This window comes from Anthonomus grandis, chromosome 1 (assembly GCF_022605725.1).
Source record: "Anthonomus grandis grandis chromosome 1, icAntGran1.3, whole genome shotgun sequence".
Classification (NCBI taxonomy): domain Eukaryota; kingdom Metazoa; phylum Arthropoda; class Insecta; order Coleoptera; family Curculionidae; genus Anthonomus; species Anthonomus grandis.
Genome location: NC_065546.1, coordinates 14,289,512 through 14,433,690, shown reverse-complemented (window position 1 = coordinate 14,433,690; position 144,179 = coordinate 14,289,512). Strand labels below are relative to the sequence as shown.

The 144,179-nt window shown below is 31.7% G+C and overlaps 1 long non-coding RNA gene across 1 annotated transcript; it reads left to right on the top strand.

Moving 5' to 3' along the window:
* The first annotated feature begins 35,506 nt into the window (after positions 1-35,506).
* LOC126737692 (uncharacterized) lies at positions 35,507-107,077 on the top strand. Its single transcript, XR_007661081.1, has 2 exons — positions 35,507-35,725; positions 106,697-107,077. It is a non-coding gene; the product is annotated as an uncharacterized LOC126737692 (long non-coding RNA).
* The last annotated feature ends 37,102 nt before the right edge of the window (positions 107,078-144,179 follow it).

Below are 144,179 nucleotides of genomic sequence, written 5' to 3'. Positions count from 1 at the left end.
GTATAATTATTATTATATTAATAATTTTGTTGTATATGTAAATCTGTGTATATTTGTATTCTGGTTGCTTTAGTGTGTACTGAAATTTTTGTCTTTGGTAATCATACTCACAGCTGTTTCAATACAATCAGAGGCTTTTGAGTCCTATGATACTTGGTAAAAAATCCATTAAACCTCTAATAAATGTTCTTAAACAAATAATTGACGTAAATATATCATTTTTGTGCTAAACTACTCCTCGTAACATTTATTATGGACTATGACATAAAAATATTCCAAAGATTCTAAATTTTGTAAGCCACTAAATCAAGTAGTCAATGCATTTTCAATGGATAATCAATCAGTTAGCTACATGCGAATACGTATTAGATTCTAAGTACGATCTGTAAGCTTAAATCTATTGGTTCTTAATAGATAATTTTTAAAAATAGCATCATTATTATTATTGTATGGCATTGTGCTAGAATTATTGTCTATTTGTGTTGATTTTTCTTGAACATTTTCAAATTTTAAAGTTTTAACCAACCTAGCCGCTGAACCAAGACGGTGTTAATGTGTGATTCAGTCATCAGGTTTTAAAGTTTCGCGTTAGTTAAAACTAAATAATGGCAGTTACCAATTTATATTTTCAACTGAAATGTATTTTAAAACTAAAACCAAAAATAATGATTAATTATCTAATAAAATATTTATACAAAATATTGATAATGCTCAGCCGAAAAAAGGGAATGAGGATTCAAGAGAGATTATCCGAGTTTGTAAAAAAAATCATTGATGACAATAATTACTCCGTAACTAACATTGTGTAATTAAAAAATATAATATTGTGTTTATTTTTAATGTTTTATTCGTTTTTAGACTTTTTTTCTAATACTGCATAAATTAAATAGTTCTAGAAATGCTATTGCATTTATAATTCTTATATGTGAAGTATCAATACATGACGAAATCTGGTCTATTATATTATTTATAATTCTATTCTCTACTTTAGTTTCGCAAATAGGAAAAAGTAGTTGTTCATTTGATAGTTGTTAGTTAAAATATAGATTATTATATTTAGGTTAAACATATATAAGTGCTTGCACCTAGATGTACTCTTTGTATTAAATTTTTTGAATATTATAAAAAAACTTAAACAATGCGGTCAATTCTTATCGAATAATTAAACAAAACCGGACACGCCTAATGAAAAATCACGACGTCAAATAATCAGAGATCAAGTTCGTGACAAGACCTTGCCATTTTCTAAAGAAAAAAGTGTATCAAGCGACCGATTAGAGAAGAACTTTTAAAATGCTTCTTCGTGCCTCGTGATGGACAAAAATCTTAAAAGTAACGTTACATCGTCTTGTTCCATTGTTGTTTGTCAAATTTATAATCAGATAGGCTTGGATCGCGGACTACTTATCCGGGGAAATGGTGAGCGGTTCTCGAAAGCATTTTGCTGCTTTTAGGCGGGTTGTTTTAAAATATGATGGACTATTGTTTTCGATTTTTCGGTTTCGTATGTGTTAAACTATTGACCTACAAAGATTTATTTAACATTTTTTATTTTAGATATATCATAGATAAGTTGGTTTTTAATCAAATAAACGAGGTACGGTACTGTCTTTTATTTTATATTTATAATGAAAGCTAATAAACATACATTTTATAATTTAAGATCTATTGAGCATCATTGCGTTTTAAAACTAAAAATATAAACATTAAATTTTTCCAATAACTTGATTTATTTAATATGTTTCATAAAATATACAGAGTGAGTCGGGAGAAATGCACGAAACTTAAATTAAGCACGTAGGGTAAACTACCCAATGATTGGCACTTTAAGGTAGTGTTATTAATAAATGCGTTCCTAAAGTTATAAATTTAATTTTAAGCCAATAATAGTAATTTTTATTAAATATCTAATAATTTAATACCTGTATTTTATTAATTTTGCTATTCGTTTTATATTCTTTGACGCACATTTTATTTAATTCATTCCAATTGAGAAAATTTTCAATTATTAGCACCCAGACGCCATTTATTGGCATCCCATATCTTACAATTATTGGCACCAAATATTTTTAGCAAAATAGCAAGGTACCTAGGTATTACTCAATGGATATTCCCAGCAAAAAGATCATTTTAGGTATAGTAACAATTTTATTTCTTTTGTTTTGATTCAATTAAGCAAAAATGTTGATTTTTTTTAGTCCATTTATTTTATTTAAAACAAAAAATCCAACACATTTTAATAAAATAAAACAGAAGTTATTTTGATGATATTTTAAAGTAAAACAAAAATTATGAAAATACAACAAAAATGTTACAACAGTCCAATACATAAAAAAAAATTCTAGTCATCATTGGGATTTTGTTTGCTTACCTATGCAGATTTTACAAATAAAACTTTCTGTACAAATTTTATTTTTAGTTAAGCAACTAACATGATAAGTTCTGGTGCAGTTCTTGCATCTTATTCGTTCTCGCTCTCGTTCTCTTTACCGTTCTCGCTCGTCTTTGGATTCTTTTGTTTTTTTTTTTGCCCAGCTTCATAGCCACTCGCTAGTTCATTGTAAAATGCACATATTGTCCCTTTTGATTTTGGTATGGACCTTATTGTAAATATATAATATTACGTTTTTTAGAAAATAGTTTATTTAGGAACACGGGTTGTACAGCACATATACAAGTAATCTATGTACTTGCATGTGTATCGGTTTTTTTATAAAAATCGCGTTGCACTCCGATTACCAAACAAATTGTTGCAATTTTGAATTATTTGTATATTCATGGAATTTTGTTTTGTATATTCTGTAATAATGTTTAATAATTTTGAATGGTAATAAAATTATTTTTTTTTTATTTCTATGTTCTATATATATTATTTGTGCAAATAAAATATATTCCGTGGGAAACAACAATGTTGTTTTCTGGTAAAAATGGAATTGACGAACAATCGGGACTTTCAGAGAAAATATTTTTTATGTGAGAGAATTGGTTTTTAAACTTATAGCAAAAGTTTCTGGTTCTGGAGATTTATGAAAATACTGTCCGGTTGAGTATGACAAGTCATAACCATTATTATTAATTATGGTACCAAAACTTCTACTAGGAGTCGACCCAAAATTGGATTTAAAATTAGACTTTGCTTGAGCTGTGTCAGATTTGTTAAAAAAATTGTCAGATTTTTTGCCTTTTTGTTTGTTTTTCGCGTTTTTAATAGGTTGCTTCTTTTGAGTCTTTTCTTTTAAATTCTGTTTTTGTTTTTGCTGTTCTAATCTTTTTTGTTTACTCTCCTCTCTCGTCTTTTCTTTTTCTTCTTTAACTTTTCCCTTTTCTTCCATTTGCTTTTTATAATTAGTTGATGTAAGCACAAATGATGATCTCTCAGTTTGTCCTTTACCTGTCCTTTCGGGAGTTTTTGGGAAAATTAAAAAATCTTTAATGGATGAGTGCGTTTCTTGCAACTGTTATTAATTTTAATAATTTGTGTATTGCCAACCTTTTCCCCTATTTTCTTAGCGTCGCTCTGGATAATTGACTCTGGACTATTTGGATCGCTGACAACTAGATCCTCACTATCTAATACACTGTTTTGATATTTTATTTCCTGGTGAAAATTTAAAAATATTTTAGGTTCGTCGGGTAGTTTAGGCTTGTCGGGTGTAAAAGAGGCTTGTGCTTGTGTAAGAACTTTATAATCTAATATGAAAATTTTGTCTCTACCAACGTTGTCATTATTTAAGGGTTCGTCACAAAACACAATAGGTATATTTTCTATATTATTTTTGTCTAAAAATATTTCGTCATTGTTATGGACCAGGCTGTCATTTGGGTCTTCTATCTGTATATCTATCACATGATTATCTTCATTAATGTCAGGTTCAGATTTAAAATACGCTTTCAGTTTTTGTAGTAATAAAAAATTTTCACAGCTTTCTTCACATCCAGTAAATGAACCACCGGAATCATCAAGTTCTAATGATTTAGTGGCCCCAATAAGCTCAATAAACTTTTGATATGTTAGGAACGTATTATTATCATCAGTCTTATTTATGTCAGTCTTTTCATTATTGGAACTTGTCATTTTGTGATACTGCTTACCTAAAGATTTGCTATAGTCGATTGAATCTGGATTTCAGGGATATAAGCCACAAGCTTTAAATCCGCTACGGGCAGCTTCAGTTTTTAAAAAAAGTATAGCTTCTTTCAGGATTTTCGCAAAGTGATCCTTGCCAAACTTACAAAAACGATTTTTTCGACGCCAATCCAAAAGCGACTTATTCCACATTGCATTAAGTGGTCTAAAGTTGGAGACATCTGCTGGCTGTAATATTCTTGTCGAGTTTGGGTAAAGGGCTATTAGAACAATGCCAAGTTCGGTACAAAGCGTACTAAGCTGATAGGTAAGGTGAGTTGCATGTCCGTCTAAGAATAAAATAACTGGGAATTCTATGTTTTTGGTTTTTAAATATGGATGGAGTAAATTTTTTATATAATCTATAAAAAGTTCGGTCTTCATCCAGCCGTTATCGCTTAATCCGATTCCCCATGAGTCTGGAACACTATTAACGACTGCTTTTGATAAACACTTATTGGGGTAGATGATTAAGGGTGGAGTGGTATCGCCTTGTGCCGAAAAAGTGAACTGTTAGATTCTTCTTGGCCTCCCCTTGATCAACCTCGTACACATTACGGGAACCTATTGGTGCTAGTACTTTTCCCATTTTGGGACAGAACTGAAAACAAGTTTCATCCCCGTTATAGATCCTGCTTGGGTCACTTAAAACGGAGAAAAGGTCTTTTTCTTTATGGTAAGTTTCTATTTCAGAAAACCAGCCTCGTATGTTTTGCTCAGACACATTTGCTAAAGCCGCAGTTACTCCTTCGAGTGTTCGCTCTGTCAGAATTGGATGCCTTTTTAAAAATAGATTTTACCAATGGTCACCAGGAATATTATTTTTTTGTAGGGTGGTTCTGTTATCTACATCCAACAATCCAAAAATCTCATCCATTCTTCTCTAAAAGACCAACATACAAAATTGACGAAAAAGAAATAAAAACACAAAGTCACGGTCTCACAACATGTAATTTAACGGGCTACACGTGTTTCACTCTAGTTAGAGCATCATCAGGCCTAAAATAAAAATACTACTTAAACAAAACTAAAAACTTACATAAAACAATAAAAACCTTTAGAAGCCATCCACACACTTCACAGTACATAAATAAACAATAATTTTAAGGTTATAAATTGTACAAAGCAGAAAATAAAAAATAAAAAGTGGGCCGCAACAACATAGACTCAACGAGAATCGAACCCAGTACAACAAGGTTATAAATATAAGTGTAAAACCTATCGGCTATACGGACCTAATGCTAAAACAACTCAACACGTTAGCCAATGTAAATTGAAGAAAGTGACTACAAGGAAAATGCTAAACGATACTTTGCTAAATTAAATTGTTAAAAATTAAATTAGGTTCGAAAGTAAACACGTCATTCATACACACGAGAACAGCACTCTTTTTAGCTTTTGTAATTTCCATTTTCTCCAGAAGGTCAAGCTTCTTACCTTTAGGGCATTCATGAAGCATTTCAGCTCCCACCCCCGGAGAAAAATTATGAGTAGACGCCAGCAAATGATTCGCAAACGCTGATTTGGTATCACTGACATTGGTATTTTTAAATTTTTAAAAAAGCGCTATGTGTTCTTTAATGCGTGTAGAGATTTTTCTTCCAGACTGGCCAATGTATACTGCGTTGCAATCGTCACATTTTAAAGAGTAAACTCCTGATTTAGAAAGAATGCCTGCCTTGTCCACTCTACTGACTAATTGGTTCTTTAAATTATTGACTGTCTTATACGCGATTTTTACATTTAGGGATTTAAAGAATTTTACTAAATTTACGGAGATAGAACCAAAAAAGGTCAAGGATCTAAAGGAACTTATTAAGTCCTTATTATGAACAATATTGTAGGTCAATTTATATTTATTTAAAAATTTGTAATAAATTTTGTCTATTAAATGAAGGGGAAATCCGTTGTTGAGAGCAATATGTTTTATAATATTCAATTTTTTAGCGAAAGCTTCTTTTGACATGGGGATATTAAACAATCTATAGAAATTTTAATTAAAGGAGGCAAATTTATATGAGTAGGGAGAATTTGAAGAGTACTGAATTACATTATCGGTAGTAGTGGGTTTACGATATATTTCAAAAATAAGTTTATTGTTGCATTTCTTAACTAGAAGGTCAAGAAAAGACAAACAACCATCTTTTTCTTCTTCGATTGTGAATGAAATGTTAGGGTGTAAGGAATTTACGAAACTAAGAAATATTGGTAGGTTTTTATCCCTGCCATTCCAGATTATAAAAATGTCATCCACATACCTCTTATATATCGTGAGGCAATCTCTAAACCTATCCTCAACTATTTCTCTTTCTAGATGACTCATGAAAATCTCGCTTAGCAGAGGGGAAAGACGAGAACCCATAGCCAAACCTGAGACCTGCCTGAAAATTTTATTGTCAAACTGGAAAAAATTTTGGAAAAAATTTTGATCACTATATCGAGTAAGTCCAAAAGACCCTCAATGACTATACGACTAAAAGATGTTTTTAATAGGAGAGTTCTCACTAACTTTAAACAATCTTTGGAAGGGATGCTGGGAAAAAGATTTTTTACATCTAAGGAAATAAGTTTAGAACCATGAGGGATAATAAGATTTTTCAAACTGTTAGTTAGATCAACAGAATTCTTAGTCGAATAAACACTTTTAAAATTGGTCACCTCCCTGAGAACATTATTCAACTAAGAGGAAATATTATAGCATGGGGAGTTAATAAAGGAAACCACTGGTCTTATGGGAAAATTGGTTTTATGGATTTTTGGGGAGACCATAAGGGATCGGAGTTCTAGGATTCATAAAGTATAGTTTTTCTTTTTTAGTGTTAAATAAATCGAGAGTTAAGCTAGATCTGTCCAATGTTTGCTTAACTTTCGTAAAATACGAATTGGTGGGGTCTCTTTTAACTGTAATGAAATCCTCCGAGTCCAGAAAATCCAATATCTTTTGAACATAGTCAGTCTTGTTTAGAATGACTAAGCAATTACCCTTGTCTGCTTTTGACAATATCAAATCGTTACTCTTTATTTTATTTTTTAGCGAATTTAGGTGCTTTTTATTGATATTGTTGTTTAAGCTGTTCGAGCCACATCTAGAATTTAAAAAGTTTATTATTTTAGCGCGAAAAATGTTCTTATTTCTTGTATCAGTCGTCTGCAAAACACTCTCAGCCTCCACAGCTAAAGTCTCTCGTGTTTGTGAGTCCACCTTATTATAAAGATTAAACTTAAGGTTAAGGTTTAGTATACTTTCTTCGTCAGAGGTAAAAATAACATCAGATAAATTTAAAAATCTTTTATGGAACTGAAAATGACAATGGCCTAAAGTTATTAGACCTAACGGTGGCTTTAAGACGGTTCAACTTATCGTTTAATTTATCTAAAGTGTTTCTAGAACTAATCTCTAATTTATCTCTCAATAAACAGTCTAAAATACTAAATTCCAAGTGATTTAGAAATAAGTTTAACGTGAAATAGAGGTATTTTAGTAAAGAGTTCACCTTGTTTAAAGTTCTGTAATGGCAAAACAAAAGCTAAAAAGAGTCCTGTTCTCGTGTGTGTGAATGACGTGTTTACTTTCGAACCTAATTTAATTTTTAACAATTTAATTTAGCTAAGTATCGTTTAACATTTGCCTTGTAGTCACTTTCTTCAATTTACATTGGCTAACGTGTTAAGTTGTTTTAGCATTAGGTCCGTATAGCCGATAGGTTTTACACTTATACTTATCACCTTGTTGTACCGGGTTCGATTCTCGTTAAGTCTATGTTGTTGCGGCCCATTTTTCATTTTTTATTTTCTGCTTTGTACAAATTATAACCTTAAAATTATTATTTATTTATGTACTGTGAAGTGTGTGGATGGCTTCTAAAGGTTTTTATTGTTTTATGTAAGTTTTTAGTTTTGTTTAAGTAGTATTTTTATTTTAGGCCTGATGATGCTCTAACTAGAGCGAAACACGTGTAGCCCGTTAAATTACATGTTGTGAGACCGTGACTTTGTATTTTTATTTGTTTTTCGTCAATTTTGCATCCAAAAAGTTCTTTACAGATGCCTGATCATCTACTTTTCTTCGTGGAAAACCTTTTCTGTGGTTATCTAGAATCCATTGAACCAGTTTATTTTCTTCGTCTTTTGTTAGATATGTATTTCGTCCAAGTTCTGGTTTTGAGAATTTGGGACCTAAGCGGTATTGTAGCGTTTGCCTTGGTATGCCGTATTTTACAGCAACGGTTTTTTTTGCTGAAACATCCCTTACTTCAGCCAATGCCTTCTGAAGCAGTTCTTCGGTGTATGATTTTGAATATTTTGTGTGTTTCTTTACTTTTGGCATCTGCAAGTAGAAATAAAAAACAAGTTACATTAAACAGAATATAATTTTGAAGATACTTAAAAATATACAGAGATTATAACATACTTTTGATGATAAATTTTAAATATATGAATATTTAATTGCCCCTTAGTGCAAAAGGATCGGATTGATTTAAATTTATTTTTTATTTACTTAAATATAAAATAGTACAATTTAAAAACGTATACCTACCTACCTAACTTATTTATTAAGCAAAAAGTCTTAAAAATACACTTAGGTAGGAATTATTTTTAACGGGTGCCAATATTAGGAACATTAAAATTACCGCCAAATCTATATTTTGGCACCTATGCCAATAATTAGATTTTGTCAAGTTATGGTTTCCAAATGTTGGCACCCTATAAACCGGTGTAAAATAATAGTTTTTATAGCTGAAAACATGGTAACAACAAACGTACAGGGTCTATAAAAGTGTATAACAATTTGTACAATATATATGAAGAGCCAAAATAGCTTACAGAGGATTAAAAAAAAGTAATTTCCTTACGAAAAAGCTAAAAACCTACCTTGTTTGGTAACAGCGTCACCTATAACACACAAAACATCCGCCATACTAGTTTTAAGATGCACGCGCAGTTGTCTAGTAGTAAGAGAAACGTTGCCAAATGTAAAAAGAAAAACGAGAATTTAGATATTTTGCATCGATTTTTTATTATTATAACTTTAATTTTAGAGTGCCAATTGATGGTCTGGTGCCAACATTTGGGTGGTTTACCCTACTTACCTGGAACCTTACTGTCGTCCTAGCAAAAATTGGTATTTTTGCATTCTGCTGTCTACCATTTATCTACGTAAGTAATAAAAATTGGTTATTTGGAATATTAGTATGGAAAAAGAAAAATGAAGTCATTTTGCACGTTCTTTAATTTACCTCACCCTTTACTAGATTTAAATACCGTATTTAGTAAATTCAATATTATAAACACCATATTTTTTTAAATAATGTCAGTACTACTTAAAGAAAAAGATAATTATGGTCTTTTGCTTAATACAAGATTCGGTGTTTATATGATGCAATTCTCGCCCTTACAGCATGCTCTTGCCAAAAGCGTACCTTTAATACGGCGTTTCTATCAAGAAACGAATCTATTTTCTGTCGGATCTCTCACGTGGGGTAACTTTAAGAAACTAGTGTTTTCTTAAAGTAATTCAACTAATTAAATCTAATTTAACCGATCCTGTATCTGAAATATTAACAAACGTACCAATAGTGCTGACTTAATTGGAGGCAGCCAAAGGCCTTAAATAACGGGAAGCTAAGGAAATCATGCAAGCTTTTCTGTGAGGATCTTAAGGACATCCCAGACTTAGCCAGGCTGCACAAAATGCTTTCAAAAATGGGCACGACTCTGATAGGTACACTGAAGGAGGCGAATGGCACAGACATATTCAATGGAACATCCTTTTCTGACTGCGAATTTGGAGCAACGCATATTGACACTTAAATGGCATAGACGAAGGTCATCAGGAGGATTATGACCTTGGAGATAGTAGAATGAGCTGTAAATTCTTTAAGACCTCACAAGTCAATGGGGCCAGATGGTAGTTGTCCAAGAGAACATGCTATCCTCTATTAGAAGGTGATGAAGATCTTCTAATCAATCCTAACATTAGAATATGTTTCAAAGATTTGGAGAGCGGTAAGGGTCATATTCTTACTTAAGGGTGCGAACAGACCTTCGGAGTCTCCCAACTCTTGGAGGCAAATAAGTCTATCATCTTTTATGTTGAAGACAATTGGAAGAATTATTGGACCAGTACCATGGTAATACTCACTAATAAACAGCATATACTGAAATGGTTTTTGTCAATTTAATTTTATTACTAGTAGATAAAATATATTTATGCATATATAATCTTCAACTTATAATAAGAAAACGAAGTTATTGATTACAAGCATATCTACTTTTTTTACAGCAGAAAAACCCATTCTATAAGCTTAGAAATCGCCAGAAAGTTCACTGCTAAGTCATGTTATTTAAGTATCGTAAATTAAATAATGTAGTTTAGTAAAAAGAATGGAGTGTTCAAGAGTATTAAATGCCATGGTAAAGTGGAGTGACATAATTGCAGTTACAGTTTGATTGTCAAAGGATCAAAAAAAAAATCACCGGATATGTACATGTAAAGTAATGCTGTGACCGTACAATGCTGCTTTGTAAACTCTGGCTGAGACTCGGAATTATTTTGTATATCGACATAAAATCATTCGGCTCCTGTTACGTACTAAAATATATCTTTTTAAGAATTTTAGATTAATTGGTCAATGCTTATAGTTGATAAAATCAAAATTCAGTTGAGTCACTAAGTTTTGAATTTCGTGTATTTCAAAATTTAAAGAATAAGAAAGCGTTACTGAGTATCTTGTTTTGTCGATACTATAAAAACCATAAAATGATAATTATATAAAAATTAATATTTTTGGTAGGTCATTAGCAGTTACTTTTTTAATTTTTTTTTATTCACAATGTTCACATTCTAGATATAACCCAGCTTATATCGCTAGACGTAAAAAACTTATTTCCAAGCGTTCCACCGGCTGATTGACTGGTCTTAGTCAAAAAGCTTCTCAGGGTGAAACTTGATTACTCACTCTTAGTAGAAAATCTACTTTTACTTATATGTGGATGATATCTGTATGATTTGGATTGGAAGTAAGGTAGAACTTATTTGAAGTAAGGTGAACAACAAAGAGATCGCCCTAGGAGCTTTCTTAGATATTGAGGGAGCATTCGACAATACGTCATATGACTCAATCAACCGTGCGATAGCAGCACGAGGAATACATCCCATGATTGGCGGCTGGATAACCCAAATGCTAAATCATAGGAAAGTAGCAGCAAATCTCAACAGCACAACGGTTAAGGCCAAAGTGTGCAGGGGAACACCGCAAGGGGGCGTACTGTCACCGCTGCTGTGGAACCTTGTATCGGACAGCTTGCTGATACGACTGGAGAGGCAGTTTATCCTTGCTATAGGATATGCTGACGATATAGTCATCCTTACACGAGGGGGTAGTCAGGCTTATGTATTCGAAAAAATGCAAAGAGCCCTGACTACTGTCGAGTACTGGTGTGAGGAAGAACAACTAAGGGTAAACCCCACAAAAACTACTCTGGTTTCCTTTACCAAAAGAAGGAAACTAGAGCCCATTAGAAACATAAAATTTTATGGAGAAAATCTGCGACTTGAAGACGAGGTCAAATATCTAGGTATAACCCTGGATAAAAAACTCAGCTTCAAGAAACATGTAATCCAAGCTACAAATAAAGCCACGAAAACTCTTATGTACTGCAAGAGAATGTTCGGTAGATCATGGGGACTGTCACCAAAAATGGTACATTGGATGTACACGACAATGGTTAGACCCATCATTACATACGCAGCACCTATATGGTGGCATGCGGCAGAAAAGAGGACTGTAATACAGATACTCAACAAAACACAACGAATAGCATGTCTGGGCATAACAGGAGCGATGTCAACAACGCCGACTGCTGCCCTAGAGAACCTGATAGGACTAAGCCCGCTACACTTAGTGGTACGGGCTGAAGCTATAACGGGGGCGAAAAGACTGCTGTCAAATGGCGCAACAATCCTATCGAAAGATGGGCACAATGCCCTATTTGACAAAATACAGGACCTTGGGCGCCTGGCCCTAAGAACAGACAGAACCAAGGTCACATACCTAGACAAACCTTTTATCATCAAAGAAAAAAGGGGACCACTGGACGCAGAAGCGAACAGGCTCAGGCAAAGAGGTTACTCAGTATGGCACACGGCAACCAAACGATCCAAGATCGGGGTAGCTGTGGGCATGGTGGAGGACGAACAACAGGGCAGACAACTTATGCTAAACCTGGGCCTCGAAACAACAAATTTACAGGCAAGCATAATAGGAATTCAAACCTGTGTCCAACTGATGAGAGAAGGGCTGCCAAGAGGCAAAACCTTCGCAATTTTCACAGGAGACCAGGCTGCGACACTTGCACTACAACAGTTCGAGACTAAGTCAAGGACTGTGCAAAGCTGCTGGGAGGATCTCAGGAACCTCGCCGAAGCGCAAAATAGGCCAGAGATAATCCTAGCAGAGAATATGGGCAACAATAAGGCTGCAAGAAGGGCTAACCAACTTGCAACCCAGGGAGCCAGCAACAGCCTGGTAGGCCCTGAACCAACATGTTATGTCAGCGATAAGACCTGGAAGAGGGAAATCGGCAACTGGCTAACAAACCAGAACAAATTCTACTGGGAGCAGCTGCCAAAGATGGAACAATCCAAACAACTTATAGGCAGCCCACCCTTCAAGAAGGGTGAGAACATACTGGGCCTCTCCAGACAACAACTGCGAAAGGTCGCAGGGCTACTTACAGGCCATGCACCCAGCAGGAAACACCTGCATACGCTAGGGAAATCAGTTACCTCGCTATGTAGGGGATGCAATGAGGAGGACGAAACAACTCTTCACATACTGTGCTTCTGTGAAGCATTTAATCAAACCAGGGCAACATTCCTGGGGGAAGAGAAACCCGCACCAGAAGGTATAAGAAATCTACCACTGGGCACAATCCTGGACTTCCTTGAAGCTACAGAATTAAACCTGTGGGACTAAACATATGGGACACAATAGGACTGCTTCTTAGCAGACCGCAGTGTAGGGAGCCACAAGGCACCACCCAGCGGTGGAGTTTTAGTGGGTATAGGACGAGACAGACTCGACACTGAGTCCCACACTACTGGGGGCGGCGCCGCGTAACCATGTTCATAAAGAATTTCTCCACCGACCCAAAAAAAAAAAAGGTAGAACTTACAAATTTCTATCATTATGTTAACTCTCTTTGCTACAAAATTGAGTTTACAATCAAACGGGAACAGAACAACACCTTACCATTCTTAGATTTACTTCTTAAGAGGGAAAGAAATAAGATATCCTTTGAAATATTTCGTAAACAAGCAACAACAGATAATAATAAATAATTGGATTAAATTGGTAGTGGTAAGGTGGTAGTCGCAAGACTTCATACCCATATCTAAGAGCCATTTCATCGATCACGTACTTTTTATTATATCTGTACGTTTTAAATCTCTGCAGCAAATCAGATTTTAAAAGATCAGCTTTTAAAAATATATAGTCATGAGCAATAGTTTTTTGCTCTAGACACGATTTATTTTCTTTTTCTTTCAACTGGTAGTGGGAAAGTCCTCTTCTACTCTGGGATGGTATGAGGTGTTGTCCAAGACTATAATAAAAGGATTTTTCAACCGTTTGAGAAATTTTTCTTAAGACCAATGTTCAAAAATATCGGCATCTATATTTCTGTGGTAGTCGTCTATTTTTTTCGTCGAAGAGAAAATCAAATCATTGATTGCATCAGAGATAAAGCCCTTGTCATTTCCTGCATGTACCTTTTTCCACTAGATCTGTTGCTTGAATAGCATTGCGTGCTACCATCTTGCCATGATGATTTTGATGAGTTTCCCTTGGCAAAAATCTAAGTTTCGTCTAGAAACACAAATTATTTTGAGTTTTTATTTTTTAGATATTTTCTCAGAAAATTCCATCTTTTGGTCACTACATGTGAAAGTTCACACAGTACTGTCCGATTATTCGTCTTTTTGTAATGAGATCCCAAACTCTTTAGAACTTTCGCCAAACCAGCACAGATGTCAATGGCTCCATGTTATTTTTTCCTTCTTTAAAATAATTCTCGTTCACGTTCACCCGAAGATAGAAACCGATATTTAGCAATATGTTTGTCTTCTTGCGAATCCATAATTCGAAAATTAAAAATCACAAAGTAAATTGAATTAATAGCCTAATGATATCATTTCAAAATACCAAAAAAAATAGACCACCAAAGTAGTTGTTCGATAAGGCAAATTATTACCTTTCAGGTACATAATCCTTTTTTAATTCTACCTCTTTTTTACCTTAATAAATCATAATAAATATTAGGTTACACAAATAAATAATATTATTAAAACAATTTATTTAAGTATAAAAAAGCATTTCCCTTAAAAAAATATTAGCACACTTTAAAATAATAGCCAATATTACATTAAAAATCAAAAATGTTTTTAAACCGCTGGTAACAGTGGTCCAATCCGGTACTCAATATAAATAGTGAATAATGCGGTGATAAGGAATGCATTGTTTAACCGGTCCATTTATACCCCGAGATATCCGTTAGGGTAAAACGAACCGACTATAACACTAAAGATAAACTACCCTCACTATCTTCTCCGGGAATTTATGAGATTAGGTGTAAAGAGTGCCCTGCAGTTAATGTCGGCCAGTCTGGTAGGAAATATTCTACTAGGATTAGTGAACACAAGGCCCAATACAATAAATTTAAAAATACCGAAATCACAGTGACCAGTTCGGCTTTTACTAATCACCTCCTTGACTCCAAACATAATTTTCCCGACAGCCAAAATATAAAAATACTTCATCAGTGCAATAAAATTAAAAAAACTAGACCTGCTGAAGTCAATGGATATTAGTAAAGCTTTTAAAAGCCCAGATCTGTCCTGTGTTAAAGAAAGGTTTGAATTTGATGGCCATCTAGTTTTTAATAACCCTAAATAAATTTAAACTCTCAAATGATTGTTAGATTTCTGGAATGTATAAGGTGATTTGATTGTTTAGTTAGGTTCTTTGTACATAGATAGTGCCACTTTATTTTAAGCTTTCTTTATTGTTATTGCCAAATATCACCAGCAAATTATTATTGTTGATTACACAAATTGCATCTATTCTTCGCCATGAGAAAAGAAATAAAAGGTAATACTTGAGCTATGAAATCACCAAAGACGATGATTTGCCTTAAACTATTCATTTAAACGTGCAGTTTAATATAGTTTTAATGAATTTGTTTGAAAAGCAGTCAGACCGAAAAATAATTGTAAGTTTAATATAGTAGGGTCGTTTAGTGACAATCATAAATTGTATTGTGTAAATTATAATGAGTTTTGTGATGACGACTGTAGGACAATGTATTGTGGGAAGTGTAACATATGTATACATAAATATTATTGTGATTGTCCAGAATATACTGTTAAAATTGCCATGTGTAGGCATATACATGCTATATCTTTATTTGAGCAGAGGAGCGAAGATGTTTCAGGTTTCATGGATGAAATGGAAGAAGATAATAATCTGTATATCAATGAACCTTCAATAAACAAGACAGTTTATGAAGATGAAGTAAATCATTTTCTTGACGAGACTGAAAATAGAATGAATGTGACAAAATTTTGAAAGAAAGCGTGAGGTATTTAGTTCAACAATAATTTTATTTTGTAGTTTATTTATATTGTAGATTTGTGTAGAACAGTTGTGCTCTGAAATTCGTAATTATGGTGGTGGATTGGGTCAACATGATTTAAAAAAATTTATGGGTGAGAAATTTTATGCAGACAGTAAAGCAAAAAGAGAAATTGTGATTAGTAATAAGAGAAACATAGAAAAGCAGCAGTATTATCTCAATAAAAAACCTAATTAAATCTATTCATAACAAAATGTTTATAACTATTTTATTTTTGCATGACATTGCTTTTGTGAGTGCCCTATTTGTATTCATCTAATTCGTTGGCTTATGGTAAAGGATACTTATAAAATATATTTTTTCAATTTTGATTTTTTGTTATAATTAAATAATATATTAGTGTTTGTTTCATATTTATTGGTATTTGTTTTCAGATTTTGTAAATAGAACCCTTTGTGCCACTATCTTATATATATATTGGTAGATTGCTTAATAGATGTTGATATAATAAATTTTGAATATTCTGCATCAGTGTTATGAATAAACCTACTTTATTAAAATATAATCAGGTTGTTTTTTTATATTTAATAATCTCAGATCCTAAAAAATATTAGTCTTTTTTCATTGTTGAAAAAGAATACAAGAAATGTTTTCTATTATTATGGCTCATTTTCAAAGTATGCAGTTGCATCTGATGTATGAATCACACGAGACAAGAAAATGTGATAGGTATATCAGAATAAAATAACAATTTTCTAAACTTTTTCATTTTAAATAATATAATGGATTTCATAAAATAATAACAAAATATTTCTTTTTTAGACTATTTTATAAAATTATAATTTTTTTCATTTTTTAAGCCTGCATGGGTGCGGAAATTAATGTATCCTCTCATGCTGTTGTAGAAAGCCGACACTAAATTCGATTGTCAGTTAACGTTTGGGTCGGAATTCCTGGTGATTGAGTAATTGGACCATTGTTTTAACTCCTGAGGTTAAAATTCATACCTTGGCAACCCATCAGACCAAACTCTTTACCTTTAATTTTCTCGAAAACTATCGCTCTGGACGATGTGAAAGGTACTCTTACCTTTTTTTGTAGAAAAAAGTGTGTAGTTTTCAAAAAATTTTTCACGAAACAATCCTCTACTCTTGCAAAAAATACCCTTTGCAATTTTCGAAATAATTTGTCAGTATCACCATTTGATTTAGGGTCAAAATTGATGGTAGAGGATTTTAAAAAAAATTTTATCTTGTTTTTTAAACCTAAAATTTAATAAAATCTGTTATTTAAATTCTCCTTTTTAGTGCTCTAACTCCCTAAATACGCATTTTTCGCCCCATACCTAGGGACTTCTTTTGCTATTTTTAGAAGTACTATCACCCCCAAATTTTTTTATTTCAACAACACTCTGTATAATAAGTTTCGTTAAAGCAGCAATATTTTTTCATATCCACTGTCAGTTTTTTTGTCAAATAATCTTAAAAGGGTGTCCTGATAAATGAGTATTCGCACAGATCTTAAAGGAAATGGACACTGAGATTATTACTTAAAGGACATTAAGCTGTAGATGCGAATTCTTCCAATTTTCAACTTGCATTAGTAAAAATTATAATTACCGAGAGAAATTTAAAATTTTTATAATAAATTTGCAGAGTAATGAAAATTATTTTTAAAATCTTCTTGGAGGCAAAACTATTTAGACTTAAATCTCTTTACTCCATGAGTCCATTCTTAAAGTGGACTGGCTATAATATAGCGGTTTAGGAGAGTGGTAAGACTTTTTTTATAAATGAAGATGCCAATAATAAAAATAATGAAATATAATGATGATGATTGTCTTTATGTAAACATTACAGCTATGTAGTGTAAGAGTCTAATGATGAGTGAACTCATCATCATTAGACTCTTACGGGAGAAAAGTCGTCCCGCTCTTCCTCATCCGCTATGTTTTGAGTATGCTATTTTGAGTATGCTATGTAAGAGTCTAATGATGATGAGTGAACTCATCATCATTAGACTCTTACGGGAGAAAAGTCTTCCCGCTCTTCCTCACCCGCTATGTTTTGTTATTTTCCTATTATAGTTTTTTATTTTATATAACAACATTGTACTTCATAATGAAATCGATATGTTTAATTTGATCGACTTACAATAAGGGAAAATAGAAATAACCTATTTTTCTTAACTAACGATTCAAGTAGTCGGTTCATATAGTCGACACCACAAAGTGAAAATGGTTTAATGAAATGGGAAAATGGTTAAAGGATGTTCGAGCAACTGCTTTCGTAACAAACTACAAGAAAAGCAATCTGAATCAATCTGATTCTCTGCACCACGGATATGAAACCACCTATTTTATCTTGGGAGTAATTTTATCTTGGATCTGCTGGACACGATTGGCTACGAAAGGTTTTAGCCGTGAAGGATGACCTTTTATCCAATACAATGCTACACTGGAATCAGACCAAGCATAGATTTTATCAAATTCAACTGGAGAATTTGTAATCACAAAATCTATTAAATTGGGAAAAATCAAGCATGTACATATCTCTAATCGGGGAACTGATAGAATTTTTTTAAAGGGCAAACTTTAATTTTCGCGCATAGTAAGTTTATATATATTTTTTTTATTGTTCATTTATTTTTTTTTGTATTTACATTGCCTTTCGAATCTATTTGTCGTATGTACAGGACACCACTATAGGCTGACAGGGAGGCATCACTATAGCCATGTAATTCAGTACAAACGACATCAGAAACTTTTACATGACGTGGAATGGTAATCGATGATAGTAACGGAAGTTGGGAAACATACAACTGCCATTGATTAATGACTTCTGGGGTAGGAGTTTCATCCCATCCAACACGTTGGATCCAAAGACGCTGAATAAGACATTTAGCAACTAATACAACTGGAGTTATAAAACCTAAAGGATCATTAATCTTAGCTATCTCAGACAACATAAATTTTTTGGTGTAATCACGAGACGTCTACTCAGTGAAGCCAATTTCACTGTGTAGGAAAAGACGTCCAACACCGGATTCTATTGCAATCCCAGGATTTTGAGGGTACATTTGCCCTTATCATCAAAGGAGACATTTTGTTGATGACTTTCAGGTACAACAGATAACAGCTCATTACAGTTAGAGGTCCATTTTCAAAGCTCAAATCCGCCATAAAAAAGTAAACCTATCAACTGCTTTTGAAGTTCCATAATTTCGTCAACCGAATGACGAAATCTAATAATATCGTCAACAAAAGTTCACTTTAGAAGAATATCACGAGCAAGAGGAAATTCCTTTCTTCTAGTTAGTGTAAGGTCCGGATGGCTAAATATGGACTACAATTTAGACCATAAGTAACTGTCCACAAGTTATATTCTTCAATAGGTTCTGAAGAATCAAATCTCCATAGAATCTTTTGGTATTTAAAATCCTGCATCATAAAAATGGTGATTATATTATTTTGAAGTTTTGAACCTGGTAATAAAACATCATTTAAACTAAGATTATTAGACCCCTTGTCGGTTTCCAACAGATTAAAACGCCTCAAAGCTTGATGCCTGGTATCACCTAACTCAGAGCATGCTTGTTTGAATGGAAGGCATATTACATAACGTCTGTCAGGTCTTTAAGACCAAGTAGAAAGAAAGAAATCATTTTTGTTCCTCAGGACCTAAAGGTACCCTATCAGGTATGTTCTCAAGCTCCCAAAATCTATGCAAATTTACATCGAGAGAACTAGGAATTGGGATGTTACTTGGCACAGAGGTACATAATGACACAAATTCGTTGGTGGGACTATTATTTCCACCTACTAAAACCCAACCAAATATGGTTTTAATAGCACATGGACCACCATTAGTCCCTTTTCTAAGACCTAGAACGATAATCTCAAAAAACAATGGAATACCTAGGAGCATTTCAACACTGTGGGGTAAACCAAAATGCTTATCTGCTAAGTCCAGACCCTTCAAATATTTTCACTTGCTCGTATTAATGGGAAAGGTTGGTGTATGTCCACAAATGGAATGCACAATAATGGCTTCAAACTCCAAAAATGGGCCAATTTTGGACAATACTTTTAGGTTAACAGTACCTAATGATGAAGATGTAGACATATTATTTATACCTTGAATAGGCCGGATGTAATGCGTAAACAGAACCTTAGTATGGAGGGGAAACGCGCACCTGTCTAAGTCATCATTGACGCATGCACGCGTTACAAATTGTAATTGGTCAAATTCAATTAAGTCGGATTCGCGATGCTTTTGCTAGTTAAGTCAATGATTTTCGTATCTAAACCTCGATTTTATCACACGTATATATTAAATACAAAACTTAATTTGTTCCCTGTGTAGTTAAGAGCTCTAAAAAATTACTAATAGGTGAAGAAATAGGGTAAAATGGCGATTTTTTTAAGTGCATTTGCTGGAAATTTTTTTAATTTATAAACTTGTCATTGCTTTTAACTTAAATTTATATAATATAGTAATAATTGTATATCTGCTTACAAATAAGGATAACTTAGACTTTTAATTTTTGAATAGACCTGAATTGGACCTTATCCGAACATTTATTCCTTTTATGTTTTTCAGAAAAACATTTTCTTGAAGACCGACACTATTTTGAATTTCTTTTATTATTTATTTTTTTTTTCATATTTTTTATTAACTTTTGGGGACCAATATATATTACAATATCGAAGTAATTTTTATGACAACCCATTTTAATTTAGTAAACTATTTTTCTTAGTATGCCCTGTAAAAACGCATTAGTCTACTATAGTTAAGACATAATCTTACCAAACCATTAAAGTAACTTTGTGATAAACAGAAAAATCACATTAAAGAAACTCAACCACCAAGATGGCAAACAATGGTGCTATAAATAACGGCTCTGATGTTAATTTAGAGATGCAGCAAATGTTTCGGATACGCGTGTATATTGCGGCAACGTGTTACAAAAAAGTAGTCGCATTTTAAGGAAATCGCCTTATTTGTTCATTCAATCTGATACAACATTACTTTTGCGTCTCTTCAGGGGTTTTCTTTAACTTAACACGTGCGCCGCGAAGCCAGTTCTGGTGACATCTGAATAGGCAACAAAGGCCCAAGGACGCTCGTATTTTATACGACTCGTTCGTTCTGCCTTCGCATTGGTACAAACTTGCTTTTGCTTCTTGAGCCAGATCGTGAATTGTTTATTAAAATCTTTGGAGAGATATATTAACTATATTAAAAAATAAAGTCAATATTAAGTCTATTTTATTTTTAAGCTTTTATAAGCCTTGTTCCAAAGGCGCGAGAACAATAAGTTAGAATATTACCATATTGCCCAATTTATATTAGTATTGACTATAATATCAAAAGACTGTTGCAGTAGTATTTCAACAATATGCCATATAGTTTTAAGTTTTCGGCAACGAAGGAACAGTATGCCAATATTTCGAGACATGCTCAAAATGTTCTAGAACAGTTTTTGGCGGGTAGGCCTAAAAGTCCCTGTCCGCTAACCCCTGAAACGCCGTCATTACCTCTGCCCTCTAGTCTCCCTAAACCAGCGAGACGTTCTCCTAATGAAGGAGAGCAGATCTTCCCAGTTAAAATCCCCTCGTGATAGTAGGAGGAACCCAAGGTTTCTCTCTAGCCTATTTTTTGCATTCTACTATAAAATGATATGCCACTTCCTCCGCCGAGAACGAGGTCACAGTACACTGAGTGACCACCAGCACACTTGTTAGAACTCTGATCAGGTCTGCTATAGTCCTATTGTGCCGGGACTGCAACCATGCTATCCTAGCTTTAACCGGATTGGAGAGCTCTCTTTTTTTATTTTTTTATACTTCCAAGATATGTAGCAATGAAAGTCAATGCGACATTTTTTAAAGAGAGTAGTAGTTTTATTGAGCTGGAAGGAGATGAATTAAAAGAATCTTCGATCTGGTAAGTTGTTGTATATTTAAATTGGTCTGTAGGTTAGGTATTGTGCACTATTTATAATAGTAAGCTCTACTGGTATAACCGTAGAATTATGAAAATATTTGTAAAATTTATATCATTTATTGTGTAAGGTGAGGCCAGTAGCTGGGTACCACAACTGCAATTCTTCGAAATGATCTAATGTGACACCATACATATAAAGCAAAAATCATTTTAGTAAAACATTTACCAATCTAAACTATTAAGACACAACTACTGAAGATTATATATATATAGATACCATGAATCGTTCAACAAAAATGAGAATAGTAATCATAACGACATGGCCGCAAAGTTAAAAGGTGAGTGATTTTTACTTTTTTTCCTTCTACTGTATAATATGTTATGATAAATTAAATTATAGCATTAACAACAATAATTAATTGTTTTTGAGGACTAGAAACTATCACAAAATATTTTGAGGCCATTTCCTATGAAGGCCAATGTTGTTCACGGACTTATAGTAAAGCCTGGAAAAAAAAGTCTAATACTCACGACGTGAACGACCTTAACGAGATGATAATAAGAACTTCTCTTTAAAGCAAAACCCTTACATTAACGCATGATAATTTTTACAAATTTACGAAAGGTTGTCTACAGAAAAGAAAAAAAATAAAACGATTCCAGCTCTAAACAGCGTTAAGGTGGTAGAATTTAGAAAAGGATTCCAAGAATTGTTTTTTAAAAATTGACATTCTGAAACAGTTTTTTCATTAACTGACTTTTTAAGGTCCAAAAGAGAGCGTTTTATGCCGGAAACAAGTTTATGCAGTAAATAAATGAATACTTAAAAAGCAGAAAATTCTTTAGACTTGGTACCAGCCATGCCACTAGTTAAAAGGCTTTATTCGAAATTATTGACAACCGCCGATGAATCCTCTGATCTGCTTTGTAACCGCTAGTAGATGTTTTTACCCTGCCTAATATTGTTTACTCTTACTTGTTTTTTTTTTTATATAAGAAATAATAATTTTATAGACAACTTCACCATCCTAGATTAAAATACGCCAAATATATTAGTATAAAAGACATATAATTAAAGAGGAACCACTGTAACCGGTTTTTTACCCTCGTGTAAAATTTACAAAAACGCAGTTACTTGGTTTTGCCACTTCACGGGAGAACTGTCCTGATGTATCCTTCAACCCAGCAGAGTCCGAATCTCTTCCTCCTACCCAAGCGCATCCCTGTCCTCTTGGACCAGTGTGGAACTAGCCTTTGATGGCCTTTAAGGCAGCCTGGCTATCGGAGTAAATAAATATTTATGTTTCCGGAACCTCATTGTAGTCACCTTTAGAATAGCAGACACCTTCGCTTGAAAGACCATTAAATATCTTCCAAGCGAAAAGATCCTTGATTGGTGTCACTACGATACACTGCAGCTTCTGACAGCTTTATATAGACCATTGTGAAGCTGTCTGTCTAAAATATTTGCAAATTCTTTTGAGATCCAGTCTTTATGTTAAGGTATTGTTTTCTACTTGCTTTATTGACCCTAAGGGAAACTTTTAGTCATACAGTGTCCTCTCGCTTTGCATTGCAGCAGAATTAACATTTTTTTCTTCGACAGCTTGGTTTATGCCAACTTTATGCTGCCATATGGTGCTGTCTTTCACCCTTACATAGGATGTCAGCACTTTGCTCTGAATCCACAATGGGAATTCCGGTAAACAGCGCTACATCTGGTGTGATTCATATCGCATCTGTAATGCCGAGTATAATGCCGAATGTAATGCCGATTGCAGTCTAGCACGTTTTTAAATATTTAAGGCCTTGCTTGTTGCTGTGTACTAGAGAACAGAGATGTAAATTATTATATACTTGGGTTACCGAACAGATGGAGTGGTCACGTGATCGTTCTGCGCCGGAGGTGAGGCCTTCGCAATATTGAAAAGTTGAGATTGTGTTTATTTTTTTGTTAATTTTTTAATTTGTTTGTTAACAAATAATGGTTGACGCGCCACGTACACCCCCATTGTCAACCCCCAAGAAAAGAGTACGAAAACATTTGACCATTGCTGAAAAGGAAGTGATTATGAACATATATAAAACATGTGATAACAAGCCATCCCAGCATACAACATATCCAGCATACAACAAAGTTCAAAAAGTCCAGTTTACAGCAGAAGCAGCAGATAATAAATATTTTTAATATACAGTGTGTCCCAGGATGAGCGAATTTATACGTAAAAATGACAAAAAATTTTGTAATTATAATTTGACCGTTTATCATCCAGCTCTGCTTGATTAAAAAAGGAAATTTAGCATATTATTATTTTTTTAAAATCAAGCTTGCCTTGATACGAACATTTTTTAAATTTTATAAGTAGGTATAATAAAAGTGGAGGGTAAAGTAGTAATTCTAGGTAAGATATAAAAAAAGTTTATAGGAAAAGGTTGTTTAGAATTCAAAATTATGCCCGAATACCGCATTTCATAACCATAGACCTACTTTGATTTTTACGTTTTGTGAAAAATTATTTTTTTTATTCATATTTAATTATTAGAAATTGAAATTTGTAAAAATCAAAGTAGGTCTATGGTTATGAAATTCAGTATTCGGGCATAATTTTGCATTCTAAACCACTTTTTCTTATAAACTTTTTTTCCAACATGCCTAGAAATACTACTTGAAAAGAAAAAATATTTAAAAGGGATTATTATATCATTACCTGGCACAACCTCAACATCGGTTTGGACCCAATTTACAGGCGACCGTATTATATTTTAAAAAAAGCTGCTAACAAAGCAAAGCTGTACGGTAAAATAATTTAAAATAAGTAGGCATAATTCTCCTCGTCTAAATCTGCCAAGGTTGCATCGATGGGCGGGCCTATATTTCGCGCACATCATTTACTCCATCTGTTCGGTAATCCGACTATAGGTCTAATCGCATCAGTATATAGCCAGTGTGGATGTTGGGCTTTATACCCCACTTGTCAACTACCCTTTGAACTTGTCACAAAATAGCAATTAGTTCATGAACCGCATCGGTGACATGCTTACTCCACGTTAGCTTACTGTCCAGGTACATGGTATATAATCCAGCCTCAATCTTTGCCGATGATCTCTTAGAGTTAAGTAGCAGTCCTTTTTCCCAGCGGTGGTCTGACCCAACCTGGCTTGTAGAGCCTCGAAGATCTCCTTGGTTTTTGCCTACCAAGGGCTTCTTCAACATCAAAGAAGCTAGCTTATGCAACCTCCTTATTGTTTAAGGCCCCACCAGCTTTTTCAACTAAGGCGTGTAGAGCTCTCTCAGTAGACCGCCCTTTTGTATAGGAGTGTTGATTCCTATGGAGTGAATTTATCTTCAGAATTACCTCAAATGTTTGTCAATAATTTTTCCTAAGGTTTTCATTTAAAGGGAGTTTAAACAGATGATCTTATAAGATTCGGACTGTCTTAAAGGAGCCGGACTGTAGTCCTTTTTGGCCCGCTTTAGTGATAAAGACCTCATTCGCCACTCTCCCTGTCCTCGGTACATATTCCATTCTTACGATGGCTCGGAAAATATCCTTCAGTTAAGGAAGAATTATATCCAGGCCCGACTCTAGCATTTTTGGAACTATTTTGTCTGACTCAGCTGCCTTGTATGTTCTGATAAGTCCCGAAGTTTAAAGCGCCTTATTTTTGTGGTTAGCTAATTTTATAAAAAAAAGGTAGTAGGTTTTACAAGCCTAAGTTATTTCAACAGGTATGACAGTACAGGCCTCAAACTTTGGGCGACACCCCTTTTAATTTAACCTTTTGGAGTTGAATTAGCGAAGCTGAAAATAGGCGCAAAATGTTTCCCCCATATCAAAAATCGACATGTTCCAGCATCTTTTTTACTGGAGGGGAGCAGTTGTTTAAGGTGGATAGTTTTAGTTGGGACACCCACCCTGCATAGTGAATATTCCACGCGGAATAACTAGAAATCACTATATTTAATTTGGTCGAATTTAAGTTAATAAAGAAGAAAAAGCGATAAAGGCTAATAAAAACATTCTTATTTTAACTTGTTATTTTGATTTGCTGTTGCACGTTGATTCTTCAAGATTCAAGTCGGTTGGCAGTTAAGTCGGTAAATAGCAATTATTTTTATTGCATACGCCTATTTTTATTTTCTCCATATTTGGTTAATTTGTTATTGCTTTAAGCAAACAGTTTATCCAAAAAAACGAATTCCCTGGGTGTTGACATGCTTGGACACGTCAATTCTCCTTTATTTTTTTCAGATTTCTGGAAAATATACAGGGTGCGTCAAGAAGACTTTATAGCTGTCAACTCTTATTTTAAATAGAATACCTCATTTGTTAATGCATTTTTGGATTCTATGATAAATTATAAGCATATTTTATATATAGCATCCTAATCAATCTTAAACTATTTTCGAAATGTCAACAATTGAAAATCAAAATTTTCTTCAAACTTGACCAGGCTGTAAAATTTCAAAGACTTAACTTAGCGAAATACGGGTTCTGTTGGGGTATTTAACGCTGTTTACCGCTGTTTTGATTCACTCTTTTTCGTTAATTAAAACCAATACATAATATGACAACACTTTATTAATTTTGTACTTGCACGGTAAACTTTAATTTAAAAATGAATGGCCAAACCAACATGGCTACCATTTCAAGCCAAAAACGAGACACATCTTCTTATAGTAACAAAAAAACGTGTGACAAACAGATGTATGTTGGTGCATGGTGCTGCCGCCATTATGTAAAAGGATAAACCTCAAGCGCTGTTGCCGTGGTGACATTTAGATACTTAAACCTAACATACCCCCCACCTTGAAAGGGTATATTTCAACAGAGGTTAACAAATTTTGAAAATCAGCATAATTATCTAACTAAAACTAAAGAAAATAAACTCCTGAATATTAAGTTTTAAGTCACTCCGTATTGTTCATTGGTAGAGAACACAGTTGAGAAATAGCTCGTTTCACCGGTTTACCGGTTTTAGTCTTGATTTTCACTACACGTACTTTATTATCAATACCAGGAAACAATTCAATAATTCTTCCGAGTCTCCATTGCAATGGAGGTACATTTTTATTTCTAATTAGGACTAAATCACCTACTTTAAGATTATCTCTTTCAATGTACCACTTTGTTCTAATTTGTAACTCATTGATATATTCATTACTCCAGCGATGCTAAAAATGTTGCAACAAAAGTTGCATATGTTGGTACAGTGAAAGTTTGGATAATGAAATATCTCTTAAGTTAGGATCAGGTAGAGTACATATTTTTTTCCCAATCAAAAAATAAGAAGGTGTCAAAGCATCTTAGTCCTGCTGACTTAGATGCGGATGATAAGATAGAGGGTGATAAGGGTACTAATAGTCTCGAATTCAAGATTGATTCAATTTGAACGAGAACAGTATAAAGACATTCAAAAGTAAGAGTACTATTGCTAATAATCCGTTTAAAATGTAATTTACATGATTTTATGCCTAATGCCTGCCTCCCAAACTTCGCCAAAATTTAGGATGGAATAAATTTTTATAAAATCTGATCATTTATCATTGTTTCAGAAATTGAATTAAGTTTTATTTGTAAAAAATGCCCGAGATGTTGTAATTCATAATTTGCCCCAATGAAATTAAAACTGTTATCAGAAAAAACACATTTAGGTTTGCCACGTCTGGCAACAAATCTTCTAAAAGTTGAGACAAAGGCCTCAGTGGTCAAACTTGACACCAATTCTAAATGAATTGCTTTTAAAACAAGTCACACAATCAAATGACACTTTTCTCGCCAAATTTCTTCCACCAGTTACCCAATTTTTTATCTCTGATCATATTTAATAACCCTTGTGGACCAGGATGCAGCAACCTCTTGTGTTTAAAAATAAATAATATTTTAGTGAAATGATGTTTCGAAGGCAGTACTTCTAGTTTTGCCAGTAATAAGGCCCCACAGAGTTCCAAACAAGGTATAGTACGAGTTTTTAGAGCAGAAACCTTAACCTTTGAGCATAATAAAGAAACTTCAACAACATAATTTAAGGAAATTGTCCTTAAATAAACACAGGCTTCACAAGCATCCAGAGGCATCTGAAAACTCATGTAATTCTATTTTTATTGGTTCTAAACAGATACCATATCTTTTTATACACAAATTATTGAGTTTTGAAAACTGAGTTTTTAACTTAACCCACCTAGAGTTCAATTCCATTGGTAATGTCTCATCCCAAGTTAATTTTTGAGACCATAATTTCTGAAGAAGCATTTTTGCCAAAATAATGCCAAGTCCAAGGCAAATGCTAGGTCCAAGTAAGCCCTGATCAAAGAACGGATGGATCAAAGATCTTTGCCGTATCTGACAGTATTGATCTTTTTGTTATTTTATTCGAGGTTAAAAATGCAATACTAAATTTTAACTTGTCTCTGCATCACTGTGCATCACTGCATGCTGATAATTTTTCTCCCCAGTAAGCAGATCATCATCATGGAGAATTGCTTTTAATGCCAATGGAAATTGATTAAGACATTGCAACCCGAGTTCTTTTAAGCACCTTATAGCCAAGTTAGGGGCTGATTTTGTTCCGTATGTTACTGTATTCAAAGTGTATTCCTTAATATCCTGACTGGGTTCCGATCTCCATAGAATTTTTTGAAGTGACCTGTCTGATGAATCTACTAGAACCATCCTGTACATTTTTGTGATGTCAGCACAAACTACAACGTTATGTTTACGAAATCTCAGAAGAATTCCCAAAAGATCATCCTGTAAATTAGGTCCCTTATATTGAATGTCATTGAGTGACAACCCTGAAGTTGTTGTAGCAGACCCATTAAACACCACCCTTAACTTCGTTGTTACACTATGATCACTCAATACACCATGATGTAGTAAGTAATAAGATATCTCATCACCAGAATCCCCAGCCAATGACATATGGCCCATATTTTCATACTCATCCAGAAATGAAACATACAAACTTTTTAGCTCTGCATCTTTACATAAACGTCTCTCCAATGCCAAAAATCTATTTAAAGCATATTGCTTTGAATCACCAAGTCTCCAAACGTTATCACATAAATGAATTTTCACAACAAACCCCCCTTTACAATCCTGAAAAGATGAATTGATAAATAACCATTCACACTCACTATCTTCTTTTGATAATACTTTATTTTCAATAGTTAATTCCTTTATTTCCCAAGACATTTCAAGCTGGTCTTAAATTTGTTTATCAGAGTTAGTTAAAGTGAAATTACATTCTATTGTACCAAGGAAATTGTTTTGAAGATTTATTGAACCAGTTGCAATCCTACCCAAATGAGTCTTTTGAAGCATTACTTTATGGCTTTCCAAGGATAATTGCCCAATACAAAGAAGTGTATAAAAGATTTCAGCCCCAAGTAACATATCAATCTTTCCAGGAGTTGTAAATGAAGGATCAGCCAATTTAATATGTGATGGGATATTTAAAGAAGGATAGTGTATGTTTTGATTAGGAATAAAAGAGCTTATTTCAGGGACCACCAAACAATCTACTTGTATTTTATACTGATAATGTAGAGAATTTATTTCCAAAGTACACACTTTTTATCAATCGTTGATGTTGTTTGATTTATTCCCATAATAGAAACTGTAATATCTTGGGTTGCTAAACCCAATGTTTTGCAAACATTTGAAGTGATTAAGTTAGACTGTGACCCACTCTCCAGTAAAACACGCAATACCTGAGCCTTATTATTATTGTCTACAACTTGGACCAAAGCTGTCGATAACAATATTTCAGATAAAGATGCAGACTTAGTTGAACAGTCCGTATTAGCAAAAACAGAATTAAATTGTGGAACATTTGAGTTCTAGATGTTGTCTGTTTTATCTAATGTATTATTAGGATTTTGAGTACAATTTTTGAGAACATTACCCTCACAGAAAACACAATGAGAAGTTTGTCCCAAGTAAGATTTAGCAAAATGATCTGTCTTTTGTCTAATTCCAAATTTATTTCCCAATTTTTCTTCCACTTTAGGTTTAAGTTTATTTTTATTAAAAGAAGCTAACATTTCAATTGGATTCTTTAAAAATAATTTAAATTCATCTAGAGTGGCAAGTGGATCACGAGGCTTCCTCTCTCCACATTCTTTGGGTTGTGGAACCCAATTTCCCACAGACCAAATATATAATAATAGGATCCCAACTCTGAGTATTTATCCCCAATTTATTTGATGAATATAAATGTTAAATATTATTAATCCCATCCAAAATACTTCGCAAGTCTTTATGTGACTATTTAGACATATTTTTCAAATTAACCAACAATTTTAAATGATCATTTACTAAAATATTTGGATTATTATACCTATCACAAAGCATGTCCCAAATAACTTGATAATTTGAGGCCGTTAGACCCACCAAATGAATCACCTCTTTTGCTTCGCCTTCTAAAGCAGCTTTCAAAAAATATTTTTTCCAAATCCCCAATAAAATTATTTGAATGAATTATTGAAATAAACGTATCCCTAAATTCCAACCAATCTTGTGTCTTTCCACTAAACTTTGAAATGGGTATAGCAAGGAGCTGATGTCTCAATACAATAACTGGAGTTGGATTGAACTTCTTGTGGTTCATCACCCAAATCAAACCTTATCGTTTTCTTTTAAAATTTCATATAATTTATGAACATGTAAAGCAAAAAGTTTTATATAAAGCAATTGTCTTAAAATACAGTGTCACAAATGCGAGGCCCTCTGCTTTCTGAACTTGTAATGAATTAACACTTACTTCTTCCTCAATAGAACCTTGTAGTTCTTGAAATTTTGTATTTAATTGCATTAGATTGAATTAGATCTTAGCCTACTATCAACTTTCATCAGAATCTCCAAATCTATTAACTGTGGGGGTGCAGGTGCATTTTGTATAACACTTTAAATAAAGTTATTCGCGGTAGTAAGCTTACTTTTGATGCCACCACGACGTCTTATTAATGAAGTTAATTGTGCCATTTTTTTCACCTATACTAGTTATATGGTATAAACCAATACAGTTAGAATGTCAAGGTTTCCAATCAAATTTGAATCCAATATTCCACCAAACAAATTTTACTCCGTGGTTTTATTCAGTCCAATTATTCCAAATCGCTACCAATTTCCATAAAGTTCTTTGGCTACCAAGTGCCCCAAGTTTTCACCACTGCATAAAAATATTTCTGTCTCAATAGCTTGAATATTCTCGAATTTTTTCATGTATATTTTCCAATCCAAAAAGCAACTACGCCGCTTTTACCACCAAGTTACTATTGTATTTATGCCAAGGATCCCAAATATACTGTACGCACTTCCAATAGGTCGTCTCTAACACCAAGCAAATAGTTAACACTTAGATATCCCAATAACACCTACCCCTCTAGGACGCCAGTCGCCCCACTCACACTGTTTATCAGGTTTGAAGGACAACTTTGTTAGGGTATTTAACCCGCTGTTTTGGTTCACTCTTTTTCGTTAATTAAAACCAATACATAATAATGACAACACTTTATTAATTTTGTACTTGCACGGTAAACTTTAATTTAAAAATGAATGGCCAAACCAACATGGCTACCATTTTAAGCCAAAAACGAGACACATCTTCTTATAGTAACAAAAAAACGTGTGACAAACAGATGTATGTGGGTACATGGTGCTGCCGCACTATGTAAAAGGATAAACCTCAAGCGCTGTTACCGTGGTGACACTTAGATACTTAAACTTAACAGGTTCCACTTCTCTATCTCAGTTTTTCATAAGCTATTATTTAACAATAGCTTTAGATTTAAGTGAAGCTTAAAATAAAAAAAAAAAACAAATTTATAGTTTTAAAATTTCAAGCAAATAACGCCCTTTTAATAAAGGTATTGTAATAGAAACTTTAATACAAAGAAAAACTATTTAATTAAATGTTTAAAATGCTTTCCTTGCACTTCGTGATAATACGCAAGGTTGAAATAAAATGTATCAATTACGTTTCACACAAATACTCTATTTATCAAATAGCCCAAAAAAAGGAATCTACATAGGAGAGGTCTGGGGACCTAGCTGGCCATTCTATTGACCTCCCCTGCCTCTTTATGTATTTACAAAAATAAAATTTAGATAATAAAATACCTCTCGACTATAGTGCGGAGGAGCTCCATCTTGTTGAAACTATATTTGTCGGTAGTCGGCCAAACGTCTAATATTAGGAGCAGTGCCCTTTTGAAGCATTTCTAAATACTCTACGGAAATCAGGTTTCCTCAATAAAGTTCGAGCCAATTATGTGGATTCCAAATATCGCAGCCCACACATTAACTATTTGGGGATACTGGGTACGTACTTCCCGCATCAAATGTAAATACCAGGTTTTAAAGCATAAATGTAGCTTTATCTGAAAACACAATAATATTTAATAAGTTCTGATCTTGGTATAGTTAATCTTCTAAAAGTTCTTGCACCAAATAAATTTTATAAGGACGGTATTTACTTGGTTTTTATTAAATTAATTAGTGACCTCTTCTGTTCCTTTATGGTCCAACACGATCTCTATAATTTCTCAACTTTAATAATGTAATTTTTTCTCTTTTATTTAATTAAGCCATTTCGGAAAATATTGAAGAGGAGACAAACCTAGTAATCAAAGTCAAAGAGAATTGACTTGTCCGAGCGTTTTTCAACCAGGTAATCCGTTTACTTGTAAAAGGTATTTTTTCAGACTTTTTGGACACACTATGTATTTACTTATAGTTACTAAAATTATCAGCCAAATAATTAAAAGTAAGGTTTGAGTGAAAACTATAGGCTATTTTAATGAATTTCGCCTCGTATTTCTTTTTTTATCTAAAAGAGATACATGGATTTTCTTAAGCATATTCATGAAAATACCCAAAAAATATGCTGTTTACGATATGGCGGTGTTATTATGTTATTCACATAAATGGCTTATTGCTCTAATGCTTCAATAAAAATATTTTTTAATTTTCATACATAGATTTTTTTATGTTATTTATAATTCAATTACCTTTATTAATCAGAGTTAAGGTGTTGTGGAAAGAACTCGTCCATTATCTCAAAGAGGCCTACGTAACTAGAGAAAAAATAAAAACTCCAAGTCTCAGTCTCAAAATATCTTTTTATTTGTCTTTTATCAGGTTACATGTTTCGCTAATAAAGCATCATCAGACCTACAATAAACAGAAAAACACACGTAATTAAAATAAAACCTTATACCAAAACCCAATCAAATTTTAAAATTAGTTAAAATTACCTTATAGCTAGATGACTTGCTAAGTACTGGCAAATAAAATTTAAATCTGAGAGTACCCACATATTATATAATAAAAAACAATAACATGGCACGAAAATTCAACAAAAAATATAAAAAGGAAAAACGTGACTAGTGTAGTATTTGAACCCGCACTCTAAAGTTGATTTCGGTGAAACACCAGACCGTTAACCACTTGGCCAGCCCTGCGTATGAATGTTAGAGTCAAAGGCATATATTCGTATCGTGAGCAGAAACAGGAGGTTAGATAAGATTATTAAAGATAAGTCCTGGCTCAAAGGTGAAAACATAATTAACGCATGTCAAAATTGGACTCTTTTTGGCTTTGGTGATTTCCATTTTATCCAAGAGATTCAACTTTCTACCCTTAGGGCACTCGTGAACAATGGAAACATTTTCAGGGACGAAAAAACTATGACCCGTTGATAATAAATGGTTAGCAAATGCTGACTTAGTTTCTGTGGTGTCGGTGTCCCTGAACTTAGGTGTTCCTGCACCCTTGTGGATACTCGTATGCGATATTTTAGAAATATCATTTTAATGCTTACTACCTCTCACAAATATCAAATTTTTTAAAGTTATTATACTATTTTAAATATTATATGATGTCTCTAGGATATGACCATGAGTATGATAATACCATAAATTTGGAAAGGTTTTCGGTTAATATTGGTCCGTCCACATTTAGTTTGTGAACGTCCAAATAGTTTAGATTTTTCCTTTTTATAATATTTATTTGTTTTGCTCTCCAAATTAAAACTACCATTTCAGATAATTTAATTTTCTCCTTTATTACCAAGTTAATTAATATTTTTTAAGTCCTAACAACAACAAATCTACGCGTGTACGATAGCCTTTAAATTTCTGAATTCCTTTGGTTTGTGCTGAACGGAGACCAGAGAGAAGACGACTTCCTTGTTGGCACTTGATCATCGCGCATTGATTCCAGTGTCGTGATCTATCCCTTTTTTCCGCAACTGTTGTCTTAATCTTACCGCATCACAGATTGTGATTTACTTATCAAACCCGCAACCACTCTTAGTGATTAAACCCGAATTAGAAGACCCAAGAAATCCAGAGCAGGCCTGCTGAAGCCGGATACAGACACCTTAAGGTAAGGATCTTTAAAGGCTGGTTTTTCGACCTTTCCACATTTACTTTTATTCACACAAATACAGTCCACTTTAAATCTCTCACTGAATTGTCTAAGTCCACCTTGTGCTTAAATAAAAAATATAAGTCACAATTTTAATTAAAAAAAAAATTGGTTTTCTAAACGACCAAATATTCTCATCTATATTTTACAACTAATTACAACTTTATTTAGATAATTGAAAAATTACTTTTACTAATATTTAAATAAAAATAAATTATGTAATTCTTACTACTTTTATTTATCCGAGAAAAAGAATATTACTTTGGCTTCTACACTCGCGAGCCCGAAAACGATACACATTTCATATTTGATTTCTTCTATTTTTTTTTCAATATTTTGTGATATTTATATAATCTTAAACTTAAATAAAACATCCTCTTCTAAGTAATTTCTAACAATAATCAACCGTTTGCTTAAAAACTTGGTAGTGATGGAGTAGTTGAAACTCTAAGTTATAAAAAAATTAATCGTATTGCTAGAAAAAACTACTATGAGCATTTTAATATCGAGTGTTGCCTCGACCTGTCCCAGCGACTGCTTGCATTATTCTTAGCATGGCTAAAATCAATTGATGAATGTCTTTTTAATCAATAAAGTCCTATTGATTAAAAAAAGCATATTGTAATTAATTTATGATTAAACGAGCAAAAATACGACTTAGTAGTCTTCGCCCAAGCATGATCCAAACATGTTCAATTGGGTTTTCATCTAGACTTAACGCCAACCACTCAAAGATAGGATTCTCAAGTCATACATAAAGTCTACATCGCTTAAGTGTTCTTGAGTAATTCGCGCAAGGTGAGCCTAGTATTGTAATTCATTAGAATAATATGATTTAATAAAATCACATAAGGAACAACAAGATCTTGCACAATTTCATTGTTGTATTTAACAGCAGTTGAGAAGTCTTTTGGAATGACGTGCAATTTTGTGCACCACTGTAAAAAAATTCCAGCCCACACTATAAATGCACGCTCTTGGTATCCTATCCTAGGACTAAAAGTACGTTCTATCAAATTAAACCTCAGTTGCAATAAATATTGTATAATTCAAATTTGACAAGCCGCTGACTTATTTCAAAAAACACGCAAGTGACAATACTAATCGATGTGTCCAAAAAATAAAAGAAAAAAAGAATTTGTTCCTTTCATTGTAAATGCACTGTATAATGCTAAAAAATTCTATTTCAGTTAAATTAATTTAAGAAAAATATTTTAAAACTTATAACAAAATTTTTAAAATCTGATAAATTATACACATCTATTACTAACCATACGATTATTTCACGAACTTACAAGAAGTTTATGCCCAATTTCTGAAATGACTGATTCTGATACATCATCACCACCACGATTTAGTTTCAGGCCGAACACGACCAAATGTAACGGGAACCGTATGTCTTATACGAAGTTAGCAACTAAAATGGGCAAAACAATAACAGCAAAAGGTTAGAGAGACACCGGCAATATGGAAAGCGTCATACAAAATCATGGGATCGTTCGTACGTGGATCTGATTGAAAACGCCATAAACTACGGGTAACGAGGAAGTGGGCGGCTTTCGGCTTAAGTTTTCTTACTTGTAGTATATCCACGTCCCATTTGAACTATAATAGGATGAGCTGCTGTTTCCGATTTAATTTAAGAGCTCTAAATAAGGTAATATGGGGAATAAAATAATTTTATCAAAATTTGTTCGTATAGAATAATTTAAGTTGAAGAGCAGCACATAGAAAACATTAATAATAATAATAATAATATTAATAATAATAATAATAATAAACGACTTTAATTAGTTATTTAAAAAATTACATAAAACAAAATCATATGATATAAATATTATTTTAATAAGGTACCCACCATTTTATAAACTCTTGGCTATCTATTGCTCTTCTAAGATAATAAAAATAAGAAAGATTAAAATGTTCAATGATATTAAATTAATTAAATTACCAGATCGAAATATTTAGCAGGCAGCCAGTCTATCACACCACAAATCACTCATTCATTCGCAAATTCATAGTTACAGATTGATGCTGGTCTCTTATTATATTCCTAAATATTGAGGATTCAGGGGCATTAATCAACTAATAAACAAAATTTTGTAGATGATGCTTTCGACGATTTTCCATATTAAACTAGTTACTTTCAGATATTAAGTATGAAACACGGTCATATTTACGAATTCCATAAATAACTCTGCAGCATCCATTTTATACCTTTTGTATTCTCTATTTCAATTTTGTATTGAATATCAATAGCGGTTAAGCAGAACCCATAAAGAAAATCATAATAGTTAAAGTAGTATAGACTTAGAACATTGAATACACTAGAATACAACTTTGGATTGAGCCCAACATATACACAGGGGGTATAGGGGATATTTTGTTGATAAACGTGCTTGGTATTCAATGTTTGTATGCAAACAATTTTAACAGAAGAAAATAAAGTGATAGAAGAGAGAAGAAAATATAGTAAACTATTATAATTAGCAAAAACTTAATTATATCATTTATTATAAAGGAAAAGAAAGAGCGAAATTCGTTTAATAACCAAAACTATTTTGTACTATATTTACACTAAACACTAATAATAATTATTATTTTTAATTTAAATTCTTTAAATCACCAAATTTCCGCACACAGCGGCAACGCTGTAGATTTTGCCCAGAAATGTTCTCGCGATAAAGGTATTTGGCAACTGCGTTCGTTGTTTAGTTTTGGATGGTGCACATTTTGTACAGCATTAGTATCAACAGGATGTTTTGAGTGGTTTCAGTGCATTTTTTTAATTAATATTAAAACTAAAATCTCCTTTTTTGCTGAAAAAATGATTAATAAATCTAAAGTGGGGCACACATATTAGGAAAAGGGAAATTCAAATCGTTTCTTTCACAGGTGTCACTGGTGTGATCCTTCTGGTTATAATATTATAAAAGACGATATATTTGTGAAAGTATCTATTGAATATTACATACCAAAATAAAGCTTTTTTCCATAATTTCTTTTTGGAAAATATTAATAAAAATGTATAATTAAGTATATTGTTATAATCTAGCAAATTTATTGCTTATTAGAACTCGAAATGCCGAAGAAATTAAGGCAGTGTCTGGTCGACATCCAGCAACCATATCGAAAACGCAGCATATATCGTTTGCCAGGAACATATTTATAGTCCGCGCCCATTGTTATTTAATCAATATAATGCCCGTATATCCTGGAACTCGAAAGAAGTTTTAATAATTTTTTGTCTAGATAACAACAACGGATAACTAAATTGGTTTATACCGGGTATAAACCTTGACAAACAAAGGTTGTTTTGTAAAAATTAATTAAAAGTTAACTTTCAAAGGATGTAAATTGAACTTTTTTCTGTAATAGATAATAAATATCCAAACCGATTTGAAATGGTAGCAAATCTCTATAAACAAAAGTTTTTTGGTTAAATCTTTCTGAGTTAGATGTTGCAAGCGACTATAATTGCCAAAGGGTATGGATAAAACTATTCCTTACAGCCGTTAGGAGTTATAGCCCTTTATATTTTTTAACATCTAGCAATTTAATAATTTTTTACCAAAAAACATTTGTTTGTAGAGTTTTGCAACCATCTCAAATCCGTTTACATATTTATTATATATTATAAAAAAATAGATTTATTCAAATCCTTTGGGAGTCTTTTTCATTTAATTAACATTTGATTTTTTTAATAATTTTCACACAAAAACTTTATTTTGTAGAGGTTTATAACTACTATAAATCTATTTAATTATTGATTGTTAATATCTGGACAAAAAACTAATAAAATTCTTTGGGAACATCACGAGATACGGGCATTATATCGATTAAATAACAGCGGGTGCGGACTATAAATAGGTTCCTGGCAAACGACATATGCTGCGTTCTAAACTTTTGGTTGCTGGATATCGATCGGACGCTAGCTTCACACATGTGAATAAATATCTGGAAAAAAATGCAAAGTGGCAACATCGGATACTTGCATTCTAAACATAGAGGTATTTTACATTGCCAAGTTGCTTTTTTATCAAATGTTCTGTTAGGAATCTTTTTTTGTTCTGAAAAACTCTTAAAGTATATATTATTAGTCAGCAAATGAACGAAACTTTTAAAGACTCCTTTTTCTACCTGTTACAAAATAGATGACATTAAAAAATATGCAGTGAATTAAGAAAAATATATATTGGATGAAAAATTGGAAATTCGATTTGACATCATTGTCTGAGAGATGGTGAACTCAAACAACTTTACCTATGGTTTGCAGCCTATTCTAGGCATTCAATATTTTAAGGGTATAGACCAAGACTATCACATAGCATTTTTTTAAAAGAAAAAATTAAATATGCCTATTATTATATATTAACTTAAGGGCATATAATCTTTTTCTAATAATATTTTGTACGTGTTCATGAAATCTAGGATCCTCGTCAATTGCTACGCCCAGATTTTTTGCAGTAGGCACAAGAGACAAACTTAGGCCATTTATATTTAAATTCAAAAAGTTGATAAACCTTGGAAAATCTGGAATAATTTTATTTTCTATAAACTAAAAGAAAAAAATTTATTATACAGGGTGTTTTAAAATTCACTACATATATTTAAGGGCGTATTCCTGAGGTTAAAATAAGACTTTTTTTCCTATAAACATGGGTCCTAAAATGCACCCCCTTCAAGCTACAGCCATCCCAAGAAGTGTAAAAAAATCGATTTTTTAAAACTGTGTCTACAGTTTTGCATCAAATTTAACGAAATTTGGAATACCCCCGTTATTTTAGGCGGTCTATTTACTCTTTATCTTAGAAAAGGCGTAAAACTAATTTTAAGGGGTAAACCCCCTCAGTTTGCACACTTGTGACACTTTTGACTGCCAAAATTTTATGTGTACATACATTTTTTTTTAAATTAAGCTACACCAAAAAATAAACCATACAAAAATTTAAATTTTTGGTCTCTTGCATTTTTTTCATACGACTATTAGTTTTTAAGAAAATCGCCGGTGAATAAAATGATACCAATATCGTAAATTAAAAATCAAAGAAAAAATTTAGGAAGTAGGCTGTGTTTCGCAATTGTTGACATTTTGATTTTTGAGGTTTTAGTAGTAGGCTGTGAGTATTTGCTTTAGACATTTTTTAACTTGCTTAACATTTGGTGTAAAATAAATTTACTGTCATTGCTGAATTTGTTTAATTCCAGTAGTTTACTACCCGTTTTAGATTTAAAGTGTAGTTTTTATTCCCATGTTTTATTTCTAAACGCTAACATTGCTAAAACTGAAAATGAAGGTTATTCATTCGAACATCTTGCAGACATCCATTTTGTTTGTGGTCTTGCTGATGGTAACGCGTATGAAGCTCAAAGATTGGATCAGTTAAGTCACATCGGCACATCGGCATCTTAGGTAGTTTTCGGACCTCCAGGAACAATGCAGGCAGACCGCAACAAGCACGAAACCCAGTGACAGAGGAGCAAATTTTGAATGCCATCGACGACGATCCTGGCCTAAGCACCCGACAAATAGCTCGGAATTTGGATGTTCCACATGCAACTGTCTGGCGGGTTTTGCACGAAAATAGCTTGTATCCATACCATATTCAAAGAGTTCAAGCTTTGCTACCTCAAGATTTCCCAAGGCGCTTATTGTTTGCAAGGTGGTTAGTTCAGAGATGCGCGATAGATAATAATTTTTTATCAAGTATCCTATTCACAGACGAAGCTCATTTTTAGCGGGAAGGGGTGGTGAATTTTCACAATGTGCATGTTTGGGCAGCAGAGAATCCGCACGAAATTAGGCAATCTCACCACCAGGAGCACTTTAGCCTTAATGTATCAGCAGGTTTAATGGGAGATGAGTTAATTGGTCCTTTCTTTTTTCCTAGAATTTTAGTTGGCGACACTTATTTAGACTTTCTACAGCACCATTTAAATGGTTTACTAGACAATGTACCTTTAAATGTGCGAGCGAACATGTGGTTTATGTATGACGGTGCCCTCCCTCATTTCCGTATAACAGTGCGTGACTATTTGAACTTTGTGTTTCCTGAGAGATGGATTGGTAGAGCAGGCCTAATACCATGGCCTCCACGCTCCCCGGACTGCAATCCTCTGGATTTTTTTTTCTGGGGATATGCAAAAAGCCTCGTCTAATAATCCTGGTCAAGTGCCTTCGCTCGAGGTCTTAAGGCAAAGAATTATCGATGCCTTTGAAACAATAAGAAATACTCCCGGAATTTTAGAGCGAGTAAGACAATCTATGAGAAGACGAATGAAGGCTTGTATTGCAGCGGGGGTGCGCATTTCGAGCACTTTTTATAAAAAAAATATTTGTTTCTCAGAAGTTTATTGTTTATTTAAAAAATAATTAATTATTATGTTAATAAATGTTAAATAATTTTTTAACCAATTTTTGTATTTTTATAAACCGTAATTCTTTAATATAAATATTTGTTTATCAATTTATTGAAAAAACCTCAATAACAAAGTTTTAACAATAGCAAAACCAGTCTACCTATTTATTGTTAAATGTCGTGCCGCTTAAAAAATATCCTAAAACGAATAGTAACAGCCTACTACTTAATATTATCTGTTTAAATTTTGATTATTACGTTATTGGTAGCCTTTTATTAATCGGTAATTTTCTCAAAAACTATTCGTATTATCAAAAAAATGCAAGAGACATAAAGTTTAGATTTTTGTATGGCCCAGATTCTGGTGTAGTTTAATTTCTAAAAAAATTATGCGTACATAAAATTTTGGCCGTCAAAAGTGTGCACCCCCTCAGTTTACCCCTTAAAATTAGTTTAACGCCTTTTCTAAGATAAAAAATAAATAGACCGCCTAAACTAACGGGGGTATTCCAAATTTCGTTAAATTTGATGCAAAACTGTAGACACAGTTTTAAAAAACCAATTTTTTTTACACTTCTTGCGATGGCTGTAGCTTGAAGGGGGTGCATTTTAGGACCCATGTTTATAGGAAAAAAAAGTCTTATTTTGACCTCAGGAATACGCCCTTAAAATATACGTAGTGAATTTTGAAACACCCTGTAGAGAGCTTGTTCATAACGTTTGATAGTGTTAGCAATATACGGATTAATTTTAAGTCCATTGGGTTATTGATTTTAGGAAGGGGGATAACAATTGCAGTTTTAGAAATAGTTGAAATATCAGCAGTATTAATTATATAACTAATAATATGCATAATAGTAGTATCTATAAAAAACAAAAACACATTTGCAACATTTTTAAATTTATCGAATCAATGCCCATTGTATTAGATTTATTTGTTGTTATATAAGCAAAACTTTTTATTATTTAGTAAGTGATATGCATTTAAGTATTTAAGATATTATAACTGTTAATGGTTCAAAATATTCTGAAGTCATAGAAAACTTTTATTTATCAGTAGTATTTTAAAGTTTTTATAAACAGCCTTTTAATTTTCAATTTAGAAAAACATTAAAAGAAAATACATTTTAATATATTATGCTAAATGAAATATTTATTATTGCCATACTATATCTTAAACATTTATTATTTGATATAGTAATTGCACTGGTAATTTTATTGTTCCAATGTATTAATTTAATAAAAAATTAATAAAGTATTAACACTATCCGTTAAAACATTTCTAATACTTTCTACAAATAAAAAAAATTAAGAATGAAAAAAAGATAGCTAAAAACTCATTAGTCATTATTTTTTAAAAGAATGAGTAATGAGCACTTTAGGTTATGCTTATAAGATAAGCATATAGGCATATGATTTAATTTGCCCCAGGTATTTAGCATTAACTCTATATTCTCGCCTAATTAAAAATGTCATAAATATTCTTTTAACTGGCTGTTTTATGATAAATAAAAAATTGAAAAGCATAAAATTTGATGAAAAACTAACAAAACAAAATTATTTTTAATTTTATTTTATAAAATTAAAAATAAAACTTCTTTTTACATATCATACGTTTATTACGAGGAAGAAAATGTAAATACTTCCGGAATAATTAAATAAAAAACAAAATTGCTTTAGGATATATTTGTAAATAATCTTTAAAGGGCAGTGGAACAATATTCAATAAAGGCTATGGAAAATCAGGTTTTATTAAACAGCACAATAAATCATCATTGACGTTTTTTATTGAGTAAGCGCAAGAAAGATCCGTTAAGTTGACCAGTAAATTATAATAACTGGCAGAAAATATTTGGTCTTTTAATGAACTACTGCTTAAAGGGATATTATCTCAATTATTGGACGAAAGAAATTGCAAACCACAACACGTAATTAATTTGATTAAGTAGGTATAGTAGTGGTACTGACACTGATAATTTCAATTAAATTGTATTGGCATCTTAAGTAATTCACTTAATAAATAATTTTATGAAGCTTTCTTCAGAAGAAGGTATTTTCATGACAAAATATAAGAATTAAATTACTAATATATGATTTCTCAAGAATTGAGCATAACCTATAATTTGTTTTTTATCTAGCGGCCACAAGTAATAGAAATCTTATTACAGATGGCTGAGGAATAGTTTTTATTAACTTTTCATTCATTTCTGAAATTATATGTTCTAAAATAAAGTAATTTGTATATATCGGTAATTGAATTTAAAAAAGTGAAAGCAAAAAATTGGGGTATACAAGGGATGGTTTGTATGATGTTTTTTATGTAAAACTGCTTTAAATTTTTGCAGATTACTGCATATTGCATTTCCCATACCTAATCTACTTCGAGCCACGTCATAAATAGTAATATAAACAGCGTCGCTAAGTCTTTCATTTTTTTTCTTAAATACCTAATTACACTACCGCTCAAAAGTATTTGCCCACATATGACTGTTTTAAAGTTATAACTTAAAATAACAATACCCATCAGTTATTCTTATGAAACGGTTTATTTATAAGAAAATGAATATAAGCAAATTTACATTTTTCATTTAATTAAATTTAAGAAAATCAAATTTTGGATTTATCTACATGTCCGCCTCGATTTTTAATAACAGTTTCACAGAGTTTCGGTAGTCTTCTAATTAATTTGTCCAAAGTTTCCTGAGGTATCTTGTGCCACTCTTCTTGGATGATCCTCCACAAGTTTTCTTTTGATGTGGGAATGATTTTCGCACTTGTCTATCCAGTTCATTCCACAGTAATTTGGTAGGATTAAGGTCCGGTGATTGTGGGGGCCATACCATAACTTTCAGAAGATCTTGCCTTTGTAATTGACCTCAATATTGATTGCACAAGTCCGACGTGTGCTTGGGGTCATTATTATGTTGAAAGATAAAGTTTTCCCCAATTATTTGACCAGAAGGAAGTACATTGTCACTTAAAATTGTTTTGTAACTCTCTTTTCGAAGAATTCCTTCTATTCTAATTAGATCGCCCACTGCATATCCTCCGAAACAACCCCACACCATCACCGAACCACCACAGTATTTAACTGAGGCCACCACACAGTTCTCAGCGACCCTTTTATTGACATAATGGCGAACAAAAACTCGCCTCTTCGTTCCAAAAACCTCGAATTTCGAATCGTCACTCCAGAGAACTTCCTTCCAATCATCAATGGTCCCTTCTTTGTGTGATTGGGCCCACTCAAGTCTTTTCTTCTTATTAACCTCCTTCAGTAGCGGCTTTAGTACAGCTAACCGTCCTTTAAGACCAGCATTATAACGTCGCCGTTTTACTGTCGAAACACTGACCGCTTTTTTACGCTTCTTGTTGATTTTTGGCTGTGATTTCAGGGGCGGTAAGGCGTCTATTGCGTTTGCTTGTAATTATAACATTTAAATCCTCCTTTGAACTTGTTGCCTTTGGCCTTCCCGATCGAGGTTTGTTGCTAATAGTCCCTCCTCTGGTGGAAGTCCAATAATAATACCTTTTGATTCTACCGATAACTCTTTTGTTTTAGCCATTTTAAAGAATGTTGAAAAACTAGCAAAGAAACGGTAACAATCGTCACTAGGCAAGCAAAATTATTTGCCAATGTTACACAAAATCAATTCTTGAAGACTAAACACCTTTAAATGTTTCAATTTCATTGGAAACGAGCTGTAAACAGAATAGTTTTTTAGAAGTGCATATTTTCACTACATTGTTTGTTATTTGCAAGACTATTTTTAAATACTCAGTGTTTTTCAATGAACCATAGTTGATAGGTATGCTGTTTAAGCATATATGCAATTTACAAAGGAGATACAATCTAAATATAGGTATAATGATAAGATTTTTGTATCTAATTTAAAATATTAAAAAGAATACATGGTGGGCAAATACTTTTGAGCGGTAGTGTATGTTAAAAATATGTGGAATCAAAATTTTTTAATTGTAAGTTAAGTGTTTACGGCTTAAAAGATAACACTGTTTAATTAAAGGATAAAATGCAAATAAACAAATCAAAATTGGTAAATTCAGACCAGTATGAAATTTTTTACCAATAATCGAGGAAAAATAAAGTTAAATTCATATAGTCTATTGGCATTAAAATTATGTCACATGTCTTATTTTGTAACCAGTCCTCAAAAGTAATTTTCTTCGTATTTACTTAAACACAAAAATTCAGCTATAAATATTCAACTTATAGATGAAGTTGAATATATTAATATTAAAATATTTAAAAAATTTTGGTAATTTTGTTTAATTAATTAGTTTCGTTTATTTTTCGTTAATAATATTTATTTTTTATTTATAATAATTTGAATATTATAGACAATTCTTTTCATACTGGTGGTTTACCTTAAAGGCAAAGTAATAAATTATTTTTTTAATACCGTTAAAAACTTTTAGGAATCATTAGATTACGCCTAATGTTTAAAAGAGCGAAAGTATAAGATTCACATTTTTATTAGCATACTAATGGTTTTAAATTTTTAAAAATTTTATAAGGCGAAGAATAAATTTTATAATTATATTGTATTTCCTTCTTAAAGTTTTCGCTGTTTAAGTAAGTGTTTTTAATATTCTTTTCTTTTTATAATGAGACAAGTATTTTTTATTTGCGATGACCTTGATTTATCCCGCATTTCTTTTATTTAATTTATTAAGTTCCGTAATGTATTTATATCTTCATAGTCAATTGCATTATATTTTAGTATTCTACTTACCATGACCATTCATTTGATTTTTACCTCCTATATTATTTTTAAATATAAATAGCTTGCCTATTTATTTATTTTCTCTTAAATTAATGAAAAGGTATGTTAATAAAAATAGGAGTTTGTTAAGAATTTTTAAAAAGTAGATTTGACTAAACTTTTTTCTTCATTTGGTAAGTGCCTCTTTGATAAATTTATATTAAATAGCTATAATATGTTTCCAGTTTCAACAGACACCATTATTAGGATCAAATGAAATTATTTTAATAAAATAACTCTTTATATTATTTATTTTGGTCTCTGCTAAGCTAAAATATTCAGAACTTATAAGATCTATTTAGATTTATTTAGTAAAAAATATTTTGTTTTTATTTTAAAGGTAATTAGAGTTGGATTTAAATAATTTAAGATTATACTTTAATCTAATGTGTATACTTAGACTAGCTAAAAATGTTTGCTACATCTTATGTATTGCAACAATGTATTCTAGTTGTATATACATATACAATGTAGGAGCAGTTTATCTATAACATATATTAAGTTAAGTTTCCTGACATATATTTTCATGATTATTTTTCCGCTCTATTTAACCTAATTTCTTAAATATATGTTACAGTTTTAATTTCCAATAAATATAAATTATTTTGTTTAACTAATTCTCTTTAATTTAAAACATTAAGCAATTAACAATTTCAACCATAGTTTTATTAAACAATTTATTTAAAAATCATAAATGTATATATTACACTGATATGATACACCTTTAAAACTGTCCCTGCTAACACATCCAACCTGAAACAAAAGGAAACCGATCATTGGATGAGGAAAGTAACTAAGAATATGGGATAGTCCTATGGTTGGAACCTTTGGTGTGACACTCAAATCACGAGATAGTTTTACCACTAACTAAAAGTCTTTATTTTTGCTCTCGACATGTGTTTCACTAACGATCTTCGGAAGAAGATTAAAACTAAACTAGAACTACTTACAAATCTCCTTTTAGACTAATTATATAACTAATATTACTACTAATATTAGAGTGGAAAGGGCAATGAAGCATGGTCAAACAAATCTTAAACACTAACTAAACTATATAACTGACTATAAGGGATTGGAGATTTATCCATGTTAAGAACGTTTTTTTGATTTTTGAATATTTTCGTATGCATCTAATTTTCTATTGAATTAACTGGTTTAAGTAATTTTAAGTTATCTATCCCTACAAAATGACCAGTATTTCAAACATGTTCAGCCACACTTGATTTTTCAACTCTTCCATATTTCACGTGAGCTACATGTTCTTTAAATCTGACATTAATTGATTTTCTGCTTTGTCCTGTGTACTTTTTATAATAATTGTTGTAATTAATCTCGTAGATCTCAGACTTTTTATTGATCTTTATTTTATTTTTTGGGTTTCCTAAAAGTTTTCGTAACTTGACTGAACTTTGATAAACCATTCTTAGACCTTAGTCTTTGAAAACCCTATTAAACCCTCTTGTCAAGATAGGATCCTATGATATTTTAACAAAAGTCTTCCAATCAGCTTATCAATAATCTTATCGTCATAACCATTGACCCTAGCAATTGTTTTAATTGTTTTTTTTTTTAAATTAAATATGCTATTACTTGCTATTACGTGCTATTACTTAAATTAAATATGCTATTACTATGCTTACTAGAGTCAGTAGTTATGTATCTAAAAGTATTTGAGGCGTCCGGTTTCTAAACTCTCTAAATCCATTTTATAAAAAAAATGAGGTAAGGGCCCTGCTGCCATCTATAATTGCTTTTTTACCTTTTTCTAAATAATTTCTGCACTAAAACTTCTTCAATCCAATAAAAATTATATGTAATATTCCGGCCACGGTAGCAGAACTCTCTCACTCCTTTGTAGATACTATTTCAAAACTCTTTAGGTCCTTTCATTTATTCCGTTATCAAAACTGCTTACATCCCATAATGAAATATTATATTATTGTCTATCGTACAGCTTCACAACAGTCTTAATTCTGCAAGTTGTTTTGATTTTGTTTGCCCGCGTTTAGTAAACATCCGACTGCAATACAATAACGATTTCATTTTCGTTTTGTTATTTTCCACGATTTTTTTAATAACACAACTTATAACAATTATTAATTTACTGTGAGTAAAGCGTTATGAATAATTATTCTATTTTGGTTATAATACCTGGTAAAAGTAGAAAAAAAATAGCAGTTCCCTCGAAATGGAAATCTACACAAGCAAAAAGTGCAAGGTCAGTACTCATGTATTTATGTAATTAGTTAGGTACATAAAAGTACGTTTTTTTGTAGATACAGACCCAAATCGCTTCCAAGTCTACCAAAATGCAGCCATAAGAAGACCTTTGCTTGTGCTGATCTGACTATGCAGGAAATTAGGAAATTTCATGCATGCTTTTATCAAAATAAAACAAAGATTGAACAGGACAATTTTATTCTAAAGCATACTTCCCAAAATGTTCCGAAGAGACGCCGTCCAGTTAAAGGTACACGCAGCATTTCAATTTCTTTATCTTATTTTATTAAAACAAAAAAAGGAACACTGTCGGTTTGCAGCAATGCATTTTTATCAATTCTTGGAATCACAAGAGTTCAGAATTTGAGCAAAAAATTCTTATCAAATGGTTGTCCTCCCAAAGAATATCGGGGTGGTGACCGAAGAAGCAGGCATCATGTTCAAAAAAAGCAATGGGTCACAAATTTTATTGAAAGATTAAACTGTGTAGAGTCTCATTACACGAGAAATAAGTCCGAATGTCAATATACGGCAAGTGATCTGAGTATTAGGAAACTTTGGAAAATATACTGTAGTAAAAATAAAGATCTAACAGTGAAATATGATTACTTCAGGGACATTTTTACAAAAGATTTTAATATAAGTTTTCAAATCCCAGCTGCAGATGCATGTTCTGAATGCATTAGCTTAAAATTTCAAATTACAGCTGCTTCGAATCCTATCCTGAAATCAAGGCAGAATTAATGTGCAAATCACGAGTTCACAAACTTAAGGCCAAAGCATTTTATGAGCTTCTTAAACAGCCAGAAGATAATACCATTAAACTTAGTTTGGATTATCAAAAAAACTTGGTGCTGCCGTGCGCTCCAGACCAGTCAGCCTATTATTTAAGATAATTTTATTGGTATAATTTTACCATATGTGAAGGTCATTCTAAGGCAACACAAACAAAAGATACTGTAACTTCTTACACTTGTACCTAGAATATAGGAGGAAAGGGATCTAATGAAATAGTTTCAATGGTTAATCATAAATTGTCCATACTTAATCTGGCAGAAACTAAGTGGATTAAGCTATTTTGCGATGGTTGTCCTGGGCAAAATAAAAACTCCATAATGATTGGCATGCTTGGCTTTACTTTACAGAAACTTTAGTTCAAGAGATTCACGTAATATTTCCCATTGTAGGACATTCGTTTTTGCCACCTGATAGAGTCTTTGGAAGAGCTGAAAAAAAAGTTAAAAAGAAGGAACTTCGAGAAATATTATCTAATGGTGCGACCGTACTTAATCTTGAAAAAGATTTTGATATCTTTGACTGGAAAAGAGCAATTGAGGTCTCTTTAGATCGGATCTTGGTACCTATAAATCAGTGGTAAAAAAGGGAAAAGCCTTACTTTAATAAAGCCTGAGCCGTTACCAAAAGTTCATTCTATTAAAAAAGCTAAAATTAAAGATGTTAATGCTCTTTTGAAAAAACATTTTGGATTGGACTGGAGATATACACCAAACGAAGATTTGACTTTGATTTGATTCTGAGATTACAAGAATATTATTGACAATAATAGTGCGATAGAACAGGAAGACAATGCGAATACTAAAGATGTCATCTATAATATTGAAGAAGACAATGGGCTTAGAATTTAATTTAATTTTGTACATTAATGAAAATATAACTTTGTAAGTTACACTTTACAAAAAAATGCAAAATATTTTGCATTATTTCATAAACTATACGGATCGTTTATCACTTTCGGGTTTTCATAACTCTTTAAATCCACTGTTTGTTAACAAAACTCGTTACATCCAAACTTTTTTATCAAATTGTTTCTCTAGTTACACCTAAAAATATGTTTTTTGTCAAAAAACCTTATAAGAAGGGTCCTATTTTTACATATATTAAATTTTATAAATGTATTTTAAATAGTTTTAATACTACAGGTTTTTTACAATTTCTGTAAAACTGCTTATCTTGGATCTAGAGACTTTTGAAACTGGACGCCTCAATTGTTTCTTTTCTGTAAATACCAAATTCTAACTTATTATTATTTTTGATGACAAGAGTATCTAATAATGGAAGTTTGTTATTTGCTTCTTGTCCAAAGGTAAATTTAATTGTTCGACAAAATTATCAATATTGCATTTGCTTTTGTCGAACCCGGCAAACACATCATCAACATATCTTAATCAAACTCGTGGAAAGTATTGGAATGTATTTTTTGCATTTAACTCAAAACGCTTCATAAACTGCTCTGCTAGGAAGGGAGAGAGGCAATTGCCCATGGCTGTACCTTCTAGTTGTTTATAGTATGAGTTGTTATATTGAAAAATATTTTGTGACATACAAAGTTTTGTTAATTTAATTATTTTTTGGATAATATCGAAACCATTACTTTCCAGAAGTCCAATCAGATATTCCAAAGTTTTTGGTATAGGAATGCTTGATTACAAAGAGCATACATCGAAAGAAACAAGAATTTAACTGTCACTTAGAATTTAAATTATGACTATTGAAAATAAACTTTTGGCTGTTTTTGACTGAAGGACATTAAAGATATTATGTTTTTGACTAAACAACAATTATAAGGTAATTTTAATATCTCAAACTGCTTTACCAAAAACTTTAAAATGTTGTAAGTTGGGGATCCTATAATGGAGACAATTGGTCTCATTTTATTGCCAGGTCTATGGATTTTTGAACATAATCAATGCATCCATTTTCAGAGAGCAATTTTATAAAATTTAGCTTACTTACCCATAAAAATACCATAAAACTGACAGCCATGCCGAACCTCATGTGTGGTCTCAATTTTTAGGCCTGTACCTTCTGCTTATCCTGTGCTTCTGCTTTTGCTGCTCTCCTTATTGTTACTACTTTTACTTGCTATTCCACGTGCTCCCACATCCAGTCGCTTGGATTATCACCTTCGGAAACTGCATTCTTTCCAATAGGCTACACCTAATACCTGGTGCCCTTTACTACCTACTAGACATTCTTGAGGCCTCCTAACTGGTTGAGCTGCTGCTGCCTCTTTTGGGCTGTGACGTATAGTTGCCAACAACAGAGCCCCATCCAGACCAGGTAGGCTCTGCTGCCAGTCGGAGAGACTCAGAATTTCAGAGAACCGTTTTAGGCCTGGTTTCCACTCACGTATTGATTTATCGGCTCGTCGCAATTTATAGATTTCTTTTTTTAGAATTATTACGTAAAAAGTGTCACAGATTTTAAATTGAATTTAGCAAAATTGTTTATCTAGCCACCATCACTGATTTGATTTGAAATTTGGAACTAAGTATATACGTTTATGCGAATATCAAATTTACTATTTAATAAGTAAAAAGTGCTAATTTCATATTTATAAATTGTACTATTTTTTTTAATTAAGTTTAAAGGTTAAATTAGTTTGTCAATTATGATATTGATTTATCCTTCGATACTAAAACTGAGTTTACCGATTTAAAGCTGCGTTTTCTTTTCGGGTCCTAATAAAGGCTAATTATATACCTGAAACCCACATTTAGGCATTATGCGAAATACAGTGCAACATATCTTCATATTTTTAATTTATTGCTTTACTATATGCATATGCACTTAGAGCCCTAAGTTACTAATATTTTATAAAATCAGCACTTTGTTATTCGTTTATTAACTTTTTAACTTAAATCATAAAGCAATAGAATATGAAATTTATGAATAATTTCTAGTCCCTAAAAATAGAAAACGATAAACTTTAAATAACTAAATGATTCCAGAGCAAAAACAAATGCAGAATTTAGTCTTCCTTGATTATAAATTAATAAACAAGAAAAGGTTTAGCAAATTTAATGCTAATCATTTCTAACTTTTAATTGAGATAATAATAAGCTACAACTGAAAATTACACTTAATAATAGTACGTGACGACACTGATTACGTTAAAAGGACTTCTCTGTTTACTTTATAAATTGAAAGTAATTTATTCCACTCAAACAATGGCTACACCTGTTTGCGCTGATGCTTATGTGTATTCTTTTCCCTTAAAGGCAATACAAGATAATCATCCTCTGCAGAGATTCATTATATGACTCGATTTTTTTGAGTCTGGAGCAAAATCTTAACAATGGCCTTACTTTTAAGTTGGCTGTAATAAAGCTGTTGTTGTTAAGTAAAAAAATGTTACAGAGAAAACAAAAAGAAGATACAAAATAGCAAGCCCTTAGCAACTCCTAAAGAACCATATTATAGTTTTTTATTGATCACATAAAATATATAAAACTATTTTGTTTTTATTTAAGTTAGAATTTCTACTAGGAAGTCCTACAAGGTGTAAAATCTCATTTAATATTTCATATTAAACGCAATTTGCAACAAAGTGAATGCATCATGCTGGGATGCAAAATGGCTTTTGTATATCGGGCGCATGTTTACTGTAAATTTACTAAGGCAAGCTGACACATGATTAAACGAGATAATTGTGAGTAGGATTTGCGAGGGTACCAACTTGGCTATCTCAGTTTATATTACAACAATAAATAGACTTGACATAAAAGGGAGATAAATGTTCATTTCTCTGTAAAAAGCAAAGTAGCCTTTCCTTTACAGCTTCCTTGGTTAGTTTTGATGATGGGCGTGTGTGCATAGTATATATTTTTAATACGTTTTACACGTTTGTTAGCATTAGGAACCAGAATAAATAGACAATATTTCCGTGTCTTTGGTTTATTCATATTTTAAGACTAAAATGTACTTAATACTTTATAGGCCTAGTTTAGTAAACTATTTCGAAATCGTAGTATCAAATAAGGAAGTGAGCTTTCTATGTTTCACTCAGATATCTTATGTTTAATATATGCTTATAATTTAAAATTATTATTTGATTTGTATGAATGGAAAATTTTGCATCATTTTACATTTAAGCCAGAAATATTTAGACATTTTTTGAATATAATAACTTGTTTTAACAACAGCGTTTTAACAAACTAGAGCGTCAAATATTAAAAACTTAAATATTTTATACTTTCTTAACATAGCAGCTAATCAATCAATTAATTAGAGAAAAAATTTACATATTTATTAGCCAGACTTAAATGTGTTACAAAGTATTTAAAATAAAAAAAAAAATTAAAAACGTATTATTACGATTTTTTAAAATCACACTTGGCCTTTTGTTTTGCAAAACAAATAAAATACATTACCATCCGTACATTACATTACATACATACATTACATAGGAAAAGAAATAGAATAAATAAAAAATGTAATTACCGTTATTATTATGGTTTTACTATTTACTAATCTATAATATAATGTAATTTCAAGTAATTTAAGAAAATGTACAAAAAAAAAAAAGAACTAACAATAAGTAAAGAAATAGATTCATAAGATTAATTAATTATCATATAATCTGAATTTAAAAAGATTAATCGAGTTCTTCTTTGTCTAGAGCTTTTAAAGAGCTGTTAGTAAAAAATTATAAAGAGTACCTCTTGGGGCTCTACATGTTGGTTCACGTAAAGCCCCCATTTACATGTTTGTAGCTTCTTTTTTATTATCATTGAAAACTTGTGAATTCCAAATGTAATACCATAAACAATAAGAATTCTGCGCTACAAGCCCAGAGAACTCACTAGATAATGTTTGATATATAAATCGTAAAACCTCTTAAGATTAGTTAAATAATCTGAATTTTGATTTTAAAAAATTGATTGAATAATATACACAAATATTCAATTAATGCTTCCTGTTGGGAGACAACCCAACAACACCCTTTTCTGTCATCGAGGTGTATTTATTTTTATTTGATTTGTGGTCATAATTTTAAGAAAACCATCGATCCCTAGAAGATTTTCACAGGTCAGAAAATAATTAATTTAAAGTGGTTACTTTTAAATGCTTCAAACTTTTAAAGACAACAAATATAATCCATAAATTGCGATGAAACTGTTAGGCTCTTAGGTCTTAAGCCCTTTTTCACATCTTAGTGTATACAGTCGATCTCAGTTGCTGTAAAAGTCTGCTGTAAAAGTCAGGTTGAGGCACTGGCGTCTATAGTATGCACGCCTATATGTAAGTCGAGTCGCGATCGAAGTGAGAAGTTACTCACGAGTTACCCTAATCCCTTTATTCTTTAAACCCTAACATAAGTCTTTCTTTCTCCATACTCTTGATGGTCAAATACTGGTCCAAGAGTTGCAGTACACAGTCGAGTTGAGTTACTGTCACAGTTAAGTTGAGGCACTGTCGCCGAGAAGTAGTGTGTGAGTCGCGATCGGAGTGAGAAGTTGCTCACGGAAGTTTTGCCTGTTACCCCTAATTTACAAGACGATTTTTTTTCTTTTCCTATCTCTCTCTCTTTACACCTTCAATGACCTAGGAAGGTCCGTAAGTATCCTTATACTCTTAACCCAGTTAAAACTACCTATATTATTGCCGCTAGTTATGAGTTTGGTCGTCGTGTGCTAATACAATAGGTTAAAGTAATTAACCCATTTTAATTAGAGTATAAGTACCATTGTTAGAAGTTAGTAAGAAGTGAGTGAAGTTACCTGCTAAGAACCAAAGTAAGTCTAAATAAGGTAAAATTGGGTATACAGAAAGACTGCAAAGACAATAGTTTACAACTGCCTTTTATGAATAACTGTTTTTCTGTCTTGTGTAGTCCTTCAATAAACATACAAAATAAATAAGTACAGTCCACTAGCACTCTCCAGTGGCATAATTAAACAATTGGTTCCCCCTCTATTTGGATCCAATACCTCCTCCATTAAATATTTCTCTTTTAAAATTTATTAAATAACTTAAGACACATGTACAAAAAATTAAAAATTGCCTCTAAGTTTCTTTATTTAAGTTATCTTTCTCTTTATAGTTTCACCGTCCATCACATGTTGAACTCTTTATAGTTCAAAACCCCTCTATTTGGATCCAATACCTCCTCCATTAAATATTTCCCTTTTAAAATTTATTAAATAACTTAAGACACATGTACAAAAAATTAAAAATTGCCTCTAAGTTTCTTTATTTAAGTTATCTTTCTCTTTATAGTTTCACCGTCCATCACATGTTGATCTCTTTATAGTTCAAAACCACCCTTTATTCATGTATCTGCACTTGGATTTTTTCTTTTTTAAAATCCTTTAAGTTTCTAATGTTTCTCAATAATTGAGTATTATTATTATACAGGGTGTCTCAAAAAATAGTGTTAAGCGAGCGCCCAGAGATAGAGCAACCCTAGGGGAATCCGAATCACCCCCATGTATATAATCCGATTTTTTTTAGCTTAGGAGTTATTACATCTTTTGTGATTTTTTAGTATTATTCGACTTTTATGCTTATTTCTGCTATATTCATAGTAAATAGGTAAGGCGAATGCCTGATTTTAATTTTATTATTTAGATAAAAGTTGACTCCGACAAGAACAAAGATAATTTGATCCAGAAATTACAATATTGCTTACAAAAATTTTAATTCTAAACTATTTAAATTTTTTAACAGAAAATCTCCATGAGCTGTTAGAAGATGTTGATTTGGAGACAAGGAGAGACATGTTTTTTCAGAACGATGAGGCTCCTTGCCACTATGCGATAAATATTCGAGAACATCTGAATAGGCGATTTAGACACAAGTGGATCGGTCGAGGTGGACCAAATCAGCGGCCCCCCAGGTCACCGGACTTAAACCCAATTGATTTTTTTGTTTGGGGTTACTACAAGGAGGTCGTGTACGCTTAAGAGTCAAGAAACTTATAAGAACTAAGAATAAAAATTAATGAAGCAAAACAAACCATAAAAAATAACAGATTAGTATTTAGACAGTTAAAAGATAATTTTTTTCGCCGATGCCGTATTTGTATTGAACAACAAGGTAGTCATTTTAAAAACTTTAGGTAAAAATTAAAGGTAAAGTGATTAAAACACTTTTTCCTTTATTTCATTTATTAGTAAATCTTTTTTTGTTTTCCTTTTAACTGTTATTTAGATAAGATGTGATAAGGGTAGCCCAATGAATTTTTTATAGTGAAAAGCTGATAGACCGATAAAATTTCTTAAATAATTATGTTTTAAAAAAAAAATGCTGTAATTTTTAAAACGCCTTTAACTTTGTTGAATTTTTTTTACTTTTGTTTTTTATGTCACAATTTATTTATTTTTGTAAGCAATATTTTAATTTCTGGATCAAATTATCTTTGTTCTTGTCAGAGTCAACTTTTATCTAAATAATAAAATAAAAATCAAGCATTCGCCTTACCTATTTACTATGAATATAGCAGAAATAAGCATAAAAGTCGAATAATACTAAAAAATTACAAAAAATTTAATAACTCCTAAACTAAAAAAAATCAGATCATATACATGGGCGTGATTCGGATTCCCCTAGTGTTGCTCTATCACTGGGCGCTCGCTTGACACTCTTTTTTGGTACACCCTGTATATTATTATTATATTATATTATTACTATATATTATTATATTTATATTACTTTAAATAAAATTATGCGCAAATTGAGCTTTGTTATATATTTTTACATTATATGATTTTTGTTTTGTTATCAAGCCTAAGAAAAGGGACAATACGTCAAGACGTTCGCTCGCAAGTACCATCTTTCAAAATATAAGTGTCTTATTAACTGCTTTCCCTTTTTTTGATGTTTAAATATTACCTAAATATTCCCTCTTCGATTTAGCTTTATTATTTTTCTTGTATTTTATTCTATTTCTAAAATTGTTTAATCTCTACGAGAGATTATAAAGGGTGTTTTAATAAGAATACATGAGTTGAATTGCGCGAGCATGTTTGATAGTTATAATATCATATGACAATGATGTGACAGCTTAAAAGTTGACAGGTAGGAGTTAGTAAGAATGGAGCATTGCACGGTAGAACAACTCTTTCTGATTGACAAAAATGATTATTTAAATGTTATAAGTTTAATTGCCACTATTTCCAAAGTCCAATGTTCGGTCGAAATAATGATTCTAATTTATCTACTGTGAAATAAATAATAAAAGAATTTGAAAGTAATGGTTCAGTTAGTGATGTGAAATACACGATATTGCACTGTTTCTCGCACAATGCCTAAATGTGGGTTCCAGGGTTATTATTATTAGCCTTTATTAGGGCACGCAAAGAAAACGCAGCTTTATATTGGTAAACCCAGCTTTAGTATCGAAGAATAAATCAATATCATAATTGACAACTAATTTAACCTGTAACCTCAATTTAAAAATATAGTAATACTTAATTTATAATCATGAAATTTAAGAATATGAGAGAAAATAAAGTAAAATTAGCACTTAATACTTATTCAATTGTACATCTGATAATACCTCGCATATACGTATATATTCAGTTCCCAATTTCAAATCAAATCAAATTCTACATATTAATTTGAGAAAAAAAATCTATAAATTACGGTGTGCCGATAAATGAGTACCTAAAGAAACCAGGCCAAAAAGGGGTACCTGAAATTCTAAATGGGGCTCCGTTATTAGCAGCTGTACGTTTGGGCCACAAGAGGCAGCAGCAGATCCACCAGTTAAGAGGTCTCCAGAATGTCTAGCAGGTAGTGAAGGGTAATATGCGTTAGGTGTAGCTGATTGGAAAGAATGCAGGTTCCGGAGGTAATCATCCAAGCGACTTGATGGGGTGACACGTGGAATAGCAAGCGAGGTAAAAGCAGTAACAATAAAAAGTGCAGTAAAAACAGAAGCACAGAATAACCAGAAGGTACAGGCCTTAAAATGGGGACCACACATGAGGTTCGGCATGGCTGTCAGTTTTATGGCATTTTTGTGGGTAAGTTAAATTTTATAAAATTGATCTCTGAAAAGTGGGATGCATTGATGTTCTTTTGAATTAAACCGAAAAGCATGCAAATAAGTAATTAATTAAATAAAAAAAATTGGAAAATGACTTAGGAATGTGACTGTGCTAACTTACCGAACATCGAATGTGGCCTTTTCCGAGGTTTATTTAACACAAAAAAACAGGGAGCCCTATAAACTCTAAGCCTACTTAGTGTATCAGCAATTAAGCTATCTTAGCTCATACTAGTAACTACAAAAGAAATTAGGCTAAGATAGGGTCTACCTTTTCAAATCCGCACTAAGCGAAACCATCTATCATATTTTATGACCAGATAAAGAATGAATCTATTAAAAATAGGATTGTCAGTTTTCTCCAGATTTTATTGACATGCGTTGACAGTCGTATCGTGTCATCGTATCATATCGTGAGGTTTTTGTATTTCAATAGGTCTGATGATGCCCTAATACGGCGAAACACATAACCTTTAATAGACGCCTATTTATGAGACTTGGACTTTGAGTTTACTTTTTTCCCTCCTTTGGTCATATACTTAAGTCTCTTTGAGAGTAATGGATGATTATTTTGAATTGATATTTCTGTGTTTGAATTTAAAGAGAATTAGTGGAGCAAAACAATTTATATCTGTTGGAGATTGAACCTGTCACAACGATGTGAAATCGTTGCATGCCTACACCATTGAATCCTTCAGTGACCTGATGATTTTGCAATCAAAATTATTTTCAGTGATGAGGAGCTTTTTTATCTTTGATTACTCTCCGGTGTGCATTATGAACTGGAGGAATAATTGGGCCATTTTTCTTCAAATACAAAAAAGGTTATGCAGTAACGGTGAATGGCGAACGTTATCGTGCTATGATAACATAATTTCTTGTACCTCATATTGAACTTGACGACATGCCGTTTTAGCAAGACGGTACCACATTTCATACCGTCGTGAAATACTGATGATTTTGCACGAATTTGCCTATGATCGTGTCATTTCCTGATTTGCTGACCAGAGATGTCCCCATTCTTGAGGTCTAATGTTTTTAGACTTTTAGCTGAGGAGTGAATTAAAGTGACAGGTTTATGACAATAAGCCTGCAACCATTAAAGTATTAAACGCCGAAAATAGATGTTATATCAATGAAAAACGACAAGTATACAATAACTTTATTGAAAATTTCGTCAAAACGGTACGCATATGTAAAAGAATAAATATCCTGTAAGACCTGTGGCGACCATTTACAAGATATTTTGTTTCATATTTTGCTACATAAAACCATATTTTATTAAACACTAAAATCTTGTGGTTTTATTGATTACTTTATCCTTTACATAAAATAGTATTCATTTAGAAATCAACAACATTTTAAAAATAATTTTCATGCACTAATTATAAATCTTAATATCAATAAAGCCATACAATTACATAAGCATTATTTTACACCCTGTTTTACTGAAAATAGAAAAAAATACTAATAACACAAAAAAATACATAATTTCTTATAAGTGTAAATTGATTCGTTTGTATGAATGACGTAACTATATTTTAAAGAAAATTTAGATATATGCCTTTTGTGTGTTTATTATGCAATCATTTAAATGTTCTTGTTATTGTGCAGAGTGAATAGAAAATTTAGCGATGACCGACATTTTTATTTCTTTGTTTTTCTTTGTCCGGACGATAAGTTTAATGCATTTATATCGTGAGTGATGTTATAGTGAAAAAGATATTGGATTACTTCAGTCAAGCGGTTACAAAACCTTTTCTTTTATGTCTTTGTGTACTTTATGTAGTTCCCTTTAGTTCCCTTTTTCTTTTAAAACATGAGATAATATATTAGTTAATTTTTAGTGAAAAGCAAAGACAAACAAAATATCTCTTTTGTGATTAAAATCAAATTGATTTAAATAGTAATAGAAATAATCTACTACTTTGGAGGACGTTTCTAAAACAGTGCAAGCTATTTTAATATCATTTGTTAGATATCCCTTCCTTTTTTTTCTTTAAGTGTGGAAAAAACAATTTACACAGGGTGAGTCTCGAGAAACCGCAGCGATCGACCGTGGGAAAATTATAATCAGTTTCCAGATATGTAGATTGGCAGGCGTGGTGCAATTGAATGGCCCGCATTATCGCCAGACTTTTTCGACACCACTAGATTTTTTCGTTTGGGGGTATTTAAAAAGCAAAGTTTATAAAACCACACCTGAAAATATTAATGATTTAAGGATCAAATTACTTGCGAATGTAGAGATATTAGCACTTGTTAATGTTCGTGGGGAATTTTAGCACAAACTATTATTGTCTCGCGAACTAATTAAATTGTTTATTTTTCAAAGACCTTTTTGCACTCTTACTGCTTACAATGATGTGTCACACGATGACATTTGACATATCAAAGTGAGATAAGCTTAGGAGGTGAGGACATTATTGACTTTGAAAGTTTGCCAAATATAAAATTAAACGATCTCCTATATAACTAAATTGACGTTTTCTTTTCTTCATTTGTTTTCCTAAGAAAAAAGTAAGGGTGGTTTATTTTGCCATTTAAGCACTGTATATGTATAACTAAAAATAAATTTGTTGATCAAATCTTCATACTGTCTTAAGTTAATTAAAGTATTTCTAAAATTAAGCTGTGAATTAAAGTCTTACAAAAAAAATTAAATATGAAGTCTTTTTAAATCTATAGCTTGCCTAACTTAACTTTGATGTCTTTAGAATTAATTGAACACAAGTAAAATGGAGATATGATGCAAATAATTTTTTTAAAGCTAAGTTTAACACTATACAATGAGAGGAAAACGTCAAAAAGCAAATATTACGCTTTTTGACTCAAGGAATATATTAAAAACGGTCCGACCTATTAATTCTTAAATCCCTATATGGCCAAATTATTACGGTTGATGCTATATAGTTTATTACTAAATTTGATAATTTAGTGAAAGTAATCACATTATTATGTAGTAGTTCAACAAATATCGATTCATAGAAGATTTACTAACGGACTGGTTAAATGGACTGGCCCTTGGTACCCTTATGATTTAAAGATCCGCCACTGCAAGTAACTTAGCGTAACGACGACAAGTCGGTGACCTTCTCAAGGATACGAGAAGTGGCCGCGGACGACGATCGCTATAAAAGGCCCACTATATGGTTTATTACGTCTTGTTTTACAGTTTGAAATTTTTATGGTCGCCATTTGTATGCCAAATGCATTTTTCTGTGCCACAGGCAATTATATTGCTCGGGTAATGGTATATCGATCAGGCTGCATTGCGAATAGAAGAAGGGTTTAACATAATTATTTTTTCTTAATTAAGAAATGACCATAAACGGTTATGGTAAGTGGACATTCCTCCTTAATAACTAGAAAATTGTTCAAAAAATTAAGAATGTACATAGTGTCCCAAATTCGAGTTTGACCATTGGAATCTCGGAAACCGTAAGAGTTACAGGCTTGGTTAAGTGAAGGCAAAGTTGCGCAATTTGGAGATTAATAAAATGGTGTTAAAAAATTTATAAAATTCCGGATACTTCCGAAGTTATTCGAAAAAAATCGCAAATTGTCAAAATCGTTTTTACCTTCTACCGACTTTATTTAAAGAGACATCAGAAAACTAAAAACAGTTCTTCATTGCCACTTTTTATGTCCTACAATATGATGCAAAAAAAATAATAATCCGACGTTTCGTTTTTTTTTCGATCATCATCAACTTTATTTTTTCTTATGGGCGCCCTATCGAATTTTCTCATTTTTAAAAATATTTTTAATTGTCTTTAAAATGAGCTATTGCACATGCATGTCCGATTACTCTTTCTAGCACTTCCCATAAGAACTCCATGAGTGCAAGAAAGAAAGAATTTCCAAATAAATTGATTTTATATAGACTAAAGCTATAAAATACCCTATATTTGATATAGTTTTTTTTAAACCAATTCAATGAAAATGTAGACTTATATATGACTAGTATGACTACTATAACTAATGTGCATAAAAACTATTTTCATCATTAGTCTTAATCCCAATAAAATACTTATATTAATAATTTGCATTATTGTCAAAAAATTTTCTAGAAATCTTGTAGACAATGTGAGTAGAATAATAAAAAAAACATAAAATAAAACATATGAAATAAACAAAATGCAGAATAAAAATAAAAATATTAAATATAAAAACATACCATAAACCTTTGTATAATAAAACACAAAATATAATTATACGTAGTACAAATCCCTGCGAAATGCTGGAAAAGATTAGTAAAACTTTGTAAAATTAGTATTACTTTGCACCATTTTTTTTTAGTTTTATTTTATTAGTTAGGATGTAACGTCACTCGAAAGAAGTTCTGAACTTTTTATTATAAATATTAATTGAGCAGGTTGTAATATAACTCTGATTATAGCTATTTGTTACGTATATTGCCTAATCAAGAGAACAACCTAGTTTAATTAGTGGTGCAAAGTATACCCCAAAAAAGTTATACTTTGCACCACTCAATATTTTATTAATATTTGGCTACTAAATGCTTGCTGGTGCATAGAAAAACCTTATTATTTTAAACTTTGCACCAATTAAATGCGAAAAAATGTTCGTGGGCCAAGTTTTGTGAATTTAAATCTACCTACCTACATATATTTATGAAACAAACATAAAAGTAAAGAAAATTGCTACAATTTAAATGAACAAACTTTATTATAACATTATAATAGTAAAAATACAACGTTTGAAACTAATCCCACCACAACTTGTCGCATTCTGGGACAATGTACAATCCTCGTTTGGATATTTTCTTGGGAGGGCTAATAGCGCCAATTACGTTGTCCCACGAATACCATATTTCGTCACGTCTTTCTGGCCATGTCTAAAACTTTATCGATCTGGCCATAGCATTGATCATCGCTCCATCGTTTTTTATTGCTGTTATCACTCTAGGATAAATATGATCTTCATAGGAAAATAAAACGTAATCACCAACAACTTGTTTAACATCATCTAATCCAGAGTTTTTGACTTTTTCGACAATATTTGTTCCAAGAGAACCTGAGACGAGTTTTTCATTAAATTATTTTTTTTCTTCTATCTCTTGCAACTCATTTATTTCATCATCTGATAAATCCCTGCCTAGTGGAAAGTGGTCGTCCAAAACAATGTCCTCCTCTGAATCATCTACGTTTTCTGGTTCAACAGCTTGAAGAGGTGTGGATGTAGATGCTCCAGTTAGATCTGTTAAACTAATTTCAGAATGGGCAATACTGTATCCTGCTGAAACCGTTATTTTCTTCTTCCTACGTGGCTTAAACTGTGTGGCTTCTTGTCTTTTATCTTCTAAATATTTAATGAAAGTGTTTTCGATATCCGACGAACTTGATTTATTTGTGTCGCTAGCAGTTGTCATATTAGATTGCTTAGTTGTTGTTAACCGCTCCAAGAGCGGTGTTACATCACAAAGGACGATACCGCATTTCCTAAATCCCGACTTTAATATTACAGCGCTATTCTTTTGAATTTTTTCCATTAATGATCGTAAAAGCATTGGAAAATGCTGTTTCTCAAGTACATTTGATCTACTCCCTACATGAGTTTCCTTATATTGAGACAAAATGTCTCTCCAGGCTCTTTTCATGGGGGCAAATAATGCGACATCTAGTAGGTTGTGTAACGTGGGTGCTGTTCGGAGGCAAACATACAAACTCAATGTCGTGTCTTCGACATAAATCGAGGACTTCATCATTAATATGAGAAGACAAATTGTCTCTTAAAACGGTCTTCTTTCCCTGAATTTTTTTAAGCCTGGGCAATAGGAGCGTGCTGAACCAATTTGCAAATATCTGTGATTCGAACCAACTAGATGCAGTATTTACATAACGCGTACCAGGGGGACCATTCTCAGTCCAGGTGTCTTACAAATGCTTGGATTTGTACACTACATAAGGAGGTAGAAGCTCACCCGCTGCATTTCCACAAATCATAAGAGAAATGCTACTATTTGAGGGATTACAAATTCGTTCGGGATATTTAATACCGCGTTGAGTTAATATCTTTTTTGACCGGGGTCATCGGTTAAGTTTGTCTCGTCATAATTAAAAATAGCATGCGGCTCTACACCAGTTAATGTTTGTTTTAGATTTTCTATGTATTCAGTCATTTGATTTGCATTGAGTGCTGCTCTACTTCTTTTTATGTTCGAGGCTATCCTTGCAGTAAGGTCCTTATGACGAGTTAAAAATGATTTGACCTAATCGATACCTAGAGTATTATCCCTAAAACGAGTTATTTTTTTTCTTTTGCGATTTAAATAGCTCTTGATTATTTGTCGCAATTCCATTCCAGTAACAGGAAAATCAGAATCACTAAGGCATGTACTAAATATCTTTCTTCTTCATAAGAGAATATTGATGGATATCCAGGTTTTCTAGCGTCTGTTCCTTTTAATTTGTAAAAAAGAGTTCTCCTTGGAATGTTCAAGGATTCAGCAGCATATAACGTCTGGGCATTTTCTGAAAACCATTTACCTATTTAACTTTTACTCTTGTGAATAAAAATAGTTTGAACGTGACGCGTAGGGGATACTTTATCCGCACCATTTGCAAGTTGGGGATACTTTGCACCAATTGAGCGATGCAAAGTATACCCAATTCCACGTGATAAGTGCACATGTAAACAATGTTTTTTTTATTGCTATCCTTGTTAAAACCCGCTATTTTAACAACTACAAATCGCAATCGGTTGTAGTATAAGCCTTTAGACGTGTACCTACCAATTTTTGTACTCTGGGACTTTTTGCACAGTATGATTTTGCAAAGCCAGAAAATCATAGAATTTCTAGGTTAATATTCGGACGGTTGCTGATAAACAACTGGCGAGCAGGAGGATATTCGTGCGCGTGTTGGTGACGTATTGCGATGTTCCCTATGTGTTCTAGAGGTAGTAGAAATATCTGAACAAAATTATGAGGAGGATTACAGAAAATATAATTTTACATGTTCGGTGCAAAGTTTCCCTGCTCAGTGCAAAGTAACCCCGTTTTACGATATGTAAACTCTAACCATACGATTGTACATGGTTCCTGTTTCTAAGTGGGTACTTGTGAGATGGTCTTTTTGTAATTGCTGATACATACTTGCAAATTAAACAAACGAATTAAAAAAAATGAAGAAGGAAAAGTTGATAATTTACATTAAAAAAAATTTACGGGGAGTTCCACTACTTAGTCTCAAATTGAGTTGCACTAAATATATACCTACCCAAGTATGGAAAGGTGAATCGGAGATACAACTCAGAAAGTGCGAAATAGCCTCTAGATGTTGCAACGCTTAACTGCCTGGAAACCGATTTACGGGCAAAACATGTAGAATTTTTTTTTTTGGATTAGGCATCGAGATGCAAGTGTCATTTTAAGAACTTGTCTACAATTAATCCTGTGACTGTTACGAAATATAAGCGCTTCCGACGTAGTTTTACGAGCCCGGCGAACACAAAAATGTTTCGACTGACATGATCGAGTTTTATCTGAATATTTGTTATTTTTTCATTAAAATTATTTTTTCTTCTTATATATAGTATTGAAATATATTGTTTCCAAATTATGTTAACCAAATTGTTTTTATGTTATATGATACTGTACCAAAACACTAACAATTTGTTTTAAGATGTCGCATGGTTAAGCAAAGGTGAAATCAGAGATTTAATCATAAAATTATTTTGTCAAAGAAAGACTTTTTAGGATATCGCTAAGCAAATAAATATGGAAAAGTCTACGGTGGCAGATAGTCTGAAATAAAATGGAGAAGCAGGATGAAATAAAGTTTTAAGGCACATTATTGGTAGGCTACATAAAGTCAGTCCAAGAAGGCAAATATCTCTTATTCGAATTTGTAAAGCTGGTCGCTAAGGAGCTTTCAGAGTGATAGCAGGAACATGAAATAAAGAAAGAGCTGGAAATGTTTCACGAGAAACGTGCCGTTGATGATTCATAAGTCTGGTTTACATTTTTACAAGGTATGTAGGTTGCATTTAAGAAATTGTATACTTATTTCGTAACTTATTACTTTAGGCAAAAGAAAAGAAAACCCGGAAAAAGAAAACAAAAGGTGATCATGCAGGGCTAAGGAATTGTAGAGTTATGACGACTGGAAAAAAAATAATTTCTAGAGATTAGTCAAAATTTGATGTGTTTGGTTATCGCCGATTCAGGGTTATAAGAAACAAAAACCTGGCATTTCATAAAGACTGCCTCAAGACAAAAAATAAGTTTTCATTAGGGTTAATGGTTCGAAGAAGCATGTCTACCTTTAGCGTTTGAAAATTTTATTTTATCGACGGAATGGTCGTAAACGCTTCTAAATATCAAAATATCCTTGAAACCAAATTGTTAATGTCAAATCTAATGTTATTACCTGATGGACACTTTTATTTTTTTTCACAAAATGAGTCATTATGTCATACGGCCAAGGTCATTAAAAATTGGTTTCAACATAACAATATATCCCATCTTCACTGGCCCTGGATTACTGCCAAATTTAAACATTATCGAAACTATATATATATATATATACAGGGTGTTCACTTGAAAACTTCCCACCACGGATTTATCGAAAACCACTGTTTAAAAAAAAACGCCGAAATACGTCAAAAGGTTTGTCAAGGGGGACAACTTTCTAACCTAAAATTACTTCACCCCCTTTCTGCCCCACAGGGTCATCCTCTTAAAAATATAAAATGGCAAAGGGTTTCGAGTAATAGCTTGTTTAAAAGGTCTTTCGAAGTATTTTATTTTGACGTTTGATTTTTTTAAATTGGTCGATTCGTTTTCGAGAAAATTAGAAAAATCTTTGTTTATCTTAGTTTGTTTAGATAGAAAACAAAAATATGAAAATATCAGTTTTTATTTCAATAAGTGTTCAAAGTGTTGCCTGTTTTTGGCCAAACAATGATATAGGCGATGTTCAAATTCCTGACGGACATTTTTAAAAATATGTTGTGGGATACTCTCGTCTAGCCATTGCCGAACAAGAAGAACATAGTTAGAAGGAGCGCCAACATCAAGTTCCGTACATAAAGTTTAAAAAAAAAAGTTCTTTTCTTAAAAAATTCATATTTTTCATAAACTCGGAGAAGATGATTTTGATAGGAGAATTCAATTTTGTGAAGTGATGTGCCAGCGAATTGACGACGATCCCCATTTATTGAAGAACATTTGCTTCAGTGACGAATCGACTTTTTTTTTAAATGGCCTGGTGAACAGACATAACTGTAGATACTGGGATAATGAAAATCCGCATGTTTTTCGGGAAGGCCATATCCAATATCCCCAAAAATTAATATTTGGGCAGGAATTTATGGGAATTAAATAATCGGGCAATTTTTTTTGGAAGAAAATTTTACTGGCGAAATTTATTTAAACCTTTTAGAAAATGCAATATACCCTTCCATCATCCAATCTATGGAAAATCAAGTAGATCAACATGGTGCTATATTATTGAATGAAAATAATATATATTTTCAGCAGGATGGAGCTCCCGCGAACTACGCACTACGTGGTACAATCGAATGGCCTGAGCGGTCTCCGGACCTAACCCCACAAGACTTTTTTCTTTGGGGCTACTTAAAAAGCAAAGTTTATAAAACCCCACCTGAGAGTATTGAGAATTTAAAAAATAGAATATTTCAGGAATATTTCAACACTTTCAAAATTTTTTTTTACAATCATTGATAGCATAATGAATGCCCTTTAAAATAATGTATTACACCATAAGGTAGCCATTTGACATACCAAAGTTTGGCGTAAATAAAATTTTCATTATTTCTAGACATTTTCGCTAACTATTTGCGTACACATTTACCGATATCATTTTTTTTGGTACCGTTGAATAGAGAATTTTACGCTTGTTACTATGATGTATCACGCGATGGGGGTTCCCATTTGACATATTAAAGTGAGGTTAACTGGAGGTGAGGAGGTGATTGACAGAACTTCAGTAAATGCATAACTAAACGTCCCCCTGTATATCTAATTTGACGTGTTTTTTTTTTTTTTTTTTTTTTTTAAGAAAGTTGATAAGGGTGAATCGTTTTGCAATAAAAGTACTGTATATGTATCATGTACATTCAAATATCTGGAAAAAATGTAAATATACCTAGTAATTTTTGAATCTCAAATCTTTTTACAACATATTTTCGAGGTTTTTTTCAAAAGTAGCTTATTTCTATCACTACTTATTTTACAAAAATGTCATTTGATGTATAACGTAAATATAATATCGAACATACTCTTTATTAATTAAACAAACTAAAGGGTTAAAGCTCTTTAATGTAAGTAACCAACTATCGTTCAATTTCATTTATCAATAGTTATTAATTATTACCAATAATTCTATTTTGTTTAATAAAAGAAATTATTAGGGATAAAGTACTCTTAAAGAACCCTCGGTATACCTAAATAATACTTCTTAGCTACAGCAGTTCTGATCTTCTTCCGATGTGTTATATGATAACATCGAAACACGTATTGAGAATGAAATAACGAAATTTTGGTTAGTGGTAAATATGTTGTTAACAGTTTTCAATTAGATTATATATATGATACTTAATTAGATTATGCAATTTTGAAATAATATTAGGTTTAAATATTAAATGCATATTTATATTATTATTTTTAATTGAAAATGTTATTGGATAGATACTTTTGCATATAACTCAAAAACAAGCTTGGCTTACATTAGTTCAAAGCCTACATAAATACCAATAAAATTCATTATCTTCATAAGGTAAGACAAGATTTAAACTTTAACTCAGATAATAGTACAAGGATTCAATATTTTGATAATTACTGGACATTAATTTTTGAACAGGTACTCAAACATTTGGTCATTCGAACTTCGAAAAAAATTTAAAAAAACAACAAAAATATAGTTTTTTATTACCTATATTGGTATTTAATCATTTTTAGAGAGTTCCTCATAATTAATTAAGAAAAGTCTAAAATAAAAGTGCAAAATAAATGCTTCAATATCTTCTTTATGACAAATTAGCTGTTGTAAAATGAATAAGAAAATTGAAAAATTGTAAGTATGATTAATAATAATTAAATAGCATTTCAAGATTTACAATTATAGGCCTTCGTTAGATCTAGAAACATATTGCAAATATTCCATGCGATTTTTTTTCGGTAAGACTATTTTTTGTAAGAGAAGTCCAGAAATAAATTAACGGGTTTAGAAAAAAATACGTTTACCTTTTTACTAAATAAGAGTTATATAGCTAAATATTTCCAGCAAAAACTAACCTTTTTCTATTTAAGCAATGAAATAAACTTCTTTTTAATAAAGAAATGTCTTGTTAGAAAATACATGCAATTTTCTTTAGAAATAAAAAACAAACCACATCTTTAATTTTTGATCGATCAGTTTATATATTTCAAATAAAAACTTAAGATAAATTGTTAATAATACAGATATAAATTAACCAACAAATACCTAATTACAAGTAATCACTTTTTTGTCTTCTACCGATTACCACTTAGACGTCTCAGCTCTGCACAATAAATAAAGATATATCTTGTAAACTTACGTATAATTAACTTATTTACCACTTAGATGTAATGTGTATAATTTGTTCTTATAATAGTACCTTTGCGCATTTATTTTGCTGAGTTATGATTTGTAGTTTTTGCGCCAAAGACTTTAAATCTCATGTTGGGGTGACGTCAAAATGCAAGAGATGAAACCTTTACTTATAATGTATTTAATCTGCCAGCAATGTTGGAAATCTTAATAAAACTCGGAAGGGTTAAAACAAGTTATAATTATCATAATATATAATTAGATGCACTTGTTGAAGATTGAATAAATATAATTATTTTGATCAAGTATAAATATATCTATTTCGCTTTAAAGGAAATTATTTTATTAGGAATTTATTTTTTCAAAAATAGTAAAACTTATCAGAAAGCTTTTTGGCAAAAAAACAATAAATTATTATTGTGAATATTTTTAATTACTTTCTTTCTAGCACTTATATCTTGGCTTAGCTAATTAAAAAATTACAACAATAAAAAAATGGTGCAGTTTACTTACAATATTTGATTATATTAGTTTTTATAACATTATGCATTTAAATATTAATAATAATTGTTATTAATGCTAAATATTAAACTAAAGTTGTTTATTATATTCAATAAAATATATGTATAGTGAATTGAATTAAATTAGAATACTAACTTTTCATTAGATATAATAAAAAGTAAATACAAAAAAAGATACTTAAATTTAAAAGTTTTGTCCAATATGCAGATACCTTAGATAGACCATAATATGAATACCTTATATTTTTTAAAAGACATAAACAATTACAACAGATAATTAAATTAATGAAATTAAAAAAAAACAGGATTTATAATTAGTTCCAAAGACTATCTAAATAAAAAAAAAAATATGCCTAACTTAAATGAATAAGGTAGTCACTCTTCTTTAAGTCAAGGAACCTAATTCTTAGTTTGCATGATACAGTAACAACATGCAAATAAGTTTACATTGTTCTAAATTATTAATACTGTAATGTACACATTTTTTCTTACATCTCTTCATAACTCCTGAGATATTTATCTATCATCATTCCAAATTGCTTTCATTCAAATTTTTTTTAAACAAATATTCTATATATATCTTAAAAACATTATTGCTAGAGAGCTTGCCTTTCTTTTATCAGTTACCTAAAAGGTATAATTTATTTTTAAATCTCATATTTTCGTCATTTTTTTTAAATAAACTTGAAACAAAAGAGAAAAATATTGTTACAAAAAATCCGAATATTTGTAGTGATAATAATATTTCAAAAATATATCTTAAATAAATATGTTAATATAAATGCATATATTTAAAGAATATTTAAAGAAACTTTAAAAAGTCCTTAATGGCATACACTGTAGGTTAAATTTAAAATGAAATATTTTTTATGAGTAATTTTCCCATGTTACATCGGACTGATCCTGACAAAGTTACGGCTAACACTTTAAACGAGTGCTCGCATTCCCTTTTACACATGCCTAGACTAAATAAATTTAAATGATGAAGATACGTATCTCGTCTGATCTTGTTTCTTCAGAAAAGTTCCACGAATAAACTTCAGTGCCTCTGATTTTAATTAATATTAACTGGAGTTTTCTCATTAGGACTTTTTTGTTTAGGATGCTTAAAAGAGTCATAAAAAGATATTTTCACGCCATTTAAGTGGCAGTAGCTAGTAAGAAAAATGTGGTTTTATAAGCGTTTATTTCAAAAGTTTCCCACTCGTTAATGTAAAAAATAATGTCGCAAACGCCTGGGCGTTTATTACATCAAAATAATTACGGATCTCGGAATAATTGAATCATAAAAATCATAAATTTTTATACGTAAAACCCAACATCGATAAAAGTGCGAAGACGAAGAAGTACGAAGACCCATTTTTACGAAAGTGAAATTGATAATTAATATTCTTAAATGTTAAAAGGTCTGAGAACAAGCGAATTACGCTTTCTTGAATATAAAAATAATGTAAAAAAATCGTAAATGTTCGCGAGTCGCAATTTATTACGAAGAAAATTGGCGAGGCCCAATCAAAAAGATCTTCGTATAATTCGGTATAGTCGTGGCATGTCTAGAATTATTATATTGCATGTCTATATTATATGGCATGTCTAGAACATTATTATAGAAAATATTTTAATGAAGTGCTCCATGTAAATAGTCAATAAATTAAGTGGGTAACAGCTACAATAAGAAGTACAGTTTTAGAGTTTTAGACAATAACTGGTTCTTATACCGACTTTTGCCTGCGGTCATGGAGCCAATTGGCCCTTGTCATTTTTATATTTTTTTCGTTACTCCTTAAAAAGACTCCTTTTTTCCCTGTCACTTTGTAATGCGTTCATTTCCCTAAGGAGCAAACCTCGTCTGCAAAATATAAAAATCCCTGTCAGGACATAAGAAATCAGCATTGTACCACCATTACCTCCTGCGGCGCTCAGGATTTAATTAGAGGAGCCTGTATGTTTATTGAGTTACAGTATCTGTCGACTAGCGATAGAAGCAGCATGATATCGAGTAAGGAAAAGAACCTATTATCAAATGTGGCACTCATCAGTGAAGTCCCTTTTTTTCACCAAAGTTGTATTGTTAAGAAGGCGGCTGAAATGGACCAAATACATGATTTTTTTTCATAATGCGCTCCTTCTAAAAATTACAAAGGTTTTAGTAGAGTTAACCACCTACAAAACTTCTCTTCATAGTACTTTTATCCAAGAATATCCCGAATTCCTAAATGTACACGAGCAGCGGATCGCTGGCCAGAGGTAAGTAATTATTTAAAACAGTTTGGTATCTGCGTTAACTTTTAAAAAACTCTAAGAAGAGGTGCAAATGGATCTCCGGAGTGAACACAAGGCAGCAAATACTACATCTACTCTAGAGAATTTTGTAGAAGCACGAAATGAAGATGTTACTGGGAATGACAAAGTTACTGAATCTAACACTAGCACTAAATTCATATTATCAATCGCAGCAGCAGAATGACAGCAGCATTCTTTGAACATTAAAGCATTTTGGCTGAGTTTAATGACACAAATATTAAATCTCCCGAGACTTAAAACCAATTGGAATACATATGACATCTTATAGACCATAAAAAACATACTATTAAAACTAACTCCGGAACATGATACTTACTTACTAAAAATTTCACATACTGATATATTGTAAAGCTGTTTCTGTAAGTCATCTTCTTCGATGCGATAAAGGAGAGGTGCATTCACAAGAACGGGAAAAGGGCCAATCAATGGCAAAAACCTGCATGGTAGAGAAGAATCAAGAAAATAATTGCATGCATAAATAAGAGAAAAGCAAAAAACGATAACAGAATTTTAACGAATCAAAGAAATGAAAAACCATATAGCAAAAAGACTCACATAAAGAATATCTACAAGAAGATTGGCACATTTAATACCGATCCGAAACATCGCCAAATTGTGGTTGAGTATAGAAACACACTAAAGCGACACTAAAATCTTAATGTCCAAGCTATGAACGAAGAAAAAACTCACAATTATCTGAGATGTCAACAAGCTAAATGCTAAATTGCTTCAAGATAAATAAGTTAAAAGCGACCTTTAACGAGTAAATGCCCTACAAAATAAAGAGTTAAATGCTAAATTAATCTCATTAGAGCAATAAATACTTACGTTGGGTCTATTCTGACTTATAGCTTTGAAGTTCCTAAATGGATCAACACCAAGCTTGAGGAACTGCAACGAACAAAATGATGACATATTGCTCTAGAGCCTTAACTATTCTAACAACTTTACGTAGAACAAAAGGTGGACGATCACTGATTGACCTAATAGAATTGCACTCTCGGCAGCTAATGACACTGAAAACATTTGTCAAAAGAAAGGTGCAAACATCAGATGTTCATAGGAAAACAAGTTACAATTCGTATACGGCCCTCAATTTCTCCAATAATAACCATAACATGAAAATGTTCTTTGCCGCCGAGGTTAATGGGCCCAAAAGCCATTACGTGGATAACATTACAACAATTTGAACCAGCCATATATATACAAAAAGAAACATACAAGTGGATGAAGAATAGGGTACTATTCCCTGAAACAGATTCGTCATGGAGTAATGGCTATATAACATTAAGTCATAAACACACGCAACTGCACTAAGTTTACTTTTAAAGAATAGTTCATTAAATCTAATAATTGCAAGAAAATGCAACAAAAGACCATCTAACAACAACTGGCTCTTCTTAGTTGGCTGATGTTGACTACAGAAACACAATTAGGTGTGCAAGATTATACTTCAAAAGTTGGCTAATAAATGCGGATTAGCTAATAGCTATGTAGCCTACTATAGATACCAGCCTAGGGCAGTGCTTGAAAATAATTCCTTTAACCTATACTATGATTGAGTAAGTATCACCGACAGACGAGTGACCAATAATCGAGATGATGTAATTATTTGTCAATGGTGTATTTATTGGTCAACAGGGAACGAGAACAGCATATTTTATAGATGTCGCCCTACCTAGAAACCACAATATATAAAACTTGTATAGCAATAGTTTATTCCTGTATATAGAGTGACTTACTATCACTGAAATTTTTCCCTTCTCTTAAAACCAATATAAAATGGTATAAAATTTGTCAAAAATGGTTTTTTTTCCTTGCTTTTTTTTGACCTAGTCATATATTTATCTTCGATTAAAGAAAGAATTCTATGAAAAGAGAACTCTTATAGAAATTGTATTGGTGTAAACCTAAGAACAAATTAATGAAAATTGGTTTCCTTTGATATGAATATTTTCTTATTATCAACAGAAAAAGTCAATATTCTTTTAATTAGCACCTATCTGTACATCAAAGTAATCTGGGGAATCTGGTATATCAAAGCTCTTTTATTATTTTTCAATACTGTGATCTCGAAAAAAAGCCAACTCCATTGTCTAGTTTTAAGATTTACTTGACTGCCTTAAAATGTATTTTAACACAATTGTAAGAATACAGTTTACACACACTATATTTAGTCAGCATTAAAAACATAGCATAAGTAATACTCTACAAATATGCATGCATATTTATATAATTATATTTTGGCATAAGGTTAAAATTTAGCCACTAATAATTAAATTTTATATAAATAATTTTGAATTACTTATTTCTTTAGAGTAAATCTTGCAGATTAACTTGTAAATTGGATAAATAGGCCTACTATTTCGAAAAAACTGACCAAAAACCAGGATATAAATCTTACCATGTACAAACAAGATTTAAGAGGGGCAACATAACTATTTTTTTAAGTAATGGGTTTGATTATTGACTTTTGTTTTAATAAAGATTCGCGATCTAAATTCATTTTGATAGAAATATTTATTATGTTTTTATTTTAAATTTTGAAAAATAATAATATAAGTTTCTTTCAAAGTTAAAACAAGGTACTTCTGTTTGATGCAAATATATGATTTTTAAGGTGCTCTTACAGTAAAACTCGAAATTTAATATTGAATTTCGTGAAAGTAAAGTTTTATTATTTCTTGTTTTGTTGTATTTTTTTAAGCAGCTAGAAAATATTTTTAAGTTCATTAGTCAGCCGCTAGAGAGTGCTACCGATATCTCAAAAAATAAAAGTCTCTTTTCTAGAAAAAACTTAATTAATATCGACTATCTCAAATACATTATTGCAGTAATCTACAAACATTTCCACATAAAAAAGCTATAACAAGAATCTATGTCACTTGTCAAATAAAGTAGTAGTGTGGAGTTTTTACCTTGAGTGAAAAAATTGCTGAAAATCGGCTCTGGCTGGACCAATTTTTTAAATTAAGTTTAGTTTAAAAGTTCCTTTATTGCTTATTCTTTTAATAAACTATTAATGTTAGTTTTATATATACACTAAAAGCAGGGAATAAAGTTGAATAGGCTAATGGAAACGGCTTTCGAATCTCACCACTCAAACTAACTTATTAAAAAAATTACACTAACAAAAAATAAAAAAAATCAAAAATCTTCGTAAATTTTCATTTCCTTAGTTGAGTTAAGAAAAGTCGTATTTTAATAAATATTTCCTTAAAGAAAACAACAAAATATGCACAGGAAAATTGTACAAATTTACCGCGTTGCAAAGTTATTAGAGCACACACTAGTAAAATATTATGATAGTTGAAATACTTTACCAGTAATGCTAAAAGTGGATTTCAAATTGAATATTTTCTTTTAAAAATATATATGAAATTTCAGAAATTTTTGAATTTGTATTTTGCCGATTTGTAAAAAAAAAACTTAAAAAAGGGTAATATTACAAAATGCGCTGGAGAGCGATTACGTTGAAGAAACATATTGCGCCTAAGTGCCAGATTTACATCGTCCAATAAAATTGCCAATGGAGAGTTTTAAGGAATTCTTAAAAGACGTTACCTATTAGCCCTTATATTTATATAAAGCATTTAAGCGCGTATAATTATTGTAACACCTATTACACCACAGAATAGGTTTACACTTCAGCGTGATTTTCGGCAGACCAATAATGAATATTATAGATACAATTTACCTTACTATTGGTATTAAAAGTTGCCCCGTCTATCCGAAATATTATAGATAGAAGTTAGGTGTTTTGATTAATCATGTGCAGAAACTAATGTCAATATTCAAATAGCCTTTTAAACTTCATATCCTATATATTAAGGCTTGGTGCAAAACGACACAATAAAATGGAATTTGAAAGTCAAATAAATTCGCAAGCATCAATATAAAATAATTATATTTGTTTAAACTGCTAAAATATTTCATGATATTATACCAAAAAAAAATAAATATATTAAACAAGTACAATAAAGTAATAAAATGATATACCAACCTTTACTCTTTTTTTTAAATATCTTATGACAAGGTCATTGTGCTAACATGAGGATCAAATTATAGAGATGCTAGAACATTATTTATATTTTCTTCGATTTTACCAGTATGGTATAGGATGATTAATACTTAATAATTATATATAATATAATTAATAATTGCTGCATTTTGAAAACCTTGAAAATATAAAGCTACAAATCAAAATATACAAATCAATAGCCTCGTCATTAGTAAATGGCATTTTGAATCAAGTTAAATTCCATCCAAAACGCATCAAAATTATCGTATTCAATCTAATAATAGTTACAAATTTTTTTTCTAAAGTATACTTCCTAAATTTTAGTTATAATTAATAAAAGTCAGTTAATATCGTTAAAGTATAAAGTTTCGGCATTATCAGCAAATATATTGTTTCAACTATTAAAATACTTTATTAGTATGTCGCCAAATGACTTTGCAACGTGCTTAATTTTTACAACTTCCTGTACATATTTTTTCCCAAAATAGATTGGTTTAATGGTTCCCGGTGAAAGGTCTTGGAAAATAAATGTATGAAATTGCCTCCGAGTTTTCTTGAGTACTTACGGCAATGGGAATTTACGATACAATTACGATATATATACATACAGTGTGGTGACTTTAACTGGAATAAATTCAGTTAAAACTAATCGAAATTTATCTCACAAAATTCCTGAGACCCGTCGATTTTCGTTTATTTTTTTTCACATTATAAGATAGTTTTTGTATTTTTTCACCTACAGGGAGGGTCCAAATTAACCCCAACTTTTTTTTTTCAAATGGAAAGCCACTTTTTTTAAACTCTCATTGAAAAGAGCCTTTTTTCTTGATTAAATTGCCCTATTTACTTTTATGATTATCTAAAGGAGAAATACGAAAAAAAAAACAATTAATTATTAAAAGTTGCGTTTAATGTATAAGGTGCTTAAAATGAGCACCATTTACTTGTTGGCAAAGTCCAAGACGATTATAAAATTCGTTTCTGACATTTTCTAACACTTTATCGGATTTCTTGCCTGATACGTTCTTTGAGTTCGTCTAGGTTTCCTGGTTTCCTCATATAAATTTTACTTTTCAAATGTCCCCACAGAAAAAAATTAAGCGGGGTGAGATCGGGAGAACGTGCCCGCTACTCGATTGCACCCCTTCTACCAATCCATCTGTTTGAAGGATAGAAAATTGGAAAATTGTCATCTAAATACTGGCGTACATTACGGGCATAATGTGGGGGAGCACCATCTTGTTAAATCCAGATTCTTTCATCAAACAAATCTGGATCGAACTGACTCGGATATAAGGCACGTAAGACTGGAACTAGTTCATGTTCAAGATATTCTAGATATCTTTCCCCAGTTAAAGTATCATTGAAGAATATGGGCCCTATAACTTGCCTGCTAATTATGCCAGCCCAAACACTAGTTTTCTGGGGATATTGTGTATTAGTTTCCCTTACCCAGTGTGGGTTCTCGTCAGACCAGTAGCGACAGTTCTGCTTATTAACATGGCTATTTAGGGTGAATGTAGCCTCATCAGAAAAAAGGATCCACTCCGAAGATATGCGATTTTCGTCAATGGAGTTCATCATTAATTCACAAAACTGAATTCTGCGATCTGGATCGTCTTCCAATAACTCTTGAACGGGTTGCATTTTATAAGGTCGTTTGTTTGCACTTTCGTATTTCTCCTTTAGATAATCACAAAAGTAAATAGGGCAGTTTAATCAGGAAAAAGGGCTCTTTTCAATGAGAGTTTAAGAAAAGTAGCTTTCCATTTGAAAAAAAAAAGTTTGGGTTAATTTGGACCCCCCCTATAGGTGAAAAAATACAAAAACTATCTTGAAATGTAAAAAAATAAACAAAAATCGACGGGTTTCAGGAATTTTGCGAGATAAAATTTGATTAGTTTTAACAGAATTTATTCCAGTTAAAGTCACCACACTGTATATATAATATAATATTTATAATATTTTCCATCATTTTTTATGGGCCACTTTTACATCAATTCTTTTTTGAAAATGAGATACAGCTGCCTATCTGGCTTACGTGGCCACTGGGTATATATTTTTATTTTGAGTTGACTTAATTTTAAGTCTCCATCCCAGGCCATACTTCTCATACCATTGGCTCCTTCCTTTGTTTTTAATGAACCCATTTTCCTTTTTATATATATTATCATCAAAGCCACAAACATTAAAAAAATTAAAATTGAACTAAAAGATACAGTTATATTAAGTATCTAATATTATTTTTATTTTTATTCGTAACAAATTTTTGTCAACAAATGTTTAAAATATAAGTAAAAAAAGTTGATAATTACCACTTTACTAACTTAATTTTTTATAGATTTCTATTTATTATGACATAATATCCATCTTTTATACAAAATTAAAAACTCAACAATAAATAAAAAATATAAGTATTTGTAGTCACGTTGACAAAACCAGTCAAGCTTGGCTTAGCTTATAAATAGTATAAACCGCACCGCGAATCATGTACTGGCCATTAACCAAAAGACCTTTTTAACGGTCGCCTAGTGCAGCACAAGCTTTGCTACATTCAGTACCGTAAATGAGTAACAGAGCCCATAAGGACAGTACACAATCGCAGCAGTACCAACGGAAACAGAATGTTAAATAAACATTGGTTGCAGGAAGAATAAAAAGTCAATACAGGTCCTAATACCTCATGTTTAAAAAATTATAAATATTTACTAAATTTCAAAGATATATTATGATTTTATGCAGTTTCACTGTCCTTAACCTTACGCGACAAATGCTTTATAAAATATTTAGGTACGATACCTTTTCACTCCCTTTTAACGAAATATATGAGCCAAACCCATAAAGTAGTGAGTAATATTACCATCGCAATCCTTAAATTTCAGACCTCTAGAGCAAAACATGTTTTTTTCATTAAAAAATATTTACAGTTGCTTTCTGTCTCACGAGGCCGCGCAGTTCTTTAAAGTACAAATAAGAGTAAATATTGTTTAAAAATAGAATAAATATGTAAGAATAAACAGTGAAATAAATGAAAAGTAGATATGCCTTGAGCGTCTTGATATAAAATATATGTAAATTTGAAGAAATATATCATGGTAAGCAATGTACTTATAATACTCTAAACAAATTAAAATATGACCCAATAAAATTTTTTATAAAATTAGTATAATTAGTATTTTATCTAAATAATGAAATAAATTCAAAAGAAAGCCAAAGTTTATTTTTTAATTTATAATTGAATAATTTCAGAAGTCCTTGTAATTTTATTCACGTATAGACTAAAAAACATTTTCACAGTATTCATTGTCATCATCTTACCTTATATTCAAGATATAAAAAAATTAAAGTACGTGTAAGGCCGTTTTTAGAATTTTACGTCCTAATTTCAACCATTAAAATTCGCAGCAAGACACAAATGGAATAAGAAGTTACCAAACTTGATTCAGAGGGTCAATGCCATTGTCGTTTGTAGCTTGAATGAACTGAGAACGACCAGTCAATAACAAAGACCGTTGAAAACTAAAAATTAATTTGTTTATGATTATTGCAAAAAAGCGTTACAAAATTTATAGGTAGTGACTTCAATATCATATATGTTGAAATGGGATGCAATAAAGTTGAATTAGATGTTTTTTTAACATTGTTCATAACTGTAATTTATATTTTTTAAATTCAACATTTTTCAGATTTGCTTTGTGGATATAGGCAGAAAACTTTGTAATCATTAACCAACTGATGCGGCGGTATGCAAGATTTTAACTACTGCTAGATATTAAAACGACCTTTAGTTATGCATTTTATTTATTATATTATTATCCATTGTATATGGGCTACTGAAGATAATAATAATAATAAATATTTTTTATTTGCATAGAAAGAAAAAAAAAATAAGTTTACAAAATCTAGTAATAAATTTACGCAAATAAAAGGCCTACAAATTCAGAATTTTACCATGGCAGATTCTGGTCTTTAACATTGTGGCCCCACACTTCATTAAAAAAAATGGTAATTTCAGTAACGCTTAACTAATAACTGCTTAAATACAGCTTTTTCTTTAATCACATACCCAATAAACCTACATATAAAAGTTCTAAATTCTAAATTTGACAGTTTAACATCAAGCAAAACAATATACAATGCAAACACCCTAAAAACAGATTAAATTTTTTGTTAAATAACAAAAAATGGAAAAATTATTACAGGCAGTAAATAAACAAATAAATAAATAAAATGATCCTAATACCAAAAATTGTAATAAATTACTCAAGAAAACGACCATTCAAAAAGTTAAAAGAGAAGAACTTAAATTATACCTAATTTTTTTACTTTAATTATATACCCTGCTGATCCATTAGATGTACAGGGTGGGCCAATTTAGACGTTTTCTTATGGGAAGTCATGTCCCTGTTAGAGATAAAAAAATGTTGACCTCCATTCTCCGTTCTCAAATTTTAAAAGAAGTTTATTGAAGCAAATGAAATTTTGCTATGGCAAACAGTTTGGCCGCTAGAGGGCGTTTCTGAAATTTGGTCATTTTCGTTTTTCGGCTATGGCTGTTGTGTTTTTAAAGATAAATGATTTCTGTAAAGACTTTCTTATAGCACTTTTAAGCGCTTAATATGCTCATGATATTTAAATTTATACAGGGTGCTTCATTATTAATTTTTTTTTTTTTTTTTTTTAAATGGAATGCATATTATTTTTTTGCATTTTCTTGTAGCCCTTAAAATTCCCTTTTCAAATATATATAACACTAGTAATCTAAATTTAATAGTTTACGATATATAAATAAATTTCTTAAATATTAAAAACACGTAGGTAACACCCGCCATTTTAATCGCGTAAACGGAAGAGTAGGCGTGTTTTAAACTGCTATAAGTGAAGCTTAATATTTACATAAACAAACTTGTTTTTATAATCTATGTTTTCCTTTGTATTTATATTTTGATATTAGAATCCAAAAACGTATCAATTTTTCAAAAAATTCCATATGATTAGATGTTTTATCAAATATAATGAGAATTTAAGGGCCTGCGATATCAACGTCCTTACTAAAAATAAGTGCGGTTATTTAAGACACTCAAAGATTAAAAAAGGACGTTATAGGTTCTGTATTTTTTATTTGTGATACTTCAGTAAGCGCTTTTAAAAATCAAAAGTAAATCAAACAATAGCTCCTGTTTTATTAAATATTAATTATATTAATGGACAAATACAGTTATAAAAACAAAATAATACTGTAAAAAAATAAAAAAAAAAATAAAAGTATTTATTTATTTATTTATTTTAAACTTAGAATATGAACTAATAAACAAAAAGTAAAAACCAGATTTAATTTTTTTATTGATATTTTAACTAAAACTGCAACTCTATGTATTACGTACTTATAACAAGTGTTCAAACTGAGCTCCTTCCTGATCAATGCACCAGCGGCTACGTTTTTCAACATTATTAACAGCGTTTCTTAATTCAATATTTGTTATTGTTGCAAATGCATTATGTAAAGCTTCTTCCAACATTACTCTTGAAGTAATTGGCTGTTGGTATACCAAGTCTTTTATTCTTCCCCAAAGATAAAAATCTAAGGGTGTTAAGTCAGGGGATCTAGGCGGCCAACGTATTGGACCTTGATTTCCTATCCACTGCTCACCAAACTGCTCATTTAAATAATTACTGACCACTCTAGAATTGTGCGGTGGCGCACCATCCTGCTGGAAAAATATAGGATGCCTCTGCTGGGCTAGAGGCAATTCCTCTAGGAAGCGCTCAACTTGCGTTTGCAGAATTTGTAAATATCGCTCTGAATTTAACTGTCCATCATAAATATAGGGACCAATAAATCTACCACGAAATATGCCTACCCATACACTAAAACTGTAACGGCCTTGATTTCTTACAGCCACCGTTGCGTGAGGATTTGCTCGAGCCCAGGTATACCTATTATACCTATTAAAAATGCCTGCACTACTAATCGATGCTTCATCCGTCCAAATACAATTGTAGCCAAATGTTGTATCTTGACCACACTTTTGCAAATACCACCGACAGAATTCCAATCTTCTATCACGATCCGCAGGAAAGAGATGATGAACTTTTCGGGTTCGATAAGCTTTATACCTATATTTTTTTTAAATCCGTCTTGCAGAGGTACACCAGTAGAGGTACACCTTGGCACACCAGTTTCTACTTCCAATTTCCGGGTGGATAGATTAGAGTTATTTTCAATTGCGCCCAAAACTGTTATATCCAATAGTTCTTGATCGTCATTTATATTATTATTAGCATTTCTTCGCGGTTTAGCAAAAGAACCAAAATTAATAAGGTTTCTTTTTAATTTCTCAAACAGCGTACTATGTGGCTGCCCCCGTTCTGGATATCGTCGTTGATATAAATTACAGGTCTCTCTTGCATTTTCATTACATTCAATAAAACATTTAATCATATCGAATTTTTTATAGTTTTGATACATTGTGATTATCACATAAAAGAAATACAAAGTAAAACAGATTATGAAAATAAGCTTGTTTATGTCAAAATGACGTATTACTCAAAGCAGTTTGACAACCGCCTACTCAACCCTTTACGCAATTGTTTCACCCGCAATTGTGTCACCCGCCTACTCTGGTTTTTAGGCGTTTTAAATGGCACGGCATTATAATTTATTGATACTTAAGAAATCTATTTATATCTCCTAAACTAATGAATTTAGATTATAAGTGTTATATATATTTAAAAAGGGAATTTTAAGGGCTACAAGAAAATGCAAAAAAATAATATGCATTCTATTTAAAAAAAAAAAAAAAATTTTTTTTAATAATGAAGCACCCTGTATAAATCTAAATATCATGAGCATGTTAAGCGCTTAAAAGTGCTATAAGAAAGTCTTTACAGAAATCATTTATCTTTAAAAACGCAGCAGCTATAGCCGAAAAACGAAAATGACCAAATTTCAGAAACGCCCTCTAGCGGCAAAACTGTTTGCCATAGCAAAATTTCATTTGCTTCAATAAACTTCTTTTAAAATTTGAGCCCAGAGAATGGAGGTCAAAATGTTTTTATCTCTAACAGGGACATGACTTCCCATAAGAAAACGTCTAAATTGGCCCACCCTGTACAATCATCCTATTACGAAAAGTATTACAAGAAATTGATAATCGGTCCGGATTCAAATTTAAAGAATTTATTTGATAAGCAAAATTGTAAGAAAATGATCCTTTAAATAACTGTGTTTTATATCTCAGAATAAGAATAGTATTTCTTCTTAAATTTAAATGGTGTACATCATTTCTAAAAGTTATTTTTTTATAGAGATAGGGCGGACTACGATATATTAAAATTTTATAAAAAAATGTTAAAGAATGAGCAATTCTTCGATTATCCATATTAAGCCATCCAAGTTCGTGAAGTTTATGGGAAATGCGGTTTCTCCTACGAATGCCAAATATTAGTCGAATACAAGAGTTTTGGAACTTTTGCAGTCTACTCCTATCCTCAAAATCAAGACACCAGCCATACACTATATCACAGTAATTACATTCTAAAAGGACCAATGAATCACATAAAAGCTTCTTAATATCTTTACTTAAATAGTGTCTATGCAAATAAATTAATTTTAAAGCAAGATATGCCTTTTTAAGAATATTAGACACGTGATGTTTAATGTCGAATATTATTGTCTACTATAAGGCAAACATTTAAAACTCTTAACATTTGTCAACAACTGGAATTCTTTCATCCCCCAATTTAATGTTTATACCATTTAAAATATTATTTACATTAGTTCGATTACCTATGAATGAATATTATAGATATAGATGAATAATATAACGCGTGTCGTCTGCGTAAAAATGATGGGCACAATGCTTTAATGGAATATAAAATCTAGACGTGTAAATAATAAAAAAACAAGGGTCCTAAAATACTACCCTGAGGCACACCACTTTCAACTCCCAAAGGATCAGATATTTCGTTATCTATTTTAACACGTTGAGTCCGATTATTTAAATAAGAGTCAATTAAATTAATAGCAGCATCAGAAAAACCAATATAATAAAACACAGACTTTAAAATTGAGTGGCTAACGAAATCAAAAGCTTTAGTATAATCCAACAACACCAGAGCAGAAATCTTACCATCAGCCCTAGCCCGAATTACGTCATCAATAACGTCCGCCATAGCCGAAGTACAACTATAATTTGTTCTAAACCCAGATTACTTAGGTGGTAAAATATCAATATTATTAAGAAAACTACGAATTTGAGAGTCTAGAATGCGTTCGAGAAATTTTGAAAACGTTGGTAAAATACTGATAGACCTAAATTGACTAAAATCTGTTGGATTATGTACTTTCAGCAATAGCAACGCAAAGGCTTCTTTCCAGCATTTGGGAAAGTAGTTTTTATTAATACACTCGTTAACAATATGTAAAATAAAGGGTATAATAAAAGGACAGCATAGTTGAATTAACGTAATATTAAGATTATCCACCCCGAATGCTTTAGAATTAATACGTAATATAATTGCAGAAATAGTATTATAATCAGTGAGATGAAAAGAAAACTTATTTAAAGTTGGTAATGCATTCTGATCGTAAAAATTAATTAACTCATCACAATTATCAATATTTGTCATTCTTGTACTATCTATAAAATATGAATTAAAATTGTTGGTATTTACTAAAGATTTAGGAATTTGCTTCTGCTTTGATGGCAATATTTTTCTTAGTTCACGCCACTTGTCCTTGTATGTACAATTCTCAAATCTATCACTATAAAAAGCCCCTTTTTCCGCTCTAATCGCCATTGCGGTATAGTTTCTAAGCTGTTGTAATGTAATAATTCCAGTTTGCTGGTAGTTCAGTTGATTTAAAATCCTTTAATGCCTTATTTCTTAATTTTTGCAATAGTTTAATATTATCTGTCAGCCACGGAGAATCTTTTTTTTAGAACAACTATAGTTTTAATAGGAGCATGCTTGTCAAACAATTGGAGTAAGTTATTGTTACAAAAATATATCTTATCACCTATGGATTCGAATTCACATATTAAATGAAATAAAACAGTCTCCAAATCCTCTTGAAAGTTGTTTAGGTTTATATCTTTTAAGGGTCTATAAGATACAATGTGTGGTTTTACAATAGACTCCGTGACATTAAACTCACAAAAAACGCCAAAATCGTCAGAAAACGTAGAGCTTATTATGCCAGATTTCAAAATGCCAACATGATTTGTAAAAATAAGATCTATAGTTGAACTAGTGTTGTTGGTCATACGAGTTGGTTCGGTTATAAGCTGAGTTGAATGACTGTAATTTAATTTAGATATATCAATGTTAAACTCACCTAAACAATTAAAATTTGAAAAAATGTCAATTAGTGTTTCCTCTAGAGTTAAAAAAAAACTCTAAATATTTGAACTTGGAGGCCTATAGACTAAGCCGAAAATGTATTCCTCCTTACTAATAAACCATACTTTTACCCATAAACTTTCCAAAAAGTCATAACTTTCAGATAAAATAATTTCATATGATAAACCATTCCGGACATAGGCAGCAATATGATGGTACAACAGCAATAGATAGTACCAAGAACGCCGTTACTTATTGCAAAAGTCATAGATATTTACATAAAAGGGTCTAATGATTTGTATGGAACAAGCAAGTGAACAAACAAAATAAAAAAATGCATTTTTTATTTCAAGTAATAAAGAAAATAGATATCATTTAAAGTTCTTACGAAAATAAAACGCACCTTAAATCTTTCTGCGAAAAAGGCTTTTAAAAACTCTTTCTATTTTAGTATAGATAGAAATTTAGAATTAAAATATAATTATTAGGATTTTTATTTCTTAGAATAGTCTATATTCAAAAATCCTCTATATTTCAATAAGAATTTGTGTGTAAAAAAACCATTTAATTTTTGTTAAATTAATTTGCCAGGTTACATTTGGTACAATTTGTACACCAGGTACAATTTGGTAAATAAATAGAAGCAAATAGAGTCTAGTACTTACTTACAGATAATAATAATAATATTAATATAATAGATACAAAATACTTAAAATTATGTAAGAAGGCAAGAGAAACCACAAACTCAAAATTAACAACATAAAATTGAAAAATATACAGGAAAGTATAAAAATAAAAATAAAAACATAATGCAAGACTACTTAAATATAACACTTTAAATTTTTGTTATGTAATATATATGTCTTTGCAACGTTTTTCCAAATATTATTAAGCTTTCACAGTTCTTTAAGTTCTTAAGTTCTTTATTGGTAATTCATTAAAATATTAGAGATCTTTACGGAAAATAGTGTTTGTCACTTTATTAGAGTATGTCTGCCCATCAATACAAAACCTCTCTGCTATTTGGTAGCATAGTTATGCAGATTACTAAAAAACGTAAGCTATTCACAAGTATAATTTAGTAGTTATTAATTTTTTAATTTGAAAATTAACATACATGTACCAAATAATATTTTATGTTTTACCAAGTTTATGACAAGATATTTAGTACATTTAACATAATATCTACCAGTGAATATTTATTATATTATAGTATTGTCATTCAGATTTAGAAATATTTATTTAAATTATTATAGATTAACTCTATCAAAAACATACGAGGTACAGGTTTTCTAAAGTGTTGTATTAAACAGATTTTACTAATATTAGAAGAAAATAAATAAGGTTTGTTCATTGTGGCGTCATCGTAAAAAAATTATATTTTGAATGAAATTTTCATTGTCATTGTTATCCTTAAGAATCTGCTTACAAAATTGGCGGTTAAAATCGTCTTCTAACATTCATGTATCAGTTGTACTTTATAAGGATAATATACACAAACTATTTTTGCCACTGACTCTATTGATAAGTCCAATTCCTAGAAATTGTACCAATTGCAATATGGGGATTATGCTCAGTTTCTAATAGAACATTCAGCGCAGCTTGTTCACATACTTTTGGAGGTTTTCCTTAATATAAATTTCTTATACGGCCGTGTTCAATAAATTGTGATTCAATTTTGCTAATGGTGGATCTAGTTATTGAAGGACGATCAGTATGAGTTGCATTAAATAGATTACAGATTTCTTGTGTACACACTCGATCTCCAAAACTAATCATCATTGGCGTCATAGTTTCTACTTGTGACATCCTGTAATCAAAATTTTAATTGCAAAGGACGCATTGAATCAAATATACAACGAATGAAACATTAGTTACAATTAATCTTAAATATATTTTTATGTTTTAATATCATATGTTTCGTTAGTCTTTTACGTCATATTTGCCAAGCTATTATCTTTAGGCATATGATTTACTATACAAAAAGTATTTAGAAGATATCATAGAATAGTAAAACTTCATATTATGCAGGGTGTTCTATTTAAAGAATTAAATATTGATGGCAGAGTTTATATTTTAGGCACCCTGAATAGAATTTTTTTATGTGACAATATTAATCGATGTATCCAAAAAAAATAACAGGAAATAAATACCTGAATTTTAAATAAGTTTGTTTCTTTTATCGTAAATGCACGGTTTAAAATCTTAAAACTAATAAAGATATTATTGATAATTATTTCAATATGAATAACACGAATTGACATTTAACAAATATTAATAATATTTCCACACTTCAATAATCTGTGATGCATAAACTGATAGTGTAATGTTCAATTACAATAATTGAATCGTTTATAAATACGTCAAACAATCCACCTTGTTGCACAATTAATCGTAAAACAATGAGTAAATATTTAGTATTTCAATAAAGCTAATAAATAAAGATACAGGCGGCAGTCTGCAGCAAAAGCCGACTTGTTTTATTATAGGGGGAAAAATGTATAATGCCATGAGTTACTCCTCCAGGATATTAACATATTTCATGCTGAATGTGGGTTATGGTAAATTAAATTACCTATATTATTGCACATTGTAAAGTGAAAAAGACATATACAATAAGAAACACTTATTACTTATTACATCGGTCTAAACTAAATATTTTCTTATAATGGCTAATTTTATGGCAATTTATGCTTTTATTTTCAATAAACTATTTTTTTATTTATAAATATATGATTCAGGTGAATAATTATATTTGAAATTTATAATTATAGATTAAGTTCATAAATTCAATAAGGAAATAAATAGATATGTACAAAACAAAGATAATCAAATATCTAAACCATTAATTATAATAATATTACAAATATGTGAACTAAAATGCTTTGACAGCATATACCTTTGCCCTTTCTACCATCTTTAAATATAAAAGAAAATCTCGATCGGCGTACAAATCCGCTTAGTTCATAAATGCCGTGCACCATGCAAAAATTGTGGCTTAATCTTTTAATTGCATGGCCAATGAACAAATTTTAATCGGATGATTAAGTGAATTTTTAGCCTTTTTTTTAGAGTTTATGGTTAAGATACGTATTTATTATCTTGTGAAAAAATATTTTACTGTTCAGGTATTTATCTATGAAATAATAATAACAAAGTTTTATTGTTACGTTATGATTAGTGGTGTTAATTAAGATGAATAATTAAAGATGATTAATTAGATTATGGATTTCCACGTCGATTTCCAGAAATTATGAGAGAAATTAATATTTTGCTAATGGAATGTTGTAAAAGAAATAGAATATTGATGTTGTAGCTGGCTATTCATATGATCTGAGTCAAACACAAAACAAAACGGTTCTACTAAGTTTTTATTCGGAGTCTACGATAATTCTTAATAACTATTTCTATGTTATTAGGAAATATATATGTGAGCGCTAGTCCTTCTTCAGTCAAATATGTTCCTTTTTTACAATATGCTAACCTTTTTGATATTTTCCTAGACCTTTTTCAGCTTTTACGTACATCAAAGGGCTAGGATAAGAACAGTATTATTAAATTATTGTAACTTTCGTCTTCTTAAATTAATTTCTTTGTAAATAGCAGGATTCGTCGAAAGACATGGACTTACATACGGTTACTAGTCCATTTCATTAGTTTCTTCCTTAATACATGAGAAGATTTGAAAGAAAAAAAAAGTTAAAAAAACAAACTTATTAATTACCTTAACATTCAGTAGTAATTTAAAACCACGTAAAAAAACATAAAGCAAAAATAAACAAACAATCTTATTTTTTTGTCACATTTATTAACTAATTTTATTATTTAGGAGTTATTAATCAATTATAATTAAAAAGTAAATAAGTATAATGAATAATATTTACATTGAAATGCCTTGTAGAGGACTTAGTTAATTAAATGAATTATATTTATTTAAAAGGCTGTTGTAGACATGACTTGGGCTCAAGGTGCCCGTTCTTAAATTTACACTATCTTTACATAAATAGATGTGAATAATTTCTTTAATATTTCTTTTAGTGTTGTTAGTTTCCCGATCCAAAATACCGACATTATTAAATAAAAAAATCATGTCCAATGTCACAGTGAAGGCAAGCTAAGACTGTTTTATGGCTTTTTATTAAATGTTGAATACGACAATCGTTGGTGTGTTGTTTAACCCTTAAACCCAAATACTGTCTAGTTTGTCTGACATACGATTTCCCGCAAGAATGAGAATGAGGATAAACCGAATAAGACTTAGACAGTCGGTCAGTATTTTGCAACTGGTTCCTCAGAAAATGCCAGAATCTCCTAGATTTCTTTTTAAAGTGTTGTAGTCGCATGAAAGCAAGTTTATAAATTGTGGTGTCTTCAATAGACATAATAATTTTTTTTGCGCATATGAAAATCCTTTTAGAAACTGCGAATTTCATCATCAAACAAGATAGGGATTTAATATTTGGATAGGTATTTTAAATAGACATGTTTTATTAAACATTTTTAATGACAACATAACAGGGCCAAGATACTTAGAAATTCTTGAAAATTATAAGTAGAGTTGCCTCTTCATAACATAGTCAACACGTGATTCTAACAAGATGGTGCCCCTGCACACAATTCTGCAATTATTTCTACTTACCTAAATAAAGAATATGAAAATAATTAGATAGAATATCGAGGTTCTATTGCGTGGCCTGCCTGCTCACCTGATTTGACGCTCCTCGATTTCTGTGTATGAGGATACTTAAAAGATAAAGTATATCATACTTAATCATACTAAAATGAAAGAACTTGTAGCAGTCGTTCGACAAGCAATTCAAGAAATGCCACGACAAATTGTCAAAAATACTTGTTTGGCTATAATTGAGAGGTGTACATTATGTATTAACAAAAATGGAGGTTCTTTTTGAACACTATAATAACTAATTTTATTTTGGTTAATGGTTGGTTGTTATTTGTTAATTGTTATTGTTTAATTTCATTTATCGTTGTAAGTGAGAAATAATTGTTGTTTAAATTTTTTTAAATTTAATTTTCATATTGTTAAAATGATTTTCTTGTAAAAATAAAAAAATAAATAAAATAATTGATCAGCAGCCTTTGTTTTCAAAGTCAACTAAGTGAAAAAATATTTTTTTGTACTAGATTTATGTTTTCGTTATATCTAGATAGGATTGTTATACATTTGAAAAGGTCGAAGGAAGGAGTTGAAAAGGTCTTTTTACGTACTATTCAATGACATAAATCCAATATAGCATCCACAAGAAATAACAAAGTGTGCAAAAAATCTAAAATGTCTAGAAAAATATTCTTAATGCCAATTGATTGGTCATAGTAAATAACCCGAAACTACCAAATTTTATTAAAATTGGATTTAAGATAGCGAAGATATTGCACGTATTCTAAAAACATAATTTTAAAACTTAGCCCGATAGTTTGAAAACCCCTGTATCTCTTACTGCTTATGAAATCCCAATGTATATCATTTTACCTAGAACACGCTGTATAATATAACATAATATACAGAGAGGGCGATTTTAACATATGCACCTAAATTTCTCCGAAAGCAAGCGAGATAAAAGAAACTATATAGCTTGCTTTAAATATAAATATTATTAAACAGCTTTGTAATTTAATCTTCATTTGATCTAAAGTTTACGATAACAAAATTTAAAATATCATTACATACACGTAAAATTTCCCGCTCTTCAAATCCGTCACAAAAAATAAGCGTTCCCATTAAAAAAAACTCTGATCTTGAATTGATCTTAAAAACCGACCTTAAGGTTAAAATTATCTGCACAGATACATATTTCCTTTTGTCCAGAACAACTTTGGTAATTTTTTTGTACCTGGCTTATTTTCGAAGCAATTTGGATGCATATATTAAAATGGCCCACTATAATATTTTATTTATTTATTTATTACACTCTCACAAACACATTGGAAATGTAATTACATGTTAAGAGTGCTTACTAAGCCAGTAAAGGCGAGAAAAAGGAAGACTACAACTAAAATATACTAGCTAAACAAAATAACAATATAAAAAAATATAAAAACATACAAATACATATAGCAGGTTCTAAAACAAATATATGTACTACTTATACTTTGAACTACCTAAAGTCACAGATAATTTGTCCTACAGAACTATTAAAGAAATCTCTATCACATTTTTGTATATTCATTACTTTGGTACATCATTCGATTTATAGGTAAACTACTTGGAGTTAAACATTGGAACAACTTTTTATTTCGTATTCTTAAGTTTACTTTAGAAACCACAAAAGTTATGTTGTTAATTAAGGAACATTTCTTATACTTTAAATTGTTGACAATATTATATATAAAGAGTACATCACTTAAACTTCGTCTAATACTTAATCTAACCATACTAAATTCAGTCAGCATACTTTCATAATAAATCTTTTTTTACTTTTTCAATCCTATCAATATGCACCAATGACTGTGGTGACTAAATAACAGAGGCATATTCTAAATGGGGTCTAACCAATATATTGTATAACATTAAGATTGATTCTATTTGCTTAAAGTTTTTAGTGTTTCTAATTACAAATCCAAGAACTTTATATGCTTTATTGACAATAGCTTCATAGTGCTGGTTAAATTTAAGTTTGACTGCATGTACACACCAAGGTCCTTACATTCACTTTTCCTGCTTAGTGACAAATTATCAATCATGTAATTAAACTTGGTACATTCCACTTTTCGTGTAAAAGTTAAAACATGACATTTACCAACATTTAATGACATTCTATTGACCTTAAACCACTTAGACACTGAGTCTAAATCACTCTGCAGCTCATCATAATCTTTAATAGATGATATATGTTTAAATAACTTAAAGTCATCTGCAAACATGACACACTCAGAACATTCTACAGAATCTGGCAAGTCATTAATAAAAATCACAAACAGTAATGGACCAAGGTTACTGCTCTGTGGCACTCCAGACACTGCCATATACTGCACAGATAATTCTCTACCCATTTTAACCCGTTGAATTCTTTTCTTTAGATAGGAAGCTATAAATTTACATGTGGACAGAGAAAAACCGAATTTACCCAGTTTAGTAATCAGCAGACCGTGATCAACCTTATCAAAAGCTTTTTCACAGTCCGTCATGATCACATCTAACTGTTCCTTATTGTCAATCGCCTTAAGCTACGGTTTGTTAGAACAGTACGCGGCGCAAAACTCACATTGTGCTGAACGTTGCGCACGTCCGTTGAATTCAAACGTGTGTAAATAAAGAAGAGCGTTTTGTTAAGTTCTGCTTAGGTAGGCGCACGACAGACAGCGTCGACTGTGTGCGCTAAAATCAAACCGAGTTTGATTTTGACGCAGTCCGTTCAGTTAAGCTGAAAGTGGGCAGATAAAAAACACATTGAAAAATGGCAACCAAATTTTCTTTAGAGGAAGATGAAAAGTTGATTGATATTGTACGAGAACATCCTCCATTGTACACAGTGAAGAGTAAAAGTTTTAAGGATAATGTTGTGAAAACTTATATATGGAAAGAAATTGGAGAAAAACTTCACAGGAAAGGTAAGGGCATATTTATTATTATGAAAAAATAACCCGTTTCATGTATTGCACATATAATATTTTGACAATAATAATATTACTCGACACGAGACACCATATTGCCTTGCCATGGTACAGCTTCAATAGTATTAAAATAGATTTTAAAGTTATCTCTAACCTCAAATGCTTCATATGATGCTCTTTTATGGCAAGTGGCGGTTAACTTTAACATACTTTCTTTTGGAAAATCCGGAACTCTATTGGCATTTTCGTTTGGACAAGAAATTTTTGCCTTTCGAAGCATGTTGTGCAATATACAAGCAGAAACTATTATGTTGTCAGCTACCTCTGGAGCCACGGCTATGGGTGTGTAGAATATTCTAAAGTACTGAAATGCATTTTCTGATGTTCTTCTAGCCCTGGAATGTCTTTAGTTATAAATGGCTTTTGTCTTGTCATGCTTTGCTTGATTTTGTGAATATGGTTTCATCAGATTTGTTGTTAAACTGAATGCCTCGTCCCCCAATATTACATGAGGTTGCTGCATATTAGTACCAGGAATAACTCTTGAAGGAGGTAAATTAAAACAGTTAGTAGTAATCTGCTTTTTTATGTTTGATTTTATAAATAGATATCCCCGCATCGCCCTCTCTGCCATAGGATCCTTCGTCAATTGCCACAAATCTATACCTTGCATCGACGACTGCCAGCAGAACAATTAAATGAAAGTTTTTGTAATTAAAATAGAGAGATCCTGCATTGGATGGACAACGAATTCTTATGTGTTTACCATCAATCGATGCACAACAATTTGGGTAATTCCATAAGCTATTAAAATCTGAAGCATTTGCCTCCATTTGTTCTTTACTAGGCTGAGGTAAATAGATATGAAGCATACGTTTAACAATAGTTTGAAGAACTTGTTTTACACATATGCTAATCCAACTATGGTGAATTCTGTATTGAAAGGATAGTGACCTGTATGACTCTCCAGTTGCCAAGAACCTGCAATAAAAATATTGCGCATTAGTGTACTAAAATCTTCTTCCGATGACTTATTCTTGATTGGGTTTTAGATGTGGAATGTAAAAATAGGTGGAAGTCTATAAGAGACTACTACCAAAGAAAGAGAAAGGACTATACCAAAGGCACGGGTACAGGATCTCAAAGAACAGATGACACTGAGAACTCATTCCTGAAGAAATTTAAACACCTCCGCTTTTTGGATTCTACATCATTGGATGAAAGAAGGTATTTACTCAAAACTTTAAAATCCTTAAAATTCCTCTGCTTTGATAGTGGAAAACAATTACATTTTTTTTATTCCAGCACAATAAGTAATACCCAAGTTAGCATTCAACAAGAATCGGATGTTTCGCAAGATGAAACACAATCTGAGCAGCGGGAAAAGGAAAACCATGAGGATAAATGTGATATAGAAACAGCAATATCTGAACATACTAAAATCTCAAATAGTTCAAAGCGATGTACGGATACTGAGGAAATCAATATTGAAACTCCACAAAAAAAAAAAAAGAAAACCACACATTTAAAAGGCAAAAATATGATAGTTCTAAGCGAAATTAGAAAGGGACGAGAAGAAAGAACTGCTCTTTTAAGCCATTTATTAGATAACGAGAAGACTGCAACCCAACCAACCGAGTCAACGGACCATGCAATAAATATGTTTTTTAATAGTGTGGCATCAACAGTTTCCAAATTTTCACCAATCAATAAAGCAAAAATCAAAGCCGAAATCATGTCTCTCGTTTCAAAATATGAAATTGATGAAATTACGCAACAAGAAATTGAATCCTTTACTAATAAACAATGGTCCAATACATCAGCGCACCAAGGATACTATTCCGAGTCAAATTTCAATTCAGCATCAGATGCCAATTTTCGCAGCCAGACTGCCGCATCTGGAGCCATCTCGAATGTTTTTTCAGAAGAACCACAGTATGAACTTTTATGAATATTGTTAAACATTCATTTAACATAAATAAGTTCTCTAAATAAAGTAAAAGTGCTTTATATTACTTTAATCATTTACCTTAAAGTCAAGCTGAGTTTTTCTTCTGGACTAATTGGATTTTGATGCCTGTTGTAAGGATGTTTGGTAATATCAGCTCTTATATAATCTAACACTAATTGAAATAATTCTATGGATAGTCGAAAATATTCCCGAAATTTGTAGTCGTTTCCAAATAGTCTTTTTTTTATTGTTACTTTATAGGCCCCTTCCAAACATCTATTAGAAAACATTCGATTTTCAGTTTTGTTTTGGCGACGACAACTAATTAAACTCAGAAGATCCAATTCATGTTCTTCTTCATCAATAAGCATCGCCAGCAAAAATTTTTTAGACATAATGATTATTCTTATATTATACATTATAAATATATGAAAATGTGACAAAATACGTTTGTCTCCATCTGCACCCACCAGCATACAATTAGGAACTAACAAAACACTTGTATGAAAACTACCGTGCGTCGATCAAGGTAGATTCTGTTGAACGTTTATGCTATGCGTCGCGCAGTGTTCTAACAAACCGTAGCTTTAGCTGTTGCCTCTGTCAGAAGGTCAAGATTGGTGACAGTCGAGACTCCCGGCAAGAAACTGTGCTGCAGCAGAGCAAATTTATTTATAAAGGTGTTCAAGATATCTTGGTATAGAATGTTTTCAAACATTTTTGCAACAGATTTGAGAACACTAATTGGTCGATAATTTTTAACCAAACATGCATCTCCCAATTTAAATATTGGAGTTACTGTTGCATACTTTCATTTTTCATATTTCAGGAAATGTTTTCATCATTAGACACAGACTAAAATTTTTTTTTAGTGGAGCACACAAAATATCAGAATATCCCTTATATATATAGGAAGGTATGTGATCGTTACCAGTGGCCTTTTTTGGCTTTAATTTTTTGATACTTGCTTTAATGTCGTCGTCAGCAGATAAAGGAAAACATAAAACTGCCGGAACATTCTTCAAATTTGGGCTCCTCAGACTGCCGGAAAACTGACTCAATATTAGGTTTTAAACGTTTAGATCTTATAAGGTCCCAGAAGGTATTTGGGTTAATAAAAACATTGTTTTCAACTGTCTCATGATACATTTGCATTTCTTGTGTAGTTTGATATTTTATTGTGGCCCTCAGGGTTTTAAACTGCTTTTTAACCTCCAAATTAGCATCCCCTTTTTTTATTTGTCCGTGGAGTTTACTTTTTAACTTTTTGTTTCTTTTTAATTCTCTAGAAAAATAAATTGGATAGCTACTACTTTTGCAAATGTCACTCTTTACTGTTTTTTTTGGTATTGCTTGATCCAAGCATTCATATACCTTTTTGTAAAATATATATAATTAGCTTAAGCAACTGTTGGAAGAAAAATACAACATGATGCTAAGGAAGCATAAGCTGCTTGTCCGATATAAGTAAATATAATTTAAAAACACAATGTGAGTAACAGATTGTGTTTTTATTTGTTGTTTTTGATTGTGATTGATTGTAAATACACAATGTAAATTAATATTTTTAAAGTTAAAAAAAATAATTTATAATTGAATACGTAATAGCATACAATATAATGACAAAGCAAACACTGCTCAAGGCCCCTTATGTTATTACTACCTTTACGTCATGATACTAAGACATATGTATCAGTAAATTTAGCAAACCCAATTTTTAAAAACATACCTTTTCTATGCCCTGCATTCAATAACTGCAATCACTACGTCTGATAGTGGTAACCCTGACATTTTATTGCTGGCGTACTATAGTGCGTGATCTACTTTTACAATTCATTTTGAGACCTCTAGTCAAACAATGGTATTACAATACGCGTTCAATGTAAAATGTATACTTGTTTTTGTTGTTGAATTAAAGTAACATAGCTTCCGAGTTGGTTATAATAATTTGTATAATGGTTGGCTGCGGTCAAGTATATTGTCTAGGTCAAAAATGTTATTGTTAATGTCACTGTTTTATATGGTAAAGAAAAAGATGTTTTGTATTACGAAATTCGACAACATATGCATATATGTAACTACGCACCTCTCCTGTATCTACCTACTAAAAGGAAAATCAAGAATGTTTTAAATCCTCTTTGCTCAGTTCTAGACGAGAGAGTTCAGATAAAATCGCATATTTGTTTTTATTTTACCAGAAATAAACTTGATCTGTGCGTGGTTATATTGTTCTTTCATAAAATTCAAGGTAAATTTCTTGATTCGGTGGGCGGCCAGCTTAAGGTCTACATTTTATATAGTAAAGAAGACGCAAAAATTATTTGAACAGTGTTGCTGAAGAACATGTTAGATTAGTCAAATTTAGTGACTTAACTATCACACAAAATTTGAATCGTTTTATTTCCAAAACTCTTAATATTACACTTTAAATTTAGGAAATTAGTTTTTAAAATATTTGAATCAAAGTGATCATTACTAGTTGAACAAACTTTCTATATACAAATCACAAGAAAGTCGTATACTTATTGCTATAAAATTAAGTGTCATTGGAATAATTCGGAAAATATGGAAAATATCTGGGAATTAGAAAGAAAATAGAAAAATAATATGAAACTGACTTCTAGGCTCTTCCTACGATGATACGGCCTCTTAAAGATGCCACTAGAAATATTTTTTTTTAAAATTTTGAACTACTTGGTAGTATTAATTAAAAATTTTACGTGATCAACAATACTAAAATACATTTACCTTACTGATGCGCATGTGTGGCGAATAGGATCATTGTTATTGTTGATCCACAGTTTTTAACTATTTTAAGCTCATTTAATGTAATTTATTTCATAAAAAGTGTGTGTAACTCTAGTTAGGTGTATAATGAAAATGACTCGTTCTGGAAACCGATCAGAAGAATCCAAAAAAAGGGCAGATTTACCTCAAAACCTTAGTGAGGTACAGAAGCTTAATGACAAGGTGGAAGAAATGGCTGCCAAGTTCGCCGAAGATATTAATAAATTTAGAAAAGATCTTGACAACAGAGCGATTACATCTACAAGTAAGTCGAATAATGGCCTAGAAGAGCTCTCTGAACGTTTCCTAGAATTTGAGACTTCTGTAAAAAAATCAATCGTGGATATAAAGTATAATATCTCCAAAATAACATCTGCTACGCTAAAAGCTGATATGGCGGCTAATCAAAATGTTATATTGCTTCACGGTATTCCCGAGAAAGCAAACCAGGACATATATCAGGAGGTTGGCAGCACTATCAGCCAAAAAATTGGAGTAAACATTCGTAAAAGTGATTTAAACTATTGTCACCGCTTAGGCGTAAAAAAACCATCCGTGTCAACAAAACCTCGACCTGTAGTAGTCTTAGTATGTTGTCGGTGGCTACGCGATAACATTTTTAATAATAAAAGACGCTTAAAAGGTTCGGGAGTTTTTCTGTCTGAATTACTTACCGTCGATAATTTACAAATTTTTAAAGAGTGCAAAAAATACTTCCCAAGTTCGTGTTACACTATGGGGGGTCGAGTGTATGTGTTAAATGAGGGTGCTAAGTTGGTTATTACATCAATGAATAAACTAAATGACGTAATCGGTAAGCTGCCCTCCAATACACAAACTGACAGACAGGTTAGTGACTCCGAATAATAATTATTATTTAGCTAAAGAATCAAAATTGCTGCCTAGATTTACGTATAAATGAATGGGTTCCTTCCTTTTGTATTGGCTAAGAAAAAACTTGAAGACTTATTTGGAAGGGAAGAAAAATTAAGTAGCCCTTTATTTCTACACAGCATATCTGGCGTATGTACACAATATATAAACCTACATATGCATATATATATATATATTTTTTTTAATAAAATCTATAAAAGTAAGTTTTTAGAAATTTAAGAAATCTAGAAATTTAGAAAATTAAGTGTAAGTAATATGTACATATATTTAGTGTATGATTTGTGGCTGGCTTTGGGAAGTGGGTATTACGTATTGTGTATCTAACATGTATTTTTTTTATTATTATTTTTTTAATAAGACTGTACCTATATCTTATGATTTTGCGCTAATGCCACATATTCCCTTTCTGTGGGTAAATTTATTTTTTTTTATATTAAACTATATTTTGAGATAATACTATAATGAGCTTTTTATTCAGCATATCATTTTTTTTTTTTTTATTAGTGGATCAACTTCTTTAAAGGCATATTAGTATAAATGCATGATATACATCATTTTATAACTGTGATAAAAAAATCACCTTTAAATTTTGATTGTGGGTTTTTAGTTTGTATTTTAATGTTAAGTATAAATAATAAAAGGCATCTATTTTGGTCCAGTATAGGGGCTCCGGCTGGTGGTTATTGGGGGAATTATATTTTAAATGATAATGGATGACATGGGGTCGCGCGCTAGGTCTGGTCAAAATCTATTTAAAATTTCGCATTTGAATGTACGCTCTCTTAATACAGGATTCGATGAATTCTCACACTATGTACATCAACATCAGACTCTCACGAGATGTGTTACCGAGACTTGGCTGACACCTTCCCATGACGAAACTTCATTTAAACTTAATGGCTACAAATTTGTTAGAAAGGATAGAGTTGGCCGGGGTGGAGGAGTAGGTGTTTACCTAAAAAGTCATTTAAAATATGAAATACTTTAATTTCAAGTTAATTCAGAATCTTGTGAATATTTAAGCATAAAAATTAACATAGGTAAAAAATCTGTTATTTTCACCACAATATACAAACCACCATCTGCAAACATTAATAACTTTTTAGACAGCTTTGAGGACATTTTAAGTCTTACCGTACCCTTTTGTGACTATCCAATTTTTGTCGGAGACTATAACATTAATTTTCTAAACCAAACTACACCAAAAATTGATTTTATCAAATTGCTTCAAAATTATGATTTGGAGCAATATGTTAAAAACCCTACTCGGTTTAGTCACACTGGAGATAACTCGAGTTTATTAGATCTAATTATAACAAGTAAAACATTCATCCCTGAAAGTTGTGAGGTGGTACCTATTTCAGAAAGTGTATCTGATCACTGTTTAACTTTTGCATGCTTTAATTTGATTTCAAACAAGCCATTTCAAAAATTTGTTTCTTTTAGAAATTATAACGATATTACAGTGGGTGACTTTGAGAGGGACGCTCGAGCACTAAATTGGGATATTATTTATTATATAACTAATATTAATAATAAATTAAACATTTTTAATTCGTTTATCATGTTTTTACTTAACAAGTATGCTCCCTTGAAACAAAAAAGAATCCAGGATAGGCCATATACACCATAGATTACGAATAACATTAAGTTGCTAATGAAATTAAGAGATAAGGCCCACAAGAAATATCTACAGCATGGAACCTACGCCAAACTGCAATACTATAGGGAACTTCGAAATACTACTAAATATGCCATAGCCCGTGAGAAAATAGCTTACTTTCAATCACTTTCTACAAAGTCTGGAAGGGATTTTTGGAAATCTGCTGAAAAGTTAAATCTGACCAAAACTAAAAATACCAATGACATTTTTCAGCTATTTCCAGATCCATCTGCAATAAATAATTATTTTGTAAATTCTAATTCAAGTACATATACTACCTCAGATGAAAAGGTTAATTTTTATAAACAAAATAGGCATCAATCATTTAACGAGGAGTTAAGGTTTGGTCTGATAGACGAAGAAGCATTAATCCAAATTTTAAATTCTATTAGAACTAATGCCACAGGCGAAGACGAGATATCAATAAGAGATATTAAATTATGCTTTCCTTATTGTAAATATGCTTTAATAAATATTATTAATACTTGTATTCTAGAAAATAGTTATCCGGACTTATGGAAAAAGTCTATTATTTTACCATTACCAAAAGTTTCAAATCCAGGAGACTTTAAAGATCTTCGACCCATAGGTATTTTGCCGGCTATATCAAAAATTTTGGAAAAGCACATTTATCAACAGATTGTTTCATTTGTCGAATCTAAAAAAATAATTCCGCCTAGCCAATCTGGATTTAGAAAAAATTTTAGCACTAGTACCTGCCTAATTAACTTGGTGAATGATGTAAGGCTTGATCAGGATCGGAAAGAAATCACGTGCCTCTGCCTATTAGACTTCAGTAAGGCCTTTGACACACTGTGTCACCGGATGTTGTTGGCTAAGCTTCACCATTTTGGTTTTTCTCAGGAAGCTGTAAAATTCTTTGAATCTTATCTAGTCGGGCGTGTTCAGGGTACACTTCTTTATAATGGGCACAACAAAATTAAATTTGATTACATACCGGTGACAACGGGCGTCCCACAGGGGTCGATATTAGGGCCATTATTGTTTTCATTATACGTTGCAGATATGAACAAAGAGGTTATAAATTCCAAAATGCAACAGTTTGCTGATGATTCCCAACTGTACATTTCATTTAATCAAGATCTATTGCAGCATTTTCAGAAAAATCTTAATGATGACCTAAGAAAAATTCGAAGTTTTGCAAATAATCAAAATATTAAGCTAAATGCTGCAAAATCATGTGTAATATTGTTAGGAGAGAACAAAGCCAGAATAGCAAATATTAATCAACATTTAAATATTATGATAGATAATGAAAGGTTGCCTGTTGTCACAGAAGTCAAGAATTTAGATGTTTACCTTGACACAAGATTAACTTTCGAAACGCATATAAAAAAGAAACTTTGCATTGCCTATTTAAGATTGAAGAAAATATATCAAGTAAACAGATTTTTGCCCTCAACAACAAAATACTATTTATGTAACTCTCTTGTTTTATCTTTGTTGGATTATGGTGACATCATTTATCACAGCTCTTTGACTAATAGAATTTCTAAATCTATTCAGAAGTTGCAAAATGCGTGTTTGCGATTTTCATATAATATTTTGTATTGAGGTCATATTACTCCACACTTAAATAAACACTCAATATTATCTATGGCTAATCGACGTACGCTACATTTAACCAATTTTATTTATAGAGTTTTAAAATCCAAGCAACCGCCATATTTATATCAACTTTTCATATCTAGAGATCACTATCAACAAACTCGCTATACTGGCAATTTTCTTGTACCGCAACACCGTTCTGCAAATTTCCAAAAATTCTTTGCTTTTGTTGCACCTCAAATATGGAACAATATTCCAATTGAAAAAAAAACTTTAGCAATATCTACATTTTCAAAACACATTAAAAATAAACTTTTGCAAGAGCAACGTACAATTTAATGAAAATGTGAGAAAATGTTGAAATTATCTGACTATTTGTGGCTAGATCTGTGCGTTCTCTGTCAGTCCAATTTATAAATAATAATGAATTATTAGTGCTATTCTCCTAGTGACCTATGGGGGGTTCTTGTGCTTGACCGGATACCAAAATTATTGTCATAAACTGAAAATTATTAACTTTATTGTTAAGTATAAATAGTGATTTTATTTTTTTCTTTAGGTTTTAGTTTTTTATAGGTTTTAGTTTTTGGGGCGCTCTACACATTTCTGAAAATAAGTTCCAGACTTGTGAATCGGTTTATTAATCGCAGGGTAGTCCTTTATTTATCATCAACCGAGATTATTGTTATATTTAAAAATGAAGTGTAATTTATTTTGGGATAAATAAAAAGTTTTTGAATTTGAATTTGAATTTGAATTTACCTTGTTTATTTTACCAGACTAAGTTGCAGACTAGGTTTTACAATATAATCCTTAAATTTTTAGTACCCTGTTTGATAAAAACTCTGAAATAATAAATATAAATAGCTTGAACATTGAACTAAAGAAAATGCACTCTTGTTCATTATCTGTAAAATAAACCGTTTTGGAAAAAAAAATTAAGAAATCATTACTATTTTATTTAAATAAAAAAAAAAACATTATATGTTTTTTTCCAGCGATGCGGTAGATATACAAACAGAGAAGTTCAATTTTAAGGTGTTTAACCTAAAATGTCCGTGTTTTTGAAAATACAGTGTGGTTCCTAAAAGAACAATCTGTAACAGAATGTAAACGAGAATATTTTTGCATCTTTTTATCGGAATTTTTTTCTAAATGCACTATTCTTGCAATTGTTTCTATTCTATTCTATTCTTTATTATCTATTGAAAACATATCATTTTATCGGTAATGAACAAGAGTGTCTTTTCTTTAGTTGAAGGCTTAAAATTTAAATATTATAATTTATAAGTTTATTAGTCTGCTCCTGGTAAAATAAATAAGGTAAATGTGTTTTAAGGACTCTCTTACCTAATATTATATTTCAGATTATATAAATAAAGGCCATATTTATTAAGTACAAAACAACACACATTAATGGAGTTCTAGAGAAGGCAAGTTAGTCAATATCATAAAGTAGAAATCTTATAGATCTTCTAAAAGTAATTTTCAGATAGTTTGTAATTTATATTAAAAGCATAATCTATGACCTCTATATAGAGTGACAATAATTTAAAAACTTCGAACATTTCTATACTAGAAACGACATAAAACTAGAATAAAAAAACACTGAAAACAATTTCTATAGAACGAAAAGGGAACAAAAACATCTTTTGTTACTCTTATCTGCAACCCTTTGGACGGGGTTAAAATAAATAACAAAAAGTTAAATAATATATTAAATGTTAAATATAGCTCTAAAATCTCAAATAGTAGCCGATTAAACTCGATCCCGCGAGTGATACATCATTTTGAAGCTCTTGAGAAATGCTTTTCAATGATACCATAGAAATCTACATTTAGGATAATTCTTCTATGCTTATAAAGTAAAATAATAAATAAAAACACATTTTTGAAATGTTTTTTTATTACCTAATTAAATTTATCTACCGATTTACTGACATGTCTCTTAATAATTCTAAACATGTCAAGCCCGTATTTTGCATTGGTTTTTTTGGCAAAAATAAGAGTGTTGTTTATGAATATTTTGCATTTCAGTATTTATTTGCTTTAAAAGTAACTTGTATTATTATTATTATCTTAAGAACAGTTGATTTTCCGTTCTTTTTAGCATAGCTGAACGTATACAGGGTGGCCCATCAGGCAAAACAGTCGAGCAGGGCTTATGGCCCTTTTTTAAAAAATTTAAAAAAATGCTTGGGCCTGTCGAATTTTGATTTAAGGGAGACAATTTTTATAACACTTTCAACCCTTCAATATCAAAACCTTAAATAGGAGTAGGGGTCAAGTGATAAACTTATTTTAAAGGTCTTTTTATTCTAGTTACAACTGCCAAGTTTGAAATTGCTAACTTGAGTTTTTGCAGTATGACAGCTTGTCAAAAATTTTGAAACAATACCATTTTTTAATACTTTTAGCGCAAGTTTTTAAAGGTTCTTGATTTACATAACTCTTACGCTACCCGATGTCACAATTGTGACATGACTTCCTTATGTACTAGTGTTATAAGGATCAAAAAATTTTTAATCTGGGTGGAGAACCGTGCGACGATGATTGTGAATAGTGCATTTTATAGGTGTGCGCGCGCAAATCGTTTGTTTATCGGGAGTGCATTCTTGTCATAACCTGAAAAGTTTCAGATTATTTTCAACAATGGCTCGTGCGGGTAAGTTATTATTTATTTATAGAATTTAGGGGAAAAAAGAAGTGCTTAATATTAAATAGGTATAATAAACTTCAATTAAGTGTATTGTTTTTAGATATTGAAAATATCTTTAAAATTGTTGATTCCAAGAATGGTTTTGTTATGTATATCACAATTGTGAGCCACGGGAGTTAACGTGATTTGGTTTTAATTAAGTTGTATACAATTAATTCTTTGTTACAGGAAGAAGTAAGGAAATTATTGATTTGGACCATCTAAGGGATGACGAGGAGGTATTGTTCCAACTTCTAGACAAAGTTAGGTCGGATTTAGAGTCCGAGGATAAAGAAGATGAGTTTGAAATTCACGAAAAGATCCCAATTGTAGCACCAAATGAAGCTGATAGCTCTTCAGATTCAAAAGATGATTTACATTTACATTTCCAGACTCTCCAGTGGAAGCATGGAAACTTTAGAAGCAAGGATTTTCCTGTAAAAGAGGACTATACTCCATCCATCGTAAAAACTCCAAACGAATATTTTGCTAAATATTTGGATGAGTCAGCCGCAAATTTCACTTCCCAGTATTTCTTGCAACAAAATGCAAAAGAAAACAACTTTACCTCTCAAGAAATAAAGAAAGTTTTCGGAATAAATGCTTTGATGGGATGTATTCATCTTCCAAGGATACATATGAATTGGAATGGAAAATATAAGTTCCCATTACATGATGGGGTCATGACCCGACAAAGGTTTTACATGATACGTGTAAATTTAGATGTCGTTGACAATCTTAGCGTATCAGAAGAGGAACAAAAAAAGAATTGATTTGGTTTGCAATAGATGTAAAGCCATTGAAGGAAAAGAAAAGACAGCTTTTTCTATTGACGAACAAATGATTCCTTTTTTGGGAAGATGTCCAGTTCGACAATTTGTTAAAAATAAACCAAGACCAGTGGGACTGAAGAATTTCGTTCTTACGACATCCGACGGACTGGTATTGGATTTTGAAATCTACTAGGGCAATACTACCCCACTAAAAGATAGGGATTTAGGCTTGGAATCCTTAATAATATTGCGTCTAGCAGGAACATTACCTCAAAATAGTTACTTGTATTTTGACAGATACTTTTCAACTATTGCTTTGATGAACAAATTGACGAGTTTGAATATAGATGCAACTGCTACAATTATGTCCAACAAAGTGAAAGAGTTTGATTTTAAAAAAGATAGTTTAATGAATAGGAGAGAGTCAGAAGAAGTTGTTAGAACCGATAATAAACTTTGCATTACAAAGTGGAAAGATAATAAATTTGTTTTATTGATATCCACAGCTTTTGGAAGACAGCCGGAAACTGAGGTGCAAAGATGGAATAAAACAGAAAAAAAACGTTCAGGCATAGCATGCTTAGCTGTTGTTACATCATACAACGAAAACATGGTTGGTGTAGATGTTTGCGACCAAATGATAAAATACTATCGATCTTTCTTTCGAACCCGGAAATTGACTCTTAAAGCCATCCTACATTTGTTCGACTTAGCAATAGTAAACAGCTGGATGGAGTATCCAGCTGTAACCTTCGAAGCAAAGATATTATGGATCTTTTGGAATTTAGACTTAATCTTGGGGAATATCTGATTGCCGGTACTAAGAAGCGGGTATTGGAGGAAACAGAATGCTAAGAAAATATAGAGGAAGACACTAGCGTTGAAGGAAATGAAATAAAAAAGAGAAGAATGCCTTCCAGTTTACCCTGTGCAGACAAACGCTTTGATGGTTTGGAACACTGGCCAAAGAATGAAGAAATGAAGAATCCAGTTAAATGCAGGTTAGAAGGGTGCAAAAGTTGGTCCAGAATGCGTTGCCTAAAATGTAATGTTTCTCTTTGTTTAACCAAAGATAAAAACTGTTTTATTTTATTCCATACAAAGTAATCAATTTTGTTTCACAATTGTGCTTTTCTAATGTTGCCTCCCTAGACTCACAATTGTGTACTCCCTACATCCTTCCTTTAACCCTTTCGAATATTTTTTAAAGTAATTTTCCGTACCTTTTGACCCAACTTTATCGGCGTAATATAAATATAAACCTCAAACTCAATTTTTTTTATCTCGGTACTCTAAAGGATAACAAAAACGCTTAAACCCGTCGATTTTTGATTTTAGAAAAACGATTTTTTGTTTAAATTTTTAACCCCATAACTTCAACCCCTTAGCGGGAGTGACATTCACCCTTATTTTTTAAATGGAAAGGGGTGTGTTGTGTGTACATCTTTTGAAAGAATATTCAATTTTATTTACAATAGCGCTTTGTTTTTTAAATTAAAGCTGAGGTTTCCAGACAATTCCAATTAAATTTTATTAATTAGTACTTACGCATTATCTTATTAAATGTTGAAAATGTCCGCCGTTTACCTTCAAACAATAGTACAGTAACTATTCAAAGTACTAAACATTTTGACATTGTGAAGAATATCGAGTGTTATTTGTTGGCATTTATAAATGCTGGGGTTCCGTAAATCTTCTAACAATTCAAGTTATTTGGCATAAATTTTTGATTTCAGATGTCCCTACAAAAAGAAATAAAGAGGAGATAAATCAGGTGATCTCGCAGGCCATTCGATAGCACCTCTTTTCCCAATCCATCTACCAGAAGACGTTTCATCCAGAATTTGCCGTACTAATAATGCATAATGGAAAGGAGCCTCGTCTTGCTGAAATATCGCATTTTCTTCATGGTAGCGTCTAAGTGCGTATCCATTTAAATTAACTAGTAAGAAAAATGGTCCAATTATGTGATCACCAAAAATACCAACCCAGATGTTTAAATTTTAAGGGTGTTGAGTATGAACTTCATGGTAGATCTTTAGATTCGCGTCGGAGCGACAATTATGACGATTAACAGTACCATTGAGAAAAAATTAATATAAACTGGGTTTTCAATATTACGTTTTTTATTTGTCACCGAACAAGTTTCTCGAAATTTTGCCGCTAACTCTAGAATGTAACTTGATGTACGTGTTTATCTGCAGGTCCCTTATTAAACAAAGTTGTCGTTAGTCTTGTACATTGATTGTTTATAAACTATAATTCAATAATTTCCACTCTCTTCGCAATAGAATAATCCATTTTTATCGATTTAAAAAAAAAGCACAGAATTAACTAATTCGCATAAACTTGTTTACTGAAGACAAAGTCGAATTTTCGATAGCTTAAAAAAATGTTTACTCACACAAATAAAATATCCAGTAAAAGGGTTAAAGTTCCATTGCTTTAATAAGAGATAATGCTATTGTTATAAAAGAAATCTTCCAATAAAAATATGGTGGGCTACGGTTTTTTTAAATTTTATTATAAAAACACAATGAATGCATCAATCTGCGATTAGACATATTTAGCCACTTTAGTTCACTTAACTTATGTGATACATGATTTCGTCTGCAAATACCAAAAATAAATCAAATACATGAATTTTGTAGCTTATCATATTATCGTATCCTCATAGCCCAAGCACCAATCATAGAAAACATCACAATAAATACATTGAGATAAAACTAGCGAGTCACAAAGAAGTTTTTTAATGTTTATATCTAGATATTTTCTATGAATATAAATAGACTTTAGCACCATGTAAGCCTTTCTAAGGATTTCAGATACATGGTTTTTAAATAAAAGAGTAGAATCTACCATGAATCCCTAACTTTTACATTTATCACCGCTCTGGATTTGGTCATTATTTATTTTTATTTTAATCTGATTTTGAATGTCACTGACAGACGCTTAGTTGCCAATAAGAAGCATATTAGATTTCAGGAGGTTAATCTTGAGCATATGTTTTAATGATACATATAAGAGACACTGGTTTTGAGTCTTCGTTAATTTTATTTTCGAAATGTTTTATTTCATGGGCTAAAAATGAAAAATAGAGTTGTTTATCATCTGCGTATAGATGGTAGTTACAATGTCGCAGTACTAAGTAAAATCGGCACGTGTATATTGTAACTAAAAGAGTTTGTATTTGTTAAAAGTTTTAAATTCTTTTAAAGCTTTATTTCTTAATTTCTGTAAAAATTTTATATTATCGGTCATCCATGGTGAGTATTTTTTTTTTAGGCGTTTAGTTTTTAGAGGTGCATGTTTATTAAAAAGCGTAATTATACAATTATATAAAAACAAAATTTTTTCATCAATATTCTGAATTTCCTGTATATTGTCAAACGAAATTTTTTCAAGATCAGTTTGAAAGCTTGAAAGATCTATGTTTTTTAATGCTCGAGAAGAAAATTGACAATCAAAAACTAATTAATATTATAATATAATAATAATGGTTCTATTTCTATAATTATTAAGAGAAATCTAATTTAATTCTGGCTTGTTGTTAATAATAGGACAAATAATAGAAAGACAATCACGGAAGACTATTAAAAATACTATAAACAATAGTAAGATACAGAACTCGAAATTCTTCATATTTTGTGTGGTGGTATTTTATTTGAATGTTTTTATCTCTTAAGAAGAGGAGTAGCAAAAAAAATACATCTATCGAAATTTAAATTATAAAATAGAGACTTAACTTTTGCCAAATTATAGCCACTGCGGACTGTGAGTCCGCGCGCGAGCGTTTAATTTAAATATTTTTATGCGCTTTTTTTGTTAAACTTGTTGTGCAATGATGAGTCTTACTCTATTAAAATTTACGATAGATTATTATTATTTGTACACTTTTATAAATGGCGTGCTCCTGGAGTCGAGAGGAGGCTCGTTTGCAAAAGCTCATGCAAGAATGTTTGGAAGAAGATGATGAGGAGCCAAAGAGTGATTTTGAGAACCAAGAAGATGATGGAGAAGAAGACAATTTAGAAAGGCAAGATTTGGATAGTGATACCGAACAAGAAACTTCGGAGACGGAAGCCACTGATAAAGTCGCTGGGGGAAATTACCCTGTGTTTATTGGCAAAGATGGAACTGAGTGGGCCAAACATATGACGAAAAGAAATGTGAAAACCAGAGCGGAGAACTAGATAAAGCATCTTCTAGGGATAAAAAGACCTGCGAAAGACTTAAAAAGAGAAATTGACATTTGGAAGCTTTTTTTACAGACGAAGTACTGAATTCGATAGTCGAAAATACAAACAGACATATTGCCATGAGTAGAGGCAATTACCAACGTGAAAGAGATGCAAAAGACACGGACATATTAGAAATACAAGCACTGATTGGATTGCTTTATTTATCTGGGGTATTGAAATCTAATCGACTTAATATTGAGGAAATATGGACACAGAATGGTACTGGCGTCGAACTTTTTCGACCAACGATGTCCCAATATCGATTTCGATTTCTGCTAGATCATTTACGTTTTGATGATTTGGCAACTAGAGATGAACGAAAATAGACTGACAAGCTAGCCGCCATCCGGACAGTGTTTGATACAGTTGTTGGTAACTTTGCTTCAGCCTATACACCTTTTGAATGGCTAACAATAGACGAGAAGCTAGAACCATTTCGGGGGCGTTGCAACTTTAGGCAGTATATACCTAGCAAACCCTATAAATATGGGCTAAAAATATTTGCTATGGTAGACGCCAAGACTTTCTACACCTGCAACATGGAGGTTTACGTAGGAAAGCAGCCTGAGGGTCCATTCCAAGCGAGTAATTCTCCCACTGCAGTTGTGCAGAGATTGTGCCAATCAATAAAAGGAACCTGTCGTAATATTACAGTTGACAACTGGTTTACCAGTATGGAGCTACCCAATTCCCTTCAGTCCGATTTCAAGCTAACTTTATTAGGTACAGTTAGAAAAAACAAAAGGGAATTGCCACCTGAATTTTCGAATCCTTTGGGTCGTCCACTTTTATCGTCCATGTTCGCCTTTCGTCATAACTGTAGTATCATATACACCAAAAAAGAAAATAAACTTTTGTTGTTCATTCAATGAATAATAATAAAAGTATACGACGAAGAAAGTTTTTGCGATCTTTGTCATTTCAATTAATAATAATAATAATAAATGTCTTTTATTCAAAATTTACAGATGTAGTACAATAATAATATTCTATAATTAAGTACCCGAGAAGCAGGGCGCAGTCTAGCTGAGACAGCTACTCTACTGAACCCTACTCAACGGTCATAAACTTAAGCTACAATATAAAGATTAACTCTATTAAATTCATTAAATACCCAAATAAAGAACAATATATATATAATTTAAATAAATAATAAATAGCTAAATATAAAAGATTGACAAAAATAAAATAAATAATTAAAGGCCTAAATTACGGGTTGAAGGTTAAATGTAAAAGATATTTCTTAAACTTTGATTTAAATGACTTCTGATCTAAAGTTGACAATTCAGTTGGTAGGTTATTGTAGAGTTTAATGGCATTGTACGTAAAAGAACGTTGAAACATTGCAGTCGAATGACGAGGAAGTGTCATCCTCTCCGGAAATCGGATCACTCTTGTGTGAACGTTTAAACGAGGAACAAATTTATTCCGTAAAGTGGAGGGAAGGGAGGGGTTTAATAAAATTTTAAACAAAAAATTACCTAAGTTTAACTCTCTGCGCCTGTCCATCCTCAACCAGTTAAGCTCTTTAAATGTGTGTGAAATGTGATCGTATTTTCGTAATCCAAATATTAGCCGTGAGCAAGCATTTTGAACTTTCTGAATACGATTTTTATCTGCAATGTCTAAGCAAGGACCATAAATAAAATCAAAGTAGCTGAAGTTGGACAGGACCAGAGACTCACAAAGCATTTTTCTCAAATGAAAACTAAGAACCTGACGACTATTATATAAAATCTTCAATGACAAAAATGACTTCTGAACTAACAATTTAACATATTCACGAAACCTCAACTCAGTATCCAGGACAATGCCTAAATTTTTTGCACGATCCATCTTGGGAAGAGGAACATCATTTAATAAGATATTTAAATTATTTTTAAGAAAATCTTTATTAGGTCCAAAAATCATAACATTTGATTTAAGAGGGTTAAGTTTTAGATTATGGCAAGAAGAAAGCTGGTTAAGTAAATTCAGGTCATGGTTTATTAAAGAAGATGCATGCAAATAATCCTGATGATTGAAGTGAAGATAAACCTGGGTATCATCGGCAAAAGCTCTCAGTTCACAGTACTTTAATGATGTAAGTATATCTGAGGTGTAGATTATGAATAATAATGGTCCTAGGATTGACCCTTGAGGTACGCCTGATAAAATTCTAGCTTCTTCGGAAAATGAATTATTTGAAAATATTTTTTGAAATCTGTTATGAAGATATGATTCAATCAACATTACCGAACCATCGAGAAGTCTATAAAATTTCAGTTTTGCCAATAAAAGTTCGTGATTAGTGGAGGGCTATATTCGCCGTCGAATGACGCAAACTATTCCTAAGACTGCGCAGTTGAGAATAAAAGAACTTTTCGGACTGGAAACAACTACACCTGAGCCCCTACCAGCAGGACAACGTGGATGTTGCTCATAATGCGATTAAAAAAAAATAGACCTTCTCGTTTTTTTTTGTGTTGGTGGCATTCAACAAATGTGTTTGTTTAGAGCATTCACTTGTTATTTGTCATGAATGCCGCTCAGATGAAACACATTTTTATTTTTAGAAAGTATTTATGTGTTGGTAAATGTTTATTTTAATTTTCTTGTAGCAATAAGTTTTATTAAAATGCCGAAATTAATGTGTTCGATGAATAAAATTTTAAAATAAATAAAAATTAACTTTTATTGCCAATAAAAGCGGACTCTGAGTCCACATGCGAGCGTCCTTTCCAAAATACTTAGCGCGAGCTCCGGAAGGTTAAAAAAACAACAAATTAAAATGTCATTAATTTTCTAAGGTTCTAATAAGATTTATTTAAAATTGCATAACCTTGGTCAATAAAGTAAAAAATATTTTGTAATTATTTCATAGAGATCATTAATGAATAAGTTGACATTCCTAAAATACACAAATTGAACCATTTATGAAAATCATAACATGGCCAATATTCAACTACTGCAACTATATTTATTTTCCTTGCTTTAATTTCTTCAAAAATAATAAAATTCGGGTTAAAACTAGATCAATACCATTTATGTACTTTAATAATATAACATCAACTATAAAAAAATTATATATTGTGACTGTTGTACTCAAATAGTCAAACCAGTTTTTTTATATTACTCTACTACACTAATAAGTTAATGCCCCATCAACTCGTCGATATTAATTAGTGTAATACCTTTAAATAGTAAACGATCACATTCGGAAAAAAAATTAGTCTTTATAATCGGTTTAACTTGTTAAGAATTCTCTGCAGATCGAGAAAAAAATACGGTTCAAAAGACCCGATAGCCTAGGGGAAATGTTCGTAAACTAATCTGGTCGATATTGAATATTATTTCAATATTTTATATAATTAGAACAAACAAGCGTAAATTAAATATACAGTGTCGGGTAAAGATAAAGGTAAAACTACTAAAAACTACTAAAATCTTTTCCTAATCAGCCTCCAATACCTTGCTATAGTTATAGAAAAGCCATTTTTTATTCTCAAAAATATACGTTCTAAGAGATGACGTCAAATACCCTAACTGGATTAAAATCTAGGCTTCTCAGCTAGGTTAAGGTAGTAGTTATCTTACTGTCATGATATATCAACTATTATGGAAACACGTTACAATTGAAAAAACTATGATAGATTTGAAGTTAAACCGAAATTCGACTGATCCTAAAAAAATTGACTAGCCTCAAATTATCTATGCTGTAAACAACATGCAAACTCCTGTTAAAAGAGACGTTCTTAAACTAATGGCATATTTTGTGAGTACCAGGCATACTTGCTTCTTTTTTTTCTGGATAATGTTATATAGGTCAGCAATTAATATAGTTTACAAATATCATAATCCCATCTTTTATGTTACGGTAAAAAAAAGTAAATGGCACTCTCACCTTAAAATTATCCTGAAGATCATTCTATACAGCCGATTAAGAGAAAATTTACAAAAAAACACTTGCCCATAAATGTTATTCTATAATAAAACATCTTAGATTTGATTAAGGGTTTTTAATATAGGAAACTAAAATCTCTTTTTACTAAGATCTCTTTTTAATTTTTACAAAGACTAAGCATTTGAGTTTCCCTTGGAATGTCTTTTGAGGCAAAATGGATCATTTTCTACTACTATTTCTTAAAGGTTCATAAAAAAATAAAATCCGAGTGTCTTTATTTCGAGGGCCTTTTAAATATCTTTGATGAATTCTGGTTGTGCCATCTACTTCATTATGTATATTATTTTCTTACAAAAAGAATTTTGTTTGAAGCAAAAGGAACGACATTAATACCAAAAGAATAGAGAAAGGATTTCTCTCACACTGAAAACTACCCTATAAAGAGACTCAAGTGATTCATTCAGGTTGGTGTTAGAGATCATTCAAAAAACAAAAAAAATTTGTTTTTTGAAAATTTGTCTTAGAAAATGCTGCTTCATTCTAAGCTTAAAAATTAGTTCGGAGGAAGCAAACTGGCTAATCTTAAATTTATTTATATAATGAGCAATCGAATATAAAAAAGACCTCTTAAATAATTCTTTATTGTGCAACAGGACAGTTAGAAGATCCTTCCATCTAATGTTAAGATTATGCACATCCGTACGAAATTTGACTTTTTTAAATAAATATGGGGGTGTTTTAAATTTAAGTATTAAAAAAAAACAGAGTGTATTAAGTTTCGTCGGTAGTGCATAGTCAACTGGTTTGCTTTAGTTTACTTATGAGATATGTGATATCTCCTCCTTACACCATAAATAAGCCTTAGACAACAGTTTTGAATTCTGGTCGCATCAGAATAATCAAGATAGATGGTGTCACAAAACTTTATTTTTAGGATTATCACAAATAATTAAGAAACAGCAACGACTGGATGGAAAGGTTTGTAGTGCCCAAGAAGTAGATTCAATTTGATCAAATTTTGTCAGACAAGGAGATCCACATAAGCATTTCACTTCAGGAATTACTTTTTGTTGAGTATATTTTTTTTTTAAGATTTTAAATTTAAGGTATTAAATGTTTCTTCTTTTGTCAGAGTTTATATTTAATTTTTATTAGCATAACATTTTTAATTTCAATTGTCAAATACAGAGTATTATTAACATTTTGAGATTACGGTTCTATGTGGGTTGTACACTTATGTATGTAAGGTCTGCATTAGAAAAATATTTTAGTAATGCCTGAACAATTCTTTAACGAAATGTTATTGCAAATAATATAGCTACCGTATCAAAATCGGACCCTTACTAACGTTGTACTGAGAAACAACATGTATCAGGCAAGCAGCAAAGCTCATGCGTGCGCTTACCATATTTCCCTTTAAGCATTTCTCTTTACTTAATTATCGATTCCCCAACCTGTATCTTTATTATTTCTAGAGAAATCATTATTCGTCTTCTATTAGCTATAGCTTCTTCTTCATTCGGTAAATTTGGCTCCATTTGCCGAGATATCTGTTATTATTTTTTCGCTAGCTACCATTTTTAACCGAAAAAATTAAGTTTATGTAATATTGATCAACTTACAGTTAAGGCACTTATTCTTTATCACCTGAGATAATTTTGTCCGCCGATCAATTTGTTTTTATTTTATATTAGAAAAATACAATTATTGTGATTAAGAAACTATTAACAAACATAAAAAAAACATCAAAGGTAAGCAAATATTAATATTTACAATGTAAACAATAGTATGATCTGCTTTCGATGATTTAAATAATGCTAACTTAGCCTTCTTCAGTTAAATTATGTAAAATTTTAAAAACTTGAGCCAAAGATACCTGTTCTTTTTCTAAACAAATAGGAAAGGAACTTATAAAGCAGTAATACGAGCGGATTTTGCGGCACCACTAATTTTAAACTAAACAGATTATTACAAAAAGAAATTTGCATTGTTAGAATTTAGCTACACGTAATTTTATTTTGCTTTTTATTTATTTGTACAAATCTGGCAGTAGTTTTAGTAAAACATAAATAAGTATCAAGAAAATTAATATATTATAGAAATTTAATTATGGTAACATGAATTTACATAGAGAAATATTCTACAATGCTTAGAAAATCTCCTGCTATTGTATCTTCTAGAATTGACTGAGGTAATTTTACTAGAAATGTCAAGTAATAAAAAGTATAAACTGATAAAATAATATCCGCTTATTGGTTAAAGGCAAGGATTCTCTGTCCAAAAACTATAAGAGTTATGCTACGTATTTAAAATGATTACAAAAACCTAATAAATTTATTTTGGACAAAAACTTGATACAAAATAGATATTCTTAAAATTAATTTTATTAAAACCGCAACAATTAAATTTACTAGTTTATTTAAGTCATAAGGCTTAATTGATGACTTCAAGTTTTTTTTTCGCGAGCATATTAGTAGCTTGCTTAAAAAGCATACGCATGCCCTGAAAATTTTTTATTCTCAAAGGCACTATTTAAGCAACGGGATAAAAAAGGAGTTATGTTAATTTTTAAATCTCTCTCAGTTTAACATTAGTGGTGCCGTTTATTGCTTGTCTTGTTCAATCTAAAGAAATAAAAGTTCATAAAGTGTAAAAATCTTATTTAATAATTATTTTTAGAATCCGAAGAACAACTGTTAAAGCCACCGTAAACAGCCACCTGTTCAGCAAAAAAAAATTTAAATTTTATTTTTATATGCTATGAAGTTATAAAATTTAAAATTCTAAGCTACTTATACCAAAAAATTAATTTCGAAATATTCGGAGTTAATAAGGTTTTACAGTGCCCCGTCGTAGGAAGGAGCTTCTTAAATGATCCTTTTCCCATAATTTTTCCAGTATTTATGACAGGCTGCCTATAAATTTTGAACTATTATCGCCTAGATTTAAGAACAAAAAAATTAAACAACGCACTTTTTTCTACCCCTAATTTTTTACAATTTTTTATGCTTATGCATGTTTAGCCATGATTTTTATGTTATTATTTTATGAGCCATATTTTACATTTTACCTTACTACATATGTTTTTCTTCTTTAAATCTATTTGGATTTATTAGAATATAGTGTGTGTTTATCAGCAAACTGAAATAATAATAATAACTTATTAACAAACATAACAAAGATAATTAATACATTTTTATTATATTTGGTATATAAGTAAACTAGCATGGATAATTTTTATGGGCCAACGTTAGTGGTATGGAGCTATAAGGTAAAATATTTTATCTTTTATTGATTTATACAATAGAACTTAATAAAACAATATAATTTAAAAGGGTAAATAAGGTATCGATTTTACATCAAGTATTATTTTACAAAATTCAGAAACTCTTTTGTTGTTTCCTGAATAATTCAATGAGGCAACTTTAACATGATTTCCTTTAAACTTCAAACATTCGAAGGAATAAATTGATAAAAAGCATCTGAGTGCTGGTAAAAGACAGGCAATCTATGACGTCTCTTAAGGAATTGAACACTTACTGACACTTAGCAAAAACCAATATTTAGAAGGTTGTAAAAAAGAAGCTGTTTCAGTATACATGTCGAAAAAAAGTTATTCTTAAGTATGAAAGTACCGATGCATTAGCATGCAATAGAGATTCAAAGGCAAAGCTTTAAGCTAAAGGGAGAACAGTTATTCTTTCAAGGATGAGTATATACTGATATTAACCGCTGAGAAAAGAAAGTGTAGTAGTAATCAATTTGGGTCAGACTGTATTTAGTAAAGTGACAATGGGAGAATGTCCGCTTCATAACCCATGACTCAGACTTGTTATTGCATGTTAATACTTGATTGATCGTTGGCTGAGCGTGTGTATCAAACTGATAAAAAATAGACACACAAGGTTATTCACCTAGATTTAAGAATAATAAAAATATATATATATATTTGAAGAAAACTAATTATAACCGACCAGATTATTAAAATTAAATTTATTGTTTCCCAAATCAAAAATGTTATATTATAGGTATTGGAACATATGAAGAGGCATAGAAAAAATAAACTACGGTGCAGATTAAATAGAAAATCACATTCCGTTTGGGCATACCTAAATCTAAATATTATAGCTCCAATTTTAGAAGTACCACAAAAAAATTGACAATAAATACTTATTTATGACTTATATTTTCTATAAAATTGCAAATTCTTACAAGCAATTCTACGAAAAAGAGGTGGGTAAGGATTTAGGGTTACTTATAGAACTCGTAAAATGTTACGCAAGTTTCTAATTCAATATGAACAGAAAAATATACTTCTCAGATAAAATAACAAGAAAACACAAAAATCTCAACACTTAAAGAAGTCTGAAAACACAAATTGAAAAAAATTAATTGTTATATTTATTCATTTTTTTAGTTTTAACCATATCAGAGATAAATGATTGGTCTGCAAAACTAAGAAAAAAAGTCTAAAAAAATTAAAACATCTCCAAAAAAACCGTAGAATTTAAATTTTAAATAGTAAAATCTATAAAGTGCTTATAAATGCCCAAATAAGTAAATGTATATAGCTTTATTTTACGTTTAAATTGTTCTGAGCAAAACTCCTAAAAACAAAAAAACCTTCATCTAACAAAATAAATTGTCCAATTCTTAGGAGCAGGCATCTTATAATATTGCGTATTTGGTAATATTAAATACAAAATATGTTTATATATCTTATAAGTAAATCAATAAGCAAATGTTAATAGAATAAATAATTCCTAAGTGCCAATAATTCTAAAATATACAATCAATGCTTTACACATAACACATTACAATCGGTAGTTTGGACTTTTTAGCTTATCGTTAATAGAGCAGCGGTGAGATTGGCCTATGTGCCTAGTACTTTTAAGGATATTTGTGTTGTGTAAAAGTGCAATTGGATAGTAGTTGTGAATGGTTAAACCCAAAAGCTTTTTGGCTGAAAATTTTTGTTTTAATATTTACCGTATTTTAATTTAAGGATATTTGTAGTTAAAAATATTTATTGATATACGCTAATAATAATTAAGTGCGAGTAAAATGGGTCGTCGTAGATCTAAGTCTTCAAGTTCCAGCTCTACTTCAAGCTCAGATAACTACGACTATAAAAGAAACACTTGTGGAAAAGATAACAGACGAATAAAAACACAAACAAAATCAAAAAGATTGACACCACCACCACGTGAAAATTCGACTCAAATTATAAGAGTAGTGTCTTCTCCTAATGAGGCGTCTACTTCAAATGCTGACTCCAGAATTGAAAGGCTTGAGGTTTTAGTTGAAAAATTAATTGAGAGCAACTCAAATAGAAAGATGCCATCTTCTTCAAGAACTATGGCCATAGCGGAATGTATTCCAGAATATTCTCCCGGAAATCCGAATTTAAGCTGTGCTAAATGGATTGAAAAAATAGAGCAACTTGCTTGGGCAAATCAGTGGGATGACCATGTAATTATTTTCAAAATGCAAAGTCGATTGACCGGATTGGCTAGGAAATGGTACGATAATTTATCAAATTATACTTATACTTGGGATCAGTGGAAAACGCTTTTTAATAAAAGTTTTCCTGAACACCGAGATTTTGGGTCTCTTTTGGAACGACTTGTACTTCGAATTAAAATACCATCAGAGAGTTAGGAGTAGTATTATTTTGCAAAAATAGATCTCTTAAATGCACGTGAAGTTCCCGGTAAAAAGGCTGTATCTTGTATTATTCATGGTATTTCGGATCCCACCTGTGGATGCACATGCTGGACGATATAATAATCCTGAAGAATTGTACGCAGAGTACCTGTCTAGTTTGGCTACAGAGGTAATAAAATCCAAGGCTTATATAGCCAAAAATACGATTCGAGAGGTTCAAAATGCTTCCACAAAGGATAGGAATTTCTAGTAAAGAAATTTAAAGGGTCTCAAATACAGAGTGAGTTTAAACCAGTTGCAAAATGTTATAACTGTAAGGGCAAAGGACATTTTGCAAATTTATGCACAAAACCCAAAATAGAATGCGGAATTTGCAAGCGTTTAGGTCATTTAGCCAAGAATTGCCGTAGGAAGCCATTGAAGAGTAAAGTAGTAGAATCGGTAGTTCCAGAGGCCGATTATAATAAAAACTATTGTTTTGATGGTAACGTTAACGGAAAATATATTAAAACATTCATAGATTCAGGATGTGGAGCTGTTTTAATAAGAAAAACAGATGCAGACAAACTAGATTTACGATATACCCCGAGTTCAATCACCATATCAGGGTATGTTGGTGCAATTATCAATGTGATAGGTGAAACAAAAGTGTCGGTCAAAATCGATCTGGCCGAAGGAAATATTGGCGCCTTGATTGTACCAGATACTTCCCAAGACGTACCCCTTATGATTGGCCAGACTTTTCTTAACCAACCTGGATTTCTTACGATAGTATCTGGGGAAAAAGTTAGGATTGTGCCAGCTAATATGGACTCGCAAAAAGTTCTTGGTCTTCCTGCTAGGAAGATACCTTTATGGGCCAAGAACGAAACAGTGATTCCTGCGCAAAGTATTGCTCTGGTCACTTTCCGTGGTGCATCTCCGATGATGTGTATATTCGAGGTGGCTTAAGACCAGTACCAGGCCAAGAGCACTATGTAAATAAATGTGAAACAAAGGGGGAAGATAGTTACGTGACTATGGAAAATCTGTCAGGAAAAGATCTCCTGGTAAGTACAAAAACCATTATTGCTCGATGTGTCTATAGTTTTGAAGACAAAACTATTCTCAAAAGTAATTTATTTGTTTTAAGAGTAAAGCCACATACCTCAAGAGTTTTTTCTGACAAAGATTTAACTTTTAATCCAAATCTAACAAAAAGTGAAACAAAAAAATTGGTTGATTTGATAATTGAATTTAAAACTTGTTTTTACAAAAGTGATAATCGTTTGGAGAAAACTGATATCTTAAAAATATATAAGAAAAACGGTGAAATGCACATGTGCGTAGATTACCGAGCATTAAATGCAAAAACTGTTAAGGATAAATCTCCACTGCCCCGTGTGGATGATGTTATGGAACATCTAAAGGACTGTAAATTCTTTACAAGTCTGGATCTTGCCAGTGGCTATCATCAAATACCAATAATGGAAGAATCATCGATTCCAAAAACTGCATTTACGACTCCAGATGGTCACTATGAGTTTATGAGGGTGCCGTTTGGGCTATGTAATGCACTGGCAATATTTCAAAGAACGGTCAATAAAGTTTAGGGAATCTACGATATGGCAAGCCTCTAGCGTATATGGATGATGTATTACTTCCTTCCAAAGATTTTCAAATGGGTATCAACAACTTAAGAGACGTCCTGATAAAATTGCAAGACGCTGGGCTCACTTTACGTCTACTTAAATGTTGTTTTTTTATGGAAAAAGTTGAATATCTTGGACATGAAATCTGTCGAGATGGTGTTCAACCAGCAATTAAGAAAAATTGAAGCTGTACGCTTCTTTCCAACTCCGACTAATCTTCATTTTGTAAGGCAGTTCTTAGGGTTATCAAGCTATTTCCGAAAATATAATAAGGACTTTGCTACGATTGCAAGACCTTTGACTTTACTCACAAAAAAAAAGATGTTAAATTTTCTTGGGGACTTGAACAACGTAGAGCTTTCGATTCCCTTAAAGAAAAGCTAGTTTCTAGGCCCCTACTGTCTTTATACGATCCCTTACTAAAGACCGAGGTACACACGGACGCTTCAAAATAGGGCATAGCAGGAATTTTGATGCAGCACCAACCATTCTATTAAGCCGGTCCTGTACTATTCTTGACAAACCAGTAAACAGGAACAAATGTACCACTCATATGAGTTAGAACAATGACCGTTGTCGACTCATTAAAACAACATATCTAATTGGAGTAGAGTTTAAAGTTGTGACAGACTACAATGCCATCAGGTCAACGTTAAGTAAGAGGGATTTAATCCCAAGAATTGGCAGATGGTGGTTAAGTATCCAAGAATTTACGTTTACCGTTGAATATAGACCCGGGACAAAAATGAGACATGCAGATACTTTGAGTAGAAATCCAGTCGAATCTATGTGTTCAACTTCAGCAGATATTAATGTTTCAGCAGTAAACGTTAACGATAACGATTGGATATTACATGCACAGTTAACCGACGAACGATGAAAATTTATATTTGATGTGCTTAATAGAACACCAAATGACAAGGAAGACCAAGATATTCATAAGAATTATTGTATTAAAAATAATCGAATTTACAAAATAACTTTAAAAGGAGAAAAATGGTATACATGTTATTATATTATTTTAATATTATTAATGTTAGAGTTTCTCCTGTCTGTTAATATTAAATTAAATTTAATATGTTAAATAATGCGTTAAGTTGTGTGTTTATTTTTTCAATTTTCGTTATATATTATACTTTTGTGGTAATAAATAATAAAGTACACAAAAATGCCTTTTGATAGCTCTAAACTTCTACGGTATGTGTAATCTCGAAGAACGAGGCTTGAAATATAATTAAACGATTAAACGAACTTACCTGTAAGTGAAGTTTGATCGTAATTATATGAAAGCCTCGTTCGAGATGATTACACATAACGTAGTACCTTGTATCTTATACATACATGTGACGCTACGAATTCCAAAGCCCTACAAAAAAAAAACTAAAAATATGCATGCGATCCCACCACTCTGACCTAGCCCTACGATCTTCCGCATATGGGTCCTCATAAGGTTTAAAGCTGTAACACAAAAAATGCCTAACGGGTTAAGTTTAGGGTAGATAAATCTGGATGGGATGTAATCATCTCGAACGAGGCTTTCATATAATTACGATCAAACTTCACTTACAGGTAAGTTCGTTTAATCGTTTAATTATATTTCAAGCCTCGTTCTTCGAGATTACACATACCGTAGAAGTTTAGAGCTATCAAAAGGCATTTTTGTGTACTTTATTATTTATTACCACAAAAGTATAATATATAACGAAAATTGAAAAAATAAACACACAACTTAACGCATTATTTAACATATTAAATTTAGTTTAATATTAACAGACAGGAGAAACTCTAACATTAATAATATTATAATAATATAATAACATGTATATGTGAGAATATATTCCGTGCCAGACCAGCTAGATTCGAAACTCAATTGGGCCTTCTTCATGAAATCGTCACCCGAGCCATTACCTTTATTTATTTGACATTATGGGACACTTTATGATGACGATTTATGGATGCGGAGTGTTTGTGTTAGTTTAAGGTTTTAAGTAAGAGTTTTGCTATTAAAAAGAAAAGGGAATATTCGAATTTTAGACAGCGTCTGCGACGCATTATTTCTAAAGAGAAATTTGTTCTGTTTTATTTTAAGATTTTTCGTTTTATTAAATCATAATTTAATTAAAACTCGGTGTTTTCTTACATCAGAAGTGGGATCGGCTTACTAAAAGTACCACTTGTTGTTCGATATTGTTTTCCTGGACGGCTTTAAATCAGTAAAATAAAAGAAAAACTTAATCGCGTCTTGTGGATACAAGAATTATGGATGAATTCGCGAAAATTTTAACCGACTCTCTAAAAGCGCTTAGAGATTAAAACAAAAGTGCTGTGTCGACGTTAGTGGACATTCCGACGTTTAATCCGGGAAATGACGATGACGGTGCGGTAAGGTGGTGTAAGGAATTGGAAAAATTGGGTGAAACTTTTAAGTGGTCTAATCATGAGTTACTTGCCAGAGGTTCGAGTGGGTTGGCTGGAGAAGCAAGGGACTGGTTGTCGACTTGAAAGCCGTTACAGCGAACCTGGGAGGACTTTAGGACTGAGTTATGTAGTCTTTATCCGGCCAAGAGAAATCTAAGCGAAAAGTTGCGAAGAGCCTGTTTGTACACCAGCAATGACGCTACCTCGTACTGTGAGTATGCCAGAAAAAAAATTATTCTTTTAAATTCTCTAGATTTTAATCTATTTGATAGTCAGTTATTAGAAATTGTCATTGGTGATATCAAAGACATTCATGTCAGAACCGCTGCTTTTAATAGCAACCTAGACTCAGTTAGTGGATTACTAATTCTTTTAAGTGATTATAATAAATCTAGCCCGGGTAATTTTTCTGATAAAAGAGGCCAAAAAAGAAGTTTTCCTTTTCATTTTAAAAATCAATTTGACAATAATTCAAAGAAATGTTACAACTGTAACCAAACTGGGCATATCAGCCGCCATTGTCAGAATAATCAATTTAAGAGACAAGCTATAGAAAATAAATCTTATAATGACCATATAAAATTGGCAAATAAATCTGAACTTATTTGCAACTATTGTAAAAAACGTGGACATTCTGAATCAAAATGTTTTAAAAAAGAATCCCAGCGACCCTCGACTTCCCAAGTTAATTATTTTTCTATCAACTTGGACAAGGAATTTTGTACGAAATTTTTCATCCAACGTTTGGAGGTAAACTGCTTGAAAGATACAGGTGCGGAATGTAGCTTATTGTCCCAAAAAATCGCAAATAAGCTAAACTGTCATTTAGAACCTTGCCTTATTACTATGAAGGGCATAGGGAATAATATAATTTTTGCTAATAGTAAAACTGAATTGAGATTAGAAAATTATGGCACTGCATTTGAAATTTCTTTTTATCTTGTCGGCGATTCCACAATTGGCCCTGATGCTATAGTCGGAAGAGATTTATTTAATTACACAGATCTAGAAATACGCATAGATCACACCGGAGCTCGATTGTTTTTGAATAATAACAGTAATTTAATTCCAAAAACCATTAATCAATTATTAATATCCTCAGAAACCATTAACACACCATTAACTGGTATCGAGTTGCAAAATTTAATAACTTTACTTTCTAAATATAAACAAAATATTACGCAGGGAAATTCAGTAGCTGCTATTACTACTGCTGAATTAAATATTAAACTAAACGACGATACGATTATAAATTTTCGTCCTTATAGAATGCCATTATGTGAAAGAGAAAAAGTAAAAATAATAGTACAAGACTTACTTAAAAACAAAATAATTCGCGAGAGCCATTCACCATACGCCAGTCCAATAGTCCTTGTTTATAAAAAAAAGGTCCGCGCGAATGTGTGTTGATTTTAGGGTACTTAATAAAAACACACAAAAGGAAAGGTTTCCCTTGCCGTTAATACAGGATCAGATTGATAATTTAAAGGGTAATAAATTTTTTACAACGTTGGACATGGCATCTGGTTTTCATCAGATACCAATTGCTACTGATTCTATTGAAAAAACCGCTTTTGTGACCCCAGAGGGCCATTATGAGTATTTGCGGATGCCCTTTGGCTTGGCCAATGCTCCCGCAGTATTCCAGCGTGCTATATCCAAGGCACTGGGTGACTTAAAAGACAAGGATGCATTAGTTTATTTAGATGACGTTTTAATTCCCTCTGTAACTATCATTAAAGGACTAGAAAAATTAGACCGTGTGTTAAAATCACTCTCTTTAGCTGGATTTTCTTTAAATCTAAAAAAATGTAACTTTTTTCAAAATCAACTGGAATATTTGGGACAGGAAATTTCCGAAAAAGGGGTTAGACTAGGGAAGGCTAAGGTAGAAGCGCTTTTAAAAGCAGCTGATCCAAGAAATGTTAAACAAGTTAGGCAGTTTATGGGACTAGCAAACTATTTTCGCAAATTTATACCCGAGTTGTCTTCTTGTACGGCATGTATAATTAAACTAACGAAAAATAATGAAAAATTTATTTGGGGTGATGATCAAAAAATAGCAAAAAACTATGTTTGCGCTTTCTTGAGCCAAAGGCCGTTATTATCATTTTTTGACCCAAGCTTAGAAACAGAACTTCACACCGATGCTAGCTCTGTCGGCTTCGGCGCGATACTGTTTCAGCGTCACGAAAATAAACAGTTAAAAGTAATTTCTTATTTTTCGAAACGCACCTCTAATGAGGAATCTAAATACCATTCTTATGAACTTGAAACCCTAGCTGCTTATTATGCCATTAAACATTTTCGCGTCTATTTATTGGGAATTCATTTTAAATTAATAACTGATTGTAACTCTCTTAAACTGTCAAAAAATAAAAAGGAACTTATTCCTAGAGTAGCTAGATGGTGGCTCTATTTGCAATGTTTTAATTTTGATATCGAGTATCGAAAAGGTCAATTTTTACAACATGCTGATTACTTTAGTAGAAATCCTATAGGCTTAATAGAAAAAAGTGTAGCTGTAAATACTATTGATACTGAAAATTAGTTAAGAAAAGCTCAAAATCGTGACCCAAAGACTCAAGATATTTTAGAAAAATTAAAAGATGGTAAATTGATCCACGATTATTTTTCTCAAAATGGAATTCTTTTTAGAAAAATAAACCCCAACCAGATTCCCCCTGTATATCGTGCTTTTGTCCCTAAAGGTAGCCGTCTAGGATTATTACGTTTGTTTCATGACGAACAATGCCACATCGGTCCTGATAAGACATTCGCAAAGATAAATCATTTCTTTTGGTTTCCAAAAATGGCAAAATTTGTGAAGAAATATTGTGATCATTGTCTAAAATGTTTAGTGGGTAAAGGTCACACCGGTCCCAAACATACCAAACTACATCCCATTGACAAAAAACCGATTCCTTTTCAGACAGTGCATGCTGATTGTGTGGGTCCGTTTCCTATGTCTATCGAGGGGTTTAAACATTTATTACTCATCATTGATTCCTTTACAAAATACATTTTCTTAGTGCCGCTTAAATCCCTTTCTGGCCCCGAGACAAGTGCCGCTCTTAAATTGTATTTAAGTATGTTCAGTGTCACAAAAACTTTGATTTGTGATCGAGGCACTAATTTTACGGACAAGTCTGTAAAACAGATGTTGTTAGAATTGGGCGTACGTCAACACTTAATTGCTAAGGGTACACCTCGGGGTAATGGCCAGGTAGAAAGGTATGTGGGCACTGTTTTGAATTTATTACGCACAGAAATTGAAATTAAGTCCGAATGGTCAAAGCATGTTATAAAGTTGCAAACCACTTTAAACACGACGGTACAAAAAACTACGGGATTTTCACCAATTTATTTACTAACTGGGCTAGAAGGTAGTAATGGCGATGTACGAACCCTAACTGAGTCTCTCCCTTTAATTAATGCATCGGCGAGTTTAGAGAAAGATCGGCAACTGGCATACGAACGTATGAGAAAACAGGCGGATTATGCAAAAAGTTTATTTGACAAAACAAAAGGGCTCAATAAAGAAATCTCAATCGGCGATCTTGTCTTTCATCCGTCGGGTGACAGTCATTTAGTAAAGTTGGACAAGAAATACGAAGGTCCATTTAAAGTTATTTCTATTTTGCCGAAGGTTTGAGTTAAAAAATCTGTCAACTAATCGAAAAAGAGTTATTGCTAGAGACATGATCCGAGTTTGGCCAGGCGAACTTTCAGAATGTTGAGATATATTATTACTTCTGCTTGTTTATTTTAGGTAATTGGAAAATATTTTTTTTTTGTTTTTGATATGTGGAAGCAAATTGGTTTGACAAGTTAATATTTCAGTATTTGCTTTATTTTATTTTGTGTTGAAAGCTTTTACGCTTTGCATTAGAATTTTTATAACGTTGAAAGCTCGTACGCTTTGCGAATTATGTTGAAAGCTTTTACGCTTTGCATTAGTGTTTTTATAACGTTGAAAGCTCGTACGCTTTGCGAATTATGTTGAAAGCTTTTACGCTTTGCATTAGTGTTTTTATAACGTTGAAAGCTCGTACGCTTTGCAAATTATGTTGAAAGCTTTTACGCTTTGCATTAGTGTTTTTATAACGTTGAAAGCTTGTACGCTTTGCGAATTATGTTAAAAGCTTTTACGCTTTGCATTAGTGTTTTTATAACGTTAAAAGCTCGTACGCTTTGCGAATTATGTTGAAAGCTTTTACGCTTTGCATTAGTGTTTTTATAACGTTGAAAGCTCGTACGCTTTGCGAATTATGTTGAAAGCTTTTACGCTTTGCATAAGTGTTTTAATAACGTTGAAAGCTCGTACGCTTTGTGAATTATGTTGAAAGCTTTTACGCTTTGCATTAGTGTTTTTATGACGTTGAAAGCTCGTACGCTTTGCGAATTATGTTGAAACAATACAAATCAATCAAACCAGATGTATTCAGAGCAATTTTAAAAGAAATGTTGAAAGCCTTAACGCTTTACAACAATGTTTGAATTACGTTAAGAGCTTATGCTTCACACTGATGTTGCTATAACATTGAAAGCTTTCACGCTATGTTAAAAAGAAATTTTTATTAAAAAGGAATTTGAAAAAGAATGTTAAAAAGAACGACGAAGTTCTTGTATTTTTGTGTCATATAATATGCTTCCACACTAAATAGTTTAAACCAAAATAACTTTGGCAAAATTTGGCTGGCATTTGTTTTGTTGTTCCAGGTTAACATTGGATTTTTGTTTCAATTCGAGAACGAATTGAGTGTCAGGATTGGCCGTGTGAGAATATATTCCGTGCCAGACCAGCTAGATTCGAAACTCAATTGGGCCTTCTTCATGAAATCGTCACCCGAGCCATTACCTTTATTTATTTGACATTATGGGACACTTTATGATGACGATTTATGGATGCGGAGTGTTTGTGTTAGTTTTAAGTTTTAAGTAAGAGTTTTGCTATTAAAAAGAAAAGGGAATATTCGAATTTTAGACAGCGTCTGCGACGCATTATTTCTAAAGAGAAATTTGTTCTGTTTTATTTTAAGATTTTTCGTTTTATTAAATCATAATTTAATTAAAACTCGGTGTTTTCTTACATATATGATTTTTCTTACGGTTCTAACAAAAAACAAATTAACAACCCTCAAGAATTGACTGAGTAAACGCCTGCTCATCAGGAATAATGGGTTTGTTATAAAACTTTGCAAAAACCAAGTAGGATTTTGTCCACCCGGCAGTTTTACGAATCAGATCTAAAGATATGCCATTTTTAAAAGCCTTAGAAGTGGCGGCATGTCTAGAACTATTCCCTTTAAATATTGAAGTATCAATACCACTTCGGAATAAAATAGACTTAATCCATTTACTAGTAGTTTGAGCACCAACAGCTTTATGAGGTTTATTGAATGATATAAATAAGTTTTTAACATCTCCTCTTAAGGTAGATGTACGTTTTAGATAATGTATTAAAGTCTTAGCTGCGCATAGCTCAGGTAAAACTAATATAGGTTGGTCTCTTCCAGGCGCTGAGGTTTTTATCAGACTTGTGATCTCGATTTCAACTTTGGATGCATATATATTTATGTTATTTATGTCTATCAACGAGAACGTTTGAACTCTGTGGGCAGTTACAAGAGCTAACAAAATTACAGTTTTATCAGTTGGCTTTTTAAAAGATAATGTTTCTATTGGAAAATAGGAATTAACAAAATTTAAAACAATAGAAGTGTCCCATGTTCTTTTATATCTAGATTTTGTTGGTCTCTTTCTATAAAGGTCTTTAAAAAATCTGGATACCAGTGGATCTTTCCCAACTTCTCGAGTAGACAATAAAGATACAGCTGATCTAGCAGTATTTATCATGCTATATGAAGCTCCATTATTAAACAAACAGCTAAGAAATTCAAGTAAAATATTAACTGACACATTATAAGGGTTGAAACTCTTTTCCTCACAAAACTTCCACCACCGCCTTAGAGCTCTATCATACTGTTTTATAGTAGAATCTGATAATGATGCTATTAATACTTCTAAAGTTGAATCCGAAAGATTTTTTAATAAATATGCTTCCCTGATAGCTTGCCTGCAACTAGAATAAGTTTGTCTGCCAGTGAATGCCGCAGGTTCCTGCAAGGAGATATTAACTTAAGTTAGGAAAAGCCTTAAAAATAATTAGTTCTTCTATTAATAAAGATTTAAATAACGGGAACCAAGCTTGAGATTTCCAAAAAGGAAAAAGCAATACACCTTCTGCCTTATTTAGGATTATTTTCCTTAATACGCGCAAAATTAAGGAGAAGGGAGGGAATGCATAAAAATACAGATTCTCCCAGCAAACTGTAAAAGCATCTACTGAGAGAGCGTCTGGATCTCTTTTCCAGGAATAGAACAATTTACATTTTCTATTAACCCTAGATGCAAATAAGTCAATTCTAGGGCAACCAAAATTTTTTATAATTTTTTGAAAAGCAGAATCTGCTAACTCCCATTCCGTGTTAATATTATTTATACGTGATTGTTCATCTGCTTCTACATTAGCTTTTGAAGGAATATATGATGCAAACAACCAAAGACGTCTACGCTCACACCATTGCCATATCTGCCTAGCCAAATTATTTAATTCCGGAAATTGTATCCCTCCCATCTTATTAATATATGATATTGCCGTCGTATTATCAAGTCTAAGCAAAATTTCATAATCACTTAAGTTGCCTGCAAAACATTTTATGGCAAAAAATGCTGCAAGCAATTCCAAATGCTTGATATGGAATTTCTTTTCTCTCCAACTCCAGAGTCCCGAAGTTTTTTGATTATTACAAAACGAATAGGATTATAAGCTGTTGGTAACTTAAAAAACCACCATTTTAAATCTAAAATTGAACTGTCTAAAATTTCAATTGTTTCATCATAATTGCCATTATTCTTAGCTAAAGCAATGAATTTTTGTCTCTCCAGTTGTTTACAATACATCCAACCATAAGCTACAGCAGAACAAATTGAAAGTTGGCTCATTACTAAACTGGCAAATTCTCGAATTGTGCAAGTTTTAATATTTAAAAATTTCGTGATTGAAGTATTAAGATTATTTATTCTCTTTTTAGGTAAACTTAATAATTATTCCTGTAATTTATAATGAAACCTAGAAATTTACATTTAGTTTGAGGTATTAAACTACTCTTTTTGTAATTAATACTTGTATTGTTGACTAGTTGATAAACCAAAAGGTAAACAACAAGTCTGGTATAATTTACCATTACATTTAAATCTTAAATATTTTTTATAATTCTAATCTATTGGTACTAAGTTATAGGCGTCTTGCAAATCAATAGGTCCTAGAACATCTCCAGGAGACAACAGTTTTGACGCAGTTCGAATGTCTTCCATTTTATAATGATCCGTGTCAATAAATTTATTTAATTGTTTTAAATTTAAAATGAATCTTTTGCTACCATCTGGCTTAGGCACTAGAAAATATTTTGAGAGAAATTGATCCTCCTCAAAATTACAAAGTTCTATAGCACCACAACTAAATAAATTTTTAAGTGCTTGCTTAATATCAATAATTTCCTTTTTTGACCATTTTGGTTCCATTAGAGGAAAATCTTGCTTAAGTCTGGTAAATGGAATTTTATAACCAGATATGCAAGAAATTACAAAAGAATTGAATGTTAATTCTCTCTAATGAGAAACATAATTTTTAAGTGCGCCAGCTACGGTTTTTACCTTAACTAATTCTTCCGTTGGTCTGGACGTCTGCTCTGATAACGCATATGGGTGCTTCTTGGATAAGATGTGGTCCTCACTGGGAAGGGATATCTTGATGCTCCCTGACTTATCTGAGTGCGAACAAGATTTTTGGAGCCCACCTGCCGTGTGTTGTTGTAACGAACAGGTGGGCTTTTCCAGTTTAACTTCTTGTTACCCTGAGTCGATGGTTGGAATTGTTTGTTGATTGTTGATATAGGCTTTAAGGCTAAGCTAGTTTTCTGGATTGCCTTAGCCTCATCAATTTTTTGAGATAAGTCCTTTCCGAAAAGCCAACAGTCAACTTTGTTCTTTTCTAAGAGGGGTTTAATGTTTTTATCCATTCCTGGTGAAATAAATGCTCGACGAGTTGTTGATTGACGATAAAAAACTTTCGCCATCAGTTTCCCAGCATCATTTGATGTCTTCAATACATAGGGGCGGTCTACTCCCCCCTCCTTATTTTCAAAAAAGGTAGATATTACTGAAGCCAATGCTGACATTGACTTAGCAATTAAACTCTGGTTGGCTAAAAAGTGCTCATCACGTTTTTTAGCTGATTCAGCTAGACTAAGAAGGATTTCTAGATTTATTTTGGGGGGTTCCAAATTGCAATTCTTATTAATTGGATATTTTTCCAGTAAAACATATTTCATTGATGTTGGAATGCCTTCAGAAATCCAAACATTCCAGCGTGATGCCAAGTCCTCCTGTAACCTTAATAATTTATGGTTATTTGCTTTAGGATCAAGTCCAAGAAATCTAAGAATCTCATTATCTTGTTCTTCAAAATTTTCTTCAGGTGCGACATTCTCATTAGTGACCCCACTACAGTCCACTGAAATAAAAACCAAATATTTCAGAATAAAAAACTATACCATCTGACCTCATGTGTCAGCTTATTGTATAGATAATAAACCATAAATTTATGATACTGCTAAAAATTAACAAAATTGATTTTTAAGGTTTGTCTCACCTTAAAGTGAGCTCACCTAATAGAATTTATTATTTATTATTTATTATTTCGATTATGTCTCGTCTTAAGATCGAGCTCAACCACCATATGCGGAAGATCGTAGGGCCAGGTCAGAGTGGTGGGATCCCATGCATATTTCTTTTTAGTTTTTTTTTGTAGGGCTTTGGAATTCGTGGCGTCACATGTATGAGATACAAGGTACTACGTTATGTGTAATCTCGAAGAAGGAGGCTTGAAATATAATGCAATATTTTACGTAAAGTATACATACCTATTTGAAGTTCAGCACCCATTCTGTCAAAAACACTCCTCATATTTATGACTCTGTTAATGATTTACGTTATACGTATATTATATAACGACTTTCTTTGTTATTTTAAAAGCATAATTCCTATCGTTTAGATTAAGCCTCGATGCCGCTTGTGTCATAAAACGGCAAAACTAATTTCAGTCTATAATAGTTCTGAAAAATAACTTTAACATTTAAATGAGCAATTTGCGTGCCAACAATGAAACAGTATCAGTATGTCCATATTTATTTAAGAAGTAATTTTATGGCCTTTTTGAAAAAGCTTGCAAAAGCGGGTATTTTATAAGTAAGTCTTATGTTAAGATATTTTACTATGCTATAGTTAATAACTATTTGCAATTATTATTAAGTAGAATGGGCTATTAGTTTTCTGAAATAAATACTAAATATGATTATTTTAGTTTAGTGGTAATAAATTGGATTTGGAAAGCAGATTACTTTCGTTTGTTAAGTTTATTTATTATAGACAGATTCTTTACGATTAAAAATAAACTTAGCTACATTTGATTATTTTTGCTATGAAAAATACTTAATAATACTTTCGCCTTTTTTTAAATTTTATTGAAAGAAGGGAGTTTTTTAATATTATATTTTTATTTTATAATTAAATGATTTTTAATCCTGCAATATACAATTTGTATCTTTATGCCTAGCAAAATGAAAATATTGTTTCATTATAAATTCAAATATCTTATTTAATTAAAAGTCATGCCAACGTTAACTGTTAAAGATATCACTCCCATATCATTTTCAAACAAGCATTATAGAACAACTATTTCTTATAAAAAAAGCTAAAATACATAATTTAAAATTATTTTAGTAAGTCTTTTAAAAAAATATATTTGTAAACCTAACATTTAAATTAACTAAATATTAATCTTTTTTTTATTTTTCAACATTCTTATTTTTAATTTTTTTTTTTTTGCTTTACAGTTTTAATCTTGAACTGTTATAGGTAATCCTTTATGAAAATTTCCTGTTTACTATTAAGCGCTTATACTTATATTCCAGTTAAGTCCTTTTTTCTTCGTATGGAGGTCATTGGAAGCTCATTTGATTTGTATTTCATACAACAGCATTTCTAGAAGATCTGGTACCTAATAAGGTTATATATATTTTAACATTGGCTTACCTCCTTGTCTTTACCTAGTCTTAAATCTTGATTTTTCTACATCCTGGTGGTCAGCTTAGCATAGCTTAGCATGAAACGGATAATTGTTTGGCCGGATACCGGATATCGAATATTCGGCAGGCAGCGAGGCCGGAGGGCCGAATATCCGGCGACCGGATATCCTGCCATTGAAATCGGGTTTATTCGACGTATTTCGTTTAAAATTCGATTATATCGACCGGGGGCATGTCGTGGCGTCGCGCGTCGGTTCCATATTAGTTTAGTTTCTGCGTAGTTTGACCGGGCGCGTGTTGTTGGTGACGTTTCAAAATCGGTTTAGTTCCTGCGTAAATAGAGTGCAGATAGTTTTATTGTCTCGGGGCGGAAAAGGAAAAAAGGCTGGTAAGTGTGTGTATGTTTGGTTATTTTCGGGTAAATTTAGAAATTATCTATATTCTAGGTACTTCCGCCATGACTAACCACGTAAAATCAAAACATCCCGAGAAGTTTGCTTTGCTTAACAAAGCTAAAGGCAAAGAAGAAACTACCATGCTTGAGAAGTCTGGTGCCTCTAGTACAAGTTCGTTTTTGAGAACGACAGAAAAGCAGCTAACATTATCAGAATGCGTTGAGAGAAAACAAGTTTGGAATGATTTAAAGGCAAAAAATAACATTATTTAATTGCAGAAATTATTGCACTAGATAATGAGCCGCTAGGTATCGTAGAAAGAGTTGGATTTAAAAGACTTCTTCAACATGCTTTACCTCGCTATGAATTACCAAGTCGCACATATATAACCCAAAAAATTATTCTAGATATCTACAACAGAATTATTAAAAAAAGCAAAGGAAGCATTTCAAATCCTGTCGCAATTTCCGTCACTTCTGATATATGGACGTGTGCGCACAATAACTCTAGCTTTCTGAGTTTCACAGCCCATTGGGTGTCTCCGGAATTCCAACTTCAACACGGAGTTCTTGCTATGAAACCATTCTCTGGAGCCCACACAGGGGAAAATATAGCAAATGAACTCAATGCTATTGCAGCTCGATAGGATATTCACCAAAACCAAATACATGTACTTGTTCATAACAGCGGTGCAAACATGGTGAAAGGTGTTCCCATGGCAGAGTATAGTTCTGCCAGATGTTTCATTCATTCGCTTCAGAGGGTTGTTACTGAGTCATTAAAGATACAGCCCGAAGCAATCGAGATGATAAGCAAAGGCAGCCGTCTCGTTACACATTTTAATCATTCGGGGTTAGCTCAAGAAAAACTGTTGGCAATTCAAAAGGAGTTGAGTTTACCCAAACATCAATTAGTGCATGATATCAGCACGAGGTGGAATTCCACGTTTTACATGTCAGAATGCTTGTTAGAGCAAAAACGTGCTATATCCCTTTGTTGTTGATTGTTGAATGTTGCAGATTACGACACATTGACTAATTTAACGACTCATGAGTGGTGTCTGATGGTACTATGTGTCAAAGTTTTGAAGCCATTCGAAGAGATAAATAAAATCACAAGTGCTGGTCTCTCCTGCATATTCGAAGCAATACCGCATCTAGCAGCATTGAAAAAATACCTATGCTAGGACGAGACTGCGCAACGAACAGCTGATTTACCTCATATGAGAGCTGCTTTAAAATCAGAATTGAATTCTCGTTTTAGCTCATTATCTACAGATCCGAATTATCTTATTGCAACTCTCTTGGACCCCAGATTCAAAACAAACTATTTAGGGACTCTCGAAACTGAAAGAGCGCGACAAAAGATCTTGTTAAAGTTTTTAAAAATGACTTGCGACGAGTCCTCCAGCAGCAGTGATACATCGCCATCATCCACACCACCACCTTCAGAGAAGCAGAAATGAAACTGATTCCAATGTGACTCGCGATTCCCACGACACCTTTTGGGATTGTTTTAATGAAATAGCACATGAAAATAACAGTCAAAGTCATCAAAGTTGGCTAATTTACAAGAGTATCCCAATTTGAAGAAGTTTGCCAAAGTATATCTTTCAGCTCCTTGCAGCAGTGTTTTCAATGAGAGGCTGTTTTCCGAAGCAGGTTTGGTTTACGAAAACAAGCGAAATCGCCTGTTGCCGGCAAACGCTGAAAATTTGGTTTTCATTCAGCATAATTTACCACTTCTTAATTTTGACTATTTGCCTAATAGTATTAGGTATATGTATTTTTACTTTTAAAATATTTTTAGGTGTAAATTTTAAGAATCCCTTTGCGGTTTTTTTAATATGTGGTTGAGTTGTTCTAGTCTAGTATACTTAAAACTTTTAAGTAGCTATAATTTTCTTTTTTTACTTTTTACTGTTTTATAACGAATAATTTGGTTTTTCAGATGGTTTCTATGACTTTGTTATCTTTAATAAAAGCTATTAGAAGTATAGTTCAACTATTTCTTGTTATTTACGTTACTGTTTAAATACCCGGTATCCGGCCGGACACTGAGCCAATATCCGGCATCCGGCCGGATAGTAAATGTAGACCGGATACCGGATAGTTTCCGGATATCCGTTTCATCTCTACTCCATATGGTGGTTAAAAAAATATTTTTTTTTAATTGGAACTTACAGTGCCCTTACCTCTAGCTGATTTAATATTCTCTGACTTTATTTTCAATACGAGCTTATATTCATCCTTGTTGAGCCCAACTCTTGAGATTCGTTTATTTAACATTTATTTTACCAACGATTATCCAAGATTTTAGAAGAGTTGTTATATATTTATATATATAATAGTTCAATATATTAATAGTAATATATAATAGGTAATAGGTAATAATAGATAATAGTAAATAAATAATAAGTAATAGCTCAATAATTATATATATATATATATATATATATATATATATATATATATATATATATATATATCTATATATATAATTATTGAGCCTGTAAGTAACGCATTATTTAAGTTTTTGCTTAATATAGCAACAACCGTCAAATTTCTTTTTTAAATAAAATATCATATTTCTATACTCCAGAAATTAAACCTGAAAATCCTAATCGGAATATTTCATATCTATGTACAACAAATATTTATCATAGATGGGCATAAAATTACATGATATAAAAAAATGTTAAATATTTAAAAAATAGTGTCTTTATAATAATACATTCATGCATATTTCATATGCAAATTAAGGTCAAAATAATTAAAATAAAAAGACAAAAAATTATTGGTGGGATCCCACATACCAGTAGGGCATACTCGCTGGGGGAGCACGCCACTATCTTCCAGGCCGAAGTATTCACTGTATTAAAATGCGGACAGAAAATCCTAAGCAGCGGACACCGCAATACAGTTGTATCAATATGCTCGGACAGCAGAGCTGCCATTAAGGCTATCACGGCCGCAAAGGTAAGCTCCAAGCTTGTACTAGAGTGCATAAAAGTCCTGAAAAAACTGGTACAGGTTGGATGCAGGGTCCAGCTCGTCTGGATACCTGGCCACGCAGGCCATGCAGGTAATGAGCAAGCGGACTCTCTCGCCAGACTGAGATCCGCGAATGTGCCGATGGGGCCGGAACCCATAGTTGATATCGCCAAATGCGTTGCGGTCGCGTCAATGAAGGGTCTGCTGGACAAGTGGACCCACCGAAGATGGACTGAGTCTCCTGGTATGAGACAGGCCAAAGCTCACATAGGTGGGCCCTCTGCCTGTCTCACCAAAAATCTACTACGCCTAAAAAGACGCGAAATTCGGCTAGTGACAGGTCTTTTAACCGGTCACTGGCACTTAAGAAGCCATCTCCATACTATCGGTATTGCGGACAACCCGGAATGCCGGTGGTGCTGTGAGGAGGATGATACCGTTGACCATGTAGTCGGGGAGTGCCCAGCACTCACGCGCGCCAGGTTCAAATACTTGGGTAACACTTTCAGTGTACCGAGCGACTTTAAGTCCTTCAGACCAGAGAGCCTTATCGGTTTCTCTAAGGCCGCTGGGCTCTGGTAACCCCCGGTGGGGCATGACGGGTCCATCAGGAGACCTATATGCACAACTGCCTTGACAGCCCACTGTTTCGTCAATTCAATTCAATTCAAGACAAAAAATGCGAATATAGTTCTGATGAAGTTTATTGTTTTATATAAGATGATTAAATATTAACAAGAACATATAGAAAAAAAGTTCGTACCACTAGAAAATGATTTTGTTAATCATTAAAAGTAAAGTTTGGGAAAGAGTTACTAAATCCAGTAACTTTTGATTTATTGAACATCATAAATGTTTATGATGCTCATTTTCATTTCCTTAAGCCACGACTGGAAGTACAAAAAATTATTTAGTATCTATTCAAAGGATTCATACCCTAAAATCGGATAATTATTAAGGTAAAGTACTATTTTTAAAAACACTTTTTATTCGTATTAAGATAACTAATTTTAAATTGGAATATTCAAGATTGGTCCAATATTTTATTCACGGATGAATCAAGATTTTGTCTATATTCATCAGATATGTGTGTACCAGTATATAGGCGACATGGTGAACGGCACGATCAGGTTAATTTTTGTCAAACTTAAAGCTTTGGTGGTGGTTCTATCATGGTTTGGGGAGGAATTTCTTTTGAGGGTCGCACGGAGCTAGTACCAGTGTATGATGGAAGACTAAATGCTGATAGGTACATAACCGATATCCTAGAACCCCATGTAGTAGCCTATATGCCATATATCGGTGATAATTCTGTGCTAATGCATGATAATGCTCGTCCACACGCTTCTAGAGTTGTTCGGCAATACTTAGAAGAGGTCGAGATACTCACCTTAAATTGGCCTGCACGTAGCCCGGACCTTAATCCGATAGAATATATCTGGGACCATCTAGGATGGCAAATTCAGCAACATCCAGCAGCAATAAGAACACTAGATGATCTTCAAAATGTTCTTTTTGACTCCTGAGCAACCGTGCCGCAAGAATACCCCCAGAACCTGTTTAGAAGCCTTCGAAGACGAATGGAAGCTGTAATTAGAGCCAGGAGCGGTAACACACGCTATTAGAAATTTATTGGCTTAAATAAAGTTCTTAACTAAAGATTTTTTTGTATACATGTTTTGTACAATTTTTTTGATTTTTGTGTGTTTTGGTAAATCAAAATGTTTGTCCTCTGTAGATTGGACTGATTTAAAATAAATGTTGCAAAAGTCGTATTACTTGATGATTTAATTATCAATATAAATAAAATAAAAAAAAACAGACAAAAAATTTAAAATATTTAAGACATAATAAGTGATGCGATAATTTTTGTGGGGTGTGTAGTTAACATGTCTTTTTTTACAATTATATGCACTAAAACTAAATGAAAAGGAAAATAATTATATTTTAAGACTATTTACTTAACTTTATAAGACACAACTATCCCTATTTAGCGAGATAATATTTGAAAGAAACAAATAATTTCTAAAGGTTTCTTATGAAAAATCATAATTTCTGATATTTTTTCACTTAACCGAAATACATACGTATGATTTGTAGGTCTCGGTTGTGCTGAATCCAGCAAGAACTATATCTAGGGAAGATTGCCGCATTTCAAAAAAACAATTCATAGGCTGAAATATGTTTCAAGAAGCTTATAAATTATAAAAATATTTTTTAGTTTCAACGATTAAATAGGTGCCAATATCCTCGGAGTTTACTATATAAATTATTATTTTTATCACCTTTTAAAACCTAAGCAGTTACAGTATCAGGGATGTTTTACTTTAATTTAAGAAATTAAAAAATAATTTAAATTATTTAAAGTGTGTTATCAACCTCCATTTAAATTAGCATTCATACAAGAGATATCATTCCCCTTAAAAAAAATATGTGGAGTGAGTTCTGACCTAACCTCACCCTTTTTGGGATGACTCAGGTAATTTTTTAGCGATTGATGATGTTCTCAAGACAAACAAAATACGCATTTACCATTGGAATATTTTGTTTTTAATAATCAAACCTGTAGATTTTTTTAAAATTTTAAAGTCGAGGGTTAATTTGTTAATTGAGTCGCCCACTCTACATACAGTTTAAAACAGATTTTAATAATATTTTAGATTATTCTATAATATGCAAGGTTTTCCATTAAATCCTGTTTATTTTAAGAAAAATATCTCCTAACGAAAATAATATGCACAAGAGAACTTTCAGAAAGCTATTTCCATAATTTTAAGTTTTTACGCATGGAGAGTATTGAAGATTTAATTGGACGTATGTTTCGCATAAAAAATGCTAAAAAATAATATATCAAATACTAAAGATAGCTAAAGATTCATATTAAATCAATAAATTTTAACAGATAAATAGCATATTCCATTTAAAATATGAAAGATAATGCTACTATTTAAAATAAGCGGCAACGTTGCTTCGCTAAAACTATTTCATAACGTTTGATCCTAAGCCATTACCAAGGTTAAATTAAAAAAAAATCGATGTCCAATCCTTAAATGCCTAATACAGAACATCTTTTTCAAATCTCAAAGTCCTGTGCCCGGTGGCCATTGTAGATGTAACTAAAGTGTGTAATATAGCATTTTAATGAAAAAGTTTTTTTTTGCTACTCATACTAACATTATTTATTATAAAACTAAAAATATAATCTATAATCCTAATACGAGTAAAACGCAATTATACAAATGTCAATTACTTATTACATAAATCACTTTGTAGAGTTGTATATTTAATTCCAAATCCATGTTTAAATTACAACATCGTGGGCGTGATTCTAATCATGTCCATTAGCCTAATTAACTACACCATTCTTCTATTTATTATTGGGAAATAGTATAATAATATTCTTTAATTATGAAACAGCAAGTAAAACGATTTAAAAAAATATAGGCATCTTAATAATTTAAGAAGGATTAAAAGTGGCATATTTTTATTTATTTGGTGGCATATATCAGTTTAGTTTAATATTCATAAAATCTCTCTAATTTTTAGATATTTATCTAAATTTTCCATAATAAGAATTAATTTTTTTTACCGCATCTTTTTATTAATCTTTATTACTAGACTATCAAAATATAGAATTTTGCAATAAAAAGCTCCGTTAGGGCAACTTTAATGATATGTTACCTAATTTCTTTAATTTGTTAATTTCTGAGAAATTCTATAAGCAGAATAGAGATATGTATACCCTTGATTTGAATTCTGTATCCAATTTATTAAACAAAAGTATAACAATTTTAATAATAATCATAACTTATTCTGAATTCCTTTTTTATTCTAGCAAAATGACTTCGACGCCACTGGAAGATGCTGCAAAGATTTTTATTTTAATTACGGTGCTGGACGCCGCAGGATGATAAACCATTGAACAACTGTTAAATATGTATGCAGCAGTTGTTTAATAGACAAGGAATACCAAGAGAATACCAGTCAAACTTGCGGAGATTTTTTAGATTAGAAAAAGCAGATAAGGTCCATGGGATATGCTAAGTCCTTTATGCAAGTTGACTGGTCTCTACGGACGATTTGCTTTGTTGTATGTGATGCTTACTCTTTAAAATTGCGTCTTGGCTTATCGCCATCGTACTTTGCTTATCTTTTGTCAATTAGGTGATTTTGTTGAATATATTAAATAAGTGTTTTAGGCTTAAGTTCAAAAAGACATAACCTGTTTTTCGCTCATTTAACTCACCTACGCACTAAATAGCATTTTTAGAGTATAACCTTTCATTACTTCAATTGTAAACACTTTCTTCTAGACCATCTGGGTGTATAATTGCAGTTATTTTCCTATTAAAGATTTCTTTCAGTCATTTTACGATGGTAATGTATGCACTTATTAATGACATCCCTATTGGATTTTCTACATGTAACAATAAAGGACTTTCTAGCAATTTAGTAAAATTATAACTCCAAATTTTCATGGTAAATTTTCAAAGGTTATTTCTTAATTTGGGATGCTTTTACGTTATAAGTATATAAATATAATATCAATTCTTATTTATTAGCTAAATTTTATAACAGTTCATATTAAGTAAGAGTATTAAATAATTAATTGTTTATAGAATTTTTTATGGGTAGTATTTAATCGAACATCAGTTTTTATACTTTTTAGCACGTTTAAAAACTGGGTGGAGCAACGAAAATACTTATTGAGCATCTAATCTTTAGCATCTAATAAAGTTAATATTGTCAACTGTTTTATACTAATCTGGATAGCTATTTAAATAATAAAGCTTCTTAAAACTGTTTGAACTTCATACTTTATAATATGACAAAAGCTAGTGCCTATAAAATAAAACAAAAATAGGCATCACAAATATACTTTATTGTCTTCTATTTATAAAACAAAAAATGCTATTTTTAAAACATTATTTGAACCACAAAACAAAAAAGAGTGAGCAATTAAACAAATTATTATTTAATAAGACTTCAATAAATTAAAAACATCACTAAATTACCAAAGCAGGTTTGGATTTTTATGGACGTCCACGCTTTCTTTTTTGTCCAATATGGATATTTTTTGCCTCTACAGGCGGAACTGTATATTTTAATCTAATTGCTAGGCCCAGAAGATGTTTGCACCTATACATCTTAAAAAACTGTGTACTAGCATTCATCCAATCATCTTTTTCTTTGGGAATTGTTACTTTCCAAGTGGAAAAAAAATTCTTTGAATTCATCAAAAGTTTCCCAAGGTTTTTCAGCCTGAGCATCCAATACTTGACCTCCTGGTACTATATAGACATTGTTCTTTGTGTCAGCATCTAACACCTTTATTTTTTTGTCTAATTTTGCCCATTGATATGATATGCTTTTGTCCAATCAGGAAGTTTAATAAGCAGAGTAATTAAAAAGGACTCCTCTGTAGTTTTGCAGGACCATTCGTTAACCATCTCCGATGCGATAAATAACCAGAAAACGAGACAAAGGAAATCTTTCGCGTAATGTATTGCTATCTTTTATGGTTCTATTAAACGATTCCAGTGCGTTGTTTGTGGCTGGTGATCCTAGAGCAGCACTTAGGTATCAATTGCGATTTTGAGTTAACGACTCTTCTTTGAAGTATTTAATAAAATTAGTTTAAGTTTTCCATTTCCTCATAAAAAGCTGTGATGCGCTAGTAAAATGTTCAGGAGAAGTAACAGACTGTAAAGCATCAATGTCATGTAATATATACTTTCGGGCGTTTTTGTCTGAGCAAGTTTGTTCAACCCTGGTTTCCATTTTTGTTTTTGCATATGCCCAACACATTCTCACAATGAGTTCAGCACCAAAGACTTCTGTAAAAGCATTTTGGATGCTCTTTGCGGCATCACAAACTAATACCGACGGTTGTAGAGAATGTCCATATACAAACAAAACCTGTTCTTTTAAACTATTAAATAACATGGTAAAATCTTTCTGACGCTCGTTTGTCGAAACTCCTAGACATATTGGATGAAATTTTCTATGTTTATCTGTAGTTCCTACAACTAATAACGGGACCCTTGCCAAATCAACTTGTATGTCGCATCAGCATGGATAATATTTACATGACGTTCTGCTAACCCCAGTAAATGTTTTATAGACAATGCAAAGCGAAAGGACATTGGTTCATCCTCGAATATATAATAAGAAAGTACAAACACTTGGTGTATGTCCTCGGGAACTGCTGTATGATTTAATATCCATCGCTCCAGTTCTAGACTTATAGTTGAGGAAGCGTATTTAACACGTCTACGACTTGATAGATAATTGTTCAATTGTTTCATTGATGGTAATTTTACTCCCTCCATCTTACTAAGACTTTTTAAAATAGCTTTAGGCTTCAAATGTAAATCAAATAATTTGTTTATTTCTGTCTTAACTTCCTGACTTTTTCCGTAATCAAAACGAATTCCAATCGACTCGTGGTTATGTGCAGCCTCTACATGATAGAGCAAAACAGCATTTGATGTAGCTTCAAACAGTAAATAAATTTGTGCCACACAGTGAGGGTCACGACATTTTACTTTGTTACAGAGATAAAACCTTTTCTTTCCTTCTTCAGTCATATGTGTTATTAAAATAGACCAAGTATTTTCTGCACGAACAACTTCCTCCGCTTCTTTAACACATGCAAATTTTCTTACAAAGAGCTACTGCTTACTCTCGCCATGCTTTTTTTTTGTTTCTAATTCTTCAATCTCCGAATCACTCTCCGAACAATATGAAGGAATTTCTATTTCATTCTCCATTTGAATATTGTCATCAGAACTATTCCCGGGTAAAGCAGTATCGAGTTCCATGATTATTTAATGTTTAAAATAAATAAAACGGTGCATAAAACAACTGTTTTTACTACTGAAATATTATATACACCATAACCAATAAACGTATATGGGAATCCCAAACGCAGTTAACTGTCGCTCCAGTATAAACCCACGTTGCTGGATTTTTGTGTAATTCATTAACGAAAGCTGTTGCCGAATGCAAAATAAAAACTTTTGGGAAAAAAAAATTGATGATTATATAATATTTTAGTTGAAATCAATTTGAAAATTAGATGCTCATTTAGAGTTTTTGAAGTTTAGTTGGTATTTAGGTAAACTGGTTTTAAAAATTAGAAGCTCATTTAGATTTTTTGTAAGCTTTGTGTATTTTTTGGTGCCTGCTTTTGTTGGCAGATTAAAAATATAATGATGCCTTAAGTTTGTTCACCGATAAATTTATTTGATACACAGAAATATAAAAGTTGCCATGTTAGTTAAAATAGTTACCGCATTTTGTTGTACCGGGTGGCCAAATAAGCGAGGTAAGCGGCTGTATCTCAGAACCTGTACCTCTGGCAATAATGGAAACTTTTTTATTATTATAAAGGTGGCCATGAGAAAATTCCGGAAATTATCTTTAAGTTCCGTATTTCATCGCAACAGGGCGCAACTAAAAATTAAATAAGAGAAACCTCTTTTTCTCCATAAACTTAAATATTAACTTATACTTTTGACATTATTTTCAGTAAGCCTAGATAATCTGCTATCATTTTGGTTTATGAATTATTGACGTAAGAACGAAAGTAGGGGTGGGGGAAGCTATTGAAAGTGGAATCATTAAAATCGCTGTAAATTCTAAACCACTCATTTGATTTTAGCAATTCAAAATTTATTTGCTAGATAAATATAGCTGCTTTAAAAGTCTGATATCATCACTACTCTATAGTTTCTAATAAAAGCGCCAGAGGGCGCAATTTGTAATAAATCCAGTTCTTTTCATTTTGCTCTAAAAATTCAAATTGAATGGTATATTTTTGACACCCTATTTAAAA